The sequence below is a fragment of the Protomyctophum parallelum genome (genome assembly GCF_964188405.1).
Source record: "Protomyctophum parallelum genome assembly, chromosome: 4".
Taxonomy (NCBI): Eukaryota; Metazoa; Chordata; class Actinopteri; order Myctophiformes; family Myctophidae; genus Protomyctophum; species Protomyctophum parallelum.
Window position 1 is genome coordinate 43573173 of NC_139700.1, and position 124352 is coordinate 43697524.

Below are 124352 nucleotides of genomic sequence, written 5' to 3' on the forward strand. Positions count from 1 at the left end.
GGGCTATAACCCATGTTTTTTGAAATTTTGAATTTTTTTCAAATCCTCAAAAATTATGAAAAACGGCGTGTTATAGTATGCCGAACGGTAGGGGCTATAGCCCATGTTCAAAAATTATGAAAAACGAGGTTAAAAAAAAAATCAAAATTTCAAAAAACGATGGGCTATAACCCATGTTTTTTGAAATTTTGAATTTTTTTCAAATCCTCAAAAATGATGAAAAATGGCGTGCTATAGTATGCCGAACGGTAGTGGCTATAGCCCATGTTCAAAAATGATGAAAAACGAGGTTAATTTTTTTTTTCAAAATTTAAAAAAACGATGGGCTATAACCCATGTTTTTTTTTATTTTGAATTTTTTTCAAATCCTCAAAAATGATGAAAAACGGCATGCTATAGTATGCCGTACGGTAGGGGCTATAGCCCATGTTCAAAAATGATGAAAAACGAGGTTAAAAAAAAATCTAAATTTCAAAAAACGATGGGCTATAACCCATGTTTTTTGAATTTTTGAATTTTTTTCAAATCCTCAAAAATGATGAAAAACGGCGTGTTATAGTATGCCGAACGGTAGGGGCTATAGCCCATGTTCAAAAATTATGAAAAACGAGGTAAAAAAAAATCTAAATTTCAAAGAACGATGGGCTATAACCCATGTTTTTTTTAATTTTGATTTTTTTTCAAATCCTCAAAAATGATGAAAAACGGCGTGCTATAGTATGCCGAACGGTAGGGGCTATAGCCCATGTTCAAAAATGATGAAAAACGAGGTTTAAAAAAAAAAATCAAAATTTCAAAAAACTATGGGCTATAACCCATGTTTTTTGAAATTTTGAATTTTTTTCAAATCCTCAAAAATGATGAAAAATGGCGTGCTATAGTATGCCGAACGGTAGGGGCTATAGCCCATGTTCAAAAATGATGAAAAACGAGGTTAAAAAAAAATCAAAAAAATCAAAAAACGATGGGCTATAACCCATGTTTTTGAAATTTTGAATTTCTTTTTCAAATCCTCAAAAAGGATGAAAAACGGCGTGCTATAGTATGCCGAACGGTAGGGGCTATAGCCCATGTTCAAAAATGATGAAAAACGAGGTAAAAAAAAATATCTAAATTTCAAAAAACGATGGGCTATAACCCATGTTTTTTGAAATTTTGAATTTTTTTCAAATCCTCAAAAATGATGAAAAACGACGTGCTATAGTATGCCGTACGGTAGGGGCTATAGCCCATGTTCAAAAATGATGAAAAACGAGGTTAAAAAAAAATCTAAATTTAAAAAAACGATGGGCTATAACCCATGTTTTTTGAATTTTTGAATTTTTTTCAAATCCTCAAAAATGATGAAAAACGGCGTGTTATAGTATGCCGAACGGTAGGGGCTATAGCCCATGTTCAAAAATGATGAAAAACGAGGTTTAAAAAAAAAAATCAAAATTTCAAAAAACTATGGGCTATAACCCATGTTTTTTGAAATTTTGAAATTTTTTCAAATCCTCAAAAATGATGAAAAATGGCGTGCTATAGTATGCCGAACGGTAGGGGCTATAGCCCATGTTCAAAAATGATGAAAAACGAGGTTAAAAAAAAATCTAAAAAATCAAAAAACGATGGGCTATAACCCATGTTTTTGAAATTTTGAATTTCTTTTTCAAATCCTCAAAAAGGATGAAAAACGGCGTGCTATAGTATGCCGAACGGTAGGGGCTATAGCCCATGTTCAAAAATGATGAAAAACGAGGTTAAAAAAAAAATCTAAATTTCAAAAAACGATGGGCTATAACCCATGTTTTTTTTAATTTTGAATTTTTTTCAAATCCTCAAAAATGATGAAAAACGCGTGCTATAGTATGCCGAACGGTAGGGGCTATAGCCCATGTTCAAAAATGATGAAAAACGAGGTTAATTTTTTTTTTCAAAATTTAAAAAAACGATGGGCTATAACCCATGTTTTTTTTTATTTTGATTTTTTTTCAAATCCTCAAAAATGATGAAAAACGGCGTGCTATAGTATGCCGAACGGTAGGGGCTATAGCCCATGTTCAAAAATGATGAAAAACGAGGTTAATTCTTTTTTTTTTTAATTAAAAAAAACGATGGGCTATAACCCATGTTTTTTTTAATTTTTAATTTTTTTCAAATCCTCAAAAATGATGAAAAACGGCGTGCTATAGTATGCCGAACGGTAGGGGCTATAGCCCATGTTCAAAAATGATAAAAAACGAGGTAAAAAAAAAAATCAAAATTTCAAAAAACGATGGGCTATAACCCATGTTTTTTGAAATTTTGATTTTTTTTCAAATCCTCAAAAATGATGAAAAACGGCGTTCTATAGTATGCCGTACGGTAGGGACTATAGCCCATGTTCAAAAATGATGAAAAACGAGGTTAATTTCTTTTTTCAAAATTTCAAAAAACGATGGGCTATAACCCATGTTTTTGAAATTTTGAATTTTTTTTCAAATCCTCAAAAATGATGAAAAACGGCGTGCTATAGTATGCCGTACGGTAGGGGCTATAGCCCATGTTCAAAAATGATGAAAAACGAGGTTAATTTCTTTTTCAAAATTTCAAAAAACGATGGGCTATAACCCATCTTTTTTTTAATTTTGAACTTTTTTTCAAATCCTCAAAAATGATGAAAAACGGCGTGCTATAGTATGCCGAACGGTAGGGGCTATAGCCCATGTAAAAAAATGATGAAAAACGAGGTTATTTTTTTTTTCAAAATTTCAAAAAACGATGGGCTATAACCCATGTTTTTGAAATTTTACATTTTTTTCAAATCCTCAAAAATGATGAAAAACGGCGTGCTATAGTATGCCGAACGGTAGGGGCTATAGCCCATGTTCAAAAATGATGAAAAACGAGGTAATTTTTTTTTTTCAAAATTTCAAAAAACGATGGGCTATAACCCATGTTTTTTGAAATTTTGATTTTTTTTCAAATCCTCAAAAATGATGAAAAACGGCGTGCTATAGTATGCCGTACAGTAGGGGCTATAGCCCATGTTCAAAAATGATGAAAAACGAGGTTATTTTTTTTTCAAAATTTCAAAAAACGATGGGCTATAACCCATGTTTTTTGAAATTTTGAATTTTTTTCAAATCCTCAAAAATGATGAAAAACGGCGTGCTATAGTATGCCGCACGGTAGGGGCAATAGCCCATGTTCAAAAATGATGAAAAACGAGGTTAATTATATTTATTTTTTAATTCAAAAAACGATGGGCTATAACCCATGTTTTTTGAAATTTTGAATTTTTTTCAAATCCTCAAAAATGATGAAAAACGGCGTGCTATAGTATGCCGTACAGTAGGGGCTATAGCCCATGTTCAAAAATGATGGAAAACAAGGTAAAAAAAAAATCAAAAATTCAAAAAACGATGGGCTATAACCCATGTTTTTTGAAATTTTGAATTTTTTTCAAATCCTCAAAAATGATGAAAAACGGTGGGCTATAGTATGCCGTACGGTAGGGGCTATAGCCCATGTTCAAAAATGATGAAAAACAAGGTTAATTATTTTTTCAAAAATTCAAAAAACGATGGGCTATAACCCATGTTTTTGAAATTTTGAATTTTTTTCAAATCCTCAAAAATGATGAAAAACGGCGTGCTATAGTATGCCGTACGGTAGGGGCTATAGCCCATGTTCAAAAATGATGAAAAACGAGGTTAATTTCTTTTTCAAAATTTCAAAAAACGATGGGCTATAACCCTTCTTTTTTTAAATTTTGAACTTTTTTTCAAATCCTCAAAAATGATGAATAACGGCGTTCTATAGTATGCCGTACGGTAGGGACTATAGCCCATGTTCAAAAATGATGAAAAACGAGGTTAATTTCTTTTTTCAAAATTTCAAAAAACGATGGGCTATAACCCATGTTTTTTGAAATTTTGAATTTTTTTTCAAATCCTCAAAAATGATGAAAAACGGCGTGCTATAGTATGCCGTACGGTAGGGGCTATAGCCCATGTTCAAAAATGATGAAAAACGAGGTTAATTTCTTTTTCAAAATTTCAAAAAACGATGGGCTATAACCCATCTTTTTTTTAATTTTGAACTTTTTTTCAAATCCTCAAAAATGATGAAAAACGGCGTGCTATAGTATGCCGAACGGTAGGGGCTATAGCCCATGTAAAAAAATGATGAAAAACGAGGTTATTTTTTTTTTCAAAATTTCAAAAAACGATGGGCTATAACCCATGTTTTTGAAATTTAAATTTTTTTTCAAATCCTCAAAAATGATGAAAAACGGCGTGCTATAGTATGCCGAACGGTAGGGGCTATAGCCCATGTTCAAAAATGATGAAAAACGAGGTTAATTTTTTTTTTCAAAATTTCAAAAAACGATGGGCTATAACCCATGTTTTTTGAAATTTTGATTTTTTTTCAAATCCTCAAAAATGATGAAAAACGGCGTGCTATAGTATGCCGTACAGTAGGGGCTATAGCCCATGTTCAAAAATGATGAAAAACGAGGTTATTTTTTTTTCAAAATTTCAAAAAACGATGGGCTATAACCCATGTTTTTTGAAATTTTGAATTTTTTTCAAATCCTCAAAAATGATGAAAAACGGCGTGCTATAGTATGCCGCACGGTAGGGGCAATAGCCCATGTTCAAAAATGATGAAAAACGAGGTTAATTATATTTATTTTTTAATTCAAAAAACGATGGGCTATAACCCATGTTTTTTGAAATTTTGAATTTTTTTCAAATCCTCAAAAATGATGAAAAACGGCGTGCTATAGTATGCCGTACAGTAGGGGCTATAGCCCATGTTCAAAAATGATGGAAAACAAGGTTAAAAAAAAATCAAAAATTCAAAAAACGATGGGCTATAACCCATGTTTTTTGAAATTTTTAATTTTTTTCAAATCCTCAAAAATGATGAAAAACGGTGGGCTATAGTATGCCGTACGGTAGGGGCTATAGCCCATGTTCAAAAATGATGAAAAACAAGGTTAATTATTTTTTCAAAAATTCAAAAAACGATGGGCTATAACCCATGTTTTTGAAATTTTGATTTTTTTTCAAATCCTCAAAAATGATGAAAAACGGCGTGCTATAGTATGCCGTACGGTAGGGGCTATAGCCCATGTTCAAAAATGATGAAAAACGAGGTTAATTTCTTTTTCAAAATTTCAAAAAACGATGGGCTATAACCCTTCTTTTTTTAAATTTTGAACTTTTTTTCAAATCCTCAAAAATGATGAAAAACGGCGTGCTATAGTATGCCGAACGGTAGGGGCTATAGCCCATGTAAAAAAATGATGAAAAACGAGGTTATTTTTTTTTTCAAAATTTCAAAAAACGATGGGCTATAACCCATGTTTTTGAAATTTTAATTTTTTTTCAAATCCTCAAAAATGATGAAAAACGGCGTGCTATAGTATGCCGAACGGTAGGGGCTATAGCCCATGTTCAAAAATTATGAAAAACGAGGTTAATTTTTTTTTTCAAAATTACAAAAAACGATGGGCTATAACCCATGTTTTTTGAAATTTTGAATTTTTTTCAAATCCTCAAAAATGATGACAAACGGCGTGCTATAGTATGCCGTACAGTAGGGGCTATAGCCCATGTTCAAAAATGATGAAAAACGAGGTTATCTTTTTTTCAAAATTTCTAAAAACGATGGGCTATAACCCATGTTTTTTGAAATTTTGAAATTTTTTCAAATCCTCAAAAATGATGAAAAACGGCGTGCTATAGTATGCCGCACGGTAGGGGCAATAGCCCATGTTAAAAAATGATGAAAAACGAGGTTAATTATATTTATTTTTTAATTCAAAAAACGATGGGCTATAACCCATGTTTTTTGAAATTTTGAATTTTTTTCAAATCCTCAAAAATGATGAAAAACGGCGTGCTATAGTATGCCGTACAGTAGGGGCTATAGCCCATGTTCAAAAATGATGGAAAACAAGGTTAAAAAAAAAATCAAAAATTCAAAAAACGATGGGCTATAACCCATGTTTTTTGAATTTTTGAATTTTTTTCAAATCCTCAAAAATGATGAAAAACGGTGGGCTATAGTATGCCGTACGGTAGGGGCTATAGCCCATGTTCAAAAATGATGAAAAACAAGGTTAATTATTTTTTCAAAAATTCAAAAAACGATGGGCTATAACCCATGTTTTTGAAATTTTGAATTTTTTTCAAATCCTCAAAAATGATGAAAAACTGCGTGCTATAGTATGCCGTACGGTAGGGGCTATAGCCCATGTTCAAAAATGATGAAAAACAAGGTTAATTATTTTTTTTCAAAAATTAAAAAAACGATGGGCTATAACCCATGTTTTTTTTTTTTTTTTTTTTTTTTTCAAATCCTCAAAAATGATGAAAAACGCGTGCTATAGTATGCCGAACGGTAGGGGCTATAGCCCATGTTCAAAAATGATGAAAAACGAGGTTCATTTTTTTTTTCAAAGTTTCAAAAAACGATGGGCTATAACCCATGTTTTTTTTATTTTGATTTTTTTTCAAATCCTCAAAAATGATGAAAAACGGCGTGCTATAGTATGCCGAACGGTAGGGGCTATAGCCCATGTTCAAAAATGATGAAAAACGAGGTTAATTTTTTTTTTTTTAATTAAAAAAAACGATGGGCTATAACCCATGTTTTTTGAAATTTTGAATTTTTTTCAAATCCTCAAAAATGATGACAAACGGCGTGCTATAGTATGCCGTACAGTAGGGGCTATAGCCCATGTTCAAAAATGATGAAAAACGAGGTTATCTTTTTTTCAAAATTTCTAAAAACGATGGGCTATAACCCATGTTTTTTGAAATTTTGAATTTTTTTCAAATCCTCAAAAATGATGAAAAACGGCGTGCTATAGTATGCCGCACGGTAGGGGCAATAGCCCATGTTAAAAAATGATGAAAAACGAGGTTAATTATATTTATTTTTTAATTCAAAAAACGATGGGCTATAACCCATGTTTTTTGAAATTTTGAATTTTTTTCAAATCCTCAAAAATGATGAAAAACGGCGTGCTATAGTATGCCGTACAGTAGGGGCTATAGCCCATGTTCAAAAATGATGGAAAACAAGGTTAAAAAAAAAATCAAAAATTCAAAAAACGATGGGCTATAACCCATGTTTTTTGAATTTTTGAATTTTTTTCAAATCCTCAAAAATGATGAAAAACGGTGGGCTATAGTATGCCGTACGGTAGGGGCTATAGCCCATGTTCAAAAATGATGAAAAACAAGGTTAATTATTTTTTCAAAAATTCAAAAAACGATGGGCTATAACCCATGTTTTTGAAATTTTGAATTTTTTTCAAATCCTCAAAAATGATGAAAAACTGCGTGCTATAGTATGCCGTACGGTAGGGGCTATAGCCCATGTTCAAAAATGATGAAAAACAAGGTTAATTATTTTTTTTCAAAAATTAAAAAAACGATGGGCTATAACCCATGTTTTTTTTTATTTTTTTATTTTTTTCAAATCCTCAAAAATGATGAAAAACGCGTGCTATAGTATGCCGAACGGTAGGGGCTATAGCCCATGTTCAAAAATGATGAAAAACGAGGTTCATTTTTTTTTTCAAAATTTCAAAAAACGATGGGCTATAACCCATGTTTTTTTTTTTTTGATTTTTTTTCAAATCCTCAAAAATGATGAAAAACGGCGTGCTATAGTATGCCGAACGGTAGGGGCTATAGCCCATGTTCAAAAATGATGAAAAACGAGGTTAATTTTTTTTTTTTAAATTAAAAAAAACGATGGGCTATAACCCATGTTTTTTTTTAATTTTTAAATTTTTTCAAATCCTCAAAAATGATGAAAAACGGCGTGCTATAGTATGCCGAACGGTAGGGGCTATAGCCCATGTTCAAAAATGATGAAAAACGAGGTAAAAAAAAAAATCAAAATTTCAAAAAACGATGGGCTATAACCCATGTTTTTTGAAATTTTGATTTTTTTTCAAATCCTCAAAAATGATGAAAAACGGCGTTCTATAGTATGCCGTACGGTAGACACTATAGCCCATGTTAAAAAATGATGAAAAACGAGGTTAATTTCTTTTTTCAAAATTTCAAAAAACGATGGGCTATAACCCATGTTTTTTGAAATTTTGATTTTTTTTTCAAATCCTCAAAAATGATGAAAAACGGCGTGCTATAGTATGCCGTACAGTAGGGGCTATAGCCCATGTTCAAAAATGATGAAAAACGAGGTTATTTTTTTTTCAAAATTTAAAAAAACGATGGGCTATAACCCATGTTTTTTGAAATTTTGAATTTTTTTCAAATCCTCAAAAATGATGAAAAACGGCGTGCTATAGTATGCCGCACGGTAGGGGCAATAGCCCATGTTCAAAAATGATGAAAAACGAGGTTAATTATATTTATTTTTTAATTCAAAAAACGATGGGCTATAACCCATGTTTTTTGAAATTTTGAATTTTTTTCAAATCCTCAAAAATGATGAAAAACGGCGTGCTATAGTATGCCGTACAGTAGGGGCTATAGCCCATGTTCAAAAATGATGGAAAACAAGGTTAAAAAAAAAATCAAAAATTCAAAAAACGATGGGCTATAACCCATGTTTTTTGAAATTTTGAATTTTTTTCAAATCCTCAAAAATGATGAAAAACGGTGGGCTATAGTATGCCGTACGGTAGGGGCTATAGCCCATGTTCAAAAATGATGAAAAACAAGGTTAATTATTTTTTCAAAAATTCAAAAAACGATGGGCTATAACCCATGTTTTAGAAATTTTGAATTTTTTTCAAATCCTCAAAAATGATGAAAAACGGCGTGCTATAGTATGCCGTACGGTAGGGGCTATAGCCCATGTTCAAAAATGATGAAAAACGAGGTTAATTTCTTTTTCAAAATTTCAAAAAACGATGGGCTATAACCCATGTTTTTTGAAATTTTGAATTTTTTTCAAATCCTCAAAAATTATGAAAAACGGCGTGCTATAGTATGCCGCACGGTAGGGGCAATAGCCCATGTTCAAAAATGATGAAAAACGAGGTTAATTATATTTATTTTTTAATTCAAAAAACGATGGGCTATAACCCATGTTTTTTGAAAATTTGAATTTTTTTCAAATCCTCAAAAATGATGAAAAACGGTGGGCTATAGTATGCCGTATGGTAGGGGCTATAGCCCATGTTCAAAAATTATGAAAAACAAGGTTAATTATTTTTTCAAAAATTCAAAAAACGATGGGCTATAACCCATGTTTTTGAAATTTAGAATTTTTTTCAAATCCTCAAAAATGATGAAAAACGGCGTGCTATAGTATGCCGTACGGTAGGGGCTATAGCCCATGTTCAAAAATGATGAAAAACGAGGTTAATTTCTTTTTCAAAATTTCAAAAAACGATGGGCTATAACCCATGTTTTTTGAAATTTTGAATTTTTTTCAAATCCTCAAAAATTATGAAAAACGGCGTGCTATAGTATGCCGCACGGTAGGGGCAATAGCCCATGTTCAAAAATGATGAAAAACGAGGTTAATTATATTTATTTTTTAATTCAAAAAACGATGGGCTATAACCCATGTTTTTTGAAAATTTGAATTTTTTTCAAATCCTCAAAAATGATGAAAAACGGTGGGCTATAGTATGCCGTATGGTAGGGGCTATAGCCCATGTTCAAAAATGATGAAAAACAAGGTTAATTATTTTTTCAAAAATTCAAAAAACGATGGGCTATAACCCATGTTTTTGAAATTTAGAATTTTTTTCAAATCCTCAAAAATGATGAAAAACGGCGTGCTATAGTATGCCGTACGGTAGGGGCTATAGCCCATGTTCAAAAATGATGAAAAACGAGGTTAATTTTTTTTTTCAAAATTTCAAAAAACGATGGGCTATAACCCATGTTTTTTTTATTTTGATTTTTTTTCAAATCCTCAAAAATGATGAAAAACGGCGTGCTATAGTATGCTGAACGGTAGGGGCTATAGCCCATGTTCAAAAATGATGAAAAACGAGGTTAAAAAAAAAATTAAAAAATTAAAAAAAACGATGGGCTATAACCCATGTTTTTTTTAATTTTTAATTTTTTTCAAATCCTCAAAAATGATGAAAAACGGCATGTATGCATAGTATGCCGAACGGTAGGGGCTATAGCCCATGTTCAAAAATGATGAAAAACGAGGTTATTTTTTTTTCAAAATTTCAAAAAACGATGGGCTATAACCCATGTTTTTTTAAATTTTGATTTTTTTTCAAATCCTCAAAAATGATGAAAAACGGCGTGCTATAGTATGCCGCACGGTAGGGGCAATAGCCCATGTTCAAAAATGATGAAAAACGAGGTTAATTATATTTATTTTTTAATTCAAAAAACGATGGGCTATAACCCATGTTTTTTGAAATTTTGAATTTTTTTCAAATCCTCAAAAATGATGAAAAACGGCGTGCTATAGTATGCCGTACAGTAGGGGCTATAGCCCATGTTCAAAAATGATGGAAAACAAGGTTAAAAAAAAATCAAAAATTCAAAAAACGATGGGCTATAACCCATGTTTTTTGAAATTTTGAATTTTTTTCAAATCCTCAAAAATGATGAAAAACGGCGTGCTATAGTATGCCGAACGGTAGGGGCTATAGCCCATGTTCAAAAATGATGAAAAACGAGGTTAAAAAAAAAATTAAAAAATTAAAAAAAACGATGGGCTATAACCCATGTTTTTTTTAATTTTTAATTTTTTTCAAATCCTCAAAAATGATGAAAAACGGCATGTATGCATAGTATGCCGAACGGTAGGGGCTATAGCCCATGTTCAAAAATGATGAAAAACGAGGTTATTTTTTTTTCAAAATTTCAAAAAACGATGGGCTATAACCCATGTTTTTTGAAATTTTGAATTTTTTTCAAATCCTCAAAAATGATGAAAAACGGCGTGCTATAGTATGCCGCACGGTAGGGGCAATAGCCCATGTTCAAAAATGATGAAAAACGAGGTTAATTATATTTATTTTTTAATTCAAAAAACGATGGGCTATAACCCATGTTTTTTGAAATTTTGAATTTTTTTCAAATCCTCAAAAATGATGAAAAACGGCGTGCTATAGTATGCCGTACAGTAGGGGCTATAGCCCATGTTCAAAAATGATGGAAAACAAGGTTAAAAAAAAATCAAAAATTCAAAAAACGATGGGCTATAACCCATGTTTTTTGAAATTTTGATTTTTTTTTCAAATCCTCAAAAATGATGAAAAACGGCGTGCTATAGTATGCCGTACGGTAGGGGCTATAGCCCATGTTCAAAAATGATGAAAAACGAGGTTACATTTTTTTTTCAAAATTTCAAAAAACTATGGGCTATAACCCATGTTTTTTGAAATTTTGGATTTTTTTCAAATCCTCAAAAATGATGAAAAACGGCGTGCTATAGTATGCCGAACGGTAGGGGCTATAGCCCATGTTCAAAAATGATGAAAAACGAGGTTAATTTCTTTTTTCAAAATTTCAAAAAACGATGGGCTATAACCCATGTTTTTTGAAATTTTGAATTTTTTTCAAATCCTCAAAAATGATGAAAAACGGCGTGCTATAGTATGCCGTACGGTATGGGCTATAGCCCATGGTCCAAAATGATGAAAAACGAGGATAAAGAAAAATAAAAAAACGATGGGCCATCGTTTTTTTCATTTTTTTCAAATCCCCAAAAATGATGAAAAACGGCATGCTATATAGTATGCCGTACGATATGGGCTATAGCCCATGGTCCAAAATGATGAAAAACGAGGATAAACAAAAATTCAAAAATTCAAAAAACGATGGGCTATAACCCATCGTTTTTTTCATTTTTCAATTTTTTTCAAATCCTCAAAAATGATGAAAAACGGCGTGTTATAGTATGCCGTACGATATTGGCTATAACCCATGGTCCAAAATGATGAAAAACAAGGATTAAAAAAAATTCAAAAAATGATGGGCTATAACCCATCGTTTTTTTTATTTTGAAATTTATTTCAAATCCTCAAAAATGATGAAAAATGGCGTGCTATAGTATGCCGTACGATATGGGCTATAGCCCATGGTCCAAAATGATGAAAAACGAGGATATTTTTTTTTTTTTTAATTCAAAAAACGTTGGGCTATAACCCATCGTTTTTTTTCATTTTTCCATTTTTTTCAAATCCTCAAAAATGATGAAAAACGGCGTGCTATAGTATGCTGTACGATATGGGCTATAGCCCATGGTCCAAAATGATGAAAAACGAGGATAAACAAAAGATCAAAAATTCAAAAAACGATGGGCTATAACCCATCGTTTTTTTCATTTTCCAATTTTTTTCAAATCCTCAAAAATGATGAAAAACGGCGTGTTATAGTATGCCGTACGATATGGGCTATAACCATAGACTGGCTATAACCCATGGTCCAAAATGATGAAAAACGAGGATAAAAAAAATCAAAAAACGATGGGCTATAACCCATAATTTTTTTAATTTTTCCATTTTTTTCAAATCCTCAAAAATGATGAAAAACGGCGTGTTATAGTATGCCGTACGATATGGGCTATAACCCATGGTCCAAAATGATGAAAAACGAGGATAAAAAAAATCAAAAAACGATGGGCTATAACCCATCGTTTTTTTCATTTTTTCATTTTTTTCAAATCCTCAAAAATGATGAAAAACGGCATGCTATAGTATGCCGTACGATATGGACCCATGGTCCAAAATGATGAAAAACGAGGATTAAAAAAATCAAAAATTCAAAAAACGATGGGCTATAACCCATTGTTTTTTTCATTTTTTCATTTTTTTCAAATCCTCAAAAATGATGAAAAACGGAGTGCTATAGTATGCCGTACGATATGGGCTATAGCCCATGGTCCAAAATGATGAAAAACGAGGATAAAAAAAAAATCTAAAATTCAAAAAACGATGGGTTATAGCCCATCGTTTTTTTTTTGTCCAAAATGATGAAGAACGAGGATTCAATCTGACATTATTAAATTATCATTAACGAAACAGACGTTCTCTCTACCGCAACATACTTAAAAGTATAGCGGTGTATGAGAATGGGTGTTGCGGAGGATGAGAAACATTATGTATTCTCTATGGCAATAGCACAAACTTTGGCATGCTACTAGTCCTACATACTTACACTTAGCAACACCATTCTAGCCTACTTAGGTTCATCTTACGGTGGACATGTTTGCCTGAAAAGGAATATTTGAAATGTTTCATAGTTTTAGAAATATAGTGCTTTCAAATTTGAGAATTGTACAATGGGGCTCAATGGCAGACTTTGGCACGTCAAAAAATCACTTTCACCTAGAAACGCCATTCACACTTTTTATTATTCAGCTTACTGTGGAGACACATGCTGGAACTTTTTACTTTGAAATGTTTTGTAGTTTCTGAGTTATTAAACTTAAACGCCCAATGCATTCTCTATGGCAATAGCACAAACTTTGGCATGCTACTAGTCCTACATACTTGACACATGCTGGAACTTTTTACTTTGAAATTATTTGTAGTTTCTGAGTAATGATTTTGGAGGATAAAAAAAAGAAAATCATGAAAAAACGACATGCTATAGTTCATGGTTTCGGAAGACATACTATACAGTATATCCATCCATCCATCCATCCATCTTCAACCACTTATCCGTAGTCGGGTCGCGGGGGCAACAGCTCCACCAGAGTGCTCCAGACTTCCCTCTCCAGAGCAACATTAGTGACTTCCTCCTGGGGGATTCCGAGACGTTCCAACACCAGTGAGTCGATGTGTTTCCTCCAACTGTGCCTTGGTCTGCTTCGGGGTCTCCTCCCAGTGGGACGTGCATCGAGGACCTCCCTAGGGAGGCGCCCGAGAGGCATCCTAACCAGATGCCCAAACCACCTATTCCAATTCCAGATTAGAATCTGATTCCTTTAAAGACAGGTCACATGGAATCCGATTTAGATCAGGTTGTTGCGTTCAAACTGAGACAGATCTCCTGAAATCAGATTTGAAACCACCTCTGAACGTGGCTCAAGTTCACTTAAAAAAATTTTGGATTCCATGTGACTTGTTTGTGTTTAGATTCTGATTCAGGCTGGATCTTCTTAGAACAATATCCCAGAGGATAATTTACAGCAAATAACTCATTGAACAGTAATGTACTAGTCGAGCAGGGAAATAGAGGAATAAGAGGAATCCATGGTATATCTTAGTAATCTAAGAATATCCTATTTCATTAAGTAAAAACATGGTATTCAACTGCATAAAAAGTAAATACTTTCTAATCAATACATTTCAAACACCACAGGGTATTCAACATTGTGACAACAAATAATGTTTGGGCGGTGACCTTTTTGGGAATGTGATGCATTGCGTAAGCTTATAGATAAAATATATATTTAGATTTTGTCCCAAATAGTGGCCAGTGGTCCAACATTAGCTGTACACAGAGACAGACGGACAGGGTCGAAACCATAATCTACGCCTCCCATGCTGACGAGCCAGGATAATGATTAAATAACAATATTACTCAATACAAGTCGCTATAGATGTACACGTTTATTATAGTGCAAACAAAATGGACAAATCACTCCAAATCCTTCCTTTTTCACTTATTTAATGCCCTATCTAATCATCAATTTATCACTAAAAAGTGTCAGTAACCCATGCATCATATTTAGTCTGTTACAAAATACAGAAAACTGTAATATAAAAGCATTAACACATTTCTACTAAGTATAGAATTAAACAATACATTTAAATGCACTAAACTGGTCAAATATAAAAATCTAAAAGTATAAATAGAAATTTGGTCCATTGAATTGATTATTTACATTAGATTATTATTATTCCAGGCCCTTGTTCATTTCCCACTTCAATAGCACACTGCTGCTACCATCACAATGGTATTTACACGAAGAAAACGAGTCGTTCAGTACAGTGCATGACAGCTACAAAATATAAGCTAACAAAATACGTCCTTTGATGTAAAAAAGTTTTGTTTTTCCCTTTTTCCCCCCGTTTTAGCTTTAGGCCAATAAATACAAAGTAATTTAAGGAAAGGTGTTAGACAAACATCTCAGGGTGGCAGTGAAATAATTAAACCATTGACCATATTTTCATGGCAGCCATTTTGTTCTCATATCAGTTGACATAATGATGATGCAAGAACAATATGGCCGCTGTGTGAAAATGGTCAGTAGGATTGTTAGTCTGCAATTTGTATCAAAGCCGTTAAGAGTTACAGGATGAAAATATAAAAAGGCACACATTACAGATCGAAGGGGTGTCATCATGTTCAGCATAAAATAATATTCTTCAATTATGCGAGGCCAGGCTAAAACATAAAAAAAACTTCTTGACCATTGTCTAAATGTAGCCAGCAAGAAACTCTTACATGCTATGTTTAATATCTGGCATCTTACCAACCCTTGACAGCCCATTCATCCAAAAATACAATGTGTGATTAGGTGATGTGCATGGTGATGTAAAACAAACGGTGCCAACACAAACATTAAACACCATTAACAATAAAGAGACAATATGACGTAATGAGGCACATTATGGCGTAAATTTCCCCTTCATTGTCAATGGCGTTTACAAAACAAACATTGAACTAAAGACAAACATTAAACCTGTGTATAGTAGGGGCTATAGCGCCCCTCAAAAAATAACACTTGTATGACGTGAGGGGCGGTCTTATCATCATACATCGTCATACATCATCACATTCTGGCCAATCACTTTTGCCGTCCTCACTTTTCTGTCCTCACTCCAGGACAGAAAAGTGACAGCCAATAAAATCATCACTATATGGGGTACACACACACACACACAAAGCACGGCATTAAAAACGTTAAACTCATCAACATTGCAGCTGTACGGAAAGCTTGGATTATCGTCTTTGTTTGTTTCATAAAAATCCACCGTAGACAATCGTACCGTTAGGGTTAGAGATAGGGATAGTAATTTTGGAACAATGAACCTTCTGACTAATGACACGGCACCGTTTTGAGCTACTTTCTGTCTTTAAATTCCGTACAGCTGTGGAAAAAGTGTAGAAATCACTCAACGGTCCTGCGTATACCCACGAAATTGCACATGATGCCGGAGGCAGCAGGACGTTCACGTTACGTTATTAAAAGTGATTCCAAACTCGAACATTTAGAAGAATTATCACGTGACACCTGCACACAATTTGTTGATGATGCCAGCAGCCAGATATTAAACATATCATCCTTCTAAGATTTTCTTGCGGCTAGTCTAAATGCCTGACTTTGCCTGAGCTCGAAGCGAGGTCCCCCAGCCCAGGAGTCTATCCAAATTGACTCCCTAACGTTCTATCTCTATACACCACATGTCTTTGACGAAAATAGCCGACCTACAAGCTACACAACGTGTAGATCGTCTATTTTCGCCAAATGTTCACCCTCAGAATAGGGACTCTGGGGTTTATGTGGATAATGTCTGCAACATGCGACATTGGCCAACTCAAGCTAGTATAGCTAGTGGAATTATTGTCGTATTATGACCCTAGCCCGTGTGAAAAAAGGAATACAAATCCATTGGTGGCAGCCTATAGGCGAGGAAGGACAAAAGGCAAAGCGCAGCTTATTTTTCTTATAAAATAGTTCATATTGGAAGAGTTGAGAGTCTTTGTTTGTTTGTTTTGTTACACCAGGGATTCAAGGCTCTCCGCGGCACTAGCAGTGCCCACAACAATTGTACCGTTGTTGTCAGATGATTGGCGAGTTCTTTCATCTTCCTGGGTCCCCACAAGACTCAGCATGGCCTTGTACAGGAACTGAAGATGATCCTGAGTGAGGAGAGAGATCGGACAATATGGAAGTTCAAGAGGGCGCAAGCACAACTCTGACCTACTCTAGTGGTCATACCGGGTGCACACAGTGTAGAAAGGATCTTTTACAGCCAGGGGGGGCTCTATGCACAGCAGCCATATCGGAAAGACCTCTTCTCAGGTGTTACCAATGATGCTAATGAAGGTTCTGCCCCCATGGTGGTTCTCAAACTTTTTAATTTCAAGGACTCTCATAACTATGTGTATAAATGGACCCGTAAGGGTTCTAAACAGTGGTTTAGAACTGTAGTTCTCAAAAATAGCAGATATACAAGCTCATAATATAATACAGTAGCTTGTACATCTGCTATTTTTGAACATATTTGAAAAATCTTGAAGGGCAGTAGGGCATTAACTTAAAAAAAGAAAAATAAATCAGAACATGGAGATACTGTAAGAGAGTTTCTGCCCGACAGAGACGATAATATGATAACTTTGTGAGATATTAAACAAGCCCTCTTACAATGTCAGTGAAGGTTCCTGGCCTCATGAGGTTGGTCATCCTAGCTACTTGAAACACGTCCGCAGAATGTTCTGCCTCCAGGTGGTGAGCAAGAGAGGACAGAGCACAGAATGTTCCTGCTACAACTCCCCCAACGCTGAAAAGAAAGAAAAAACATTAAATTGTGGTTTTCTCTGTATACTGCCCTCTCTCCCTTAGCAGCTCACATTGAGCACTAAGACATGCGAGTGTTGTGAATCTTTGCTAAACTTGAATTGAACTGGATTCCTCTTGGAACAGGTGAGTAGACAGTTGTGTGACTACGGTAGGTTTGACATAATACAGAGAATACTCTTGAGTCTAAAATACGTTAGTTTTAAAATTGTTTATAATAATAATAATCTTTATTGTCCCGAAGGATATTCATCTTCAGAGGTCTGTTCAACACCAACAACAAAACAACACAAAACATAACACCAAGACAATACAAAAGCATGAGGTCCCCACTGTGTACAGAACCATCCTATCAGCGGGGCAGTTTGTTTAATGCCGCGATGGCTGAGGGGACAAAGCTCCTACTGAAACAAACCTTTTTCCATGGTAAGGTTCTGTTACTTTGTCCTGATGGCATGAGGTTGAAAAAGCGATACAGGGGATGATCAGTGTACGTGATATTGGAGAGTGCTAGCCGTGTGATGGCCTTAGGAAGTTTTATAGTTCTAGAATTGTTTTTGGTGGGCTTTCGACCGTCGGATAGCAGGGGGCTTGTTGTTGAAAACGCCTAAAAAACTATAGGCTATTTTTAGCACCTTACTGTCGGTGATCGTCTCTCAGGTGCATTCAGCTACTTTTTCCGCACCAACCGACTGATCTCCCGACATCATTCGACTGCCAGTCTGTAGTAATCTGTCTAGTATGTTTGGTGGAGAGCTACCTTAAAGGTATATTCAGTGATTTCACTTAATTCAAATATCTATATTTATTTTTTTGTTTTGTTGTGATAATCCTCCCTACTATAGAGTGTACTGACCATATAAGGAGTTCCTCCCTGTCCCCAGTTAACCCCTGGTTCATATAATCAGGATAGAGAGGGGCCTTCCACCAATCATGATCGAGCGGGGGCGGGCCGTGGTGTGCGTGCTGTTGGCCTGTCGCGTGTGCACATCTTGTTACCGGGGCGGACCGGGAGGTTTCCAAATCACTGAATGCTCCTTTAACCTATAATGGATAGATTTGAGGCCGAGACAACGGAAGGTCTTACTCATCGTGGACGACCACAGGACAGTCCCTGTTGGCGTTCTCCTCTCTGACCATGGTGAGCAGCTCAAAGGTGTTGCTGATGGGGCTGTCTGGGTTCGGCCAGCGGGGGGAGCGATAGTGTCGGACCTCCAGGACATAGTCGTCCTGTCAACGAACAAAACATATGAGAATGAGACACATGTGTGAACAAAAACACTTTAGGGCAGTACGTGTTTCTCGGCCTTCAAAACAAAAGAAATGTGACACAAGAAAAGTGAACCATCACTTTCAGCCATGGGTAAAGAAGCTGGTATAGTGACTCTCTTTACTCTTTGACTTCTTCGAGTGGTTGCTCTGTGGTTTGGAGAATATGGAGGTGTATCCGGGTCGGAGAAATGTAAAACTATAGAGGGTATGCGCGTGACATCATCATCAAACCAGGAAGTTATGCGGGAACGCCTACTGAGTGTCAAAAAACTACTTTCTGGCCTTGACACCACATACATCCAAACAGAAAAGTCCTATCTGATTGCATTAAATTACTTTAAACAACATTAAATTAACTTTGTCACTCACTTTGCCACTCGATTTGCCACTCGATCTGCCATTCACTTTATGCATGCGCATACCCTCTATACGTGGCCTAATGTATTCTGTGTATCTACCATAATGGAGAGAATTCAACGTCACCTGTGCAGCTTCCAGGACATATTCCTGGACCACCAGCATCTCCTCATTGGCCAGACACACGTGCGTCTCACTCCTCTGGGTGACGGTGAACGTCTCGCAGCTGATTGGCTGCTCTCTGCGAGGCCAGAAGACACACGGCTCCTCTTCATCCGTCTGACGACAACATGAGGAAGATGAGGAGGCCAGCCACATGATGAGATGGAACAGTGAGAGCAGAATACCACCATGTCGCTTTGCTTGTCAAAAAGAACAGATTCACAGGCTAACATCGTGTCGCATCGAAACACGTATACTGTAGCTTGTAGATCTGTTCGTTTTGGCAAGCGATTGTGCGATGGACAATTTACCATTTTTTGCATTAATCCAGATTTACAGTAAGCAAGGTAAACACGAGGTAATACATCAAATGCATTGCATACTGTCATACTGACCAGCTATCAGCAGTAAACAGTATAAAAAAAGTATAATTAAGTAAATAACATTACATTCTCTACCACTTGCAATATGAACCCTGACCCCCCCCCCCCCCCCCCTCTTACATTGTCTAAAGGACTCAGAGATTGCCTTTTAATGCATTATTGATTTTCAAAGTGGTGTGTATATATAATATTGTGAATTTGTCTACTATGACTATGACTATGACTTCTTAGCTTACGCATGTTTCATGATAAATGCTTTTATGTGATGTATTCCTATGCTTTTGTTCTTGCTTAACCCATTCTGACCTGAGATCAGATTCATACGAGGTTTCCGCCGGACACACACTGGTCTGATGAACCCATTCTGACCTGAGATCAGATTCTAAAAATGTCAGTCGCTCTTCGATTTTTCAAAAATAGCAGACCTACAAGCTCGTATCGCGCCACTCGGTGGCGCGATATGAGCTTGTAGATCTGCTATTTTTAAATAGCTAAAGCATAACATGATGCTGACACCAAAATGGGTGCCCGTTCAGAATGGGTTAAATGTAAGTCGCTCTGGATTAAGAGCGTCTGCTAAATGCTAAATGCCTAAATTGTATGACTGGACTTTTGGGTTCTTGTTGGCTATGTTATTTGCATCAACACGGACAGAGGAAGGTGTCGCCCCCTACGGACAATATAAAATGTGCCACCTCTGTTGTTGACAGCATAGTATAACGCTGACGAAAGCTAAACGCCGAAATGCGTATATTGTGCTGCAGCATACTGTGCGAATTATAAAATAATAAAAAAGTGCCTTAAACCAAATGACATGTCCGCGAGTGCTGGTATTCTCTACTGAGAGAATTTCTTGTAAAGTTAACTTTCCTCGAAGAGTCGAATGTTCAGAGAAACTAAGACATTGGAGTCGTGCAGGCGTCCTTGCTTTGAAGTCAATAAGTGAACCTGGCATCTGTCTTGAATAAGCCTGCAAGGTCGTCAAGGATTGACTCATATCCTCGACTAGCAGTGCTTCTCAACACAATGACACCATCAAAAACATCAATAACAAAATGGGAAAAGTTGAGTCATATGGCTGCTGCAAAAACTCTGCTGTTTATCTGTAACATCTGCGATTTACGTATTTAAACAAGCTTTTTTCTCTCTCTTTAGGAATTATGTTTTTGTCCACTTCCTCAGGTCCTTCTGCTGTTTATTCCTACCAACAACAACACTACATAAAGCAGTGGACACAATTAATGCCATAGACTGGCTAGTGGCTATAAACAAATGCTAGATTGGCAAAACCTAATTGGCTGTTTTCTGTACGAGCTATAATCAATACATGTTCTTCCATTCCCGTGCTAGGGTTGGACCTTACACCTCTGCCCACATTCTTTTTACTGAGTGGGGGCCCAGATGTTCTTGTCAATCTGACCATTTGACAGGAACAAATAGTCGGCCCACAAAAATCATAGAACTAACTGGAAACTGTGAGGTAAATACAACATGCAGAAGGCTACTAACCACGCCTTGTGTTTTTTCCATGTCAGGTGTCGTAGGGCACCCAGGTACCAGAGTGCCAGGCAGGGACACAATGACCTGGGCATTGTGGTCCCAGATCATTCTCCAGAAGTCCTTTATCGTGCCAGGGAGTGGACACTGGGTAACGATGAACTCGTGGCTCTGCCGGTAGCCCTGCATCAGCAATTAAAGTGTTGTCGTTAATTAATCAACATGTTTTACTTGAAGGAGAGAGACATGTGTGTGGGAGGCTTTTTGTCTTACGCACATTTTGCTACTGTAGCAGATACTTTACTAAATCCTGCTGTTGGTGACCAACATAAAACCCACAAACATACATTTGAATGACGTTTGAACGAGTAGGACGTTAATTTATTAAAAAAAAACAATTGAACGATGTTCGAATGACATTGTTCAAACATAGTCCAAACTCCAAACCCCAACTACAACCAACCAACTCACACCACCTCCCGAACACAAGGTTGCACAGACTTTGCGAGCTGCAGGCACACAGTAACATTTCGTAGAAATTGTGTTTCTAGTTACTCATTATTGATTGAAGTATGAATGCTCTTACTGTGATGTATGATGCATTAATGTAGTCTGATCCTTCCCCTGCCGCCGTAGACAGGCTTACCCGCGACCTCTCAACTGCAAACACACAGAATTATTCTAAAGACATTTTCTCACACTCTCATTATAATAATTGTATCCACATCAACCATACAGTAGTTGAGTACAGCAGTTGTTCCCAAACTGTGGTCGGCACAGTGATTTTGTGGGGGTCCCCAGATGTTTAGCTTAATGAAAACACCATTACTGAGTAAAAGGTAATCAACAAAACATAAAAAATTTAAAATATGACCTAAAAAAAAGAGGCAGAAATTGTGAAAATAGCTCATCTACATGCTCACAACGCCTCACATTGAGCTTGTAGATCAACTACCGGTATTTCCACAATATGTATCTGTGGAACTGAGTCAAACAAAATATAATGCCTCAACTCCTAGTGCTTGTCACGGTGGGGGGTTCCCAGTTCAAATATGATTATTTTGAGAGGTCAAGGCCTGAAAAGGTTGAGAATCCCTGGAGTACAGCTCCTTCCAGGAGGAAACTGCTCTCTCTTGTTAAACGGATAAACGTTAATCCTGATTGCCTGAGTCGTCCTGTTTACACGTCGCTGTGCGTTTGTATGGCACTGAATTATGAACAACTAGGGCAATAATTGGGATGGGATGTGGGAATCACGTTTTTCCCGATCCGATATTTATATTTTATAGAAAACCTTTATGCCATATCACAATAGTACAATGTCCCAAATCACATACAATTTCCAGTCTAATATCATGATATGGATATAATATTGATAATAGGGATGTCCCGATCACCTTTTTTGGCTCCCGATCCGATTCCGAAAATGACGTGATCGGCCCCCGATTTCCGATCACGCGATCCGATCGGGGACAACCCTAGCAATAATTTACGAAAAATATGGAAATAAGAGGTTTCTTCAGGTTCAATGGATGGCCTCCACAGTTGCTGCAGTACTGTGCTGCCTCAAGGTCACACCAAACACCAAAGCTATAGGAATTAGGAAGCATAATATGAATAAACGAGTTTGGAACTCACCAGGTATCAAAGAGGCATTTCTGTTCTTGTTTCGGTTGCACTCTTTCAGAGCGGCAGAATAGTCACACTGTTTGGCATTGGATTGGGATATCAACTGAAACAAAGAATCCAACCCTAATTGATTAATTCATTTAGGCCTGACGTCAAAATTTATAAAATGTCTTCTAAATCGCCACATTTTCACGATTTTTCAAAAATAGCAGACCTACAAGCTCGTAGCGCACCACTCAGTGGCGCGCTATGAGCTTGTAGATCTGCTATTTTTCAATAGGTAAATTATAACATAATGTTTGAAACACCAAAAGGGGTTCCCGCCCAAAATTGATTAATTCATTCATTCCGGATATATTCTCCTCCAAAATTAAATCTCTTATAGGTCTGGTGACATGAAAAAACGTTTTGTAAAAAAAGAAAATCACTTTTTTCTCTTTATTTCTTTCTTTCAATTATGGCAATTCTGCAAAAAAATTATTGCGATTATCTCAAATAATTGTGATTAGGTCGATTATGTAATGTTGTGTTCCAAATACCGTGAACTGCTTCTCTAAGCGCGTCCTCCCTGACGGCCCAGGGGTCAGGAGGTCATTGACGTACTCGTGAAGGAGACCAGAGGCCACCTCTGTCTCCGTCTCTGTCCCCAAGATGGCCTCCACTAAGGCATCATGTATGAAAATGTACTGTTCCTGGATAAGACACAATTTATCGATAGTCAAAGAGGCTTTATTTATACTCGTCACTAACTCATGAAGCTACAAGCAGTGAAATGTTGCCGGTGTGGCTGTTCCACAAGACTGTGCTTAATTAACAACAACAACATAATATAGATAATGCTACACTGTAATGACATTTAGCCTGAAGAAACGTTAGAAGAAATAACATGAATGAGGAAAAATAAAAGGTAACGCTATTATGTACCTCTGTTTGAACCAGGTAGTTCCTCTGTGTGCGGATGTGTTTGAGGAAGCCCAGGATGTTGACGTTGCCCTCGTCTCGGATCTGTTTCAACATGCTGTCCAGCACCATGTACGTGCCCGTCCTACCCACACCAGCGCTGTAACACATCACACCACATCAACACGTTGTCCTGTCCACAGCAGCATGGCACGTGCACACATAGACCTCAAAGGGGGCTTGAGCCCCTGCCCCTTTTACCCGTCTGTAAAACACATCTGCCCTTTCCAGACCATGAATGCAGCATTTGCTACGGTGAAAGAAATGCAAATGCCGCTCCTTTCCATGCCATACCGCAAGGCAGCATTCAGAATAATTGCTTTTTTTCCCAAAGTCTCCTGAACTTGAACGCAGCATTTTGCTTTTAACTAATTTGTTTCGAAATCTATGTCGTAGACCGCATCTCCAGGAGATAAAGAGTGCTGGGTTGCGCCCCGAAAATAGGTGATCTACAAGCATAGGCGGCGGGTGTGTAAGGCTAGGGAAGGCTTAGCCTTCCCAAACATTATGATGGGTATTTTCTTTTAATATATATAATATATGTGTGGCATTGTGCGCAGCATTATATAGAAGGCTATTGTGTGTGTGTGTGTGTGTGTGTGTGTGTGTGTGTGTGTGTGTGTGTGTGTGTGTGTGTGTGTGTGTGTGTGTGTGTGTGTGTGTGTGTGTGTGTGTGTGTGTGTGTGTGTGTGTGTGTGTGTGTGTGTTGTCGCTGCTCCCTGGTGATCGCTGATCGGGTATAGGTAGGCTATACAGCAACTGGCCTAATCAGCATATGATTGGCTACTATTGGTATAAGTCTGTAAACCTCGTCCTTCCAGTCGCTTTGTAGCAAACAGTAGCGCGCGCTAGTTTGTTTTGGGAAACAGCAAAACGCAAAATGTATTTTTCAAGGCAAAGATAAAGTAATTCAGAAGAAGAAGCTGTGACTCCTGTGAGTCGGCTGTCAGAACTCAGCACCACCAGTGCCCGCACGGTTCACAGTTCACACCACTGCAGCAACACTGACATGTTCAGCGGAGTGGCTGCTGTCTCTGTGCCGTCTGTGGAGACCCCCCCCCCCAACGCAATTCTATAGCTTACCCAAAGGTAAAACGCACCCGCCGCCTATGTCTACAAACTCTCAACACGTGCTTTAGCTTCTCTGAAACTAAAGCGCTGTCCGTGGTGTTGAACAGATCCGCGATGTTCAGAGGTCTTTTCTGATTATCCGGTGAGCGCGATGGGCGTTTTCTAGAGCAAAGTATGGACCTCATTTTGAGCGCAGTACTTTCATCCGACGGAGCATTGGTCCGAACGACAACCTACCTCATCCCTCACCCTAACCCTAACCTCCCCCGGGGCAGACACCTAAACCTAACCGCAACCCTCTCCCGACCCCCAGCGCACCTCGGAGCATTGCTCCTTCGGAGCAATGCTCCGTCGGATCATAGTATGCCTCCTCATCTCATTTTGTCGCAGCTAAAATTTATAAAAACATAAATAAATGGAATGATGGTCCTCCCAACCTGCAGTGGACCACCAGCGGCCCCATGTGTTCGGTCCGGGCCTTGGAGGACTTGCGGATGAAGGTGAGCACGGGGAGCGCGTGCTCCGGCACGCCCATGTCGGGCCACTGGGTGTAGTGGTACTGGGCCACTGTTCGCTCCGAACTGCGGCCCTTCTGGGACACCTGCAGGCAGGTGTGAGATAAATAGGCAACCAGGTCTATGGGTGTAACTATGATTGTTTCCGATCGGATCAGGTGATCGGAAATCGGGGGCCGATCACGTCGTTTTCAAATGATCGGAATCGGATCGGGAGCCAAAAAACGTGATCGGGACATCCCTTGTACCAGTATTATATCCATATCATGATATTAGACTGGAAATTGTCTGTGATTTGGGATATTGTACTATTGTGATATGGCATAAACGTGTTCTATAAAATATAAATATCGGATCGGGATACAGATACTCAAAATCAAATACGCAAAAAAAAACATGATCGGGACATCACTAGGTGTAACGATATTATATATCACGATACATGTACGATACTGGTTCATTATGGTGATCCAATATGATCCAATGATTTAAAATTGATACAATAACTATTTAGCAAAGATATTACATATGTGTGAAACATGCAGTGGATAGTGCATGTTTTAAGAGAAAACGTATGAATATGGATATGTAAATAAGTAAGCAGTGATTCTCTGGCAAACGCATAGACAAATCTGAACACATTATGGACAAACAAGTATATACCTTGACACAGAGAATACACACATTAATCGATAGACCAGGTGTAGCGATGTTGAATGGAATTGGGCTTCAATTGAAGAAATTATAGGCCCACATGATCGCTGTAAACGTATATCTACAAGCTCAGAACGCGTCGCTGTGGTATGATGAACAATTAAGTAGGGTATTAATTTCCGAAAACACGGAAAAGGTTAGAATGTGGAGATGGGAGGTTTCTGCCCGACAGCAACGATATATCCTCCTGCATACGACTATGTGTGGTCCAGTGTCATTGTGGCCTTCTTCTCTCTGACCTTCTTGACGGAGGTGTTCCTCACAGTGAAGGTCCTCCGGGTGTAGTGGGCCAACACCTCGGTGCTCTTCACCGTCACCAGGAAGCAGCCATACTCCTCCTGGCTCTCCAGAGGCCAGTACTGGTCACACTTCCTCTGGGGGGGGGGGGGGGGGGGGGGAGACCACATTTAACCCATTCTGACCTGAGATCAGATTCTAAAAATGTCTATTACATCCTGACAGTTTCATTATTAACCCATTCTGACCTGAGATCAGATTCTAAAAGTGTCTTCGATTTTTCAAAAATAGCAGATCTACAAGCTCATATCGCGCCACCGAGTGGCGCGATACGAGCTTGTAGATCTGCTATTTTTCAATAGCTAAAGCATAACATGATGCCAACACCAAAATGGGTGCCCGGTGAGAATGGGTTAACCCATTTAGGCCTGACGTCGAAATAAATAAAAAAAGTCTTCTGAAAGAATATATGTTCAATTTTCAAAGATTTGTGCAGCATTTTCACGATTTTAAATACGGGAATAGCAGATCTACAAGCTCGTAGCGCGGCACTCGGTGCGCTATGAGCTTTTTTTAAATACTGAAAATGTGCCGCAAATGTTTTATATACGTATATTCTTTCAGAGCGAACATTTTTTACTCAAATCTTTGCTTCTGGGGAGATCCCTGGAACAACACATTTGTAGATGAATACATAAAATTTTTGTGGTCCTTCGTCCTTGACATGAAATAGTTTGAGCACCACGGACAGAAATATAGATTTTTCAGAATGTTTTTCCTCCTCAGGTTTAAATGGGTTAAAATGAGATAATTTGTTCCTTCAATAGTCATCGGACTATATAATAGTCCCTTTCAGAACCATGCATTCTGTAACGGTGTCTCACTCTGCCTTTCTCCACCAGGTTGGTGATCATGACGATGACGCCAACATTCTGCTCCCAGACCATCCTCCAGAAGTCCTCAGTGCTGGACTTCAGAGGACCCTGAGCTGCGATGTACCACTTGGGCTTGTTGAAGCCCTGACAAGACAGTGAGACAACACAACAACAGAGTTTAATAGGAGTGCTTTCCTCCCAGGTAGATCAAGTGTGCAGCATGTTGGATTCTAACACTTGGAATAATGGTACCGGCGGGCAATTCATAATAACAAACGGTTCCTTACGTCCACATAGTTTGCGTTAATGTAATCCCCAGCCTTTCCATCTTTGTCACTCAGGGGTGACAGTCTGACTCGACTGTGGTCATCTGAGGGTGGAAAAAGCACAATATATAACACATATTATATACTGTATACTGTATGAGTGAAAAAAAATGTTTTTTTGTTTAAAAAGTTAAAGCTCTGTAATATTCTGACAGTAATCATTGCTATATATAATAACAGTACACAAAGTGTGTGTGAGTGTGCTGCAGGGCCTCATTCACACCTAAAAGACACCTGTCTTGTGTCTTGTCCGTGTTTAATGACCGCTCCAATGCATTTCCAATGGAAGTCACACGGTTTGAAGAAGACAGTCTTGTTTGATGGGGGGAGGGGGGAAGAACACAGGCTCCATCAAACAAGACTGTCTTGTCAAACCATGTGACTTCCATTGGAAATGCATTGGAGCGGCCATTAAACACGGACAAGACACAAGACAGGTGTCTTTTAGGTGTGAATGAGGCCCAGGTGCGCAAGCTTCTAGTACTGTATACTTACAAGCTAGGATGTTGATGTATCTGTTCTTGCTCTTGTTCTCTGGGTGGTTGGAGCTGTCGGTGGTCATACCCATCTCCACACAGCACGACTGCACTTCCTGTAAACACAGACGGAACATTGAGAAATGTAGACTCTGGTGTGTGGGTGTGGACAGCGCCGGTACTGGTTGATGAGTAGTACTGCAATAAGCTCATGAGCTCAACATTTATCTCTGGCTAACCCCGTTACTTTTGTCTATGACGATAAATGTTTGTTACCTTTTTCCGTCAACGAAAACTAAATGAAAACTAAGTGACAATGACAATTGTCAAATCAAAGACCAGGGTTCAAATCTGAGATTGCAGCTTTAACAATGACCAGTTATTTAACAATGACCACTGACCGATGTGAGTAGATGATCAGTTGGTGAGACACACAAACAGACACAACTATATACTTCATTCAACATTCATTAACCACATGAACCCACATCTAAAATAGATGATCTACAAACTCACAACGAGTCGCAGCGCGTTGTGAGCTTGTAGCTTGTCTATTTTCAAGGAAGAGATTCGGTGTAGAGCAGGGGTCTTCAACCTCAGTTGTTAGGGGGGGGGGGGGGGGGGGGGGATGGCGACGACGACAAACAAATCTGTGAGTGAAAGGATATTTTTTCTTACATTAACCACTTGAACCCTAGAATATTCTGAGGAGAACGTTGTGAGCTTGTAGATCGGCTATTTTCGACAAAGAGGTTTGGTTATAGAGGGGGAAAACAGCAGACAGTACGGAGTCAAGTTTACTACAGTATAGATGTGGTTAAATACGCATCAACATGAAGCCAACATAATGATGATAGTGCTGTCAAAAAGGTCTATGGAATCTATGGAAAAGTTTAATCTTTAACACAATTGTATAGGCCTATGTAGTGGGGGAGGTCCCCGCTTCATCTCCTTCTATCAGCTAGCAGTTCCCAAACATTTTTGGCCGTGCGTGCGTGCGTGCGTGTGTCACACTGCACTGAGAGACAAGCAGCTGCTCTATACATCTCCTTACTCTGTGTTTTACAGGACTTTGCTGTTTGTGTTAAATAACACCATGAAACCGCCATTACCCTTTTCATGTCACGCATCCCCTAGAGGTCGTTTAGCGCACCACAAGGGGTGCACGCACCACAGTTTGGAAACCCCTGGCTGGGCTGAAAAACATGACACCTGGTCTAGAGCAGGGAAAGGGGAGGGGGGGGGGGGTGTGGTACAGAGCCCTGGGGAACTCCATGAAGTATATAGAGATAAAGCATGGTTAAAGTTATCAGACAATAGACAGGTTGTTGTCTTACCTCATAACTCTCTTTCAATATCTAACGGTGGCAGTGAGAATGCAGAAAGCACAGCCATGATGATGATGTTCCAATCACACACAGCCAACACAAAGAAAAGTGCAAAGAATAAATAAATTATGAATTACAAGGCAGACATAAAGCTCATCAACAATTCAATCAACGACGACCGTTCTTGCCAATCAATCAATCAATCAATCAATCAATCAATCAATCAATCAATCAAGCAGGGTAAACATCTTGATCTAGTTTTGAATTTCAGTCGGGTTTCTTGGCAATTGCCATTTGTTTGTATCTCTCTCAATGGAATCAGTGAGGCGCAAATGTTACATACAAAAACATCATCCATTATGAAAAGACAATATGCATTTCCAATACAACAGATAAGGATTAGATTTTAGATAGATCTTTCCCCTTCAACGGCAGCTTTGAAGTGAAATGTGTGTCAAATTGTCCTTCACTGAAAGAGCCCGTGAGAACAATCACCACATATATCATGCAACTAAAACAACTTCATCATTGCAGACTATGAGATGCACAGAGAGCTCAAAGCATTAAAAGCCCAACATAATAAAATAAATCACACTTGTGTGTAGTGAGGGGCGCTCTTATCATCATACATCACATTCCGTGCTCAGCCAATCAAATCATCATTTAGCGCCCCTAAAAATATAATGTTTTTGAGGGCCCTGCTCTTTTTTTTTTTTTTTTACAAATAATAACACAACTGTTAAGAGTTGTGTACAGACCCTGGTTCGCAGCGTTATGTTTTGCATTAAAATTCCCATAGGCGAATCTTAGATTGCATCAATCAAGAGGAACCAGTCACATGTAGTAAATATCTATGTAGGACCTCAAACTCCTGTGTGAAGCCGTTGGTCTGGTGAAGCTCTGCAACGTGTCTGACAAACTCCTTCACAGGAATGGCCACATGGTCGTCTGATAAGAGGACAGAGAGAGAGAGAGAGAGAGAGAGAGCACAGAACATGTGATCATCTGAGGGCTTTGAGGGCTTCTCAAAGTGGGTGCCGTACGTACGTGGCACCCTAGGGTGCCTTGACACAAGTCCAGGGGTGCTTCAGAATACTTTGATAATATTTGGAATTCAATGTCACTTGCACTTTACTTACGTTGTTTTCAGTCTACAGTCTCGTCACCAAATATAGCAGATCTATTCTACAAGCTCACAGCGCGTCACCTTGAGAGACACGTTGTGAGCTTGTAGATAGGCTATATTTAGTGAATGTTCCCCCCAGAATAGGGACGCAGGGGTTCAAGTGGTTAAAGTACTATATACTGTTACTGTATAACAATTATCAATTTAAATCTGTCCTAATGGAAAATGGATAATTCCTAAAGTTTTCCTCACTAGTCCGTAACCCGTTCGAATATATGCACACCAAATGATGTACAGTGTCGATAATGTGATATAATAGATCATATTATTGATGTATGTATTTTGAGGTGTAATCAGTCTGGTCTCAGAGGCACTTGCCCGTCGGGCAAGTAGTACAAGTACAGGAAAGGTGCAATTCTGGGGAAATTGCATTCGGAAATATAGGCCCCTCCCACTGATTTTGCTAGCCAATTACAATGTCAAGTCACCCCTGTGATCATGTGTAAGTAAGTTGAGGGGATTGAGGGGATTTATCCCACAAAAACTACACTCCCTCTGCCAACCTGGGGAGAGCAATGGACTGACCTCATGCTTCCTACAATGCATGCAAGTCGAATCTGCTTCTTTTCACCTGACAGGGGGGAGTTTCCCCGGCCGGACGTAGCGCGTGGAAGGAACACGTTATACCAACCAGTTTGTTTCCCCTCAATCAGGCACCCCGGCTGGCCAGGGGAAGGCAGTATAGACACCAGGATTATGGAATCACGCACAATGCATGGCACAAGTCAAATAACTGCTTATAGACAATTATATAAACACAATGGACACAAGGAATTGACATGCAGGCCCTCACTTATGCTGATTATAGGAAAATTACAATCTGGGATGCATAGGAGAATAAGGAAGCAGCCTGACTCCGCGGACATCTCCATTGCAGGTGCGCACCGCTCTATACCAAACTAATTTGGCATTACGGCTTACGGGTACTTTTAAACTCCACTATGCGCCTTCACAAATGTGTGTGATCAAAATAGCCATTTAGGGGAAAGCGTGACAATTATGCCCATGACCGCACCTCTAGGCGCAAATACTGGTGTTGGCATAATGGACAGCGGGTGGCGCTGGACCAAAATACCATTTAGGGACAGAGCAAGCTCCTATACTCGTAATTTCCGGGCATCGGCTGACTTGCGGGCAGCGGCTGACTTGCGGGCAGCGGCTGACTTGCGGGCAGCGGCTGACTTGCGGGCAGCGGCTGACTAGCGGGCAGCGTTGCGGGTAACGGCAGGGACGAGAATAAAGCCCGTAGTTCCTTATTGCACTGGTTCCCAAACACTTGGTTGTGAGTTAAAACAATGAGTTGTTTATCTATGTGTGACCAAATACCCTAAATTACCCTAAATCAGAGTGAATAGTTACCAGCTGTGAACATGGCTGCCGGGGGAGAAGATATGACTCTGGGTGAAGTGCTGTCCTCAATGTAAAAGTGGGCAGTCTGGAAACAGTTCCTGTACAGAAAATTAAAGTAATTAATTATGCTACATGTTCAGGATATTGAGAATCAAAAGGCCAATCACTCTAATGTTGTTGTTTTAATAATGATAACTTCAGTGATGCTTGTGAAATGGGGGCTGCATGGTAACGCACACCCTCTCGTGTAATATTGCTTAATATTGCTTAAACTCCAGTTTGAGATACAGTCACACTCATCTAAAATAGCAAAACTATAGCAGATATACAACAACAGAACGTGTCACTTTGCAACACATGTCACTTTTAGATCAACAATGTACGATATGACTGCTTGAATCAGACTTTTTATTTTATGTCAATTCCTTGTTCCTTGTAGAGATTGAATATATCACTACTATTTGAGATGATCCATGGCCAAATCATTAATCTTAAATGATTTCACTTCAACATAAGACATGAACTTGTAGTGTACATCCGGCCGATAGATTACAACCAGATCTGCAAACAACACCCCTCCTCCCCCTCACACCCCAACTGACCCCAAAATGCACAGCTGTGAGGTGGTCAAATGAGCACCGTGACACGGTCCGTCAGGGGGGGGGGTGGACTCACAACATCCACAGGATTAGTGAAGACACTCTGCCTCCTGCCACCGTTCATCTTACAAGACACTTAAGACACTGACATGATTTCCTCATAAGCGTGTGTGCATCAAGCGCACGTCTCTCCCAAAAAAAAACCCAACACCCCCAAGATGACCCCCTCAGCACAGGGTTAATTAATTCAAACCCCCCCAACCAAAGTTATATTGTTCTCTAAGACGTGTCGTAATCCTTCGGCGTCAAAGATTATTAGAATTGTATTCTTCTGATGCCGCACACACACAAAGACCATGGCGCACTTTCTTCTTGGCCACCATCAGACTTAATTATACCCGTATACTCCAAATGTACTTAAAGTGCAAAAAGTAAAAGTAAAATGTCCTATTTCAGTGTTCTTTGACAGAATAAGACTCGCTCACCGTATAGAAACTAGAAGTAAAACTCCTTAGACTTGACGAAGGTCTTAGGACCGAAACGTTTGCTTTTTAATTGCACTTTGAGCACAGAGCACTTTATGAGCATGATTAAATAAAGGATTTTTTTTTCTTGTCTCAGTCTAAGGAGTTTTACTTAGTTTCTATACGGTGAGCGAGTCTCCCTTATGTTTTTGAGACCACCGCTACCGTAGTCAAGTTAGAAAGAAACAGTTTTCTCTGTGCTTCACTATTTGAGTGTTCAAAATGTATACAAATCTTTTGAAAATAGTGTACGTATACAGGGATAAAATGGTTAATGCATGTTTTGTAATAATAAACATCGACAAAGTAACCTTGTAAGGTCCTCCACTGCTGACCTGCTCGATATGCCTACAATGGTTTATAAAAAACATCCCGATGGTTTGGAATAAACTCCCATTATTACACCTAAGCCATGCAGGCAGCCTCCGTAGATAGCTCAAGACCTATTTCTTCACACTAGCTTTTAGTTGATTTTTAATTTAAAAGCTTAGGGTTTTTTTTAAACACATTTGAGACTGCTCTTTACTGTAGCTGCTGTGTTGTGGTTTTTTAGCGCATAGTGAATTTCACATGCCTTTTACTTGGTAATTGGTATTGTTGAGAAAAAGTTGAACCTTGAACCTTGAAATACAACAGCCCTGAAGCATTATTATGGGTCATCATTTGTATTGTGGGTCATGTCTCCACCTGGTGTACAGTGTGAGAGATGCATGTACAGTCTGTTTATATTCCATGATGTGACAGTATGTGTTATAAATTATAACTATTTGGAATATAGTTATTCATATTTCACATTTCATTTCATAATGTTTATAAAAGCTGTTTATTTCATATTATTATTATTTACAGTTTAAAAAGAACCAGTTGGGAGTTAAAAGGATTTAATTGATTTAGAATAGCTGTTTTCTGTTGCTATATTCAATTCAATCCTTTTAACTCCCAACTGGTTCTTTTTAAACTGTAAATAATAATAATATGAAATAAACAGCTTTTATAAACATTATGAAATGAAATGTGAAATATGAATAACTATATTCCAAATAGTTATAACAGTATGTGATGATTTCACAGTTTGATTACTTTTTCAATCATAGTGAAAAGATTATTTATAATCTATCTATCTATCTATCTATCTATCTATCTATCTATCTATCTAGTTAGTTAGTTGCTGCGAGATTCCTGGATCGCTGCCCTCCACAAATTCCTATCCAACATCAGGTTCTTGAGCTCTGCAGTGTTGTCAGCCAAGCTGTCGTGCCGCAGCACGTCTACATAGGTGGTACGCTTCTTTCCCCTCCTGGCTTTGCCCTGGGTTGGCTCCCATTACATAGTCAGACAGCACAAAAGGCAATTCCTGAAAGGACCATTTCCAAAAGAAAGTTCCAACAACAGACGCCTGTGTCATAGGCATAATACATCAGCAAAGTGATTAATAGTTTGCCACAGAATGTGTGTAAATGCACATGCACACACACGCACGTGCAAAATCACCTTAAACAGAACATAATATCTTTGCAGACCCGTCTCCTACTTGTACAAAAATAAAACTACTGTTCACCTGCCCATCACTGAACCTCTAATAAGACTCTAAGCTCTGAACAAACCATGAATAATAAAACACACTGAAATACACATTGTGGAACTGCAGATATAGATATAGCCTACTGCAGATATACTACACATACGTATACAAGCTCCCAGCATGTCACTTCATGCCATGTTGTGAGCTTGTACATCTGTGTTTGAAACATTTTTTAAATCATTTAGATTTTCTTTTCCTCTGGGGGGTCCCAGGCTACAAAACATTTTCCGATTGGGCCGTCTGCGGCCAAATACATATATCAATGTGTGGGTCCTTGGCACGAACAAGTGTGAGAACTATAGGCCTACTGATTTAGAAGGCATTTATAGAATGGGCCTCGGGTCTTATAATGGGTTATGAGCAGTGAGCACACCTCCAGTAGATGAGAATGCCGACCAACACGATGAGGCCCAGGAACGTGAAGGTAGAGACCACCGCCAGGGGCACCACGGCCTTCTTCTCTCTCTCCCAGACCATGCCAACCCTGGACTCATGGCTGCTGTTACTGGCCTCTGGATATAATAGTAGGAAGAAAGGCTAAATTAGAAGAAGTTATCGTGATGTGGATTGTCATCGTAGCACAAACATATCTCACGTTGATAGACCCACAACGCACATGAGTCACGACCCTTTCAATTCACCCACCTTACTTTGACAGACACCAACAACAGAGAAAATGTCAAAAGCACTCGAGGGCAGCAGTGCACAGAGAAACTCAAAAGATTTTGAGCTTGAGCAGAATCAGCAAAGAACTAAAGGTAAAGCAAGAAGCATACTTTCATTCTTAACTGAACACGACCTCAGTGAACGCATCGATTGTTGTTTGCAAACCAACGAGAGAAAAAAGTACGCTCTTCAGTACAGTGAGTACGGATTAACCTTGACTGACAAGCTTGTTTCTTGAAACTTGCCATTTCTGTGCACAAGCAAGAGTTTGATTCTGAAAAGCTCTGTTATGATAATGGTACTTTACATGCTTGTTGCTTTCCAGGACAAAAACTATATAGCCTTTATCCATGCCCTGAGTGTCAACACCATGAAGAATACAGAATGTTTCATTGGAAGAAAACAGCAGACATTGTATGCACTGTATACAATGTCTGCTGTTTACAGTAGACTACCGTATATACCATAGAGGTTATCTTTCCATCCATCCATAGACAATCAGGGAATATGTCATCATAGTTGAAGCTGGAGAAACAATATACAGCCCTTTGGGGGTCTAAGGCAGTGGTTCCAAAACATTTGAGCAGGGACCCAAACAAACTCATTCATTTATGGAACTCTTATTATTTATTAAATAGTTTGGAAAAATGTTGTAATTTAGTTTGTGAAGTCAATTAGTTATCATAAAAGGAAACTTCACCACAATGTGTTTGACACAGCTGCTTCAGATGAGTACAATGGACAATCAGAGGAGCAAAGACATGAATAAAGGAGATGAAATGCTAGGCTTCTTTTGTAGTGTTTTCCAGTTGAGGTTAAACACTACAGCGAGCTAGTAAGCAACACAGCTTGCAGCACATTAAGTGATTATGTGCTGTCAACACTTTTGACGCAGGTGCGTTGTACAGCACCTAATTTGATTAGCTGCAGCTGTGTTGCTTACATCATGGCCTGCCACTAGGCTTAAGCAGCCTGCCATGTTTTTTATCTGCTGTATAGTTTCTAACCTGAACTGTAAAACTTTGTGATGGTTAAGGTAACTATTATTTATCTATAATAGATATCTAAATAATGAATTATGAATCATACTGTACCACTGATTTATGGATGATTTAATTTGCAATAATCCCAAAAGGTGGACACATGCATTATGTTCTGATTCTCTCAAGCAAGCCCCTCAGACACACACACACACGGATGAAATGTAGTTGTTTCACAGACGGATACATATATAAATGGTGGATTAGTCGTCTTTTGGACCTCTGATTATTTTTGTGGTTCAATGGCATTCCTGGAGATGTGATGCAGTTTTTCCCACCAACTTGGCTTTGGGGGCATACATGTGGGCCCCCCATCGTGATACGGTCGTTTCTCTTTACCTTCAACTAGCTCCTCCTCAGATTCTCTCTCTGCACGCTCGGGTATACTGAAGTCGGACGACGTCTCATTGTCGTACGGGCTCTCACCCTGCCCTGAGCCACTCTCCTCCTCGCCGGCCAGTGACCAGGGCGTCGTGGAGGAGGTCGCGGCGGACGCGTCCGCCGTCGATGCAGGACCTCCCGCTTCCTCCGGGGCGAAGGCGCTGCCACTCTCGCTCTCAAAATAGAAAGCCGAGGAGCGCTCGTCGGAGTCGTCCGGGGAGGTGGTCGGACGCGCGTCCGTCGAATCGGGGAGGGCGCTTTCCCCCGAGGCCGAACTTTGAACCCTGTCCCACTCCTGATCTATACCATCCTGAGATTCTACAAACTGGGCCGAACCGGAGGAGGAGGCGGCGCTACCGGCGCTGTGGTCGCCCGTCACCTGTTCTTCCGGGGCGGGTGTGAAGGGAGAGGCTGTGGGTGAGGAAGGGGTCAAAGTTGGGAGGTGGACAAGGCGGCTCCTGTCTGGCGACGGGAGCCAGCGGTCCGCCAGGCCGGATACGGTGGCTGCAACAGAAACGGGCAGGTCACTGTGGGGGGCTGGGGGAAAGAGAGGGGCATGTGAGGAGGATGAGGGTGGAGAGAAAGCGGTGTAGGACAGCAGAGAGTGATCTATAGAGAGGCCGTCGGAGCCGACCACAGAGGGAGAAAGGGGAAGGACGTCTACACCACTACCGGAGCCCGAAGGGAGGCCCGCTCCAGGCGAAGGTTCTAAGCTAGAAGTTCCCCGAGCTGACGAGGGCGGGGGAACGAGAGAGGCATGCAACCAGGTGGAGGAGGACGTCGAGGGTTCGAGAGAACAGGCGCACAGGGCGTCCGCGCTGCTGACCGACGGAAACCCATCACCACTGACGTCAGAGACAAAGGAGTCTATTGCGCTTCCGGTGGCGTAACTCGACTCCTCGAACCCACCTGAGACGTCAGCGTCGGTCAGACCGGGCGTGGATCCGGAGAGAGAGAAGTCACTAGAGAGCAGAACCGATGGCTGAAGACTTGCACCGACAGGCAGAGAGACTGCGGACGGCGACCTAGAGAGTTCCGACGGGTCCCAGGGGGACTCGGCCGGTGCGACAGAGGCGGATGCGCCGTGCGGCGCGCCTCGGAGGCGGGGGGTGTCGCCGAACAGCGCGGGAAAGTCACCAGAAGCCGCACCGGACGAGGACCCTGACAACAAATCACCATCACTATCATCGTTATACCCAGCACCGCGGGAGACGGGGGCAGTCTCCCGATCAGACATGGAGGGTACAGGGTGTGAGGAGGAGGAGCGGGAGCGAGACAGGGTGGGCGACGTGCCAGAGGCGGGGACGGACGTGGGGGTGGGAGAGACAGCCAGGAGGAGCGGTGGGCGGTCGCTAGACGCCACCGGCAGCAAGGCAGCGGCGGCATGCGGTGGATCTCCCGCAGAGGAGATCGCAGACAACAGTGTGGACGAGGAGGAGGAGGGACGGGCATGCAGGCAGGCAGAGGGACTGGGGGCGGCACTGGGGAGGTGGGCAGGGTCTGGAGTGTCACACACAGGGGAGGCAGAGGAGGACGAGGAGGGGAGGACAGAGGGGCTCTCACCATTCAACACCGGCTGAGTAGTCTGCGAGTGGATGCCGCCGAACGGGGCCGAGGTAGTTGTGGACGAGAACACCGGCATGCTAGGACTCGGGGCATGAAACGGGATTGTTCCCACTGTGCCTCGTTCTGGAAGAGGCTCTGTGTCGGTGGACTCACTTCGCCTGTTGTCGGTATCAGTAATGGGACGCGTCACTTCTCCATTATTGGCCCTAGTCTGAACGGACAAAGTTGTGCCGCCGATGTCACCGGCAGCAGCACGAGGGATCTCCGGGAGTGCTGTAGACGTGTATATTATGGGAGCGAGCACCGATGTGGTGTGGATCGTGGGAGTGCCGTTACCACTAAATAAACCCTCAGTGGCCGCGATGCTGTACAATGGAGCAGTGCTTGAAGTAATGGTGGTGGTGGTGGTGGTGGAGCCCTTGCTGCGTTCTCTAACTCTGCTTCCTGGTGAGACACTGACCCCTACTGGTGCTCTAGCAGTAGTGTGATGCTTCACGGTGGTGTGAGCCTGAGCCCTGACTGCTGAGCCTGCCTCTGTTCTGGCTCTGACACCAGGCCACGTTAGACTGGGTGGGCCGGTAGTCGTGGTCGTCGTCAGGGGGCTTGAAGTCCAGTCTTGATCGGCCGGTTCATTCCATGTCGGATCTGGTTCATAGTCATCCTGTGGGCAAAATACATTTAATAAATACAAACTGCAAAAAAGAAACCCACACTAAACTGAAAATCAGGTTCATTACTACTGTAAACAATGTACAGTACAGTATCACGCCTAGTAAGTGACTTACCTCTGACTCAAATTCATTTGAATCTGGATCCAGTGCAATTTCTGGAAACAAGCACATTTTGGAACATTAGATGCACAATATTAGAATGCTTACGCAACACTTTAGAATGTTGTGATATATATGAGGTTTGGAACACAATGGAATTAGTAGAACTTGTAATATACCATCAGTAGGAGTTACAATTAACTGACAATAACAGTTATTGCAAGTTATAATTGTTACAGCAAGAACCATTCCAACAGAGGTAAAAACAAAATGGAGAGGTTGAGTCACACGCAAAGAAATCGTTTAAATTAAGTACACATTCTGTGTTTCTGGACATTTGAAAATCACTGCACATCTCTAGTCCATTCTGTGACAAAGATGAACTTGATCAAAACCCATTATTATGAATGATATTATTCATTATATGAACTTATTTAGTTCATATCAAGGGGGTGAAACTGACAGGTTGAGAAAGTGGAAAAAAATGAGGAAAGATTTCCCGACACCACCAAAAGGACATTTTTGGTTAGTAATAATCACATACATATATGCATGCACGTGTTAATGCTATTAGGTCTCATGCAGCTCATGCACCCAACCCCAAACTCAAGCAGAGACACAGAGCCATAACACGCACGCACGCCACACACACACACACGCACGCACGCACACACACACACACACACACACACACACACACACACACACACACACACACACACACACACACACACACACACACACACACACACACACACACACACACACACACACACACACACACACACACACACACACACACACACACACACACACACACACACACACACACACACACACACACACACACACACACACACACACACACACACACACACACACACACACACACACACACACACACACACAGGCAATTTGGGACAAAATGGTAGCGTGGCTCTTACCTGGTCGAGGCCAAGTCACACATCATGGAAACCAGATCACACTGGTTTATGAAGCATGAGGTGGTGAGTTTAATGAACGAGTGAGTGAATGAATGAACGGAGGAATGAATGTCCCACAATGAAGTGACTCTTATGTTGTCTCTACAGTAGTATAATATATATATATATATATATATATATATATATATATACTAAGGTCACACGTACTGTACGTCATGCAGAAAAACAACCCAACGTTGCACAACTACCGCTCTCATCCATGCAAGCTGACACTGAAATATGATGCAGAGCATTTGTTTTGTTTGTTTTAAAGCAAGGCTTGTTACTTTATTATCAACTTTCAGTTCATGAAATACAAAGTGCCATTTCCAATCCCAATGTTTCACAAGATGCTGCACACACGCACGCATGCAAACACTCTCTTACTTTGTGTGACAGGTGTGGAAAGGGAGGGACGCCGTTTAAAAAAAAAAAGGCTTTTGTCTTTTTCTTTGTGACATGGTGTGGGACACAGGAAATGTCCCCAATGACACCCCAAACCAAACATGTTTTCTCTTTCATCATCTTTAGAACTATAGAGGAAAGCACATTTGAATAGAGTACAGAGAAACACATAGAACCGTGAGAAACCGTGGAAAGGAGAGAGAGAGAGAGAGAGAGCCGCATGTGTGTGACAACATGCTCACAGGACACCCCAGAGAAAAGACGGGAAGGTCATAGGTCAGGTCAGGGGAGGTCAGAGAGACACATACACACACGATTTAATTCTAAACATTGTAACATTCATAGTAGATTCCATAAAGTGCTGGAGGTTGGAAAACATTTGTGTATATATATAAAAAAAAGGAAATTATGTTGTAAAATAGTAACAACACGAGGGTAACAGTCATTAGAATCTTAGAATTATTTAATTTCATTCAGCCCTTTCCTTAGGGGTGTATAGCATACCATTCCATTTTAGCCAGTGACTCTGCTCATGCTATATATAGTATACCGTAAATATTTCAGAAGCTAACTGGTGCTAACTTGCTAAGTGCTACTGCTTTTGCTTTTATGTACGATAGACCTACGCATGGGGGGTCAGCCTACGAAGAACGCACTTCAGTATATGAAACCTGTGAGGAAGAAGAGGAGGAGGAGGAGGAGGAGGAGTATGCACATCTCTAAGCTGGGTCTCCGTAGAGACGGGAAGGGCCACCGCCACCACGGACGCTCTTACCGGGGTCGTGGAGGGGCATGTCGACGGCCACTTGATCGCTTACGCGTCCGTACAGACCGTTGGCACACACAGCCACCACCTGGACCTTGTAGCTGGTGTTGGCCAACATGTCCTGGAGGATCGCACCCTGGTGACGAGGAAGGGATTCATATTAGTATAACATTATATAACATTAATAATAACATCGTGCGGCTTTGTAGAGTGTCGGGGGAGGGAAGCCGGGCGGGGACTCGGCCGGGGAGGGTGATAATTGTCATTGCATGATGTAATCCTACGGGCTGGGGCCTGGGGGCGGAGCCTGTCAGCAGGGAGGGTGTTGTTGATCTACCAGAGCCATAGAGTAAGATAAGAGTTACGCAAACTCCGTTCACTTCATTCATGGGGCCAGTCCAATGGCTGCTCTCCTACATAGGCTTCTATTGAGAATGGGACAACAAATAGGGACAAGTCCTGGACCGGAAGTAGGCAGAAATGCATTGGACTGAGGCAACAGCCCAGCTTTAATGATCTTAAATCCCTTTATTTTAGATTGTTTTGTAATAATCGTACAACATAGACATTACAGAGACTTCACTTGTTACTGTACAATACTTTATTGCTCTTATTTGCGCCGCCCTCGTTGAAAACAATGTATTTCAGCTGGTCCCTCTCCGGGCTGCATGAACAGCGCTCGAGCGCTCGGTTTCTGCCCCCTCAATATCGTAACTCTTCTATTAGATGGCTCTGGGCTCTATGTCCTCCCAGTAGGGGCTCCTCACAGTTTTCCTGTTTTAGGAAATATCTGACGAGCCGTCTCTCCAGTCTCCAGAGTGGCGTGCCATATACCGTACATTACAACCAGTTGTCTGCTGAGGACAAGGTCACGCGACGGGACTGTTGGACGGACACACAGTCAGTCAGTGATGGCTGATTTTACACTTGTTGAAAATAGCCGAAAATAGCCGATCAACGCAGTGCGACGCGTTGTGAGCTTGTAGATCGGCTATTTTCAGCATGCAACCAAGTCTAAAATGACTTGTACTGGATCTCTTGTCCACTAGTCCCTTCCTAACATTTTAGTCGTTTTTATTTGTTTGTTGAAATAGTCAATACATTTAGTCTTAGTTTTAGTCATCATAGCTTAGTTTTCATTTAGTTTCCATTTAGTTTTCCTCAGTGAAAAAAGGTAGTGGACGGACATTTTTCGTCTTAGTTTTAGTTATTACGACGGCATCCAGGCCCACCAAAACACATTTTGTTCGACTAAATCAACTGTTGATTTAGTCTACTAAAATATCATGATATTTAGTTGACTAAAACATTCCAGGTGACAAAAACAACACTGCTGCTACCTCCCCTCCTTACCACGTCCTGGTCCCCGTCGGTCAGGTACTGGAAGATGGCAGGCTCCACGGTACCCTGGGAGACCACCTGGTAGCTGACCGAGTACTTCTCTATGACAGAGTCGTACACAGCCCGGGGTCGCTCCCACACCACCAACAGGGCGGTCCGGTTATGGGGGAAAGCCTGGATATTTTCTGGTTCCGAACTGCAGACTGAAAGAGAAAGAAAAAGACCTCTCAAAACAAACTAGTCACCTAAGCCCTGCTCATTACGCGATATTAACAAATGTTGCTGGTGACCACCCTTAACATACACTACCACTAATTTGTGTTATCCTTTTAAAATTATGGTATAACTGTACCTCTGTACTTTTTTGTAAACTGTTAATAAAGTAACCAATTAATTAAAAAAAAATGTAGGAATGTAGTCAGTGGGAACTGGGAAATTATTGTTGGTGTTAAATGAACTCTGGGGATGTTTCGTTTAGGGTCCCAGAGATACAAATCATATCAAATGTTGGATATATCAAACTGGGGTCGTTAAAAATATATATATATATATATATATATATATATTTTTTTTTTAATATGATTTGTGAATCAGAGGCAAGCTGAGTGCTGCTGAGGTGATGACTCCAGTCCTTGTGCATGTGCATGTGCATGTGCATGTGCATGTGCATGTGCATGTGCATGTGCATGTGCATGTGCATGTGCATGTGCATGTGCATGTGCATGAGGTGCTCGAAGTTAAAACTAGTTTATAGTGAAGAGGGACTAACAGGCTTCAAGCACACTCTTGAGCAAGGATTAAAGATTAAAAAAGCCTTTATTAATAACTAGACAGGGCTATCATCACATACTGTATGTAAAGTATAAAAATCAGACCTGTCTGAAGTGAGTGGTGCAACAGCGCCTCCTGTTGGTACCCTAAACACCCTAGGACATACATACATCGGGATGGACATAGGAAGGGACGGACATTGCCGTTCCTTGGAGTGGCTGCAACCACTCAAAAAAAGCCACCAAAAGCAGACCGGTTTGGACACACTGTGGCCCTTTTTTAAACTAGCTCCTCGCGACTCGCCCTACACAATTCCACTCGGTTTGAGCATAGATATATAAATAACCGAGACGCGATGCAAGTGGATGGGAGGGGGATTCCGGTGCCGTCTCTATTATTTATAATATATCTATGCTCAAAGTACCGAGTGGAAGTGTGTAGGGCGAGTGGCGAGGAGCTAGTTTAAAAAAGGGGGAAGCAGTGCCTTCTTCAGGGCGTGGCTAGGGGACTGTCACCGCCAGTTCATCTCCTCTTATGCTCCCTCTGTGACTACAAGGGGATTTGTATTTATTTACACATTCCAATGTGAAATGCCAAACAAAATTGCGTGACAATTAATCGTCAACTTAAAATGTCACGAGCGGGACAGTCCCAGGGGTGAGGAGTTCAAAACCCTGGGATTATATTTAGAGGCATGCTGTTATAATGCATGCCGATCATAGACACACTGAGAGTCAGGGATTTGAACAGATTAGAGATTTCTAGACAATAGACAGGGATTTACACTTGTACTGTATGTGTCCCACTGTATGGCTGCTATCTGTGTTAAACCCTCACTGACTTGACTTATCCTCTTTGTAGAAGTGGCTAAGCACTGAAGCACGGTTCGATTGAAGAGGAAAAAAAGAAAATACAATAGGGGGGGGGGGGGGGGGGGGTCTTTACCACTTAAAGGTCTGATAGATGAAAATGAAAATGTGGTGTGAATGTGTTTTACTTTGACAGTTGACAGAATAAATACATAATACTTAAATATGGAAGGCGCCTGCCTGGTGAATTACTTGAACACATTGACAAGGGAACAAAACCCCTACAACTTGACGACGGGTTCACTTTACACTGTAAAAGTGTTAATTTAGCTCTGATCTAAATAACAGAAATAGTGCTGCCTAGCTTCCACCACAAGGGGGCAGGGGAGAACAGTGTAATCACCTCTTGCACATAAAGCACTTGACAAACAGCTGGACTGAATAGGCCTTTATGCACAGCAGCTGTATTGGAAGGAAATTGGGCCTCTTCCTTACTTCCTTCACATGTCTTAACAATTACACATTTAGGCCCTAGCCATTCCATTCTGGTCAAACAAGACGTCGAGGTGCAGATAGGTTGGCTCACATGTACACTTATTATAGGTTATAGGGGTCCTTGAAATTAAAATGTTTGCGCTACACGAAAAATGTCTGTGCTACACAAAATGGAACAGAGCCTTAAAATCATTGGTAACCACGCAAGTAATTGAGAGGCCCAATTTATTTCCAATATGGCTGCTATGTAATAGAGCCTATTCAAGATAGCTTTTATAAGAGAAATCATGGAGCCGTTACATTACTTTGAATGTTCTTCCATCCACTGTAACAAAAGATTAGTCACTGACTGATGTAAGCTGTGGTCCCTGTTGTCTCTACTTAGATCAGTCATTGATTTAGAGATGTGTGGTTTTAACATTGAAAAGTGATTAAAGTAGGCTATACTGAAAGTATCACATCAAGGATGGTGTTGGTGTCGACAAAACCAACTTAATTTATGTTGTGGGATAACAAAACCGCAATGAAACCTCAATGAATGGAATTTGTGCTTTTAGGACTAGCGGGCAATTAAATGTCTCCGGTGACATGAAACGAAAGCGCACACACGCACGCACGGACGCAAATGGCTCAATAACATGTCATCACTAATTGAACATGGGACCAGTGTACTACAGTGACAAAATCAATTGCTCGACAAGTCGATCTGATTTAGGTCAGTCAAGGTCTATTGTCCTCCCTTCATCTGTGATCCACTTCTCTGGGATCCATTTAGACATTCTGGACTGTAAGTAAGTAAGTCATTGGGCCTTTCCATTAGGGTTTTGAGAGTGGTAAGGTTCTGTTTGGCGCAGTGGAGAACTGGTGTTTCCACCTCAGCCCGGTTCGGTTGTGAACCAAACTTAACAGCACTGAATCACGCCTCGATGATGATCTGAAGAACCGGGCTGGATGGGAGGTTTCAGATGACGTAAGCAATCACTGATTGGTTAAATAACACATGTTGTGTTGTTTACCAGTGTCAGTCTATATGTGGGATTAGTAGCTATAGTAGCTACAGTACATTTTTCTAATTAGCTTTTCTAAGAGGCCAAGTAACCAATGGTTCCCGATTCAGGTCAAGTCAAGTCACCATTATTTAACACATTTTAAAACAAAATAAGTTGACACAGATGGTGACCAGATAGGTGATAGGACCAAATAGGGGGGGGGGGGATTTTAAATCCGATATAGCTAGAGTAAAATGGAAAACACATCAGCAGTGGCTAAATAAAAAGAAGAAACATAATAAAACTCAACATTAAAACACAGCACGACGACAATAAAAAATAATGATGAGTGGTCTTGACAAACATAAACCATGGGGAAACCTCAGACTGTTTGAAGAGACATTTTATTCAAAATTGTCAATGGTTGGATGGGAATTAATGTGGATTGGAAGACTATTTCAGAGCCTGCGGCAGCAACAGAAAATGCACAAAATCCCCAAAAATTTGGCAGCTGCAACTTCTGTAGTAGTTGAGGGACGGTGGAAAGTTTGTTTTTAGCTACTAAAAAAAATGCTTTCATGTGGCTATGGTTCTAAACTGAAAAATGGAATAAAAACAGCACATCACTACACTAGTTTGTTGCACAGAGGTGTCAAGAACGCGTCAACAAGGGGCTCAATGCAAGTTCAAACAAAGGTTATCTCACAGCCGGATGTCTGTGTTTATAATATTGCATACAGTAAGCTACTGTACAGTGTGTGTTGCTTGGGGTGGAGGTACTGGACAAGCACGCTCGCTCGCACATGTGCACACTCACGCACGCATGCACAAATTGCCAGCCTGGGGGATATATTATTCACAAAAAGTACAGTAGACTGTAGACATAATAATAATTGACATTGATAGAATACGCTACATAATGTATGTTAACTCAGTCAGACCGAGTGCTGATGTAAATCTTATTATGATGTGGCTGCAAGAGGCTATAGCCATCTATTGGTGTGTGTGTGTGTGTGTGTGTGTGTGTGTGTGTGTGTGTGTGTGTGTGTGTGTGTGTGTGTGTGTGTGTGTGTGTGTGTGTGTGTGTGTGTGTGTGCATGTGTGTGTGTGCACGTGCGTGCGTCCATCCATCCATGTCTCAGTATCAGTAGTCTCTCAAGACAGACTGGGATTCTCAGATTGCAGTATCAGTAATAATGAATTGCATTTTTAAAGAGCTTTTCCAAGTGCTCAAAGCGTGAAGCGGCGAACAGTCGACGCCAGTGTCCTCACTTCCCACAATCACACACCAATGGCGGCAAGCCCATCACCAACCAACTCATTGGAGGCAATGTAGGGTTCAGTGTCTTGCCCGAGGACACTTCGACATGTGGACAGGAGGAGCCGGGATTCGATCCGCCGACCCAGGGATCATTGGACGACCTGCTCTACCTTCTTAGCCACAGCCGCCCAGTATGGTTTGTAATTATGTTGTAGTTGCGTTTGTCTTACTGCGTAGTATACAGTATGTACCTGGCGTGAGGACCTCCTCGGTGCCGGTGTAGGAGGAGAAGACCTGGCCCATGAACTGGTCCTGCTGCTCCCTGAAGTTGTTCTGCAGGTAGTCCATTAGCATCACGTAGCCGGCCTGCTGCATGGTCATCACCTCGCAGAACATCTCCAGCTGGAAGGCCATCAGAAACACCACACCAATTAGCCTTAACCACATGCAGCCTATCATCCACTCCCTATATTCTGGGGGTGAACATTCAGTGAAAATAGCGTATTTTCAAGTTTGTAGGGGGTCTATTTTCAGCATATGGTAGACATTCAGCGCAGAGGAGGTAAAGGAGAGAAAGGAGGAAAAAGTTGAGGACCATGTATAGAGCACTATATATAGATCTTCAATATAGTATAATGAACACATTATGTGATGACCTAAAACAATGAAATAATCAGTATATTATTATTTTGATAATTATATTAATCTATGCCATACATTTAGACTATAAAATGCTACAAATGCTTAAAACATAGTCTAAATGTTATGTTGGGGGTAGAATTCAAGAAAAGAAATGTTAAATAAAATATTGGTTCAACAAAAAAAAACAAGCTCTGCTACTGAGGGTCATTGTCACGAGCCGTGACTTTCAACAATTATGCTTTGGCAGCCAAATTGCAGAACTGGAATGTAAACCAGTCAGGACACATTTGTTTGAAAATAACATACCGGTAGTAATCTGTTCGGCACAGGAAGCATGATGCAAATGAGTGGAATAGGCTTTCACAAGTTATAGTACTCTGTATAATTTAATTACTACGTTAAACAAACCGTTCAACGCAAATCGACAAAAAAGATTTCTATAACATCACATCAGTCACTGATATCAGATTTAAAATGTTTCAAATTCATTGGATAGGCCTAATAATATATATTCATTGAACCCTAGCCTCAAATGTGTTGAGGGCATGTTAGGCAAACATTCAGCAAACGAAGCAGATCTACAAGCTTGTAGATCTGCCATTTTCACCGAAATGATTAGGTGTAGCGGGGTGGGGGAAAAAAGGGGATTAAGTATGGTCAACAAAGTATATGGGGTTTACAATATTTAGTCAAGGTCAGTTGTTTCAGAAGAAATAAATAATAATCTATGAAAAACAACATAACATTCCACATATATACTATCACACCAGAGGCAGACAGGAACCTCTGTGAGATAGAATGGGTGGGCGAGGCGACGCGTCCCCACACACAGACAACAGGCTGTCAACAGGCAAACATCCCAAACATGTCAATACACGTCGCCCCCGAGGGCACCTCGTGATTGACAGGTATATTCAGGCGGTCATTAAATAAAACATTAAAACACGCGGTCACGCACAGACGCACGTGCACAAAGAAAAAAGCGCAAAGCCTTAAAGGACTTTGTCGACAAAAGGACTTCGCAACGGCAGCGACAGAAGCGTCTACACATAAAGCCGCAGTCATGCGCAGGCTTGTTAAAGCTGTCTTATGCAACAGGCCCTTTTGCCTTGTGTACAATAGATCAACCGTATGTTAGGATCCCACCCAGGACATTCACTCTTTAAAAAGACAGCTGTCATCAGACAGGAAATGAATGGAGAGGGCCTCCTATTTACACACACACGTATACACACACATGCACGTGCTGCACACATACACATGCTCATGCGTGTGCGCACGCACACACACACACACACAAGCAAACATTCAGCTTTTGGAAATACATCCATTCAACACACTGGGGCAGCAGTGTATCAGGAGGTACAGTTAGTTGTCTTTTTTAATCGCAACGTTTCCGGTTCAATCCTCGGATCTTCTCCTCGTGCTGTGTGCTGAAGTGTCCTTGAGCAAGACACTGAACTCCAACCTGCTCGGGAGCAGTGTTGATTTTGTCGACTAAAACTATGGTGAAAAATGTTCGTTGACTACCTTTTTTCACTGACGAAAACTAAATGGTATCTAAATGAAAATTAAGCTACGATGACTCAACTACGACTAAATATATTGACAATTTCCTCAACAAATAAGTAACTAGACTAAAATGTTAGGAATGGACTAGTGGACAAGAGATCCAGTATAAGTAAAAGACAAGTCGTTTTACACTTGGTTGCATGCTGAAAATAGCAGATCTACAAGCTCACAACCCGTCAGAGCGGAAGGCAGCATTTAGGAGAATTGCTTTTTTTCCAATGTCTCCCGAACTTGAACACAGTATTTTGCATTGAACACATTTGTTTAGAAATCCATGTCGTGACGCCGCAGCTAAAGAGTGCTGGATTGCGCCCCGAAAATATCTGATCTACAAGCTCTCAAGATAATTTGTAGATCTGCTATTTTCGCCCCAAGTGCCCTCTTACGGGATTTTAGCCCCTGCCCCTCTAACACACTCTGCACATCCCTGCTCTTGTCAATCACACTGATTAGACTAATCCTAACCTTTGCTAGGAAGGCTAATTTGCATTTAAAAGAGAATTTGTAAATGACACGGTATAATCGCAATCTTTGATTAATATAATAATAATATCCTATGTTTCTCTTAGCCGTTTGATTTATTTTCATCCTTGCTCATCCTTGCTCTCCCTTTATCTCCTTGAAAAAAAAAGAATAATGATTTCACTCACTTTACACATCAAATAAAATTGATTCTGATCATATCTAATTAGACCAATTTCATACAATGGGGAAATTCAGTTTTCAGCCTCACCCAGCTGAGCCCTTATTAAACCATATCAACCTATACAATATTACACTCACTCACTCACGCACGCACGCATGCACGCACGCACGCGCACGCGCACGCACACGCACACACACACACACACACACACCTGTGTGTTAGAGATGGCCACGGGCTCCTTGAAGACGAACCATTCCACAGTCTCGGTGCAGGGCGGGCTGGTCAACGAGCCGTTGTACACAAAGTATTTGTTGGTGGAGTTTGGCAGCAGACCCTGCAGTGTGAACGGTGCCACCTCTGAACTCTTACCTGGAGAGAAACATAGTATTGTCACCTTCTTAAAATAATGTCATAAAGTCATTTTTTTAGGGAGATTATTATGTTTGCTTAAATGACACTGGCCACCTCTGGTAAAATAACCTATCCTAATTGAACAGATTATGCTGTCGGCTGTTCCCATCCCGCCCCAGTAGTATTATGGCCTAGCCTATCTCAAGAGTGACAGGAAATATGTGACTTGCCTAAGTCTGGAGTGAGTCAGTTATGGCCCCTACACACTGCACGATATTTGCTCCGATTATGCTGTCGGGGAGCTTTTTTGTCGGCAGCTCGCTGATGCCTCCCCGAGTGTTTCTGAATATATAGCAGGTTTGATATTTGACTCTCTGGCCAACTGGACAGTAATTAAGAACGGGATGCGACGGCACCCCGAGAAGTTCCGTACAACAGCCAATGAGAGCACAGGACAGCTGTGCCCACTGACAGAAAGTATATTTATGTCTGTCTGTCTGTCTGTCTGTCTGTCTGGATATGACATTATATAACCTATATTCCGTGGGTAAATCCAGGTGTCATACATATTGGTATTGGCAGCCAAATATTGATGTGAAATATATAAAACCAGCGTTAAAAGTTGATCCACGTCAGAACAGAATCTATGCTGCAGAGAGACATCTTTTTACCCATAATTTCTGTCTATAGCAGTAGTCACTGAAGTAGTGTGGTGGACTGGTGCTGTGTACCTACAGAAACACCACTACACTACGCCAGTGGTGGAAAGTAACTTAGTACTTTTACTTGAGTACTGTACTTAAGTACAATTTTGAGGTATTTGTACTTTAATTGAGTATTTCCAATTTCCAATACTTCATACATACATTAACCACTTCAACCCTATTTGAAAATAGCCGATCTACAAGCTCACAATGCGTCACAACGCGACAATTCCGTTCTTTTACTTGTAACGAAGTAGTTCTGCAGTATTGGTACTTTTTCTTAAGTAAAACAATTGAGTACTTTTTCCACCACTGACACTACTCCAGTGGCTGATGACTGCTTCGAGACGGAATAGACGAAAATGATGGGTAATAATGTATTATCATTATGTAAACATAAACACATGGTAAATTACTACGCCTTTAAGTCAAAGGAGACAAACACATGAAAAGGCAAACAGGGAAAAGAGGAGAAAGTGAGACACAAAAATTCTGAAAATAAAGAACATCACATCATCAAAAATATATATCACAAGGCACTTTTCTAAACAAGTTAGTTGAATGCAATTGAATATTTTTCCACGATACATGTTGAAATACGGTTTGAATAAAGGGGCCGACGTACCGTATCTGCTGACACTATTGATGGCGTCTATAAGGGCCACGTAGTTCTCATTGTCTCCAATGCTCGCCTGTGAGGAGAGTAAAGGCACAAGTTATTCATGAATTGATGACATTCTTCTCAAAAGGGCCTTGGTGGCCTCTCTCTTTACATCTGAAACTCCACCAAATTCACCACCTTAAAGCCTCACTATCTAACTTTTGTATGCATAAAATGTAATGTTGTCTAATCTGTATGGTAGAGCAGGCAGGCTCAGCTCAATGGTAAAAAGGCCAGCACTTGAACAGGAAAACATTTTCATATCTGGGGTACAGTAGAAGAGGAAAGTTACATAGTGTAGCTTTATGTTCACAATTAAATGTCTCATAAAACATACAGTTTGCAAATTGATCTTTGATCAACGATGCAGTTACTTCTCTTCACTCCCCACAGAGTGGGAGGCTGCAAGTTCAAGCGCCATGACACTTTTGGTAGAGGTTTTGATTGTGTATTTACCTTGATTGATTGATTGATTGATTGAAATATTAATTAACAGTTTGCAGAATTACACTACAATTCAAGCACAACTCAATACAAAGACTGTTAACTGTGAGTGGACGACCCAATAAAGCATTACACTTGTTTACAAGAGGGTACACCTTGTTCAATTCATCAAAACATTTAGAGACGTACAAATAGTACGTGATGTTAACGCTATAAAAAGCTCACAATGCATTGTGTCGAGAATGCATTGCAATTTAATGTAGAAATGACAAATTCACAACAGAGTTGTCATACACAGATCTAAACTAAGTAATATAGTGTTTAAGTATAGTTATGGTGTTATTGTCAGTCTGCAGTCCCAGACTCCCAGCACACTTTTAGACTTGCTCCCGCATGTTTATTGCCAGAAGAACCTTTGCAGTAAACATAGTGGGAGGACGTCTGACAATGTGACCATGTTTGTCCTGCATCTGATTACTGCAGAGTGGAGGTGGTGCATGCTATACTTTTATCATTTTTATTGTGAAGACTACATTAAGTTGACCATCAATCAGTGATTAAATATGACCAGTGAAGGTAATTTATTTTAATCGATTAAAAAGAAGAAAATAAATGACACACATTATATATATACATATATGTGTATGCATATATATATATATATATATATATATATATATATATATATATAGGTGCGTTCAGACTTGGATGGTTAGAGCGACGTGATTACATACAAAGTCAATGCAAAGACGAGATGTTGCGCGAGCGCCGCAAACGGGTGCAGCGTGACCTGGCGCAGTACAAACGGGTTGAACCGAATTCAAGTCAATTAAATTCAAGTCTGAACGCATCTTTAGAATTCGTCCGCCTTAATTTTTTTTATATAAACCAAATAATCAAAGAGTTGTTCTCACATGCATCATTAGATAATAATTATACAGACAAAACTGCCTTTGGCTGTGTGCACACTGCACAGTACCATGGCAGGCTATAACCTGTCAGCAAAAGTTCTAATTCCTAACTTTTCACAGATAAAAAAATCACAGACTGTCCATGCTGAAGCTTGCCATGACGACGTACATGTGTGCACAACATGGTGATCATGTGTGCACATGTTGAACACACTCGCATGTCTGCAGTCTTTACATATACCTGCATACCTGTATGACACAGTCATCTGTGACACCCTCTCCACCCAATCCTGCTAAAGTACACATACATAATTTGCATGTGTAGCATCTGCTTGAGTTCCCATCATTACAATCCCTGTGATGACTCCAGAAATGCAAGTGTAAGTAATAAAACCAGAAATATAGGGATAGTAAAGATGGCAAGACACTCCCACAGGTTTATAGATTCAGAACACTTCTGTGGGTTTCAACATGCCGGCCTTTGCCAGAGGCAACCACACTAAATGCACAAAGTTCACCAAAAAGCAAGTCATTATGGCTTAAAGACAAATAACTTTCAAAAACAGTTAGCTCTTGACCCTGACCCATGATTTGAATAAAACTCTCACTCGCTCATCGCCTACTCACACACAAATGTGCAGACACACACACACACACCAAGTGTGTTGGTGTGGTATTATTTATCATACTTGTGAGGATGTATGGCTAACTTAAAATTAGTTATTATTAAAACAAATTGACTGCAATTTTGTATTGCCATAATACCTATATCTATACTTGCACGCTTGCACACTTACACACACATGCACGCACGCACGTGTGCACGCACATGCGCGCACACACACACACACACACACACACACACACACACACACACACACACACACACACACACACACACACACACACACACACACACACACACACACAGACACACATACCTCAAACAACACGGCAAGCGCTGTGATCCTGCCTCCTTCCTTGATGGCCTCATCCAAGGAGTTAAATTGATGTGCTTCATAACAATAGATTTGCATCTGTAAAAGAGGAAAGATTACAGTTAGTAGAGTCTCACATCTCCATGATATGAATCACCATGTCCTATAGTCTCTGCCCAGAATCCTCACATAAAACGTGAGGGTCTGGGAAGGTTTTGTTATGACTGGAACATCTCCCTTTTGAATGGCGATATCATCACTAAAGCTTGTATTTTGGAATCACATTCAGCCAATTGTTGCGCTGCACTAAATCGGAAAGGGCGTGGGTACTGTGGTGTGACGGCAGATCCAAATCCTCTTGGTTTGCTGTTACTTACATCCAAGCTGGGCGTTCTCATCAGCACAGCTATACTTACAAAAACAAGGACAGACCTTGTTCTTCAGAAATCGTATCTCAATCATGACATTTGGGATTGTCTCACCGACCTGAAGGCACCTATAAGCCATACTTTAAACCCGAGGCTCATATGAAAGGTCATTATGGATGAGGCAGCGGCTCCATTACCTCCAGAGGGTACTTGACTCCGTCCAGGCTGTGTTCGGAGCCGTCGGAGGAGGCGTTGCAGTGACCCCAGTGGAAGGCAATACGAGCCACCTTGAACTTTGACCTGAGACCCCCTCCGCTGATGAAGAAATCTCCATGTAAATTCACAGCCACTGAGAGAGGGGGGGAAAAAGACGATGCATCTGAATGATACACATACAGTATGTACAGTAGTAGTATAATAATGCCATAGCTATACAACGTGACACATGTATAGTAGTAGTATGCCATAGCTACAGTCTACACTCTACTATAGAGAGTATGCACATGCATGATTTTCCCATCAGGACACGGCCCCCTCATCTAGACTGAGTGGCAACACATTGAGCAGCATGGAGTGTTGGAGTTTGGAAGCGGTCTTTGGAAATCACTCAACCGTCCTGAGTATCACCTGTTTCTAAATGTCACATAATGCAGGACGCAGCAAAATGTTGCGTTATTGAAACAAGCACTTCCAAACTCTGACACACAAATAATCAAATGCAGGACATTTCTTGACAGAAAGTAGCTCATAACGTTTCTATGGTGGATGTTCATGAAACAAAAACTTTGAGGATAGAAAGAGGATCATTCAAGCTTTTCGTTCAGCTGCAATGTCGGTAAGTTTAACCCTTTTACTGCTGCCATTTATTGAGAAATTAGGACCTAATTCATGCCAGCATTTTTTTAATTTGAGCTCTTATTTTGAAAAGCCACATTTTGCCTCAACCGGAAGTGAGCTTATCCCTGCCAGCTTTACGTTGCCAAGACAACCTTTGTTTACATAATCGAATCATTGCCGGTACATATAGCACTCCACAACGTCGGCTCTGTGCCGTCAAAGAAACGCTGTTTTGACCAAAAATGCCATCTGGGACAAGGAATAGGAGATACAGGCGATTGAAAGAAACGGATAGAATGGATTCTTATGGCGACCGCGATCTAATCTGAACGATCCAGTGCAGTGCTAACAACAATGCTAGCTAACCGGCTAACGTGAGTAGCATTATGGCTCGATCGATCATATGCACTATAAAAGTATAATTGCCGAAGGGCTACGGCAATGGCAGCAAGGTGTATTATCAAATTGAGGCTTTGATTGCCGAAGGGCTTCGGCAATGGCAGGAAGACGGTTAACATTGTTTAATGCAATCATACAGGACTTTTCTATTTGGATGAATGGGCCAGAAAGTAGTTTTTTGCCAGTGGGCGTTCCTGCATAACTTCCAGGTACGATGATGTCACGCGCATACCCTATACATGTATGGTGTTTGCTGTTCATTAGCAACATGCACCAGACACGTACAGGGGCATACATAAAACCCTAATCTGAGTTTGTAGGTTGTTTTCCTGTTCAGGTTTAGCATTCAGGCAGGCTAGTAAAATGATAAATAAAATAATATTGGGTGTGCTGTGTTCCATTTACATGTGCCAGCGTGCAAGCATTGACAACTACAAAATCGGCCTTGGGTTTCATGCCTGTTTAATGAGAGTGATGGGCAAATTGAATGAGACCAACAGGACTTAAAGCCTGACGTTTTGTGAGCTTGTAGATCCGTTATATTTTTGCTGTATGTGAAACTGGCACGCAATCAAGTATAAAAAACAATAATTGCCTGGTGAAGTGACAGTCACGAAGAGAGAAAAGAGTGTCAATGTTCATAATTTTAAAATATATCGTGCTGTGTTCAAATTAGCAGCAACACAGTATTTTTGCCATTAACCAATGTTCAATTAAACCCTCTACCATTTTCATCTAAATGCAGTGAACCTTGTGAACAGACAGACACTGAAAGAGGCTGCGCGTGTGTGTGTGTGTGTGAGACAGTGTGCGTAGCCTATAGCTACTTTTGAGCGAGAGAGAGACAGACAGATACTGAAAGAGACTTTGCGCGTGTGTGTTTGATTATCAAATATTAATTCTGGTTTTGGTCTTACTTTGTTTATAAATCCAGACTCAAATTAGTATTGCCACCACCACCAATAAGAGCAGCTATGAGCTATCTCAGCCTATCTGCACAGTATACAACATTCACTGGAGCAGTGGAACTGCATGGAACCCTCATGTTGTGTTGGTTGTAGCCTACTTGTATTTAGTTGTTTGCTATAAATATGTATTGATAGGCCTACATAGCATCATCAAAATCACCACCAGTCCCCCTATTATCACTGTACTGAACTGAAGGCATGAATGAATGGCCTGGAAGTGGGAGCCTGTTTTTCTTTTTGAGTGGTCCACTCCTATTATAGACAACTATGTGTGTCCCTGGCTGGCTGGCTGTGTCCCCGTGTCCCTGGGTCTGAGCACGGAAATAGCATATTTTCTCCACCAAGTGTTTTGGATGCGGGGCGGCTCGCTGGAACCGGCACCGGCGAGCAGAGCCGAAAAGTAACGAAAAAGTTACTTTTCAAAGTAACGCTTTACTTTTTGGTTTTAGTAACAGTAAAGTAACTAAGTTACTTTTGAAATGATGTAACTAGTAACTGTAACTAGTTACTTTTTAAAAGTAACGGTCCCAACACTGGTAGCTTGCCATGTTTGGGTATTTTTATTTTGTAGATTGTCATAACTTGTGTGTTGTGAACGCAGCATCACTTACACCAAAAGTGTTATTATGAAGCACCTTTGTACCGTACGTTAGGGATCTGGAACCAGAGGAATCAGAGGAACCAGATCCAACATTGAGGAACTGGAATCGGATCCATCACATTTGGAACAGTTTCCGAGATCAAGTTTTTATCACACTGTCAGAGCTGGTGCTATACAATTACTATACCAAGTGGTTCTCAAACTTGTTTTAAATTTCAAGGATCTGTTTGTACTCTCTCAAGAGTTACAGTCCTGTATAAGGTTTCTTTTGAACCGCCTACAGGAATCGTTAAAAGGAACCGTTACGGAATCTGAACCGTTAAGAGAAAATTGTTAAGGAACCACTGAACACCAGACAATTATGATTGATGAGGCTCCACACATAGGGCTCGATTATGCAAGTCATATAATATTACATATAATATTACAGTTTTATGAGCTGGGGGCGTGTGGAATGTCATATAGCAATTTTGGGCATGAAGCGCTTTCGACACCCTGTGGATTGCGCAAAACGGCCTTGAATTAGTCATGGGAGTGTTTAAGGAGTGTTTGAGACGTACCCAATCAACATGTCCGTACTATTCTCTTTACCAGTCAGCTGATGTCACATACGGAATGCGCACTTTGGGGATCGTGGTATTACATTTCTTCAGGCTGGCACCATAGAAGACATGACATGACTTAGTCACATTTGGCTTAATTATTCCTATTGCACTGCATGCTGTCACCTTTATGCCTCAAAATAATTTGTTTCTATTGAAAAACAGCAGTAAAATTATATTTTAATTTTAATTATAATTATATTATATTTGAAATGAGTAATGAGTTGAATGCGTGGTGCGTAATTCTGTGGCCCGCGATGGTATATGGTCTTCGCTCGTAGCATTTTATTGAAGAAGACTTGAATCGGGTGTGATACAGCATATGAAAGCAAACTTCCCAAGGATTATGGAGATGTTTTTAGGTTGAGAAATGAAAGAATTATGGCCGTTTCTAATCTCAACATTTTACCAAAAAAAGACGCAACAAAGAGCGCTGTTGCCATGTCTCATAGAAACAAGTAAATAGGTCTATAAAAATAATCCCAAAATAAGCGCATATAACAGGGGTCTGTAACCTATTTTAAATGAAGTGCCATGTTTTCTTTTCTAGATAGTGAGTCTGCCATATCCAGATTAATTTTAATGACACCACATTAAAATAAAAAAAACATATTTTGATTGTCCACAAATATAAAGTTCTTCCTTCTTTTTAAATACTGTATGTTCTTGCACATTGTTATAATGATCATTATATATCCCCCTGCAGTCAGAGTTCATATTTTTAATGAATGAATGTGATGCATTGTGAGCTGGTAGATCTGCTATTTTCAAAAGTAATCTTGGAAATTTTTAATTAAATTTTTGGATTAGCCGTCCTTAGTTGGGCAAATGCATTAATCTGGGGATCCTTGACATGGGAATGTGCTGTGTGAGGATCACTGGTTTAAACAACATTAGGAGAAAAGCCCAAATAACCACTTTAGAAACAAGAAAAGCAACCACAACTAGTACAACTACCAATATTTACAAGCAACTTTACAGAAAAAGAAGCCGCTTATAATAAACAGACATGGCAACACTCCAGCAGCCTCCCAGAGCCGCTCAAGTGTAAAATCAAACAGTGTTTTTTGCATTTAAGAGGTGGTCAGACCCACGTCTTATCGTTATGCGCTGAGTGTTTTTAGGTCAAGGGGCTAAAATATTCAGGAACGTCGTATGCCATATGTGTGTGCGTTCAACACGGGCCGATAAGGCTTTCATAATACGATTGTGCGCAGAGCGAGGCCAATTTATGTATTACCCATGTGGGTGGCACCTTCAAAATCCAGCCCATAGTATCATACTATTGATTGCTAAAGCTTGCACAGGGAGGCCATCCGGCATTATTATAGACTCTATGGGCCCTATTTGGGGTCAGGTTGGCCTGGGGTGGGACATACACAGCAGACCAATGAATTGACAGTTCAGTCATCAGTTGTAATCACCCTGACTGCATTTTGTGTCAGTTCACCCTTTCCCCCCCAGAAACAGGCCGTGGGATGGGACTAGATGCCCTATAGTACGTCTTGCAACTAAATGAAATGTATAAATGAAAAATCTACAGAAATATTATCTGCTATATAGATGCACACATTCAAAGTTAGTTTTTTGTTTTGTATATACTGTACAGTACTCAGGTTTATAATTCAGTCAGGGTTCACTCACGTCATAATGGAATACAGTTAAACTTGGCTCTTAAGATGTCGAGTGGCATTACATTTTGTTTGACTTGGTTCCACAGATAAATATTGTGAAAATCGCAGATCTATGCCTCGCAACACCAGCCGTTGTGAGCTTCTAGATTCACAGGCTCGAGAACCCCATGTTCTGTCTACAGCAGGGGTGGGCAACTTTGACGATGGAGAGGGCTATATTTCCACACTCACTCCCTAGGGCCATATATTACTGTCGTAGCAAAAATAGCCAATCTACAAGCTCAAAACGCGCCACGCTGCGACGCGTTTTGAGCTTGTAGATTCGAATTTAAATCTTTAATAATTTTTTGCTATTTTTGAATTGGAATCCTGAAAATTAACATTTTTATGTAATTTCAAATGCCTTTAATTATACTTGTGTTGAACAATGAGCTACTAATTTAGACTGCAAGTAATTAAAGCGGGTCATGTTTGCATGTTGTGGAATTGTAACAGTTGAAATCAATATTATATCAGTATTCTGACATTAACCTGAGGGCCGCATTAAGTGAAAGTGGGGGCCGCATGTGGCCCCCGGGCCGCCAGTTGCCCACCCCTGGTCTACAGTATAAAGAAGGGCTAAACTGAGCTGAATGCGTCAGTGATCTCTCTTTGCTGACTCTGAAACACTGGACTTGCCTGGTGACTTTAGACTCCTCAGCAGGCAAAGCTCCTCTGTGGTATACAATTTCACTGAACAATTACCTTGAACGCACATTGTTGGCTATTGTATTTCATGCCACTTAAGAGAAGAATCCACAAAAGACCTTGAACTCTCACAGATAAAGAGCCGGTAATGGTATATCCCAGAGTAGACTAGCATGCTACTGTATGTGGCATGGATCATGATTGACCCTAGGTTTTCCAATGTAGGCCAAAACGGTCTTACTACTACGCAACTGAAAGATAACACTTTGGGATGCAATGGATGGAGGAAAAGAAAGGACAAAAGTGGACAAAAAAAGGAGTGTGGGTTATTTGGGTGGAAGAACGCACTATGCAGGTTGACATTGTAGTCACTGAATGAAGCCATTTATGTTCATTCTGAATGAATCTGTAAACAAATATATTGAACAACTGTTTTTGTTCTATACATTTTCTCCTATTCATTTGTAAACCCACCCCACCACACCTTGCATCGACACCGTCACTTATGTTATGTACCGGTACACACTTACATATTTGTAAGTGATTGCTAACTGTTAAGTGATGTCTGCCTAAGGGTGGGTTTGAGGTCTATATCTCAGAGTAATTACTGCAATGACATCATTAATATGAGCAGGTGTCGGTGATGCTGTGAAGTTGTCCAACACTGTCTCACCCCCAAAAGTCATATATATTGTGACTTACTGACCAAACGTCAAACTGTGGAAAATAGGCACGTCGACTTTTTGGGACTTTGGGACGTTTTGGTCCAGTTCTCAGTGTTTTTGACGGTCCGACAATAAAAACAGTTAAAACAACAGAGGCGAGCCGTCTCAAACGGACTTGAGCCACAGAGGAGCCACCGCCAAGCAAGCTTAGACGAGCGAGTCACCATGCTGAACGTTGCAAAGTCCTGTTGTTGATTCTTCAAAAGTCAACACATTTTTGCACCTTCCCCCTTCAAGTCACATGTTGACATTTGGTCACATGTGTTACAATATGATTTGGGGGGTGAGACAGCGTTGGTCTCTTACCCGTCTTCCCGTCGTTCTTCATGGTGGTTCTATCGGACGTCTCGTTCTCCCAGCCGTCGAACGTTAACTTTTGGTACTGCAGCTTCACCTGAGCCAGGTCCTCCTCGATGTCGATGGGTGACTGCTTGGCATTGCTGCAAGACGGATACTTCTTTGCCCAGTGCTTTTGGTTTAGGGTTCCTGGCAACAAAAAAAAAAAATCATGGTTGGTGAGTTAAAGAGGCCCCAATTATTGCATTGTGAGGTACAGACAGACGGCTGCAATTCAAAACTGGCCCCTGTAAATTAAGTCTGAGCTCCCCCCCACCCCTTTCTCCCCATACTGTACATGATTCTTCCCTTTGTTACTTTCTGTATATGATGATTTCATGTTTTTGTTTTTATAGAAGTGTATATTTGTACGTCTTTAAATGTTCTGTTGTAAACAAGTTAACTGCATTATCATGGACAAAGTAAGTTTTTTGTACCCATTCTGCATACTGTGAAATAAAATTAAAAAAAATCAATCAATCAAACAATCAATCAATCAATAAAGGGTCCATTTGGTTATCAACTCTCCATAAACAACTACACTTTAGAAACAAGCCCAAATAATCAACTACACTTTAGAAACAAGCCCAAATAATCAACTACACTTTAGAAACAAGCCCAAATAATCAACTCCACTTTAGAAACAAGCCCAAATAATCAACTCCACTTTAGAAACAAGCCCACATTTACAACTAGGAAAAGGGAAGGCACGCACACTGTTAGCAGCTCCCAGAGGTAGTTTTATTAAGGAGTAGGATGACAACGTTTCAACCCCAAACGGGTCTTCGTCAGGTATGGATACAACATCAAAGCAGGTGTGTTATGTACACGTTTGAAAATGAATGAACAAGCCGTTTTTGCAATGAGGGTAATTAAACTGACACACCCACCACCATCTATGGCGTAAGGCTGAGTAGAGTGGCGTCGAGCCAAGAACTCATAGAATGGAGCTAATAGTGGCACTAAGGCCAACTGTTCAATTACAATACTTTACGGAAGTCGAGGGTATGGTGGTACAGAGGTGCAGGAAAATGCCTAATTTACTGCAAACCAAACACAATATAACATTGCAAAAGGATAAACAAATCTAAACACAGCCTACAGGAAGTGACCAGAATAAAGAAAATATATTATAATAGTAAGGTACCGTCAATTACAGTACACCATCAAAAATGACAAGAATGATGGCATGAAAACAAGCCTTAATAATAATAATAATAATAATAATAACTAGAACTGCACTCTGTTGAGTGCCTACTTGCTTATTGCACACTAGTACAGAAGCAGAGCGTGCAAGTACTGTCGACCGCTACAAACTGTCAAATCTCAGCTTCTCTGTGAAGGAACGTTTGAAATGTTGAATTATTAGGTTACTAAATGCCTCTGTGTATATGTATATGTAATTTGTAAGTTGATTAGCGGTATACTGTGGTTACTTTGCACAACTTTTGATGCGTATGCACCGTCCCAGCATATGACGTCAGGGTATAACTGGTATAACTAGCTCTCAATGATGACGTAATAAAGATGTGGATTAAAGGACCCAATGCCAGAGTGTAATTGGTTTTTGATGGTGACGTAATGACGATATGTTTTAGTGTCGGGAGGATTAAAGGTAATGCTCCTACTGTATGTATACATGTATGTAATCTGTCACCACTGCTGTATCAGGCACAAGTAGTCATTACGTCATTTGCTGGGACCACAGAACTGAATGCTTTGAAGCCCATTTTGATGAATGTGTGTATGTTGTTGATGAATTGAATATAGGAGTCAGACCACAATGGAAACACGTCCCCAGGACCTTTTTGTGTTATCCCTTTGTTACTGTCTATCTGTACCACGTGCTGTTTACATTTATGACTAATAATGTATTCAATCAATCGATCGATCAATCAATCAATCAATAAATGTTATTTCTTTTTGTTTTTTTGCAGGACTTTTGTGAGACTTTATTTGGGACTTGCTGGCATTAGAGCCAATGTGGGCTCTAACTAAAGAACTTGGCTTTCAAACTCACCTAATTTCCCGTTTCACTCCATCATGAATATCATCAAACACCTTGCAGTTACCCTGAATCATTTGGCACAGAGACACTCGTTTCTTAGCAACTCGAGAACTAAAGCAATAAAAGAACAAACGAATATCCGCCTCTTTTTTCTGCTCTTTTGTATTTAGAAGCACAGTCGATCCATAACCAGTTTACCTACTAAGCAAGCGAGACCTTTACTGCACTTTGACACGCAAGAAAGGTCACTGTTTTTACACTCTCCAACACAAAATGTTCAAAACAACAGGGTGACATTCGGTCAAAAACCGTCCCCCACGTCTCTCCTTTTAAAACACAGGAAGGTTGCAGGTGCGCTACTTTGGCTAACAAGCAAATAAGCTAACCACCTCCAGGTGGGTCTACTCTGTAGCATTATTGGAAACAAATGTTCTCACATGTATTTTTAACTGGTTTCTTAAACAGTGCCACCCAAATATAGCCCAGAGCTATATTCAATCATATACTGCTCCCAAAAAGAAAAGTCAATTTGTGCTTATTTTGACAGAATATTGGATGCAGGAAACCGCAAAATCCTACACGGAAAGTGTTACAGTGAACTTGTCTCACATAATAAAAGATTGAATTCATCCACTAGCCTTTTGAGAGTCAGTTGCCCTTCAAAGGGAACAAAACAATGCCACTCATTCATCAACCCATTGACTTGCCAAAATGATCTAATCTTAGTCCACTATTGACATTTGGCGCTCTGCTGAAAAAGCAATCTGGAAAACATGCGGGGTTATATGACTGTAGGACTTCCTGTTCTGCTCATATTTTCTGATGTTTTGAATGAACACCTTTAATTTGTCGTACGACGGTGTTGTACACCATTAATAGCAGACCTACAAGCTCACAACGGTTGTAGGCTTGTAGCTCACTCACAACCGGTATAGTGCGTACCAGATTTGTGTTAAAATATATTTTCTAAACATATTTTTTTGTTTTTGCAAGATGTTTCGAAAATAACGGATCTACAAGCACACAACAGATCGCATCACAGCTAGTAGATCCGCCATTTTGTATACATTGTATATTGATGTACTTTTTCAATTTGATATATTGATTATTCTTTTGCTCACTTTTTTTCTATGCAGAATTCATCAAGGGGGAGGTTATATACAGTATATACCCTCCCCTCTCTCCTTTGTTCTGTTTGACTTTGAGGAAGACAAAAGTGAAAACATCAGTCCTCCAGTATATTTTATCTGAGTATCTCCTGAAGTGCCCAGATATTATTATTTTCTCTGATGCAAGTTGTCCCTGTTGCAGGGACGTGCACACAGAGACACAGAATGCCCTTTTACCCCGTCTGTAAAGCAACTGCCCTCTCCAGACCACGAATGCAGCTATTTCACTATGGTGAAAGAAATGCAAATGCCCCTCCTTTCCATGCCATACCGGAAGGCAGTATTCAGGAGAATTCCTTTTTTTCCTAAGTCTCCTGAACTTGAACGCAGCATTTCGTGTTGAACAAATGTGTTTAGAAATCCATGTCGTACACCGCATCTCCACTAGCTAAAGAGTGCTGGGTTGCGCCCCGAAAATAGCTGATCTACAAGCTCTCAACGCGCCGCAGCGCAACGCGTTGAGAGCTTGTAGATCTGCTATTTTTGTCTAAAAGTGCCCTCTTACGGGATGTCAGCCCCTGCCCCTCTAACACTCTCTGCACGTCCCTGCCCTGTTGAGCAGAGACGAGCCCTTCTACAGTACCTTCTGCTGGCTGAATCACGTTGGACTTCTCTTTACCTATAGGTTTCAAGTGCATATGGTGCTCATAACAGTCAGAATCTGGCAACACTATGTGCTACCATCTGCTTGTGATTTTGTCCCGTCAGTCAGAGTTGACGCTCGGCTGTCAACACCTAAACAGATTGATGGTCACATGGGGGCGCTACCATCTGCAGGGCATAATGTGTACCACCTCACCCCATGGACTCACACGCAGTGTTGCCACATTTAGCAAACACGTCTATGAAATCAAGCCTAAAAGGAGCAACTATACCAATATTTACTGCAGACTTTACAAAGTTGCTTATAATAAACGGACATGGCAACACTGCTCAAACGTTGGAGGCTACATGTGGTTCCATTTAGCCCAACATCCAAGCGATAATTTGACTCTAGTTTCCTTGTCTGCCACACTGAACCAGACCACTCGGAAAATTGCTCAAAGTAAAAGCTCACCATGAGGCTAATTTAGCACATTTTGGTCAATTGTCCCACAGTTTCCTTTTTTTTCCCTCCATGCAACTGGTTGTAGTACTATGCAGTATGCACAGTCCTGTTGTTACACTGGTATACAACAATGTACTATATGTCACAGCCAATGGGAAGATGGAGTGTTAACACTTTAAAACTACAATCCATTTCTTTTTTGGGTGAATAAAATGTCAATGTGCCCAATCTAGATTATGTTAATAGTGAATACAATATATTGTATCTGACACTACTGCGATGGGTTTATTTGGGCTATCCCTGATTTTCTATTGAGACATTTAGATCTTGTTCTCGGCGAGGATCAACACAGGTTGGCATGGCATTGCATGATTTAGCCTTATACTTCAAGGGAAAGGCTCGCTCGACTCAAGGACAAGGTCGCCAGTTCAGGGGATATAGTTGGTGCAGATTCAGATACAAATACGTATAGAAAGGAATATACAAGCCGCTCTGTAGTAGTCTTAGAAAGTCTTGTTTAACACAATCAGCGCTGGAATTCCTTCAAAATAGAAGCTCTGGGGTGCTGGGGAGACATGGCCGCTTTTACTCTGAAACCCACCCCCCGGAAACAATCCGGGAAAAAAACTGAGAAATAGTTTGCTTTACTTTGCTAGCTTACATTGCTATCGTTTTAATTTAAACGATATATGATCCTTGAACGAGAGGCGGATAAGGAGCAGAAATTAAGCAGAAATGATCCACAGCAGCAGTCAAACCAAACAGATGCGTTTCTGCGCGCAGGCCTTACTATTTCTACATGAATCCTGAAAAGTAACCGTTTTGAACATGGTGGTTTCCACCTGACAGAGACGATAATAGGCTACTATGATTGTTTGGGGGAAATCTTTGGCCTTTTTCCTTCTATAATGACATACCCAATGCAAAACAGGGAGACCGGATCAGGTCATAAAGTGGCTCATTTGCAGGCTTGAGGTAAAACCGACCTCCAGCCAGAGCACAAAAGGAGACTAAATGAGGCCAGATAGGCTTTTAGGTCAGGGCCATTATTAGCATGTCAATGGCTGATGGAAACATGGAAACACATGCACTGACTGACTGCACACTTTACCACCTCATCTCTTTCAGCTGGCAGGCTACCAGGACGACAGGGCGAAACCACACACACACACATACTCCACATAACCACACACTCACACATACACACACGTGCACACACACACACACACACACACACACACACACACACACACATACATGCGTGTGCACGCACACACGCACGCACGCACGCACAAGTAAGGAGTAAAGAAAAAAAACATAGTGTTACTGTTAAGACCGTTAAGACCCGAGGCCGATTCTATTATTAATGCCTTCTAAATCAGTGGTTCTCAAACTTGTTCATGCCAAAACAATACAGTATGTACAGTACAGTACAGTACAGTACAGTATTTGGCCGTGCGGACAACCTCCATCTGAAAATGTTTTGTGCCAGGACAGGGACCCCCCGGCCGGCCGGAAGAAGAGAAGAGTTGTGTTCAGAATGACTGAAAAAAGTTCAAGAATAGCAGATATATACAAGCTTGTGTGACACGCTTTGAGCTTTTATATCTTCTATTTTTGAGAACCCTTGTTCTAAACCAACATTCTAAATCCTAAGAGTTTTCTGAAGTAAAACAAAACGTGTGATGTATACACGTACGTATATACAGTATTATAGCAAAAATCTAAAATGACACGGATGCTTTCCGGTTTTAGTGGGTTAACCCATTTAGGCTTAAAAACCTATACAAGTTCATAGCGCGGCACTCGGTGCCGCGCTATGAACTTGATAGATTGTTGTAGATCCCGTATTTTTCAACAGCTAAAGCATAACATAATGCTTAAAACACTGGGTTCCCGCCCAGAATGGGTGAAAACTGTTATCCGTGACTTTTATGTCCTCCTAACCCAGGATTGAAACCCTGCATTTGAGCTTTAGGCAGCACTATGTGTTGTCAATGTCAACCAGTCCAGTAGGAGTCCTACTACATTCTAAATGAGGGCCTGCCCCTCAATTTGTTTTTGAAGACGATTATTATTATGCTGATGATAAGCAGCGGCAATATTTGTGGCAATTGCCACCACTATAAAAATAAATAAAGTTTATTATTATAGTATTTACATTAAACTTCAGTCAGTTCTTTTCTGCATAATTTATTCTCCACCGCCGAACATTTCACATTAATCGGATTTTAAATCGGCATTTCAATCCACTGCCGTACATGTGATACACGGTATAGATAGACTGTAGAAACCGGTACTTATTTTCACATATTTTTATTAACCACTTTCAGCCAAACATTAAAAAGAAAAAAAAATATATCTTTTATTTTCCAGAAATAATGAAAAAAGTTCTAGAATCACTTAGTGCACTTGGTCGGTCAGTAATTGGTCTCAACTGTACAATTGTCTGCTAATATAGATAACTATATCAGATAACTGATATTGAGCTATTGCCAAAACAAATGGAACGCACCACAGAAAAAAGAAGAAAGAAAAAAAAAGATTACTCAGTCCTCCTGCTATTGTTCACAGGTATTATCCCAGAGGCGTTCACTAGTTGAAGGGTGAACACATTATTGTGCGCTGTAGATAAAAGCCAAGAAAAAGAAGAAACGTATGTTTAAGCTAGTTCCCTGTCAGTTCAAAGGGGCAGAGGGATCCATGATTCATCTGCCATGAAAAGCTGTTTACACACTTTTCCCTTCAAGATATTTGGTCCCTGACATGCAGAGGGTTTTACTGTATTATCTGGCCCAACGTTTGTTTTAGAGGCAGGGAGATAAAAGGATGTGGCTCATAGCCAGATGAGAGGAGGCTTGTATCCATAGGGGTCTGGAACATAGTTAATCATCCTGAAATAGATACAGTAGGTCTTTTTTTTATATTGTGGAATAAAAAAAATAGACACATTTAGCCCCATGTTCGAATGCTCCCGCTCCCCTGCCAAAAATAGTTAAAATCATAAAAAAATCATAATAATAAAAGTACAGTATCGACATGAAACTGGATACAAAACATAAACCAAATGTCAAATACAGCTACAGATGACCCAGGAAATGATGTCTCACTGGGAGATTAGTCCGACATGTTAGTCCAACAAAACGTGGCCGGCTAAGACTCACCCCGTTATGGTTATAGGTTAGGGTAAGTAATGTCGGAATAACAAGCCGTCGGACTAATGAAACGGACCCGTCTCAGTGATCTACATCAGTGGTTCTCAACCTTTTCAGGCCGCGACCCCAGAAATCAACTATGGTCTAATCCCTGAGTTCATTGGCAGAACTACCGTACAGCCGATCTGTGTGTGTGCCTATATGTACTTTCCCCCATGATATCAAGTAAGCATCTCTTTCACCACCTTGAATAGTCTACAACTCCTCTTGCCTCATCACTTAATGATTGCTCCAGAATTCCTTGTTTGGAGGGGTGATGTCATTGAAAATAACTATCATAGTTACTCACTATCATAGAACTTATTGACTATCATACAGTAGTTACGTATTGTGTTAAAAGACCAACATTATACGTTCATCTCACAAAGAATTAGCTGCCTCCTGGGATATTTGTAGTTCTGAATTTTAGTTGTTCAAAGAGATGTCAGTCAAAGGAGACTTTGATTAAGAGAGATTGCAAAAAAATAAAAAACATCTAGGTGAAAATTATAATAATATAAAAGTAAACAAAACAAAACGCTATCCTTGATGAGGCCGCTAAGGCCACAAGTAGTATAAGTTTTTGGGGGTAAATGGAAGGTATAGGGCTATTCAGAGTAAAAATCTGCCCATCTGCTTGCCACTCTGGGTGCCTTTATTCTGAAAAACTCTGGCAGCATCATACAGTAAGTAAGTCTTAACAGAAGCAACAATATTGGTTCTGCTGTATTGCTGTAAATGGTGGCAGCCATTTTCAAAAACGTGTATATTTCAGAAATGAAGGCTGATCTAACCCGTCTCTATCTTTTCCTATATGACCTATATGAGGTTACTTCCATACCAAAGGGGACCTTTGCATCATGCCTTGAAGTTAACAGCTTTTATTTGGGTCTTAAATCCTAACAGCAGGCTACAGCTGAGCGGACGGAGTCATTGTCGAAGCGGTTGTGCATGCAGGGATGTTTGTGTTTTGTGCTCATATTATGCAATCATACAGACAGTAAGGGTCAGGGGGCGGGGGCAGGGGAGGGTAGACAGGGGTGAGGCATCATTGGGGTGGCGTTAGGAGGAGTGGGCAAAGTCGGTTTGGCGAAACAATGCTCTCCTTCTGCCTGTCTGTGTCCACAACTGCCCTACTGTGCGTGACAGCTTCCCCCCCCTCATGACCACCATGTCACCCACATTCTGTCTGATGTGATGCCCACATAGCTAAGAGGGGTGACGGCGAGGGCCGAGGGGACGGGGGGGTAAGACCACTCATTTCTCAACATCGGGTCCAGGGACCACGAGGCGGGGTCCAAATGGACTCTTATGGGTCTCTAATTCTGAGAATGTATAAATCCTCTTCAACGTTTTTCAGCCAGGCCAAGGACCCTTTAGCTGAGAGAGAGAGAGAGAGAGAGAGAGAGAGAGAGAGAGACACAGAGAGAGAGACAGAGAGAGAGAGATGAAGCAGGGACCCCAACTATATATTTTTTGTATACAAATATTGTGTTGCAGATTAAACATTTTCATAGATTTCAGATCAGATATCTAGATTTGTTTGACAGCTCTGTCAATTAGTGACAGTTAACGACTTACTCCCTCAAGAAGACTTGTTCTTGGTCTGCTCTTTTGTCCCTCTACACCCCAAAAATAGCAGATCTACAAGCTCACAACGCCTCGCTTGTAGATCGGTGATTTTCGGCTTTGGCCCTAGGGGTCCCGGACACCCTGTTGAAGACCCCTGGTATAAATCATTCATAGATAGTGTTTATTATGCTTGTCCATCCACATCTCAATGTATTCCATTGAACTTTCAGCTCCAGTTTGCCTCCCTCCCAGTGGGAGGAATCTGAAGGAAGTGTGGTACATGTCCTTTACTTCATTACATTAACCTTGATGATGTAGCTCACAACGTGTCGCGCGTTGTGAGCTTGTAGATCAGCTATTTTCAACAAGTGTAAAATGAGCCATTACGACGGGCCGCCAAAATACATTTTAGTCAACTAAATGAACTGCAGATTTAGTCGACTAAAATCTTATGACATTTAGTGGACTAAAACTAGACTAACACTAAAACATTCCAGCTGACTAAAATATGACTAAAACTAAATGAAGTTTCATTCCAAAGACTATGACTAGAAATGTCTGTCAAAAACAACACAGGCACCTGACAGGAGGGAGTGTTGGGCTGGAGGGAGTGTGTGTGTGTGTGTGTGTGTGTGTGTGTGTGTGTGTGTGTGTGTGTGTGTGTGTGTGTGTGTGTGTGTGTGTGTGTGTGTGTGTGTGTGTGTGTGTGTGTGGAGGAATTAAAAAGCATAACGACTAAAAAAAAGAAAAAGAAAGAAAGAAAAGGGAAAAGAAAGAAAGAAAAAGGAACAGGAATAGGATTGGGTGAAAGTAAACATTGGGATAAGAAGGTGGTTGATGGAATGAAGGTTTCTCAAAGACCAGGGCTTATAAAGGCTCCCAATGAGTTCTCTCCCTGCGGCTGTCAAAGCTCTGAAACAAACAAACAAACCAAAACAAAACAAAAAACTCTAAAACTCCTGAACACTTTAAGCACCAGGGAGCGGTAGGTGCGGTAGGTGGCGAGTGCCAGCTGAATTTTCAACATGAGCAGAGAAGAAGAGGTCTTGTTGTTACAGTAAGGTCTACCCATGTGGTCTGGTGGGAGCCACAGAGGGCTACTAGCCCCCCGATTATTGTTTTGTTCAGCGGGAGCTCGAATTAACGTTTTAAATGGGGTTTTTTGTGGCTTTCGCCTTTATTTCATATGTTTTTATAGAGGGATAGACAGTAGGCTGACAGGCTGACATGGGGCATGGTATTTTATCTCATTATGAGCCATAATATCACTATAGGCCAGGGTACCCCAATAGGGCAGACTCGGCCCCCAGCCTGGTACGCTAGTCAAAATATGGCCCTTGAGGAAAATTAATTGGGGAACCCTGCTATAGGCGGTGTGCACGCATGGACGCATGTGCACACTGGGATTTTGGCTGTTTCTTACATAGACGCTTATAGACTTGGCTAGCAACAGAGCTAAAATGTATCAAATCTCGGGATCTCGGGCATGGCTACCTGTGCAAAGGTAAATTAATCTAGCTATCTCGGTCGTGGCTACAGGGGAGTTAAAACTTAAGTAATAATATGTGATAATAACCCTCTAGTCTGTACTTTCCACTATGCACTTTCATTATTAATACTATTAATATTCTTGTTTTGGTCTTTATATACGGACGGACGGACATACAGACAGACAGACGGACGGACGGACGGACGGACGGACGGACGGACGGACGGACGGACGGACGGACGGACGGACGGACGGACGGACGGACGGACAGACATTCTGTCAGATGCTACAGTGTTACTTTCCATCTTGCTGTTGGACAGAAAGGACGTAACATAACAGAATTTTGAGCTGCTGGGAACCAGCCACTGTTTACCAGCCATTTCCTGGGTTTACAGCACTCTCTCCATACAATGCCAAACCAGCCAGCGTGCCAGAACTTCTTTCAAATTCATGAAGATCAAATGCATTTGCTGGGGGAGAACATATTCAGATGCAAATCCCCTAACATGACACCACAAGGGGGTAAAATGTGGAAATTGGGAATAGGTTCAATAGAATCTGGAGAGGATCGAGGCAGAAAGAAACACTTGAATGTTTTCCTAAATTATATTTTCAAATGGGACATTATTAATTCTCCTGCATCTTTACCCCCCCCCCCACCCGTACGCCCCTCAACAAATCACCATCTCAATAGGTTAGGGCTTTTGTGAAGCCAAGCCAAGTCATGATGGCCCGCATGGTATTCACGTTTATAAGTAAAACAATCATTTCCCGGGAGACATTTCTAAAATGTGTTTTAGATGCATGTTGCAGTTAAATGTGTATGATGTGAGCATCAATCCTCCTTGCTTTACACTTTGTTGTGTGCCAGAAATGGCAGATTAATGAGCTCACAGCACGCGTTGTTGTGGGCTCATAAATTGTCTATTTGCTGTCCAATGCGTTGTACGAGCATAAATCAGGCATTACACACAGAACCAGGCGTAAACAAAGTTATAGACACAAAGAGCAGATCTAATTGAATGACCACACAGCATCAACACGTACTCATATACCCCCAAATTGATGTGTTTGACCCCCATCTGAAAATGTTTGTGCCAGGGACCACCAGAAGAGAAGATTCGAATTTCTAAATTATTACAAAATGTTAGATTTTTCTTTTTTTAAATGTACAAGACTTACAACCTCACAGCACGGCTGTGTGCTTGTATATCTGGAGATATCTCCCAAGATTTAAAAAAAACGACACGGATGCTTTCCCGGATTGAATGGGTAAAAGCAACACGTTTTATGTCCACTGTCTCCCTCTCCCAATGGAGAGGTGATGATGTCTGAACAGTCCAACTGCACGGTGTCAAATCTCATTGACTTTCATATTATAATTAAAATGTAATAATGAATGTAAAAGGTAACTTGTTCATACTTGTTTGGCTTGTGATCGATCATCGATCCGTCCGGAGGTTTGCCAGATCAGCTCTATAGGTACACTAATAGGCAGCTGGCCTCTGGCAGAGCCACGCGTACTGTAAGAGACACGCTTTGGTCTGTAGATGTCTCAATGTAACAGTAAGGAGACCACCTCCAACCCCAGCACTAATGGTATCAACATTCTCTAGTCTTCTAGACCAGCGGTTCACAAACCTTTTTGGCCATGCACCCCCTGTTACCTCCCGACCTAGCTGATGCACGTCCCCACATGGACATATAAATTGCATAAGCTATATATAGAGACATATATTTCCTTTTTATCCACATATATGCACATATATGAACCTGAATATGGCATAATATATGCAGCATAGGCCATATTCTGCATTACTTGCCATATATTTGGCATATGTTAATATATTTAAAATAACACCACCATTAGACTTTTCATGTCGCGCACCCCCTAGAAGGCGCTCGCGCACCACAAGGGGCGCACGCACCACAGTTTGGGAACCACTAATCTAGACCATACAGATTGGTTCATCTTGTAGCAAGGTCAGGGAAGGGCATTCCATATGCTATTCCTTTATAGTAAGATGAAAGTGAAAGACTTGGAGCTTCGTAGCCTATATGATCATTTGTGCTATGATAGTCATCATCTGTGAGTCACAGTATGACTCATGTACGTATGTACGTATGGTCATGAACACATGACCGCACACACGCACACGCACCCACACACACTTGATAATAATACTTCCATAAGACAGCTTCTTTGAGGACAGTGACCTTCAGCTGTGCATCAGTACATCAAAGCTGTGCTCGTCAAGTGCATCTCCTGCCTTATTTGCCCAGAAGGTCCTATCGTCTTTATTATTCCTAAAATTATTCCGTAGCCTATTCTTTTACATTTGAATGATTTGTACCCTGTACTGTACTTGGCTGACTGGAAGTATCAAAGGAGACTTTAGTACTAATAGGACACTTCCATTTTTCAATTTTTCAAAAAATATTGCCGATCTACAAGTTCACAACGTGATGTGTTCTGACGTGTTGCAACCATAGAGTATTAAAAGGATAGAGACTGATCTGGCGCGAAGCTCCGCCCCCCTCCGCTATTCATGTCAGTGGAAGTTGCTCATTGGCGTTTTGAAGCACCCGGAAGAACCGTCTACTTCCGCCTTTTTTCGCCGATTCAGCATTTGGGCACAAATTTTTGGTGCCCAAATGCGGAAGTGCAACCGAGCGCTCAATGTTAAAGCCCAGCTGCACGGGGTTTCCTCGTCATGAATCCACGGGTCCACATGCAGTCCTTCCTCTTACCACTAGGGCCCAGCGCTTCAACGTTGGAGTGCCTCACCTGCCCCTTGGTTGCAACGCATTGACACAAGCTCGTAGATCTGCTAATTTTGGTACAAAAAACAGTCCCCAGCTTAGGGACGCATAACATTGACATACCTGCATAGGACCAGTCGATGTCCTCTGAGAATTTGCGCTGATTCCGGTAGCCATAACCGTGTACCACTTGAGCTGCAACAAGAAGAAAAGGTGGGGTTTAATCAGAACATGTTCATACAGTAACTGATGTCTTTGATTAGATTACATGTGTTGTGGGTTATGGTATGTCGTGCCAGCAATAAGTCTCTAATAAAATCACACCCGTGTGAACCGAGTGGTGCAACTCCCCTGTTTCTCCCCCCCCCCCCCCCCCCTCTCTCTCTGTCTCTCTCTCATTAGCAGGCAACAGTGCAGCACTGTCTCTCTCTCTCTCTCTGTTTCTGGCAAACAGCGCCCCTACTGGTACTCATTATACTGGTGCTCATTAATGAACACAAAGGTGGGTGAACACATAGGTGAACACGAACATTGCTGTTCCTTGGAGTGGTTGCACCACTCAAAAAACAGATTATGAATGAACAATGCAATAACAATGCAACCATGAAACGCCACAGGTATGCATGCACACATCATCTATTTTAGTACATGCGAATGCCCAAAGGCTCTAGTCTAGTGTATTCCAATGCTGCTCATCTTTACAAGCAGGGGTTAAGCTAATTGGATACAAAAGTCAGAGAATATTGTACGATTCAACCTCAAAAATATGTTGTGCCAGGCAGGGACCCCACAGAGGAGAAGATTTGAGTAAAGAACTGTTCACTCAAATATATGGATTTGCAAACGATTTTACGGTTATTAAAAAATAGGAGATCTTGTATCTGCTATTTTTAAATAGCCAAAGTATAACATAATGGTTAACCCATTTTGAGCGGGTTACATACATTATGTTATAATTTAGCTATTGAAAAATAGCAGATCTACAAGCTTGTAGGTCTGCTATTTTTAAAAAATCGTTAAAATGTGCCTCAAATCTTTCAAAAAATTGTCATGACATTTCTAAAAATGTCGACGTCAGGCCTGAATGGGTTAAAGTGGTTAAAAATGATTGTGACGATAATGTTAACTAAATTTGATGCGGGCACCCTGCTACACAATCCCCCCCAAGGACCCCTGGGTGTCCCCCAGACCCCACTTTGAGAACCAATGATATACAGGACCAGAGTTTGCGCGCAGAGGCTGCAGTGGCAAAGAAAGCAAGAGAAATAAATGCCTGTACTACTATCACAAATCACAGGCAGCTGAAGAAATGCAAGGTCTCAGTCAGAGAATCCTGGAAATCGTTCTATTCCACTATAACACATGGCAGAGCATTCTACCAGGGGCTTGTCTCTAAAAGGTATTATGGAAAGAGCTCTTCTTCCCAGGATGTGTTGTGGTAGGTGAGATGGGCTGAGCAGCAACACAGGGAGCTTTCTCTTGATGCCTGCGGGACATCTACCACAACAGGTGCTTCAGAGCAATGGTTCCCAAAATCTTTCATGTCAAGGACCCCCAAATTGACACTAATTATCCTGCGGACGCCCCATTTGAAAAGACATGCCAGGGACCTCCCACAAGAGAAGTTTTTTACGGCTCTAGCAGTGATTCTCAACCAGTTTAATGTCAAGGACCCCCAGTTTGACATGCATTAGTCTACGGACCCCCATTTAATGGCATTTTTTCTATCTCTGGGACCCCGATTTATATTGTAAAATCAATGTTAATTTAACTCTGAGAGTGTACAAATGTACCCCCATCTCTTTAAATCCCCCCATCTCTTTCCCCATTTCCTGTCAGCCTACTGTCTGTCCCTCCATAAAATATATAAAATAAAGGGCGAAAGCCACAAACTTTGGGGAGGCAGTTCTTATGCTTTTTGCATTATACTCTGATGGCAGTTGGCATGAAAGAGTCTAGACCGCTCTGTATGCATTATCAGGGGGAAGGTGAGCCTTCGACTGAAGGCGCTCACCCTATCCTGTAACATGACATAAAATGGGTGGGAGGGATTTGCCAGCATGGAGTTTAGTTTGTCAACCATCCTTTTCAGGCCACAACCCCCACCCCCCGGTTGACTCGGTTTATAAATATGGATGATCTACAAGCTTGGTTATTTTAAAATTGTTTGCCTCTTTCTTATTTGACAATTTGCCCCATGTTTGTCCAGTTGATATAGTATAGTATAGTATAGTTTGTATTACTTTTGATGCAGTAATAAATAATGAATTGTCACTTTAACTGTTATCTAGAACCACAGTAGTAAATGGCCTGTTAAATTGTGATGATACAAAATGGAAAGTGCTGGAGGTGCCTCACAGCCCTGGGGGCTCAATGAGGCACCAAAATTATTCTTTCCCTGCGGCTGTCTGAAGAAAAAGTTAGACGAAAGAAAATAAACTAGAAAAAGTGCCCTTCTGGGCACAGGTCTCCACCAGGAGGATAGGAGTGTGTGTGATGTAATATAATGATGTTTGTTTAGTTTGTTTTTGTTTTGCAACAATTTTCTTCATTTTGTTGAGGAAATGCAGAGCCAGATCACTCATAGCATCTCTGAGGATAGAATTATGGATGAGCAGGACATTTTGTACAAAACGGGCCACTCCTGAAAATGTTGAAAATGTCTGTTGTATACAGATCCCAGTTATTGGCAAAAACAGGAATTGCCCTGTTATAGCGCCACCGTGAGGCTGATTTGGAAAGTGGCATGTCGTCCTCCTCGGCCCAGTGGAAATGTGCGTGTAAAATTTCACGGAAATTGCACACTGTTTGTGATTTGTGGCATTTTGTTCGAAACGAACCAATCATGTGAGCTTTGGAAGCCAATCTTAGCCAATCAGGATGGAAGATGAGAAATGGTGCAGATCCGTGTTGATCACATGACTATGGAGATAGTGTATACCAAATTGAGTGATGTATGGATAAAATCTGTACGAGTAATCTACAGAAATGTGATTTGCCTAAATCGGCCTCATGGTGGCGCTATAACAGGCCGTTGAGGAATATTTGGGGCAGAGGTTCGTCGTTGTGTGTGTGTGTGTGTGTGTGTGTGTGTGTGTGTGTGTGTGTGCAAAGTTTGGCATGGATTGGGCCAGCGGTGCCGGAGATTAGCTGGTAACGGACGGACGGAAGGACGGACAGACACACGGACGGAGTGCAAAAATATTCTCTCCCCATGCCTTCGGCCTGGTGGAGACAATAACAAAACAAAACAACTAACATCATGGAATATTATCAGAACAATATACAATATTTCCTTATACCACTAAATATCTTCCCCAATGTGTTTGTAAAGGTGTCTACTAACACATCTGACAAAGATTGAAATTCAGTTTCCCTTATAGGAGAATCTGTGACAGCTGCTGAAAGTCGGGGTGCCATTAACAACCTACTACTGTATATGCAGGCAAACCTATTCAGGACGGGAACCCCTTTTGGTGTTTTAACCAATTATTTTATATTTTAGCTATTGAAAAATAGCAGATCTACAAGCTCATAGTGCGGCACTCGGTGCCACGCTATGAGCTTGTAAATCTGCTATTTTTGAAAAATCGTGACAATGTGGTGCAAATCTCGGAATATATATTATTTCAGAGCGAATGATTTTAACTCAAATGTTTGCTTCTGGAAGGGTCCCTGGAACAAAATATTTTCAAATGGGGGTCGGCGGCCAATTACATAATTATATTTGGGTGTCCTTGACATGAAAATGTTTGAGAACCACTGACATAGATACATGCATTTTTCAGAAAACTGTCATGATTTAGAAGGCATTTGTATAAACGTCCTCAGGTCTAAATGGGTTAACAACCTACCACTGTATGCAGGCAGAATTTCCACATTTTCATTAAAAATGGCCATAGCCACTTTTCCAAATGTCGGTTATTATGCCCGTTTTTAGCCGAAGGAGTATTTGTAGAAGTAATATGTAACTGATATTTTAGATTTGATCAATCACTAGTAAATATGCATGTCACATGAAATTATTTTATTTAACCACTTAAGTCATATAAAAAATAATAATGAAAAATAGCCGATCTACAAGCTCATCAATTTTTGAAAACAAATATTTATTTTTCACTAGCGTTTCAGCCAGCCACAAAAACAATGCTTGGAATGCTGCCTACAGTTATTAAACAATAACTCTGAGGGTCATTGCTTTTCGGTGCCTCTGGCTAAACAAACTGGAGCAGAGCAATAAGGAACTTGTGTTTAGTGACAAAGCAATGGCAGGACTCTGTACTCATATCAAACACTATAGCTGACAGAGTGAGTGAGTGAGTCAGTCAGTCAGTCAGTCAGTCAGTCAGTCAGTCAGTCAGTCAGTCAGTCAGTCAGTCAGTCAGTCAGTCAGTCAGTCAGTCAGTCAGTCAGTCAGTCAGTCAGTCAGTCAGTCAGTCAGTCAGTCAGTCAGAAGTCAGCAACAGTGTTCAGCTAGCAGGCTATGGTTTGCTAGGGGTTATTTTACATTAAAATAGTGAAAATAACAGATCTACAAGTTAGGGGTTAAGTGTCTTGCTCAAGCAGACCTCGACCACACATTCCTGGGACGTTCTGTTTCTCCAGGCATTCAGTTATGAATGTATTATGGGTCCATAAAACATTTATTCAGTGCTATATTTTCTGCCTATTTTGGCCCAAACTGAATAGGCCGAAAATGCATTTTTAGCCATTTTCTGCCGGATATTTTCCGCGGCCAAATATTCAGTGCATCACTAATAATAACCAAAAGAATTTCCACCCAAGGCAAACACAACAGGTATGTGCATGGATGAACTGTGTATTAGTGGTAAACAGTAAACACGCTACGCAGCCACAGTTATCTGAGGCTTAAAGGACTTCAAATTGTTGCCAGTTAAATGAAGAGAAAGTAATCCTGCATTTATTGCATTATAGTGCTGCTGTATCATATTATTTTAATGTGTTGTACTGTAAAGTAACTCTGAAATTGTGGGTACACATTTGGTATAACATTAACCATTATCAACAGAAAAACGTGAAACTACAGAACGGTTCTACACAGAGCAAACATACTGATACCTTGATGACCTTGCAGGCTTATAAAATGCAAAGGTCATAATGTAATTTAGATGGCATTTTACTGTAGACAGATGCCAGGTTCACTTGTTGACCCGGCACCCTATAGATTGTATAGTTTCAATGTACAGATTGCGACAACGCAAGCGTATTTACGTGAGCGCAGTCCCGTGAATTTTTTTGCGAGCGTGCTCAATGTGACAGTGTTGGGACTTCACTGTGTCAGGTTCACGACCTCACAGGGGCAATATATAGTTGAGAACCCTATAAACTATACTATGAGATGAGATGAGATATACTTTATTAATCCCCGAAGGGAAATTTAAGCGCTATAGCACAGAGTGACACATAAATCAAGCTGGACAGACAGAAAAACAATAAACACAACATAAACACACTAGACCAGAACCACTAAGGGACCATAAGCAAACTTTGGGGAGGCAGTTCTTATGCTTTTTGCATTATAGTCTGATGGCAGTTGGCATGAAAGAGTCTAGACCGCTCCGTATGCATTATCGGGGGGAAGGTGAGCCTTCGACTGAAGGCGCTCACCCTATCCTGTAACATGACATAAAATGGGTGGGAGGGATTTGCCAGCATGGAGTTTAGTTTGTCCTTGATCCTCCTCTCAGCGACCGACTGCAGGCTCTCCATTCGAAGGCCAACAACCGAGCTGGCCTTCTTGATGATTTTATTGAGCTTGGTTGAGTATGATAACATCAATGACTATGATAACATCACAAAATATTCCAAACTATTCAAATGAGCAACATTGTATCTGTTTAATTGCATAAGACTGGAATGTCTGCCTCCTTTGAATTGAATCCCACTGCATGCCCAATTTGCTATACCGTGATTCAGTGTGGTTAGCCGGTTAGCTTTATAGTCATGATGTGCCAATATCTGGGTAAAGTTGCCTTTGGGCCACGCGGTTCTGGGTTTGATCCCAGGGAACTCAGAGTATGAGTAGCATGGCTTGCGTAACTAAGGTGCGTGCCGTGGTAAAGTGCTGGGAAATGATAGTAGGTGTGGCGATCCATCAGTAATCCATCTCCCAGGGGTCTGACACCTTGTAAAGGAGATGCCCTCGTTGCTCAGCTGATATACAGACAATTAAACCACTACGACCTGTCCTACTTAGTTTACTTACATGACATGCAAGTCTCCCACCAAGATGCTAATAAAGGAACAATAAGCTATCCAGAAGCAAATTACAAATTGTTTATTTCCTTGACTTTTTTTGTTTGTTTGTTTTCCATCTGATGGAACCGTTGGTTCTTCATTGAATCATGTCCCACCAACACTGAGGTCCAAGGCCGCGATGACCTCTTGTTAAAGGTTCAGGGGTTAATTGGAACTTCAAAGTTCAAGTATTTTTCTTTTTCTTTCTCTTTTTTTTGTGGAGAGGCCTGAGAGAGGATTTGTTAACACTCCTCTGCTTACTGGGGAATCTATACTGGTTTGAGTGCATGCGTATACTGGTGAACATCAGCAATAATAATAATAATAAGCAGCTGTCACACAGTGACTCAGAAATGAATGGAATGTCTTCAGAAACGAAGGGAATTAGTCAGTTAGATATTGTGTCGGCTCAGTCCAGAGATCAAATCAGCATTAAAAATTGATTAAAGTGCTGAACTTATTTCTAGACTGAAACTAATGAGTTAAGTCTATAATTCCCTTCAGTATAGAAAACTCAGACATTCATAATTCCACGCGTCAATGTTCTCAATCTACCGCTTTCAAATAACATGTGTTACATTTTGTCCTCGCAGAGATTATCTCTCCTTCTTCCTTTCTCATACTGCGTCCTTTCAGAACAATTGTCTTATTTAATTACTCAACACACTGACTTCTACTGTACACTACTTAGTCAGACAGTCACTGTCAAGTCAACAGATAATAAAACAAAGAATTGATGACGTTGTACGTTAATGCCACTGCTAAGTTATAGCAACTCAGCTGTAGGCCTTCAGACAGCTATAAAAGAAGATCCCCTACTACAGCCTCCCCTATACCACAGGCACAGACACTCTATCCACCTTGCAAATAAAGGAACGGTTCAATGAATGGTATCTGTTAAATCAATCTAAAGCCACCACAGCGTGGCCCCTCACTGCCAACAGCCTCAGACAGTACTTTGTGGTTGGCAGTAAAAGGATGCAACTAAATTAAGCCCCTACCATTTAAAGTGGAAATGGAAACTAATACCTGTAGTGTAAACAATATCCCTGGCATGAAACACCTGTCAGTTAAGCAACCAGGCAGATCAACAGGATTCAATTACAGTGTGTGCGTGCGTGCGGCCGTTGGCAGTGAGGGTGTGTGTTTGCGTGCGTGCGTGTGTGCGTGCGTGAGTTCATGTTTAGTGTAGTGAAGTGCACGGCCAACGTCCGTATTTAGTGCCAACAAAGGATTATCATACTGAGGTCGTATACCCTTCCCTGGCTGAGTGATCATAGTCTGCCTGATTTGTCCAGCAGCTGTATGGCAACCTGGACGGTGAGTCTTTAATAAGATATTAATTAAAGCAAAACAAAATCTCACGACTGAAATGAAAACATTTCGTTAGGCATAGTCCTATTATGTGATGCGTGTAATGAATAACCGGAAATAGGCTATCTACAAGTCGCAGTATGACATGTAGGTCGCCTATTTTCGGTGCATGCATGGTATGCTTCCATATAGAAGGCAGGCTGACTTCTATGGAATCCTTATTAACTGAGATCAGTTGTGGTGACAGAGAACTTTAATCCATGCCTTTGTTATCTGTCACTAACATCGTGGTGTCTCAAGCCAGAGACAACTCGTCCACAATCTTTAAATACTACAGAGAGTCTAGTCTGTAACTATATTACACCTCATAAATGTCGCAAAAAAAGGAAGCTGTGATCTGCTATTCAGAATTGAAGCCGGGCATAATCGACCAAACACAAGCACAGTTCACGAATATAAAACTTTAGATAGGCTTCGACTAATTTCATTTACAGTACGACAGCACAGGAGAAACAGAAGTGTGTATGTGTGTGTATGGGTGTGCCTTGTTCTCTCATCATTCAGCACTTCCGATGTACACACTGTTAAGCCTTATTTATTTAGTGTTGCATGCCATAAAAAGCAGTTCTACTGTTTTACTGGGCCTGACAGGCTTTATAGGTGGAAGCATTGGAAAGTTGTGCGAGGCAACATTCTGCCTCTCGACTAGAGACTACTAACTAACTGGGCAAAAGTCACACGTATATAACCAACACTGTTGCCACAGGATAATAATTGGTCTCCCCACACCCCCCCAACCTCATGGAACTAACCAAACCACAAAAGGTGCATTGCACGCATTGCAATCTCAATAGCAGAGACGTGCACACAGTCACACATAGACATCAAAGGGGGCTTCAGCCCCTGTCATTTTACCCGTCTGTAAAACAACTGCACTCTCCAGACCACAAATGCAGGTGAAACAAATGTCCTTTCCATGCCATACAGGCAGCATTCAGGAGAATTGGGTTTTTTTTCGAAGTCTCCTGAACTAAAATTTTTCGAAATCCAGTGGCGTACACCGCATCTCCAGTAAATAAAGAGTGCAGGGTTGCGCCACCGAAAATAGCAGATCTACAAGTTATCTCTAACACTCTCTACACGTGTCTTCTCAATAGGACCAGGGTATCCCACACACACACCCACTCAATTCTCTCCAATCACCACCTTACCCTATAATGCCCCCCCCCCCCCCCCCCCCCCCCCTGCTCCGGGCGCTACAAAACCTTGAGATACAAAAGGGCTCACAGTCACTGTGGGAAAAGCCTGATAATATACCTGCAGTCACAGCCGCCTTAAACAACAGGCGTCGCTGGGCATGTACTGCATACTGCTGTCTGTCTGTCATTTTGTTTTGCTATTGCCGTTGTATTGTTGGCAAGTGTGCTGCTGTTGTTGTTGTTGTTGTTGTATAATAATTACATTGCTGCACGCGCAAAGGAATTTACCCTCGAGGGACGACATCTTAAGTCCCAGTTTGAGAGTTGTTTTGTATTTTTACTGCTTTGTGTTTTATTGTGCTGACTGTAGGAGCACTTTGGTCAACTCTGTTGTCATGAAATGTGCTTTATTTGAACAAAAGTTGGATTGGATTGAAATATCTTTCCTACTGTAGAACTCCCATCCTTTTCACATTGGCCTGTTATAGCGCCACCAACACGTGCATCTTTGCAAAACACAATTTTGGAACAAAAAAAATCATCTAATTGCCATCCAAGGCATAAGAAGAAATGGCACCATTTTCACATTGGCCTATTACACATCCTGACCTGCCCTGGTGGAGACCTGTGCCCAGAGGGGCACTTTATCTAGTTAAATACTGAAAATACACATTAACATTTCAATTAGTTCTCGGAGAACACACTGAGGGCTGAGACCCTCTTTTTCAGTGGTGCCGAGATTACAACACATCAACAATGTACAATGGGGGACACACAAAGAAAACAAAACATAGATGAATAAAGTAAATTACTGGTAATAATAAAGGAACATTACATAGTGATCAACTCCATTAAAACAGGTACAGTTGATATTTACCAACGTTGATATATCAAGTTGAAAGCGATATAGAGAAGGAAGAGAGCTGTACTTTAGTGAAGTCTGTAAGGTGCTCCAAGTGTGTGGGGCAGAGCACTTGAAAGCAGATTTTCCAGGTGTAGTGGAGGTATGTACAGGTATGGTCTCAAGCATCAAATAATATTGAGAGCGTGTATGATAAGAAATAGTTTTCCATTGTAAAAGAGAGTTTAAACTAGAAAAAGTGCCCTTCTGGGCACATGTCTCCACCAGGATTCTTCCTCAGCCTAGTGGGAATATGCGTGCACAGTTTCATGGCAATCGGACGCTGCGTTGAGGAGTTGTGGCGATTTGTACAAAGCGGGCTACTCCTGAAAACTGTAGGAGCCAATTGTGGCCAATCAGGATGGAATATGAGAAATCAAACAAACCTGTGTTGATCACATGACTATGGAGATCATGTGTACCGATTTGCGTGAAATTTGGATGAAATGTGAAGGAGTAATAATAGAAAATGTGTTTTACATATGTCGGCCTCCTGGTGGCGCTATAAAGAGCAGATGTGAAAAATTCCAGGCAAAGGTTTTTCCTTGGCCTCTAGGGAGTTGGCATAGAAAGTTATCCACAGATCCGTGCAGTTAGAGGTAAAAACACTTTTCGGCCAGTTATAGCGCCACCTTGAGGCTGAGTTGAAATTGTTCATGTGGCATTTCGTCCTCGGCCTAGTGGGAATGTGGGTGCACAATTTCACGGAAATCACGCGATGTGTTCATGATTTGCAGCATTTTGTTTGAAACTGAGCACTCCTGTGAACTTTGGAAGCCAATGTTAACCAATCAGGATGGAGTCTGAGAAATGTGAAAGACCGGTTTGGTTGAATGGCTCTAGAGAGACTGTGTACCAATTTGCGTGATGTTTGGACAAAATCTGTAGGTGTACTGTGCAAAAACTTGTTTTGCGCAAAGCGGCCTCCTGGTGGCGCTATAACAGGCCGTTGTGGAAAGTTTGGGGCAGAGGTTCATCGTTGGCATCCAGGGAGTGTGTGTGCAAAATTTGGCATCGACCGGGTTAACGGTGGCCGAGATTAGCTGCTCACGGACGGACGGACGGACGGACGGACGGACACACGGACGGACGGACACACGGACGGACGGAGTGCAAAACATACTCTCCCCCCATGCCTTCGGCCTGGTGGAGACAATAAGAAGGTGAGCTCCCAATTAGATTCTCTTTCTACACTGAATTTATTAGAGCTGAAACTATAATTTTGTTACACTGATATTAGTAACAGCCCTTTCCACATACATTGCATTGCCAAGCCATGTGGCTCATACAGGGCAGAAGCCAATCTCCTGTTTCTGTAGCGTGAGGCGGCTTGACGTACAAATACACCCCCTGGACATGATGGCGCTAGTATGTCGGAGTGACTTACTACCGTCTTTTTATAGTCTTTGGTATGACAGGGGATCGAACACCCGACCTCCCAATCTCAGGGAAGACAGTCTAACCACATGGTGGTTCCACATCATACAGATAGATTCCAGACACATGCCGTCCCTTTGAACGCCTGGTTGTCTGAATGACATGTCGGTTCAGTTTCACTTTAATTAGCTGTGGCTTTTTTTTACTGCCAGGTCTGTGCAGCAGTGCCCAAGGTCTCTCCCCTCTTGTTGGCCCGTGTGGCCCTTGTGTGAATAGTGGACGTGGACAAACAATCACGCATGCACGCATGCACGCACGCACGCACAGACGCACACACACATCAAACACATTCGAAGCTTGAGTTACAGACCACACCGAGACTGTGACAATGGCGACTACAAAGGGCACACCTGCAGCTTACAATATACAGTATAATACCTAGTTAAGCCTGAAGTTATAATGCCTTGAGTATGGGACACATTATTCAAACTAAAAAGGGAGAAAATGCAGTTTTAGCTTTGTTTTCCTTGTTTTGTCTAATGGCATGAAAACAAACTAAGTAAAAACCATTCAAACTAAACTATGCTCTGTCCTACCTCGTCGTTGCTCATCCGGAGCAAGGGGGGGGGGGGTGACTCCTGACTTTGAGGAGTCACCTGTCGTTTGTTTGGAGTCGGAACACTGGAGAGGTCAAAAGATCATAACCGTCTCCATGTACAGTACTACACCACTCATTAATAATCAATGGTGGAGGCCAGTGTTGATTTCGTCGACTAAAACTGAGACGAAAAATGTCCATCGACTACCTATTTCCACTGACGGAAGCTAAATGGAAGCTAAATAAAAACTAATTACGACGACTAAATGTACTGACAATTTCGTCAACAAATAAAAACTAGACTAAAATGTTAGATAGGGACTAGTGCCCCAGTAGAAGTCATTTTACAATACTGTAGATCGGCTATTTTCAGCAAGTGTAGAATCAGTCATTACGACGGCATCAAGGCCCGCCAAAATACATTTTAGTCGACTAAAATCTTATGGTATTTAGTCGACTAAAACTAGACTAACACTAAATCATTCCAGGTGACTAAAATGTGACTAAAACTAAATTAAAACTATTCAAAAGACAATGACTAAAACTAAAATCTAATTTTGCTGCCAAAAACAACACTGATGGAGGCTTTACTTTGAACATGCATCAAGATACCAAGTGTAGAATATACAGTAGCCTATATAAAAACCCTATAGGTGACTGGGGTGTTATAAATGTCCAGGGCTCTATAAATGTAGTTGTGTTCAATGTAGGTTCAGGAGTAGTGACCATAGAGTATTAAAAGGACTGAACCGGAGCGACAGCCCTGCCCCCCGCTATTCCTTTCAGTGGAAGTTGCTTAGTGGCGTTTTGAAGCACCCGGAAGAACCGTGTACTTCCGTGTCTTTTTCCCCAATTTGGACACCAAATTTGGTGTCCAAAATGTGGAAGTGCAAACGGGCGCTCAATGTTAAAGCCCAGCTGAACGGGGTTTCCTAGTCATAACTCCACGGGTCCGCCTGCAGTCCTACCTCTTACCACTAGGGCCCAGTGCTTCAACGTTGGAGAGCTGCACTGGGGGCTTGGTAGAGACCACCCTCTGCTTATCACGGCCACACTCCGTTCTCAATCGCCTCCCTATCGACCACACTTGCCCTCACTCATTAGCCACTCCCCGTTCACAATCACCTGCATCCACTACACTTGCCTCCACTCACCACAGCCAATCCTCGCTGAGATCACCGCAGTGTAAATACACCTGTGATCTCTCGGCCAGTTTGTTTGTTCTGCTCCACAACATGACCAAACATGGGTCGTGAATATACTGCTCTTGTAGATCGGCTATTTCTGCCAATCACTGCTTTCAAATTCGTCATCCTCCTCCACCCCAACCTCCTCCTTCCACCTCGATTCTCACTCTCCCTTCTGTCTCTGTTTCTCTAGGAACCCAGGGGGTGGGGCAGTGACGGAGCAGAGACGACCGCCCGCTCCCCGAGTAGAGCAACGATGGCCGACCCGACCCTGAGTCTCGCCCCTAACCTTGGGTTCCTCATCCCGTATCACATTCCTCTCTTTTCGTTTCATTAAACTGTCAAACTTAATTAGAGGTGTGGTCTCTTTACTAGTGAAATGATAGGTACGCTAATATTTCTCGCTACACCAAATCTCTTCGCCAAGAATAGCCGAGCTACATAGTTCACGCCACGTTGTTGTGAGCTTAGTAGACCTGCAATTTCCGCTGATAATGTTCGGCCTGGAATAAGGCCGCTAGTGTTCATATTGTGGATAATGATGAAGCAGCCAAAGGCATTCATCTCAGGAGAGAAGAAGAACCTGCGATGCCCAAAGCTGTGCTTTAAATGTTCCGAGTGTGTTAGAAAAGATTCTATGCTCTTTGCTTGCTCAGCGTCTAGAAAGAGTGAAAGCTTCACAACTGTGATAGTGTGTTTATTCACTCAAGAGTGGCCAGCCTTGTCTGTATAGTGTATAGTATGCATTAAAAAAGGGGTGCTGGTCTGTGAGCCGTGCGTCGCTCCAGTCTGCTGGTGAATAAGAGGATTAGCTCGGGCCCTGGGAGAGCCTGGGCCAGCCAGCAGGGTAGGGGGTGAGAATGGTGCCCCATGCCAGAAAGTGTGACCCCCCCTCCCTCCTCTGCCCTCTCTTCCTAGCTACTACCCCCTTATGCCAGGGGGAAGCGGTTGCTTGATGGGGGGGAGGGGGATGATATGGGATCATGGCCGCAGCACCCTGATCTGGGATTGTAAAGCCACAGAAGGCTCCGGTGGTGGGGTCCTATTTTTTCCCATTTTTAGTTATTTTTCTTCAAAAATGTTTTCCTTACCCAATTTAGTGATTATGCCAATTATTTCCTTTCCACACATATGTGCGTGTTGTCACTGCTGTTGTATCCTTCTGGTGAGGAGCCCCCACCGGGAGGATGTGGAGCAGTGCTGTTTTCGTCGACTAATACTAAGACGAAAAATGTTCGCCAACTACCTTTTTTCACGGACGAAAACTAAATGGAAACGAATGGTTGATTCCATGCTGAAAACAGCACATCTACAAGCTTGTAGATCGGCTATTTTCAGCAAGTGTAAAATCAGTCATTACGACGGCATCAAGGCCCGTCAAAATACATTTTAGTTGACTAAATCAACTGTAGATTTAGTCGACTAAAATCTTATGATATTTAGTCGACTAAAACTAGACTAACACTAAGACATTCCATGTGACTAAAATTGGACTAAAACTAAATTTTAACTATTCAAGAGACTATGACTAAAACTAAAAACCCTCCTCCCCGTTGTGGTATAGACGCTCGACAAAGCCAGATCCACCACGGTGGATTCGAACCCCCAACCTCCGAGGTGGTGGCCAGTGAATGCGAATGTCTGAAAAGGTGGGTTTTGAGTGTGATTTAAAATGTGGCGAGGGCGGGGGCATGTGGCAACTGCATGCGAGTTGGGAGTGAGTTCCACAGTGAGGGGGGGGCGGCCACCGAGAAGGCCCTGTCACCGGCACATTGGGACCCGGCTGTGACCCAATGTTATTCTCCATAGAGAAATTACTTCCGTGACCCAGGGGATGAATGAGCAAAATGATGTCAGCACTTCGGTACTCTATATATCACTATGGAGGAGAGAACATGCTTACTGATTAGAATAGATTTGGCAGAAGTGGCACACGCGCATAATTCAAAATTGATTTCCTATAAAAGTCATGCCTGCAGGTGCCAGCTGCAGCCAGTGAGCCGTGCATGACCCCAGCTGCCACTTAATAAACTGCCATAATATCCCTGTGATGATATCTATATCAATTTATTATATAATGGGTCCATGTGGCAAAAATCATATCCCTCCATTCCCAGCATGGTTCAAACAGAATATCAAGGAAATCCCAAACTGGAGCCACAGCACACACACACACACACACCAGACTGGCCTCAATATAAGTTCACCCATACCTCAACTCTCACAGAAGGGATTTTTGGCTCATCGCTGTCGGGTGGAAACCTCACTGTGTCCCAACACTGTTACTTTTCAGGATTCCAATTCAAAAACAGCAAAAGTTGCACATCTGTGCTCTCAAAACGCGCCGCTCCGCGCCTTGTTTCAAGCTTGCTGGATCTGTTACTTTTGAGTGACGTAGTCATGATCAAGTAGGACATTAGCCTTGAGCTAATGTGTGGGGCGGGTCGCGGCAGAGATTTGCGCACGCCCTGATTGGCTCTCACCGATCTGTCAGTCAACCCCCCGGCCCCTCCTCTCCCCCCTAGTGCTACGTCACATCATTTGGAGCGACACCCACCCTGAAGGGTTGACTCCCACTTGACGAGCAGCAAATGCGTTCCTCCAGGCTTTCATTTTTTTTGCACCGACGAAAATGAAAGCCTGGTACCGAGGCTAGTAGGACGTTAACTTACGTTAGAATATGGAGATGGGAGGTTTCTGCCCGACACTGCTGTGTGTATGCAGCTGCTGATCTGGGATCAGTATGGTGTCATACTTAATTAGCTGTATGAATAGGCTTGGCCTGGTGCACTAAGCTGTTAATAAAGTGACTGAACAGCTGGAGTATCCGGCCATTGATGTCTGGTCCACCAGCAGAGAAGGTGATGTGTCATGATGTGCTACAAAGCATCGTCAAAGATGTGGTGCCATGATTTTTGTTTTTCTGTTTTTCATCATGTCTGTGAGGTTGACATTACTTCATTAGACCGCCCCTGGTGTGTGGTGGTTGTTAGTGCAAAGATGTCTTCTCCCTTTATATTTCGGGTTACTGCCTATAAGCTGAGTCAAAAGTGCAAAAATAAAAACGTTCCAAAAGTATACTATAAATATAATCAAACCATTTTATAAAAATCTTTTTTTCATGAGCACTACCGTTCACTTCCTAGTTTATGTCCACAATCACAACACCAGAGGGAGGTCCACAGATCACATTCAACCCAGATATGGCACGGACAAGGGTTTCAATTCCTTGTATGCCACCAAAATGTGGAATGCCCTACCAACAGCCTACAGCCATAAAGAAGTGTCAGTCCATAGCAGACCTACAAGCTCGTAGCGCGCCACCGAGCTTGTAGATCTGCTATTTTTCAAAACCGCTCTAAAAGAACACACACGGTTGCAAGCGGCAATTCGGAACTGCCCCTCTGCCCTCCCCAGTTGTCTGTCATTAATGCTTTTCGATGAATTGAGTACATGTGGACCCCAATGGAAACAAGCCAATAGGCTAGTCCTGAAAAGTTGCAATGCGAAAATGGAAGCCATCATTCTCACGATAATGAAAATCTACAACATTTTTGTAAAACAATCTTGTTTAAAATGATGTCACTGGAGGACGGTTTCTAAACTGCCCATAGCCCTCCTATGAGACACACACTGAGAAGAAAAAAATCGTGCCATTTTATCATGATTATTAGTGAGGACCTATTTGAAGATAGGATGAAAAGTGGTCCTTTAGAAAGTATTCAATCAATCAAACAGACAGACAGACAGACAGACAGACAGACAGACAGACAGACAGACAGACAGACAGACAGACAGACAGACAGACAGACAGACAGACAGACAGACAGACAGACAGACAGACAGACTTTTATCATAATAAGTATATACTATAATTATACATAATGTGCTCTACATCCTAAAAGTTGTCAACAGTAGGCTTTGAAGTTTGAGCCCAAATAATCTGCACACATGGGGGAAGATCTACTACACTCTCTGCCAAATTAAACTCACTACTTCAAGAAAGTCAACCTCTGCTGGGTTCAAAGGTGTTCATAGGAACCAATGTATCATCAGATGGACTCAAAGATTCTAACCGTTTAACCATACATGGGAGGGAAGTGGCTAAACAGCAGGCTTTATGAGTGACATTCCGCCTCCCTAAAAGGAGGGGAGGGTGAATCAAGAAAATGCAGAAGGAACCATAAAAGCACTTCAGCACTGAGGTACAGAGATAAAGGATGAAATAGAAAAAACACATGACACTGTGATTTTGACCTAATTTACTTTGCTACTGAATATCTTTTCTTTTTCTTTTTTTTTATCCAAGAAGGTTGTCGGGTGGAAACCTCCAAAACTATTACTTTTCACTTCAGGATTCAAATTCAAAAAGTAGCAGATTGATAAGCTTGTGGATCTGCTACTTTTGTATTATTTTGTGTGACACTGTAGTATGATCAAGTACAGTAGGACGTTAATTTACGGAAAACAAAAACAAAAAAATCGAATATGGGGATAAGCGGTATCTGTCCGACACTAACAATATATATTTTAATTTTGTTTAACTGAGCATTCAAGAGAAAGTCAGAACATTAATAAGCAGTAAGCACATTTGATATGTGTCTGTTGTTATACTCCGTCTGTGTGGCATGCCATGGTGGCCTGCTGCTGGCCTGGCACTGAGAAGAACGTCACAGTGAAAGTGGCTCTGGACCGTGTCTGTCAATGCCCGGGTGGAGTGGGGACACGGGCACATCACAGCAGGCCCCCCGACCCCGGGGGGGGGGGGCAGAGGTGGAACGCTTGCATGTTGTGTGACGACCAGGCATGGAGCCTGGAGAGTGGAAAAAGTACCATGTCCCACTTTTAATTGCGTCGTAATCTGTGGCCTGGAACGGCCCCACAACAGCTTCACTGTATGGGGCTGATAAGACAGACCGATTTATACTTAGTCGAGGACCGAAAATAGACCCTGACCTACAAGCTCACACCGGGTTGCATCCATGATGCGGTGTGAACTTGTATATCGGCTTTTTACGACGGAGCATACATTAGTCATTTTAGTCTGCTGTCGGTTCAGTAACGACAAAGAGACATGGACAAAAATAAAAAGAGAGAGGGAGAGCTCTCGTGTGTTGCATATCGTTGCTGTTGCGGAGGAAACCACCTAACTGTGTGTTGTTTCGAAAATACTGTCTGCTAAAGCAACTAACTCCACCACCTCTCCCCCTCCCCTGGAAGTAGTTGTCAATATATAAAGTCACAACACCAACTTTGATGAGGCAGTATTGGTTTGTTTTCAAAATATTGTTTTCTTCATTTCCTGAAAAAAAAATATTTTTCCATTCCTGAATTTCTTTGGAGTTAAGTGGTTTCTTCCCGACAGCAGAGATATGCATACCACAGTCGTATAGATGAGAGAGTTACGACAACTCCGTTCACTTCATGGGGCCAGTCCAATGGCGGCTCTTCTACATAGACTTCTATTGGCGAAGTGTGACAAAGGCCTGAACTGGAAGTTTACGGAATTCATTGTCTATGGGCTTTAGAACCACGTGACCAAGCTGTTTTCTGCCCCCTCATTGGCAGAACTCTCCTTTCAATGGGTCTGATACATACACAGGACAGAGCCAGAAAGACATGATCCATCCCAGGAGAGTCTCTGTGATTGGAGATGAATAATGAATCCAGGCGTCTAAGGTTTCCATCATTAGCCTCTCTGTTCTGGACGCAGTCCAAAACAAACACAGACCCAGCCAACACAACACTGACAGGCCATATTGATTTATCTAGTCTTCCTTCTGTATCATCCTATAGAGCGTCGCAGTCCCGTCCCCTTTCATGACGACGAGAGAGCCGGAAAAGAATTCCCCGTTCATTTTCCTCATAGACTTTTCAAAAAGTATTTATTTAAAGACGTTTACGCTGCGGACAAAGCCAACTCGAGTTGTGACAAATCATGACAATAAACACAATGTTTTGGGCCAATCAAATAATTTGTAAGAAGAAAAACAAAACAAAAAGTGTTTCTTAAAAAAAAAGCCTGTTTCTTATTCCAATTATCGGCCCAAAACATTGTGTTTATTGTCATGATTTGTCACAACTCGAGTTGGCTTTTTCCGCGGCGTAAACGTCTTTAAATAAATACTTTTTAAGCGGTGCAACCACTTCCTTAAGTGACTATGTGTGTGGGTGGGTGGCTGCGTAGCTGGTTATGAGCACGAAAACAGCATGGATGTTTTTCACCACCTGTGCGCAACCTAACACACACACAAACACACACACACATATTAACTGTATACAGTATATGGTATATGATTTCGGGTGTGCCAGTACAGTACAGTGACAGTACAGTACAGTGGAGGGTACAGTAGAGGGACCCCCACACGGTAACTCTGTCATTTCTCAACCGTTTCGGACGCGGGGCGGCTCGCCGGAATCGGGCCGGCACCCTGGGTGCGTTCCTGTGGGTCTGGAACCCCCCCCCCCCCCCCGGGGACCCCCACACGGAGTTGCACCACTTACTTCACACAGGTGTGCTTTTTTAAAAGTCTATGAGGAAAATTAATGGGGAATTATTTTCCGGGCCTCTCGTCGTCATGAAAGGTGGGCGGGACTGTGACGCTCTATAGTCTGCCTTCCACTCCAGAACGGAGACGCTACGCATATACAGTACGGCCTCGGAAAACGATACCAAATCAGTGACAGAGCGAACGGGAGCTGTCCGGGGCTCTTGTTGTGGTCATCTGGCCGTGCTGTGCGTGGCGGTCAATCAGCATGCAAGAAACGTGGGACTCTGAAAAGTCCCCCAGAAAACAAGCAGACCTCCGTTGCAGCCAAGCCACCAGCCAAAGTGACTTCCCCTGGACTTAGGACACATTGCCATGGCCACAGCGTCCATCCATTCCCCTCCTGCCTGCCTGCCTGCCTGCCTGTGGTTTAGCAAATTTGTAGCACTTCAATGTGTAGTAGGGGCAGAAATATGCTCCAACTAGGGCCGTGAATAAAAGTTGATTTACATTAAAGGTTAGGACACACAGTCGAGTCTCGAGTATGGAGAGAGTGATTGCCGTCCGCCTGAGTAAATATTCTGCATGTTCACCTTTCTGGGGAGCCTTTTCACGGACCCAATGAATAAATCGAGCCTCATACCTTCCCCACTATACATCCTTTGTGTCCAGAGGTCTACTGCCGCGACAATCTCTAACAAAACCTCACGCCAGCTTCCAGCGGAGAAGAAGAAGAACTGCCGCTTTCTTTTTTTTGTGTGTGTGTGTGCACTTGGTCATTACATCGACAGCCAGCGGCTCTAAACATTTAGAGTGGGATTGTGGATGTTTTAAACAAAGGGGTCCCACTTAGAGTGACTTGTTTACAGGAAGGGGAAGATTTAGGGAAGAGGGGAACGAACAGGAGGGGATAGCTCTGGTGTTAACTGTCTCAAAGTCATTTTATGTATTTATTTAAAAACCTTTCGTCGTTAACAAGACAAGGCTTGTGATTGGGGGTCTGCTGGGAGTCACACAAAATGAAAGACATAAATAGAGATTGATGTTGTCTGGTACATATGAGCGTGAAGGTTTGAAAGCATGATGGTCAGATGTATATGGTGTCGGGCTGATGTTGTCCGTGTGAGATAGGACGGGTGGATCAGAGAGGTCAGGGTTTGGTGTGAAATGATGGCTGTAGGCTACATTATATTGTTACTTCACCACCACCGCCGCCCCCCCGAGTGAGGAATAGCTCACCAGCGTAGCTTCCATTGACACTTTTAACCCCATCCTATTAAGACCCTGAGGCCAATTCTATACAGTGTTTCAAGATTTATTTTTGTACGTGTAAAAATAATTGCAGATGTGCAAGCACGCAGCGCGGCAGGAAGTGACCTGCTGGACTAATAAAAACAAAATCAAAAACACTTTCAAGAGAAGATTTTTTCAAAGATAGCAGATGTTCAAGCTTGCAGCGCTGAGCAAGCAGGCCGGCTCTATATTAGCTCAATGGTATTGATTGATTGATTGAAATATTTATTAACAGTTTGCAGAATTACAGTACATTTCAAGTACAGCTCAATACAAAAACTGGTTAACTGCGAGTGGACGACACCATGAAGCATTACACTTGTTTACAAAAGGGCCCACCATTTTCAGTTCATCAAAAAGCACTTGAGCAGGTTACCGGGTTCAACACCGGGGTAGAAGAAGTTACATACAGTAGTGCTGCTGTCAAGTCAAGTCAAACTTCATCAATGCCCGACATGAATGCCCGACTTTGTCGTCATCATATTTTGCGTCATCAAACATTTCTAGTACACAGACAGATGACTGCTACAGTGCTACACGATATTATTGATCTCCTCACCGCAGACCAATGGGTTTTAGTATGAGAAAAGATTCACTTTAATGCCTTCAACGCCTTCAACTTGAAGGTATTAAAAGGGAATCGGTTCTGATTCTAAATCTCATTGGTCTTCAATTAATAGCCTCTGTGAGTGGATGCGAAAATGATGTATAATAGGCTACTCTGGCTTGTGTAATGACGAGGAGACAAGAACAAGGTGAAACAGCTGACTAAGATGTTTGAACTAATAGCCAAGTTTCACGATGACATCATTGTGAAATCATGGTTTTCCATTATATTCAATTCAGTTCCCTATAATGACCCTTGGCACTGTCTCTGAAAGCATGTCAGACAATATGAAAGTTAAAGGATATTACGCTATGATTGTTCGCCTGCCAAGGAACCTACATATTAACCATCAAAAAATAGGAATTAAAAATTCCAAAAAGGTAGCACATCCAAAAATTAAACAAGCGGGGGACAAGGTACTCACATTTCCATTTCTTTATTGGCAAACACCAAATAAGTTACGCTGACGCGTTTCGGCTATGCAGCCTTCATCAGAGCATGCTCTGATGAAGGCTGCATAGCCGAAACGCGTGTTTGCCGAAACGGTGTTTGCCAATAAAGAAATGGAAATGTGAGTACCTTGTCCCCCGCTTGTTTAATTTTTGGATGTGCTACCTTTTTGGAATCTTTATTATTTTTATCACACCATTTTTTTTATCCATTTGTTCACCCGGTGCCAATTGCCTAAACGCCAATCTTTACTCTCCCTCTGCCAATTTGGAGACAGCCTCGAACTGAGCTCATTCCTTCAATACATGAAGAGTGAGCGGGCCACTTCTTATCACCTGACAGGGGGAGTTTCACCGTTTGGAATAGTGCGTGGAAGGAACACGTTATTCCAACCTGTTCCTTTCCCCTCAGGTGGAGGCAGGATTACTGCATGGTTTTTGTGAGGATACCTATCCTAGGGCAGGGCGGGTTCTCAACATGTGGGTCCCGACCCCTGGGGGTGGGGTTTTTACTCATGGGCCTAATCAGTGGAAGCACAATAAAGTTTTTCATTATAATATACGTACTCCTTTTGTTTTTAATCTATACTGTATGTAAGCAGGAAGAGCTTATTCACTGACACGTCAAATGCAAATACAGAGCATATGGTGTTAACTTGCTGTGTGTTCCAATCAAACCAAGATTGAATCCACCTGTTGTGTTCCAAACCAAGGCCATATTCCTTCAAGAAGGCCATGGACATCGACTCACGGTCTGTTTACCTTTTTTAAATGCTTTTATCTCGGATTCTAATGCCAGATTCCGAAAACCATCTTTCTTTACGGCAGATTGCGGCCACATGACTTAGAAATGCAATGCTGTAGATGTAACATTGGTTTAACTTCCGCTTCACAGAACTGGGGTAATTTTTCCCCCTTGGAAAGACCTCCGTAGCCTGAAGGAATATGATGTATTAATATGTGGCACTCAATGTGTTTTAAGTACATTTTGATAAATACTTTTGTTCTTTTACTCAAGTAGGCCTACATTTTTCATTCCCCACTAAAAGTGGGGAAAAAATACACGTTTGGGCTGGTACAGTGGCATTTCACACCGGATACCGGAGAACTCGCCAGTTTACCAAGTCGCCACGACGAAAATTATTCATCAAGGTCTTCATCGTTATGCTAACATGCTGTCTTCATCAGTGAGTGTAGTATGTCAAACTCACAGATGTTATAGAAAAAGAGGAACTAACCAGGTGCTCAACGGAGATAGCAAAACGTGATAATGATAAAAAGGTGCTCACACAGATCAAAGACGGAATCAAGACATAGATAAAAAGAGAGGATCCGGGCACTCAAAGTTAAAAATGAGGAACGCCTTTATTAAATTAAAAAGGCAACTTTTGGCAGTTGCCTTTTTAATTTAATAAAATTTTAATTTAATAAAGGCGTCCCTCATGTTTTACTTTGAGTGCCCGGATCCTCTCTTTTTTTATTTCCAAAGTGATCAAATTATTTTGTGCAATTAAATGGTCAGCTAGATGATGATAAAAAGGTGAGTATGTGAATGCAATGACAAGTAGGCCTACCATTTCAGGAATTGTTTAGTAATGAATTACATTGTTTCGGTACTCTGGTGTTTAAACTTTTAGCATTCCTACTTTCTCTAGTGTTAACTCTAAACAACTATCCTCTCTCTCTCAATTCAATGCAATTTAAATGAAGGTGAAGTAAAACTAAATGCACTAAATCGCAGCAAGTTGGTAAACTGGCGAGTTCTCCGGATACCTTTCACACCCAATTGTCGAGGTTTAACCAGTTTGAATAGGGCTATAATTAATTTATTGAAATGTATTCAGTCTCGGTTTTCAGACAGAAACTAAATCTAAACTAACAGTGTTTTTTTTGTTTTTCTATTACATATTTACAGTACCTATAGCACCCGCCACCCTGATGAAATAACTGTTCCCAAATGTGTTGATATATTGTCTGAGCTGACTGTACAGTGCACAAGCTTTACATTGTGGCCTCTGTACTGTTTGTAAATATTTCAGTTTATTATGATTACAGTTTGTTCTAAAGTTTATTTTTCCACGACCCTCTTCCAAAACACATCGTGATGTAAAGGTTCCGAGAATGTAGATTAGAAGACCAAATAAGTTCCAGATCGCTTCATTAAAAACACATTATAAACATGGCTGATGAGGCTGGCTGGCTGGCTGCACTCCACCACAGATCTGCTTGCTTTGGGCACACTATGGAAAGCTTATTGCATTTGTTCTTTAACCCATTTCGTGCGGGAACCCCTATTGAAAAATAGCAGATCTACAAGCTCATAGCGCGTACGAGCTTGCAGGTCTGCTATTTTTGAAAAATCGAAGAACGACTGACGTAGAAGACATTTATTTAATCTGATCTCAGGTCAGAATGGAAAATAAGACATTTTTAGAATCTGATCTCAGGTCAGAATGGGTTAAACATGTAAGGCTGGCGGAGCGGTCCTGGCACGGCTACATGACTACACATGGGTCTAATCTAATGCTGCACATGGTGGCGAAAGAAGCACTGTTTAGAGGCACACAAAAGCGGCTTATTTAATAGAAGAGCGACTACAACCACATCGGGGACTGAATGGGTGGAAGGAGAGAGTGTGCCAATGTTGTTCCAAAGCCCAAAGGAAAGAGATGATAGAGAATAGATTTGTGTGTGTGTGTGTGTGTGTGTGTGTGTGTGTGTGTGTGTGTGTGTGTGTGTGTGTGTGTGTGTGTGTGTGTGTGTGTGTGTGTGCTGTGTGTGCGTGCGTGCTCTCACACTGTGGACACATGGACCTTCAACAGATGACCAGCATAGCGCTGATGATGATCGCCACAACATGTCTCACTCTCACTGCATTAGCGTGTCCCTTCTCCACTTTCCTTTTTTGTTCATAATTCACATTAAAGGCACCTGTCCTCGCAGGGACACATAAAAACCATAAACTATGACGGGAAACAAACTGCACAGAGGACAGGCAAAGCAACCAAAGTGAGCGAGGTCGAATGCCATGCAACAAAGGACCCACCCAGTGCCAAAATACTAGCCCACTGAGCTATAGTCAACCAACCCACCAGGACAGCAATTATGTCTTCCTTCAATAGCCCATTAACACCGGGAAAGCATCTGTGTCATGTTAGACTTGGGCTATATAGCAACATAAGTTTACAGAAAACTCAGGATTTAGAACCATAGTTCTCAAAAACAGCAGATCTACAAGATTTTTTTGTTACATTTTTGGGTGAAAAATGTCTAATAATTTAGATTTTCTTTTACACAAATCTTCTCTACTGGGGGTCCCCAGTAGACAAGTAACAAAAAACATTTTCAGATGCAGTGGCCAAATTTTTTTTAAAATGTGGGGGTCCTCCTTGGCACAAATACTGTATGTTTGAGAACTACTGCTTTAGAAGCCATTTGTAGAATCGGCCTCAGGTCTTAATATAATAAGCTGTTTAAATGATGTATTACTAGGCAAATGTATTCTTGCAATAGGAAGCTTTCATTGGGGGCATCTCATCTCAGGGATGCTATGCTCCAGATGATCACAGTAGTACATTATCATACACACACGACACGCCTGAAGGTGCTTAGCGGGTGAAACCCAGCAGGGTTTCTGGGGTTAGCTTAAAAAGCTAATTGCTTTTTCACCTGCATTAATCCACTCCAGGCTCAGTCCCTCGACGAGGCTAACATTAGCACAATTACCGACTCATTAACAGTCAGCCATTTTCACGGAAATGGGGCCTGAGGGAACCGTGCACTATTTTGAGGGACAACCTAATTGAAATTTGATGGGTAGGAGGTCTCTAAATGACAGAACAAAGGAAATATGGATTATCGCTTTGTCCTTGGCTAACCTTGACATAATTTGTGTTTGATCTGCCATTACAAATAGTAACTACTGTAATCATGGCACGCACATACGCACACGCACACGCACACGCACACGCACGCACACGCACACGCACACACACACACGCTGGGGATACAGTACCAATAACATCATACTTTGATATTTGTTATATCAAAAGGACCTGCAAATGGATTTTACAGAAGATAGTCAGGTAACTGCTTTAACACAACCCTTGGACTGCCAATCCCAATTTTTTTGTTTGGGTAACAAATTGGCATATTTTTAATTCATCGTTTTAACATACAAGAAAGATCTGGTGGTTTGAAGAGATGTTTTTTTTTTTTTCATTCCTAGTGTATTCTCTCGAATTGCCACTAGATCGCCATCTGGTGGCAATTCGAGAGAATACACTATACACAGCATTATACACAGCATAAAGAAAGCACCATTATGCTGATTTTGGACAAAATAGACGGATCTTCCTAAGTCACTTCCGGTTCAACGATCAACAACATCCGGCAGTATTTTGACCCTAGTCACTAGCTTGGCTGGTCCGGATTGCTAAGCTAATGCTATGTTTTTCATATCTAAGTCAAATTTACCTCAAATCAACCCCAAAACATCGCAAATTATCAAATTTTTTACAGCGACGCACATAGAGACGGCGCGCGTGCAAGATAGCGCACGAGCGCACGATCACGCGGATTTCGGCCGTTTTTTGGTAAATTACATCCAACATTAGTGATATTAGCGAAAAAATATAATTTTTTGCTCTTTTGACCCCCCGATAACTGATATTGATTGTCATTCCGTTTTTTCCGTGAACGGGAGGTTTAGATTTTTAGATTAATTCCGTTTTTTCCGTTAATTGTAGGCCAGGGGTTAAAATCGTGAAAGCATCCATGTTATTTTAGGTATTTGCGTTGGCTATTCAAAAATAGCAGATATGCAAGCTCGAGAAGGCATTTGTAGAATCGGCCTCAGGTCTTTACTCATTGGGGTAAATAGGCATTATATGTTAACATTATGTTGAGTGCCTTCTTTCACAAACATTGCCACCTGGTGGATGAAAGTGCCAACGCTTGACTGCCGACCAGGATCTACTTTGACGCACGTCCGCTTTGCCGGTCCATTTTAGATGCTAAATATTTAGAATGAGGCCATCCTTGCTCTAGAAAACGCCAATGTTCCAATCGGGATCACCAGACAATCAAAAAAGACCTCCTTCAGTGATCCTAGATCCTAGACCAAAAAAAAAAGAATACAGCGATCCCGTTTGATATCAATAATAAAGCTTATATGATGGAATGTCAGAAGCAGTTGACAGTTGGATTTTAATTGGCGGAACGTTCAGTCATGAGCAGTTGTGTATGATTATAATAGATGCCAACCACAACCGTGGAGGGAGGAGGGGGCTAAGTCTTGAGAAAACCAGGCTATTTGACACTTTAACCACTTCCTACCTGATTGATGTCCCTATTTTGGGCATCATGTCATTGTAGGTGACTATCCCTAAATGTTCAATCATTTTCAAAAAAGCTTTCAAACTTTCAACATTTTCAAACATTTAAACATAGCCAAAAATAGCCAATATACAAGCACACAGCGTTCCCCAGCACGATGCACTGTGATCTTGATGTAGATCGTCTGTACTGTAGTCTACATTCAAGTATATACAGGGGCTTAACTAGTTAAGCACACCTGGCAGTCAGTCATCAGGCATGATAGATATAGTCACATGATCCAGATCAGGTCCAGGAATAACTGACATTATGTCACAGTTGCCGAAATCATGTTCAAAATACCTAAACACGAACCACACACACACACATTATTACATTGTTTATTATGTCCTCCACTTCATTAAAATAGGATATGGCTGAAAAATCGGCAACGTACGTTGCCCTTTGAATGAACACTTTGTTTGGATTGTACCACGCCCTGCAGCTGAATGCCTGTCCTGTGCCAAATCTCTCTAATGTCTTTGAATTAAAAGGTGTGTGAAAAAGAACAGCCCCAGGCTCTCTTCAAAAGTTCAAATACTGGAAAGTGGAAACCAGTTTTACCAGGAGAGAGAGAGAGAGAGAGAGAGAGAGAGAGAGAGAGAGAGAGAGGCCATACTCGGACAATTACTGCGTCAGCACCTTTGGACCAATCGGCTGCAGGGGCTCGCCGTTGGCCGATTACAACGTCCTGACTCGGTCCCTCAAACATGCACCTTGGACCCCCCCTTAAATCAAACTGGATTTATACTTGAGGTCAACGTTGACAATGCAGTAGTATAGTGAGTGAGTGAACACCAGTGTTTTTGAATATTTTGTCTAAAAAAGTCTCAGTCTCTAGTTTCCAACAAAGTAATCTTAATAAATCAAATATATATACTTAAAGTAAAATCAAACTCATCTGGGGTTCCACATGGGATCTCGGCCTTCAATGGCCAGCCTGTGACGTCAATCATCAACGATGTCTATAGAGTACCGAAGTAATTCACGTACTGCCTGGCTCACGGTTTAGTTTCCTCAAAATATTTATACATTTGTCGGCGGTAACAGCTAGTGTTTTCCCGCCATGAGCTTATATTAGATCCATTCATACGAGACAAATCATCAGGCTCATTTGTTTATTGGAACACAGTTCTTACATGCCACAATATCAAACACGTCTATCGGAATTCAGAATGGGGAAACAAAACCGTGAGCCACATAGGATACGTGAATTACGTTTGACTTCAGTACTCTATATGACATATCTATTTTATGTATGACTGAAAATTTGGACAAGGTTTCAGTGTGATCAGAGTCTCGCTGATAAATTTAATTAATATTAAAATATATAGATATATTTTTAAGTATAACATTATGTGAGAAAGATAATTTATGTGAGAAAGTTTTCGCCCCAACAGTGACAAGATTTCTCTTGCAAACTCATTTTTAATCAAATACTTTTGTAATACTTTCGTCTGGCTATATAACATCTGCCTGTGAGCCCGTGTGCCTAAAATTCATCCGGGTAGTTCCCCTCTCCCACAAAAGAAAAGGAGGCACAGTCCTCAGTGAAGAGTACTTTGACCAACAAAAGTGTCCTTCACACAAGCTTTCTGCATCACCTTGAGATGAGGGTGTATGTATTCAGTGTTCAGTTAGATGAGGGCCATCGATTCAGTTCACAAAACAGCCTGAGAGACCAACAAGGACCATCGATACACAACACAGCTGAGAGAGACCACACACACACACACACACACACACACACACACACACACACACATGCGCGGGGCATCTGAAAAGGACCAAAAGACATGAGAGAAAGTGGGGAACAAAATCAAATGGCTCTCTACCAGTTACTCTGCAGGACGTCTCTTGTTCTCCGACCAAAAAGGCCCCGGTGTGAGCAGCCCCCTTTTTTTTTTCTAAGAGGCAAAGACGGGGCCACCCGGACCTGCTATGCCCCGTCATCCATTACGGCAGCGGGCGTCAGAGACTGACCCTGGCACCGCGCCAAGGAGGATACTACCAGAGCTGAACCAATGTGCCACAGCACCAGGCAAGATGGTTGGATAACCCGAAGACCTCCCACCCGGTCACCCCGCACGCACGCACACACGCACGCACACACGCACACGCACACGCACACACACACACACACACACACACACACACACACACACACACACACACACACACACACACACACCCACGATTGAGAGAGGGAGACACATGGAGAGGAGAGGATTGAAACTGTAAGAGGTCAGTGGGAACTGACTGATGGTGGAACGATGGGAGACAAAAAAAAGAAGAGGGAGGACAAAACAGAAGGATGATGGAGGGAGGAATGTTTGAAGAGGGGGGAGAAAGAAGGAAAATTAGACACGAAGACAGAGAAAAGTGGGAATGAAAAATTAGAGCACACACGGACGGATGGACCCGTAAAAAAAAAAGGGAGGCACCGGTTCTGAATGTAAAGGCAGGAAGGGAAAAAGGGACTGCGTGTGAAAAGAACGCAGAGAGAGTGAGGAATGAGGCTTGAGGCTACAAGACTAATGACAAGAGAAGTGCTGCTTAACCTGCACTCCATCGCTCTGTGAGAGATCGTATGTGGAGGTGTCGGTGGGGGGGGGGGGGGGAGTGTAGGAAGGAGGAAAGAGTTGTGTGGGTTGGTTAGTCTCCCTGGGAAACAGAGAGTTGGGTGTTCTGCTATGACACCCCGACCAATACCAGTGTCGGAGAAGCTGTTCCAATACTGCCCAAAATGCTGCATCTGTATTGGCCTATGCCATTCCGATACCATGTTATTTATCCCGTGATGATATGTCATTTACAGTCATCAATTATTTTGTATTTTGAATGCTTAAGTTGTTGGTGCGCTAGTGTTTTATACCCTTACTGTACTATTTGCATTATTATTTTACTAACTTCTAGTTCTAGCTGCACCAATAATTACCATTAAGACTAAGATTAAGATACATTTTCGGGCCTGTTAAGAAGTCTATAGTATAGTGTCTGTGTCTCTTATGTGCACATAATATGGGCATGCCCCTTTTGTGCCCATAGGACCACCCAAAATGGACAGTGTAGAAATAGAACTGGGTCCATTTGGTTCTATTTGTACAATCTCAGAGTTACAGACCTACAGTATAGGGGTCCATTTGAAACCCCCTCAAAGAAGTGTCGCTGGACCCCACTTTGAGAACCACTGTCCTCGATTGATTCATTTTAAACTACACACTGGTGTCGGATCGTTACACGGTCGGTATCAACACATTTTAGTTATGGTTATAGGAATTGGTATCGGGAAGAAAGCTATACATCTTTATCCTGGACGTATACTGTGTATGGTCACAGTCTCCTCGCCTCGCAGTGTGAGAGAGTCCTGCCTCAACGCCTCCGCCCCTCCTCCCCTTCCCACTTCTCGCACCGGGACAAATTGCAGTGCCATCACCGCGTCACGCTTCAGTCGTATACCCCCTGCTCTCATGCTGATCGCTTTGTTGCCGCGACACGCACCCCCAGAAGTGTCCCCCTCCCCCCCTCGCTGCCTGCAGTCCGTCCGTTCGTCCCCCCTCTCTCTTCTTTTTTATTTTTCTCCCCCTACAGTTACAAAACAAATCTCCCCTATGACAGCATAATTCACACGGGGCAAGGGCCCTGGGGGGGGGGGGGGCACTTCTGGAGGTGGGGAGATGGAGGAGAGGTTAGCCCGGGAGCACCGGGCTAACCTCTGCACAGGCTTGGCTGGATGTCTCCCCACGTAACCCCAAGGCCCATTCAGCCGTGGCCGGAGAGAAATAAAGAAGAGGGTGACAGAGGATTCGGCAGTGGTCCCCCCCCTCCCCATGTATGCTTGAGTGAATGCCGCTGAGCCTAATACCCACTAATCTGGTCATCAAATACTCCTGCTGCCGGCGATTGGAAATCTGCTTGGCTGTTTTTTTGTTATTTTCAGGCCAGGGGGTAGTGAGGGAAGGTCTGTGTGCCAAGCGGCCTTGAGGAGCGAATCTCACAGAGTCGCTCCCCTCAAAGAGAGGAGAAGAGGTCAGATACAGAACGGAAAGAGATGCTGACTGACCGTAGGATGTATAGGAGAGAAGAAAGGTGACGAGGCAGAGAGGAAGGAACGAGTGAGGAAAGCAGAGGCGAGAGAAGGACGAGGCCATTCAAGGTCCTTAATTGAAAGACAAGACATAACAAGCGGAATTCATACAGTAGCAGCAATAGAGATTGTTGTTTTTTGAGGGGCGATAGCCCCTCCTATGTCCAGCTTTTAGTGGGAGTGTAAACACAAACTTAGTCCCAACGCCAACATGAAATGCCATTGATAATGAATAGCCAGTTTTGAGTGTTTGTGTAAACGCAAACATTGTGTACACACAAACATGAGACGAAGGTGAGGACGTACAGTATGATGATTGATGATAAGAGCGCCCCTCACTTCACACGGGTGTGATTATTTTATTATTCTCAACGTATGCTGTAGCTTAACCGCTAAAGCCCTACAGTATGTTGTACATAGAAAATATTGAAAATAGACAATCTACAAGCTTTGCAACGTGTTGTGAGCTTATGGATCTTACTTTTTTATTTTTTTAAATGTCTCCTATAATGGGAGAAGCCAGGTTGAAAGGGTTAGGTTGTTTGACCTGATTATGCAATTCCCACTTTAGAATGAATCATCGGTGAGTAAGTATTAGTGGCCCAACATTCTGTGTAAAGCTAGGCTTGTTAACCAGCAGCAGCAACATTACACAAGGTTTTCACCAGCTTGTGACACACCCTTTATAAGTGGGCAGTCACAGCGGGGGTCTGTTATCCTTCACCCACACAGCAACCAGCAACCCTGCTCTTCTTGACTGACAGGCTGACAAACCATGACTGCCATCTGTCACCCACAAAAACACCACCATCACCCACCCACCACCACAGGACCTAAAGACTATACTTCTGCAGAGAGCTAAAGGGGGGAGGGGGGTCACCGTTGGTGATATACCCATTGAGAAATGCCCAGTCTTGTCCGGGAGGACAGATGGTGCTGGTCTCCAGGCATTCAGTTCAGCTCATGTGTCTTTTCTCTTAACCATCAATTTCTCTGCTGCTTTCTCAAAAACAGAAAAGAAAACGGGAACCTTCCTTTGTGCCCCAGGTTTCATCAAAGCTTCATTTAAAAAGGCTCAGCTGAAAAGGGGGCAAAGCGGGCGAGGGGCATGGGGGAGGAGGAGTGTGGTATAGAGCTACGGAGGCGGGTTGGACATTCAGCAGGTATATTACCAACCCCTCAACCCCCGATATCCAAGTTCACACCATGCTGGCCCAGGCGCCTCCATCTCTTAATGATGGAGTGCTGTGATTTTTGTATTTTGTCCAGTTTATGAGGTGGCAGTACTTCATTAGACCCCTTGGTGTGATTGTTATGTGCAATGATGTCTTCCCTTATATTTAGGGTTTCTTCCTGGAGGCTGAAACCTTGACAGTAAAAAAAAAAACTGTGATATAGTGACATAACAATATCACCCTCTCCCCTAACCCCTCCCTCTTTATCATACAACAAATGGTAAATGGTGCATTTATATAGCGCTTTTATCCAAGGCGCTTTACATAGATTGTGCATGAATTCACCCTTTCACACACATTCATACACCGATGGCGGCGGAAACCATGCAAGGCACCAACCAGCACATCAAGGCACCAACCAGCACATCAAGGCACCAACCAGCACTTCAGGAGCAATTTAGGGTTCAGTGTCTTGCTCAAGGACACTTCGACACTAACTCTGGGGGAGCCCGGGTTCGAACAGGCAACCTTGCGGTTACCATCCACAGCCACTCTACCCCTGAACCACCGCCGCCCTAAACCTGTGGGTGCAGCTTCAGTTCAGGTGGATCACCACCCATCAGGCAAACCAGGCATACTCAATGAATTGGTGGGTGTGTCCACATTGGAAAAGAAAATCTTCCTCCTTATAATAAAAATCACACCCGTGTGAACTGAGTGTTGCAACTCCCCTCTCCCCTCTCCCCCTGCCCCTCTCTCTCTCCCCCTGCCCCTCTCTCTCTCTCTCTCTCTCTCTCTAATTAGCAGGCAACAGTGCAACACTATCTCTCTCTCTGTTTCTGTTTCTGGCACAACAGTGCCACTTTTTCCCCTACTGGTACTCTAAGCATAGTCACATAGGTTAGGACATAGTCACATAGGTTCTAGCCTGACCTAAGCAGAGACATTTCTGGCCTAGATGGGAGGGTCGCGTCTCAGAAAAGCGCGCACCCTGATTGGATCTCATCGACCTGTCCGTCACCCCCGGCCCCTCCTCTCCCCCCTAGTGCAGCGCTACGTCACATAATTTAGAGCGACGCCTACGCGGAAGGGTTGACTCCCACTTTTAGACTGGTTCAGCCCATGGCTTTTTCCAGGCTTTCATCTTTCGCGCAGACGAAATGAAAGCCTGGGTATCGAGGCTACATAGGTTCTAACCGTTAGGACATTGCTGTTCCTTGGAGTGGTTGCACCACTCATTAATACCTGATGATCATGTTTTAGGGGGGAAAGAATCACGGCACTCCATATTTAAGGAAACTGGCTTCGCCCATCTTTTTCCAAATGTTTGGTACATATCTCACAATCTCCGTCTCACCCAAAGGCTTCTATAGCATCACTATTCAGGAGCAGACATTACTCAAAAATAGAAGATCGACGACGAGTATACGACTATACGTGTGGATTTTCAATTAAGAGATTCGGTGTGGAGGGGAAAAAAGAAGAGGACCAACCAAGTACAGAGCCCTGCAGCACTCCGGTAGGCCCCTAAAATATGAGCTTAAGGTTAAACCAATTATCAGTTACTGTAGCCTACCTCTGACTGTACACAGTATGTGTCTATCATTTTCAGACTGAAAGGTCCAAAAGAACATAGAGAAATACCTTAATTACTGTGGGATAATGATCTATTATTTGCTCAAATTTGCATCAACTGCAAGTACTGCAAGTACCAAGGCAGAAAGTTTCAAGTTAAGTTGTGAAAATCACTCACAAAACAAGAGCAATATGGTCAAAAATAAATGAAAGAGGTCAAATAAATAGCTCTGTTCCATTCATCAGATCGATCCTGGCTTACTCGTGCATTACCACTCTATAGTCAATATAGTGGTTAGTTACAGATCATTTGCTAAATTATTCAACATGGCATCAATCTTGAAGTGGGAATTGTGTGACCTGATTAACATTTGATGAAGTAGCTTAAAAACTCTGGGCTACATCCTTGCTTTATTGGTCTGTGCCATGATATGATACTTTTTTTTTCCTACCATGAAATGTATCTGGTTGGAATGAAATTAGGCTACAGCCTTCTAATTGAGTGATATAGAGTGCCTCATTGGTCATCATAATGTCCAACATCTCCAAATAACCAATTTCACTTTAGTGTTTTACCTCCACACCTTAAGGAGTTTTAACCATTCATATGCTCTCTTGCCAGATGGAGCGCTTGACTAACTTTCTTGTCTATAAACATACAGACTTCGTGCATGACTGACAGCTCCAGTTTGAAACTTTGGAGTTTGGATACATCATACATATGATATGGGAGCCGTGACATGTAGTCCTACCAAATAATTACAAGGCGGCCAGTTCGTGAGGACAAATCACTCAAATGTAAAACCAAGTGCACTGACATTATACTATAGTCTATATGCTGCGTGAGACCTGCTCAGCTGTCAGCTCCGCCCAACTAAAAAGACAACTTCAACGCTTAATATTATGAAATATATGGATATATAGTCTAATTTATTAATGATGACTTGATGAGTAAACAACAAAACAAACCCAACCGGAACGCTCACCCAAGATATGGACATGTCCGAGATTTGCATTCGCTGCTGACTTTCTCAAAAACGCACAGCTGACTCTCATGAATGTTACATGCGAAGCAATTAAACAAGAAACCACCGACAACAGCAGCAGCAGCACACATCAATACATGTCATGTTTTTCAAGGGGTTGTTGTGGTGTTTTTCGTGCACGTGAAACTCGTGCGTAAATTGCCTTTCTTTGGTTTATACGCACCGCACGTAAGCTACAAAGTTGTGAAATAACAACGAACAGACTTAATATTATTATATGACGGTCGGTCATCATTAACGTAATTGACAGCATCCTTACCTATTTGGCAGATGAGAAGCAACTGGACAGAAACTAACCAGCCTCTTGGTGTTGTTGTACGCGCCTCCATGTTGCCGCTTATGTTGTGATAGAACCTTTGCCGAATTATAGGTGGAAAAATAACACTACTTGTGTAAGTGTTCAGTTCAGTTGCCGGGGGAATAAATCCCAGTGAAGTAGGTTTCACAGTAGTTTCATGCTGTATCTGTACAGATGGTATCCTCTCTCTGACTCTCTAGCTGTGTGTGTGTCCTTCAAGTTCCAGCCCGGTGCGGTGCGTGTCTTCTCTTCACGCGGAGTGAGAGACACGGAGTGAGTCCGCAGCGCAGCGCGAGACTGTGCGCCTCCCACACACACACACACACACACACACACACACACACACACACACACGCGCGCGCACACGCACACACGTCTGGTCTCTCTGTCTACTCTCACGTGCAACGCCTTTAATGATTTAATAATTAATAATAATACATTTACAGTATATCATATATCACACGTGGGAGAGCATGCAGTCACTATATGACTCAGACATAACAAACCTCAGGCATGTCACTATATGACTCAGACATAACCATATAAACAAACCTGATACCATGCCACTAGGACTCAGACATAACCATATAACAAACCCAATACGCTGCTACTGTATATAGGCATGTCACTACTCACTATGACTCATATAACCATATACACAAACCTCATACCCCTATAGGCATGTTACTATATGGCTCAGACATAACCATAAACAAACCCGTTACGCCCCAGGCATGTCACTATGACTCAGACATAACCATGAACAAACCCAATATGCCAACATTGCCATAGGCATATATGAAGATATGTTTGTTCAGCACCACAGATCCGACTGCTATATGCCCAATGGTCATGTAGATCATTTCTTACTGATTGATCTCTCTTCCCCCTGGACCCCCTTCTTTGGCTTCTCTTTTTTTATATTTTATGGAAATAACAAAAACTGCATGGAAATGGAAAGCACAACGACTAATTTCAGTGCACTGTTTTACACCTGTAAACCTGTGATGTGAAAATAAAGTTGATTCTGATTCTGACGTGCATATATATGGGACCGATGGCGATTGACTTACTCGAGGGAGTGCGGTTCCCCACAGCAGGGGTGTGGGGTTTGAACTCTGCACAGTAGCCTCGTCATTCATTGGGGAGAAAGAAAAAGAAGCAGACAGACAGCCATATTGAAAGTGCTGTTTCATACTCCCACACCCATAGATAAATAGATAGAGCAGCATGGAGCCGTTCAAAAGGCATAATTGAGTGAGATGAACTATTTTTTTGTCTGTTGGCGCTTGGCGGGGAGGGGGCTGACCTCTTGACTTCAAGGAGCGAGTTTAACCCCCCCCTTGAAATGGAGACAGGCTGCATCACCACTGACCCAGAAACACCAATTCAGACAGCAAATGAGGACCTGTGTGTGTGTGTGTGTGTGTGTGTGTGTGTGTGTGTGTGTGTGTGTGTGTGTGTGTGTGTGTGTGTGTGTGTGTGTGTGTGTGTGTGTGTGTGTGTGTGTGTGTGTGTCTTCCCACATGAGCGTGTGGCTGTTGGGGGTGACACATGGGACCATAGCACTATAATGGGCATATATGTGAGTGCAATAGAAAGATAACTTACCCTGTTTGTTCTATAGGTGGGTGGTATCAGGTCGGTGCTGTCTCTCCCTATAGAGCGCCAAAGTCCTGGCGTCACTCGCTCATCCCCTGGTTTCCCCTGGTTCACGGAAGTCATTTCTCTATGGAGAACAACATGGGGTCATATTAAAATCGTTCAGTCACTCATATACGGTCTGTTTCTAGCGAAAATGTAACTAATTCAGTAGCAGTAATAGCGTTTTCTCTTAGTCAGTTGATTCTTCATATCCATATGAGTGAAACGGCCGGGATGACATGATATTTTTCAAACACATGTGTTATTATATGAGGCGATCTGAAATCCCCATATGGGGATTACAATGCAAGTACATGAACCCGTGGATTTGCGCCCTCTACCGATATTGACGTCAGACTTCGGTGCTCTATAGTGGCTGTGGGTGGGTGTCACGCACGTTGGTGAGGTAGTGAGTCAGGTGGTTTCCAAACTGTGTGCGAGGCATGCAGGTGTGCTATCTATGAGACAAGTCCACTGTGCCTATAGAGGGATTTTGTGACAACCATAAATATTATTTCTGGAATATATATATACTATACAAAAGGTTTGGACTTATTTTCTTTATGTAGCCTATTTACGGTATCAGTTATTGCATGCATGCATGCATGCATGCATGTTATTATTTCAAAATATTTTCTAAAATGTACTAAACTTCTAAAGATAAATTAGACGTTTTACCCGGGACCTAAACTAGAGAAAATAGCAGATGTATACAAGCTCACAGTGTTGCATCTGCTATTTGCACTAGTTTGGGTCCTGGGCAATCTTCTAATTTCTCTTTTGGGTCTCAAGATAAAATGTTTGGGAACCACATTCTAATTCAACCGTAACCTCTTCACAAACGCATCACACCGCATCAGCCTTACAGCCTCAGCAGCACATTCAGTACAAGCAGACTGTAAAGGAAATAAGAGTTGTCACTTCTCAGGTACTTTCCATTTAATGGGAGATTCTGTTGCAGTGTTTAGATACAAGACTCTCTTGTTTGTCTCCTTGGGGTAAAGTTACCACGAAAATCACCATATGCAAGGGCATTTAGACTAGAGGAAGGCACACCCCATCCAGAAGGTTGTGTTTACTGAATCAGTTGCTTCTCAAGAGTGCACAAACAGAGAGTTCAGATTAGCTATGCTTTTATAAATGCTTCAGACAGCTAAATGCACATAAAAGAACTTTGTTGCTGCTGCTGTTGTTGCAACTGACCCGGATGTTTTTGTCCATAATGTGTTTGCCCCCTGACTGAATTTACAGCTCAGAAATAAGCACAGAAAAGCTCCCTTAAAGCGTCTTTTTATTCCCTCTCTTGATGAGATGTCAACCAAATAACAAAGAGCTACTCCCCTTAGAGGGCGAGAAACAAACCTTAAGGTTTTCCTAGATTTCAGATTCATTCATGCCACTGGGTTCAAGTTCTCAACTTCAAAACTTTACTACCACATTCCCACTTCTTTCTATCCATTTGGATAAAGTTGGAATACATTTGCATAATTTACTGTGGATTATCTGTAATTTATGCAGAAGCCTCCTTTCACTTGTTAAATTGCATGATTCCAGGGCGCCTAATAAAATTGTTGTACACCCACAGAGCAGGCAGGCATTCAAGGATTTAGTAACGACCTTAGAACGTTAAGACTAATAATATATGACTTTACTTCAAATCGCATTTATGACAAAGTAATTATTTATTTATTTTAATAAAAACCACATTGACACTGTTGTCCTATCATTACAGGTGAAGAAACTTCAAGAAACTTTTAAGAAACTTCGGAATTGTCCAATATAAAAAATTAGCAGATCTAAGCTTGCATGTCACGTCATGATGTACTGTTCTTCAGTGGTTGTTCTGTGTCCTTATAGTTGATATTGATTGATTGATTGATTGAAATATTTATTAACAGTTTGTAGAATTTACAGTACATTTTAAGCACAAACTCAATACAAAGACTGTCAACTGTGAGTGGACGACCCAATTAAGCATTACACTTGTTTACAACAGGGTCCACATTGTTCAATTCATCAAAACATTTAGAGACATACAAATAGACACTTCTATGTAGCTAAAGAACAGAACAGGAATTCATCATAAAGGAAGCAAAAAGGGAAAAGATACATATACAGTGAGGGGAAATGGGGTGGGGGGGGGGGGGGATTCAGATTTTACAGAGGCCAGTTTCGAATTGCAGCCATCCGTAGGTGCCCTTTGAGAGTGGTTTTGAAGGAGTCAAGGGATTCACATGTCTTAATGACTGTTGGTCATACCTTCAACGGAAGCTAGGGAGGTATAAATCTCTGCGATTGATTTGTTTCCACCTGCACATATTCTTCATGATTACATACAATGTGTTGTTCAGGAACTAGAGCGCCCTTGTGGAAAAGCAAAAGGACGAAATGCATTTGTTAGACAAATTATGCCGTCCCGGCAAGTTAAGAAAACAATTTCTTGTGATGCGAGACTGTCTACAGCCCGTTCGGTCGAAACGAGACATATTGATCTGTGAAAAACAGATCAGCAGCTCAGGTCACTCTTCTGTAACTGACTGTAGGATGTGCACATGATGACACACAGGCTTATCAGAGCTTGAAAAGTATTGCTCTTTATCATCCGGGAGTCTTCAACGTTTTTCAGGTCAAGGACCCCATAACTCAAAGAGAGAGATATGAAGCAAGGACCCCCACACTACAAATCTTTGAATAAATATATATATTTTTTAAAGCAAGCATTCTTAACTCAAATCTTTGCTTCTGGGGGTCCCTGGAACAAAATACATTGAGATGGGGGTCAGCGGCCAAATACATACAATTTTGGGGGTCTTTGACATGAAAATATTCGAGAACAACTGACATACTGTAGTTGCAATAGCGAGAGATCACAGTAAACAAACATCCATCCTAAACCGTCTTCCTCCACACTGGGAGGAAAACAGCTTCTGACAATTTAATGGGATGGATTTTACACGCGAGTGCAGTGACCACTTTTACATTGCATCTAATGAGCAGCCGGTTTCTCTTGGCCCCAGCCTGCATGCACATACTGAATCTTATCAGTGTAACGTTGTCTGGAAATCTTCACCTGATGGTGAAGATTAAGTGGATCCCCTGAGCAAGCAGGCAGGTTCTATAGGTCAATGGTAAAGATTTCTGCACTTCGGTCAGTAGAAGAGGAAAATTACATCTAGTGCAGCATTTAGTGATACATGATGTTGTATTATACTGTAGGTATAATGATTTACCAAGCAGAACATAAAGTAATTTAAGTATTGATAGGATGAATCACTGCTCTCTTTTGTTCTCCGTCTTCTTACATAACTATTATTTACCCATTGGGAGAAATAATTGTGAGGTGATTTAAAAAAATAGATTCTCTATAGACTCTATACAAACTACAAATAACACTGCAGTAAACATCCCTTTCAGAAGCCCCTTGCGGGATCCACCCTTTGGATATAGTGTTACATGGGAAAATGCACCTGGCATTGAAATATACTAACAAACAAACACATCCCTGAAGGGAAGCTTCTTCTCGGGGCGTGTTTGAGAGGACATCAGATAAGGATGCCCATTACAGAGAATGGACTGTCCTGTGTCCAATGGCCAATCACTCCTTTTCACTGTGCACCGGAGGTCTTCAACAGGGAGTCCGGGACCCCTAAGAGGTACTCTCAGAGTTACGGTAACCGGAACGCTTGCCCCAAAAACACGCTCACCCCCAACCTTGTATTTGATTCTTTTTGTATTTGTTTTAATGAGGATAATGTTTTTAGTTTAGGGTTAGGCGTTGTTTTACTGGGGTTAAGCTTAGGAATATAGATTTTGGCACCGTTTTACCGAGGTTATGTGGGCAGGCACTTTACCACTGACTGCTCCACCCGAGCGCCCTGTCATATGGTCAATCTTAACGAGGACTACGTTCCGCAATGTTATGTTTGACAGAGGATAATCCTGATGTGTTTTCTCCCCGTTTGCATGTATACTACGACACAATTTAACGATTGATATTGCATGCTTAATACTGTTGTGTGTGTGTGTGTGTGTGTGTGTGTGTGTGTCCATGCAGGGATTAAGGTAACGAGGTCACATCACAAATTACAGGCAGGGGTTTAACTTCACCCCCCCCCCCCTCTCTCTCTCTCTCTCTCTCTCTCTCACACACACACAGACACTTACAAACACATGTGCACAATTATTTGGTTCAATACCCTTTTTAGTGATTGACACCAGAGGGGGTTGAAACACCAACCCCAGCTATCGACACCCAAAGTGTCAATAATAATAATAACAACAACAACACACAGACAGCGCGCACTGCCAGGGAAGCATTATGATCAATGGTTGACTTGTTTAGTCATCCACGCCACATAATGTCATAGCAACAGTGCAGAGCAGGGGTCTTCAGCAGGGGGTCCTCAGAGCGGTTACTACAGAGTGGCCGCCACATATTTGTGTGATAGGATAATCGTTTTACATTAATCACTTCCCCAGGAGAACTTTTGCCAAACAAACTGTGAACTTAATTATAGATCCACTATTAAATGAGCAAAGAGGTTTGGCGTAGAGTGGAAAAAAGAGCAGACTATGTACAGTGTGAAAGTTCAAGTTGACAATTGACGGTTTAAGTGGCTAAATGTTTGAAAATACACAACATGAATCTTTCATGATCTTTCGTGCTGTGAAACAAGTCTATGAGTCTATCTCAAGAGAGATGAAGCAGTATCGCTCTCTCAGCTAAGGGGTCCTGGCCTGGTGTAGACTGTAGAGAATAGTAGGCTACTACTGTCCAGTGGTGTAAAGTAACTAAGTTAATTTACTGTTCATAGTACTGTACGTGAGTCAAATGTTTAGGATTTTATTCAATCTACGGGAGTATTTCAAATGTTCTATACTTTTACTTCCACTACTTTCACTACATCTCAGAAGCTAATATTGTACTTTTACTCCACTACAATTATTTGAAACATTTAGTTGCTGCTAATTACTTTACAAAAATGCAGTAACCTACTTAAGCCCTGCTATTGTTATAGCCAAAGTTCCACTGACCTTTTCTGCATGGTCTCTCTCTCTCTCTCTCTCTCTCTCTCTCTCTCTCTCTCTCTCTCTCTCTCTCTCTCTCTCTCTCTCTCGTCAATCTCCACTGGTACTATCAATAAAGACAGGAGAATCCCCCGCAAAAATGAAAATATTAAATTTGCCAGTATGGTAATTCAATAGATTTCTTCCTGATGAGAACCAAAGTTGTGTGAGATTGGTGCTATGATGTGTCTGTCTGTCTGTGTCTCTGTGTGTGTGTGTGTGTGTGTGTGTGTGTGTGTGTGTGTGTGTGTGTGTGTGTGTGTGTGTGTGTGTGTGTGTGTGTGTGTGTGTGTGTGTGTGTGTGCGTCCTTGTCGTTGCAGCTCATGTTCAAGACCTGAGTGGAAACCACTGTGGTTAAAAGCTTTCTGCATACCACACCAGAACAGAACCCTTACACACTCCACTGGAGGACTTTAAATCAAAAGTCTTCCAATTGGCATAAGGTGTGCGTGTGTGAGTGTGTGTGTGTGTGTGGCTCAGAGAGAGAGAGAGAAACACAGTATTCTTCAAACTAAGTGGACTCTCCACTAATTCTTGTCAGAATTGTTCTCAAATGGGCCCTTTTTGGGTGCAAGAGGCCCAATATGCAATGCATTAGTCTATCTCACACTCACACACACACACACACACACACACACACACACACACACACACACACACACACACACACACACACACACACAATGAAAAGACAGACTTTCTACTATCTTTCAAGATAGACAGGGTCAAGCAACAGATCAGCTTAATAAAGAGCAGGAATGTGTTGAGGTACTTCAAATGAGTTGGCATTCAAGTTCACTCAAACTATGGCATGACACAGACGCACGCACGCACGCACGCACACTCATGTGGGCTGCCTCTACACTACAGTCCACACTGCTAATGAGCTTCATTCGGCCATTCATGTACTCTTGGTTGTATTTGAAACATATGTTGCTCCTCATTGGAGCTCTTTGCCGCCCTTACTTACATACTGTACCATACATACATCAACAAAGCTAAATACTGTATAAGTACCGTTTCTGTTTTGTACGTGTCTATGGAGTTAACATTACTCTAATAGAACCCCAGGTGTGGTTATAATATTTGAATATGTCTTCGCCTGTTTTTGAGCGGTGCCTCCGCTATATTACGCAGCTATGTGTGTCCCTATGTATGTGTACGCGACCCAGCACGGATGCGTGTCTGAGCACGGAAAACTCTGTCATTTCTCAACCGTTTCGGACGCGAGAAATGCCGGAACAGGGCTGGCCCCCTAGCTGTGTTCCTCTGGGTTTCTGGGCGCATGTTCTGGGGACCCCCCGGGGACGCCCACAAGGTAACTCTGTCATTTATCAAAGACTTAATAATCACAGTACAGAGCACAGTACACTACAATACAGTACAGAGCACAGTACAGTACCGTAACTATAACAATTGTATAGTTGCACCGCTCAGTTCACACAGGTGTGATTTTAGTTGTAACACATGTACATATGTTACTATTTTTCTAGCACTCTTTAATATATCCCTTTTGTTTGCTGTGCTTGCTGTGTTTTACTCTTATGTACCTGTACACAAAATGTAACAATTTGGTCCAAGCTTGAACCTTGAGGAAGCCTATGAGTCATGTGCCTGGACCGCTAGGCCAGCGGGCGCCCCAGAACTGTTTTTCTTGAATTAAATCTCCCGGCACAGATGCCTCTTTAGAGGCCTCTAGTTTGTGATTGATCGCTATTTTGACTTGTATTAAGTTGTTGATTACGGTTTCCAAGCATTTAAGTGTGATCCTGCATCAGTAATAATAATACTTTTTATTTAATACATTTTAATTTTGTCCAATCTTTATGGTAGTATGTTAATACAATGCCAGTTATACAATGGGGGTGTTTGTATTTTGTCTCCCTGCTCTCCTATTGATACAATTAGGTTGTGTCAAATTCAAAGGTCATGTCTCACCTAGACACAGGATCTGACACACATTTTTACCTAATGGTCAAGATTTAATTTATCCCCTGAGCAACCTGGCAGGTTCTAATTGCTCATTAAGCTCAATAGCAAAAAAGATATTCAGCACTTCCAGCAAATTGTGGAATGCCATACCATCCAGTGTTGATTTCGTCGACTAAAACTAAGACGAAACTGACAATTTCATCAACAAATAAAAACTGGACTAAAATGTTAGGAAGGGACTAGTGGACAAGAGATCCAGTTATAAGTCATTTTACAATTGGTTGCATGCTGAAAATAGCCGATCTACAAGCTCACAATGCGTCACAGACTAAAATCTTATGATATTTAGTCGACTAAAAACTAAAACTAGACTAACAAATAAGTCCTCCTCTGTAAATGATATAATCTGTACAGAGAAGCTAGAAATAATATTTCTAACAGAGACATGGCTTGGCTCGGATGGAGCTGTTCTCCTAGCGCCAGCCTGTCCCGCAAACTACAGTTTCATTCACTCTGTTCGCGAAGCTAAGAAAGGAGGTGGACTGGCAATATTTTTTTCAGACACGTTAAAATTCAAGGCTCTGACCCTTGGCAGCTTTACATCCTTTGAATACCAGGCACTATACTACATGGTCAATCCTCTATGCCAATGATTAGCATTTATCGCCCGCCAAAATGCAGTAAAGCAATATCAGAACTTTTATCTATCTGCTCCACTAACTATGACAGAACTCTTATCTCAGGTGATCTTAATCTTCACCTGGATGATGGTACAGATGCTGTGGCTATGGGTTTCTTAGAGTTATTGCATTCCTTTGAGTTTATCCAACATGTTGTTGGGCCTACACATAAACATGGGCACACTCTGGACCTGGTGATTTCTAGAGGGCTGAACATCACTGTGGAAAGGACTATTGAAAGGCCTGAGCTATCAGACCACTATTTGCTGTGTTTTAATATGACTGTCTCTGATCTAGAGAAAAACATCACTGAATATACCATAAAAAAGTTTTTTTAGCGCTTCTGCAGCCGACGAGTTCTCTCGTCAACTGGGCCCCCTGCCCGATAGCCCCCCAGTGAATGATATGGTTCAAATTTTTAATCTTAAACTAGAGTCAGCTCTTGATATAGTGGCTCCTTTGAAAACAAAAAAGAAACATAACACCAGAGTAACACCCTGGATAAATGAGCATACACGCTCACTGAAGCAAGAATGTCGTAGAGCTGAGCGAGCTTGGAGAAAAAACAAACTCACCATCCACCTAGAGATTCTTAAAAAGTCAACAGTCGCCTATAACAAAGCCTTGCGTCTAGCAAGGCAGGCATATTTCTCTGGCATTATTAATGAGAACAATAAAAATGCCAGAGTCCTATTCTCTACCATTGAACGACTTTTAAACCCCCCCCCCCCCCCCCCCCCAGTTCTACAAGCAGTCATTCCCGGCCTCTAAAGCTAAGTGTAATGAGTTTGCATGCTTTTTTGACAACAACATTTTTAACATTAGAGCTGATATTATGAATGGTGATGCTGCTAGCGCAAACCTTCAAACAGCAGCTAATGGTCCCAGGGTAGATCTCTCCAGGGGGAGCCTATTATCGTTCTGCGCAATTGATGAAGACGAACTCCGCAAAACCATATCACAGATGACATCATCCTCCTGTTCATTGGATACAATTCCCACCACCTTTCTCAAAGAGGTCTTAGACAGTGTGATTGGAGATATCCTAAAAATTGTAAATAGCTCTCTACAATCAGGCGTCTTCCCAGACTCACTGAAGACTGCTGTAGTTAGGCCCCTACTCAAGAAACACAATCTTGATCCCGCTGTTTTGGGTAACTATCGACCCATTTCAAATCTACCCTTTCTGGGCAAGGTTTTAGAAAAATGCATCTTCCATCAATTCCATCATCATCAAATGTTGGATGAGTGAGAACTTTCTCAAGCTAAATGAGGATAAGACAGAAGTTCTCATAATCGGTTCTAGTGAGCAGAAAGAATCAATAATAAGCAGACTTGGCAACCTGACTGTAGAAAGTAACAGTACAGTAAAGAACCTGGGGGTTATTATTGATTCTGAATTGAATTTTAATTCACACATTAATCATGTTACCAAGATTGCATGAATCAGAGCCTATTTGTCCTTGGACGATGCAAAAACGCTAACCCACGCCTTTGTTTTTTCTCGGCTTGATTACTGCAATGCACTTTTTTCAGGACTGCCTAAGAAAACAACTGACAGATTACAACTTGTCCAAAATGCAGCAGCCAGAGTTTTAACTAGAACTAAGATGAGAGAACATATTACTCCAGTTTTGGCATCACTGCACTGGCTTCCGGTTGTTTTTAGGATTGATTTTAAAATTATTTTACTTGTCTATAAAGCTCTCAATGGTCTCGCACCTTCCTACCTACATGACTGCCTGCCTAAATATGTCCCAAACCTAACTAAGGTCTTCCACTGCTGGCCTGCTCGCTTTGCCTAAAAAAATGGCAACTAAAAAATACGGGGAAGCAGCTTTTTGCTTCTACGGGCCGTCGGCATGGAACAAGCTCCCACTGTACCTTCGTCAGGCAGCCTCTGTAGACATTTTTAAAGCTCAGCTCAAGACCCACTTCTACAACATTGCTTTTAATTGATCTTTTATTTTTTGTTATTCATGTCCTCACTGTATTGCATTACTGCTTGTTTTTTAATGTCGTTGCCTTGCTTTTCTGTGTCATGAAAGGTGCTATACAAATAAAGTTTTATTATTATTATTATTATTATTATTATTATTATTAATACTAAGACATTCCAGGTGACTAAAATGTGACTGAAAACTATTCAAGAGACTCCCTACCCTCCCTACCATCTGTCTGCAATTCACAACTGGTCCTAGAAGTCTTCTAACTCAGGGGTTCCCAAACTTTTTCATCTCAAGGACCCCCAAATTGACACGGATGAGCCAGCGGACCCCCATTTGAAAGATATATGCCAGGGACTCCCATAAGAGAAGATTTTGACGGCTGTAGCAATGATTCTCATTGCCCATTTAATTTCAAGGACCCCCAGTTTGACATGCATATTATTAGTCTACAGACCCCCATTTAATGGCATTTCTATCTCTGGGACCCCCAATTTATATTGTAAAATCAATGTTAATGTAACTCTGAGAGTGTACAAATGGAGCCAAATATTTGGTTCCATTTGTACACTCTCAGAGTTACAGACCCATAAGGGTCCATTTGGTTCCAAACTATCATTTAGCTGGGTACCCCCTGGAACTCCCTCAAGGACCCCACTTTGGGAACCACTGTTCTAACTAAACTTGACAACAGAAATGACCCCCCCCTCCCAATTGTTTTCTTTACATACCGGTATATGTTTATTCCTAGTGTCGATGATTTCTTGTATGTTATATGTCTTCAAATGTTTTAGGACATATCCTTTTAGCATCACGTACCTCATAATCGTATACCACTGTACTATTTGCAAACGGTAAATCAAGTATACAATCAATCAAACTGGGTTCAAATCCAGGGTAGGAGAGGAAAGTCACTTAGTGCAGCTTTAAATCCAGGTAATTAGATCCATCTGCCACAAGCCAGAAGCTCATATATAGTATATACTGTAAAATATTTGGCATATATTACCATTCTATCCACAGTTTAGTCATCTGAAGTTTAGTATAACCCAAAGTAACAGATGACAGTTTAACTAACAACTAGCAGGTAACAACGGAAGATTAGAGCATGGTTAACTGAACCATGCTGCTCCACTGTTCTGACCAACAGCAGCCTCTGTTGCGTTCACCCACCGTAGGCATTTCGACATTTCAAACCAATTAGCCAATATTGATTGTTGCTATTTTTTTTGGTTTGTGGCACAGAAGTCTATTTCATTGGGTGTCCAGGACATGTTCCAGCAGTTGGCAAATACACTGATTGTTTTTCCCCACTTCCCCACGCAGCCTTTTTGTTTTCATACAAGTGGACTGACTGGCGTGGGACGTTCCGCATGGATGAGACTTTGGCCTTCCTTGTCTACCTTGCAAAACAACCACAAAAATGAAGGTAGCAACTCTCAGCAAAGTTTGGATAGCAGCCATCATCGGATAGCAGCCGTCATCGAATCGATTGTGTGAAGAGGTCACCTCTTTTCCTCTGCCAGAAAGTCACATCCACGTTCAGCTTGTTCAACATAGACACTACACAATCTCCACTTTGTGAGTAAGTAATACTCGCTAAACAAGACGGGATCATTCAATCCCCACGAATGTGGATGTTGGCTATCATGGAAACCTTCACATTTGGGACTATAAAAGGAGATGTTTGCCCGCTACTTAGAGCACAACAGAGCCACCTGACAGTGCTGCCAGTGGCCAGAAATGTACCCTGTATACCTCCCTCCACACTGATTACACAGTGTTCAAAAAGGCCTCATGGCTTTTATGCATCCTGTCTTCAACAGGGAGGGGGAGAGAGAGAGAGAGAGAGAGAGAGAGAGAGAGAGAGAGCCGGGCAAGTCCAAAAAGAAAGAGTGCAGCAGCTCCGAGCTGTAAGTAATAGTTTCCTAGCAACACACTAGTGAGATGAAACCAAACTCAACCTAAAACCCTCTCAGAGTTTTGCTAGCTGTTGGACTGGTGGTAAGTGTCTGAAAGAGTGGGTTTCACAAGGATGATGCAATTGTTATTATTTATTCTGGGGACGATTTAATTCTGTTCCTCCTAGTAATGTTTGTAGGCTACTGGTTTCATAAGGTTTGTATTAGGGGTATTTGTTACACTACACTAACAGTCTCTATTTCTTTCTTTTTTTTTACAGTTGTATTATTACAAAAATAAGTTTTACTCTTTTGTAACCTGTACACATGATGCAACAATAAAGCACAACCTTGAACCTTGTTAGTATTAATTACCTCCCATGTCAGAAATTCTCACACACTCCCCCCCCCCCCCCCCCCCCTCTCTCTGAATGTTTACTGTAATCTCGCTCACCCTGCGGACCTGTTGAATGTTTAAAGAGAGGCATTTCACAAACTCTCCTCCTATTCCTGGATCCCGAAGACCCAGAGAACAAGGAAGACAAAAGCATGAATGCATAATTAATATAGCGAAGCCGCATTTTATAATTGTTGTTGGTCTTCAAAGTTGTGCCCCATCACTGACCATTGTCTCACAGCGTAGGGCCGGCTGCTTCCGATGGCATTGGTTCATTCAGAGCTTTTAAGGCACTGTGAGCAGAAGAACGGACAGACAACAGTTCCAAGCTCCCCTCTTTTCTCAGGGTGTCTGCCTTCACAATGGACTTCCTTAACCCTCATACAAAGGAGCCTGGGCGCATGAAGAAAAAAAAAAGAAACGGGGCAAATTCAATGGCATTCCTTCCCACAATGCAGTCCTACAATAATGTGCTCTTTTTCCTCGCTTTCACTCACTTAGTTCGTAGAGCTTTCACTCATAATGTTGCGATGATGGTTTGGAAAAAGAGAGGAATTTAAGTTATGTTGAAGAATGTGAAATTGTGTCCAACGATTTCCTTCATTTCATGTTCCACTGTCTGTCGATAGAGAAGGAATATTTCAGAGGTGAAATTAGTTGTGACTGAAATGATAATGATAAATCACCAACCCATGCTAAAAACACCCACTCCCAACGCACGCACGCACACACGCACGCACACAACCTTCCTGCACTCACACCCCCAAAAGCCAAGGACCCTCTGAGTTGGATGTGGTGGCATTAGCTCCCTTATGTATCACTGTCCTGTGTCTGGGGATGGTGTATGGGTATGGCGTGGTGGTGGGGCAGTGGGGTGCAGCACCCATTGTCGCCTTCACACAACGGGCCCCATTGGTTAGCCGGCAGCTTACCACCCCTAAGGCTGCGGGGGCCACAATGGCTGCCCGGGATGCTGGAGGAGACAGAGAAGGAGAGTTCGCTCTATACGTCACACACACCCATCAGGGCCTAATCCCCTTGCCCCGTACATCTGCGCAGGGCGGGTTTGCACTACTGCAAATCAAAAGGCAGACCCCCTCCCCCCCCCCCCTTCTTTTTTGTCTTTCACAGTTATTCTGTAGTGGAGAGAAAGGGACAGGGTTTTGTTGAATTCAAGGCTATAGTGTCACACAGACATGAGACCTTAAGGCAGCCTGTCGTCAAATGGAAGCCTCTCTCTCTCTCTCTCGCTTTCTCTTCTCTCTCTCTTTCAGAAAGGCTCACTTTGCTCATGTTGTTTTGAAAGTGGACTTTTATTTGAGGCTTGCTTTGCTGGCTGCCTCTTCTTTCTTTTTGTCGGGCACGTGAAAAGACTTGAGACGAGACATGAAGGCTGGCTCTTCACTCTCGGGGCACATTGACTTTGAAAGCGCAGCATCTCTCTCAGTATAAGGCAGTGTTAGCTAGCTAGAATGTTGTTGGTGTGTTTTAAATGAAAATGACAGCTTATCGTAAACCGTTTTCGCAATGTATCACATATAAGTGCTAAAGTATCAAATCAAAAGCACACATCTGAGCAAGAA

At 41.7% G+C, this 124352-nt stretch overlaps 1 protein-coding gene across 5 annotated transcripts; it reads right to left on the minus strand.

Annotated features, from left to right (window-relative positions):
- Positions 1 to 15958: 15958 nt before the first annotated feature.
- ptprz1a (protein tyrosine phosphatase receptor type Z1a) lies at positions 15959 to 110831 on the minus strand. Of its 5 annotated transcripts, none has more exons than XM_083763926.1 (31): positions 110813 to 110831; positions 74097 to 74168; positions 60701 to 60880; positions 54139 to 54290; positions 53577 to 53672; positions 51245 to 51311; positions 49776 to 49933; positions 46956 to 47106; positions 42392 to 42582; positions 41048 to 41174; positions 38900 to 38940; positions 38112 to 38775; positions 36507 to 37085; positions 34835 to 34973; positions 31766 to 31854; positions 30083 to 30168; positions 29230 to 29250; positions 27912 to 28008; positions 27378 to 27460; positions 27100 to 27234; positions 26218 to 26352; positions 25187 to 25350; positions 23643 to 23778; positions 23258 to 23410; positions 22728 to 22821; positions 21676 to 21749; positions 21102 to 21272; positions 19174 to 19326; positions 18506 to 18648; positions 17266 to 17401; positions 15959 to 16760 (listed from the first exon to the last, which is right to left on the minus strand). In XM_083763926.1, the coding sequence occupies exons 3-31, from the start codon at positions 60720 to 60722 to the stop codon at positions 16617 to 16619; spliced, it is 4401 nt and encodes a 1466-aa protein (XP_083620052.1). In that variant the 5' UTR covers positions 60723 to 60880; positions 74097 to 74168; positions 110813 to 110831; the 3' UTR covers positions 15959 to 16616. The 5 variants fall into 5 exon arrangements, with proteins under 5 accessions (XP_083620052.1, XP_083620051.1, XP_083620049.1 ...); XM_083763925.1 differs by lacking the exon at positions 110813 to 110831 and adding an exon at positions 109163 to 109448 and having other exon boundaries at positions 36507 to 37052; XM_083763923.1 differs by lacking the exon at positions 110813 to 110831 and adding an exon at positions 109163 to 109448.
- Between the last annotated feature and the right edge of the window lie 13521 nt (positions 110832 to 124352).

Coding starts and splice junctions, on each gene's coding strand:
- ptprz1a (XM_083763923.1), bottom strand. CDS start 109,232: ATGGAGGCGCGTACAACAACACCAAGAGGCTGGTTAGTTTCTGTCCAG. Junction 54,291..60,700: donor GAAGAACGACGGGAAGACGG/GTAAGAGACCAA, acceptor CCCCTCTCTCAG/TGGCTGTGAATTTACATGGA. Junction 41,175..42,391: donor CCGACGGGGACCAGGACGTG/GTAAGGAGGGGA, acceptor CCTCGTCACCAG/GGTGCGATCCTCCAGGACAT.